At 43.6% G+C, this 144,179-nt stretch overlaps 1 protein-coding gene across 1 annotated transcript; it reads left to right on the top strand.

The window, feature by feature from the left end:
* Positions 1–69,501: 69,501 nt before the first annotated feature.
* Lrig3 (leucine rich repeats and immunoglobulin like domains 3) lies at positions 69,502–121,658 on the top strand. Its single transcript, XM_059245618.1, has 19 exons — positions 69,502–69,740; positions 75,377–75,448; positions 75,656–75,730; positions 99,085–99,216; positions 100,320–100,463; positions 101,486–101,629; positions 101,920–102,063; positions 102,471–102,614; positions 103,394–103,474; positions 104,594–104,665; positions 106,774–106,845; positions 107,346–107,509; positions 110,736–111,056; positions 112,290–112,571; positions 113,684–114,136; positions 114,836–114,994; positions 117,301–117,444; positions 117,541–117,810; positions 119,030–121,658. Exons 1-19 carry the CDS (start codon positions 69,502–69,504, stop codon positions 119,272–119,274), a joined length of 3,357 nt encoding a protein of 1,118 aa, XP_059101601.1. The 3' UTR covers positions 119,275–121,658.
* Positions 121,659–144,179: the final 22,521 nt, after the last annotated feature.

Raw genomic sequence — 144,179 nt, 5'->3', positions numbered from 1 at the left:
TTTCCAGATGAGGACTCTAAGACACAGGTAGGTGGAATGATGTACTCAATGTCCTGTGGAAGGAAGTGCCGGAGTGAGGATTCAGACCCAGGTAGCCTGTTCCAGAGTTCGTGTGCTTAATTGCTGTGCCGCGCTATGCCTAGCCTGGCAAGGGAAAGGGCAAAATGCCTAACTTCTAACAGCGCCGGTGGAAAATATGAGCGAAAACAGTTAGAGGTTTATTTCCCCGCAGGCAAGTCCGTCAAACACCTATCCCATAGTGCTTGCAGAGTCTGGTACCAGTGTCGTCATTGGTAAAGGCGATGGTGGACAGGAGGAAGCTATTTGAAGGGACTCTGAAGAGACTCTGGAAATGACACCTGTCTATCTCAGGAAGCGTTTTTCTGTGCCACCATGTTGTCCTAGTGGGTCAGTAAAAATGTAAACCAATTCAGCCTTAAAAGGATGGCATCCCTTGGGCCACCATGGTGGCGCAGTTGGTAATAGGGCTTGTTGCCACCGCGGATGAACAGAGGTCAAGCCCTGAGACACATAAAAGTGGAAGCAGAGAATAAACTCAAGGGGAGTTGTTCTCGGGCCTACACACACACACACACACACACACACACACACACACACACACACACACAAATAAATCATAAATAAATGTAACTTTTTAAATCACTTTAAAAAAAATAGTGGTGTCCCTAAAATGGCACAGGGAGAAGCCTCTTCCTGCTCGAGTAGATGCTGACAGCAGCAGCCTGAGCATTGATAAAAGCCAGATGCTTGGAAGATGGGGACTTCTCTGCTCTGAAACAGAAAACACTGTCATGCCGCTCCAGGCTTGGGCTCCACCCAGCTCTATCTTTGGCCAGACTCTTTGCATGTGCCCTGTGTATGTAGCATGTTCTACATGCATGATCACAGTTGCATGCATGATCACAGTTGCAATACTCATCAAAAGGACACATGGTGCTTGCTCAGTGTAATGGGGGCAACAATTTATCTTCTGTCTTGTGCAGATTGCTTCTGTGCTTGCATGGGGGTCTCCTGACCGCCCCACTTTCAGTGGCATAGTAAGGATTCAGTGTGGCGGTGGACATACCCGAGAAATGTATTTTTACTTCTGAAACATAGAAATCACAGTTGAACCCAGAGGCATCCTTTTGTTATAAAGAATGCAACCTCCTTTTTGGCAAAAAAGAAAGAAAATGGCTCAACCACAAATTGCTCACAAACATCCTGCCAATAAATATAAAAATGGAATTTGTTAAAGCAAGGAGAGTGCTGTCTAGTCTATCAAGGAAGACACCAGTAATTTCCCAAAGTCAGTGGTGTGCTCAGGTGCACAAAAACCTACGGGGAGAATCAAAAGAAGCAGTTGCTAATTTCGACTTTCTCTGCTCTGAGACTGCTCTTTCCTGCCACCAAGCCTGATGACCTGGGTTTGATCCCTGGATCCCTGTACCCCACATTGTAGAAGAAAATGCACTCCTGAAAAGTTACTCTAGTTTTTTTCCCCATTTTATAAGTAAAACTCAAGACGCCTCATAGAAATATTGCAGAGACTACAAGAAAATAATGAATCTATTAATAAATGCTGGAGATAGGCTATAGAAAACTGATTTTAAAAACTTTAAATATTAATACTATGTAAATCCTGTCTTTGGTTCCATAGTTTTAACACAAAAGATACTCTATTTACTCTATAAGAATCTGGCTAGTAACCTATCAAAGTGGATCAGTCAGCTTTCTGGTGAGAAAACGTGGCTTTACTAAAATATGCTCTTCAGATATGAAAAGTGTGGGCGTAGTCCAGAGTACAGATGGTAAAAGTTTGGGGGATTGTGAATGAGTAAAGATCAGTGGAGGAGGGAGGGGGTTACTGTGCAGGAAGAAGCAGCAGAGGACTTGATTATCCTGATGCCACACATTGGGTTTCTGTCCTGGGATGCCATCAACTCGGAGCCAGCAGCTGTGGCGGGCCATCATGCTGATTCAATTAGCTTTGAAGACGTGCTCTCTGATCTCCACGTTGTACAGTTGTGGAAGTTTACTCAGACGGTACAGTTGTGGAAGTTTACTCAGATGGATGGCAAAAGGCTGTTACCCGTGCGGCTGGAAGCCCACACCATTGGAACTCATTAGGGAAAAATACAGAAAGAGAAAAGTATTCTTCCCGCGAAAGTCAGCCACCTCCTTTCTCCCCTCCCGTTGGTCTAAAACAAAGCACCCCATAGGGTGCAGCAATTAGTGAGTGGGATTGGCTTTCACCGCCAAGACTGGACAAGACTCATTTGTCATGAGGATTATTTAACTAAATCTCTCTAGCGAGCTCACATATCGCCATATTCGTCATCAAAAAGAACTGTCGGTCATTTGTTTCCTAAAGTATAAGCTTGGGACCATTAAAAACTGTAATCCACACAGCCAGAGAGAATGTTTTTTCTGACCAGTGTCAGCCTATCTGTCACCAAATTTTCCTTTTATTATTAATTTGGAATTTGAATAATGTAGGAATAATTCTCTTGAATTGGTAGTTGCATCAGCCAGTCAGATATTGAGTCCAGAAAGTAAGTAACTGGATATTTGGAAAATCTGTCTGTCTGTAATCAATATTTTTTTTCCAAAATTCAGCCAACATTATAGATGTTTTAAATATTTCTTGTCATATTCTTTTTCCTGTTAATATCTGAAGATCTTCATCCGACCACCCTTTGTTCCTAGATATTTTGTGTGTGTGTGTGTCAAATATCAGTCCAAAACAAAAAGTAACATGCAAGATCACATTGTGCCAAATTATTGTGTGTAAGTGTTTTGTGACAAACATCTCATTTTAAAACCACACACACACACACACACACACACACACACACACACTCGGAGGCTGGAGAGATGGCTGAGTGTAAGTGCTATGATATGTTGCATGGGGGACCCCAAGGGTATCCCACGTGTGCAGGGAAACATGCCAGCATGCTGGGCAGATGCAGCAGCCGGCTGGTGGCCACCCATGCCATTCAAGCATGGTGGCGAGGTGGCAGCAGACAGTCTTTCGAGACCCAGACGCTGCATCTGCGCGGAAATGGTTTATTATAATAGACGAAGAGAGAGAAAGAGAAGAATGGGGGGGGGGGGGTCGAGGGTGCACACCTTGTGGCAGGAAAAGTAGAAGAGAGAGAAAGGAAGGGGAGGTTTTTTTCCTTAAAATGAAGCTCTTACGTCCAGAGGCTGGGCAGCGCCCAGGGGCGGGTCAGAATATTAACGGTAAGAGCATGTATTCTTGTAGAAGATCTGGGTTCAATAATTCCTAGCACCCACATGGCAGCTCACAGCTTTCCATAATAGCTCCAGAAGGAACTGATACCTGTTGCAGAATCTTATTTCAAGGTGTGTTACTTTTGTTTATGCTCTGGAACGTTTGTTTAACGATGCAAAGATGTGTTTGAGTAAATAAAATTCACCTGCGGCCAGGAGGCTGAGTCAGCAACTAGCTGACAGGAAGTGGTGGGGAGGAGCCAGGTGAGGAAGGGTTTATAAGGAGGGGCGAGGATATGCACCCGAGGGCTTCTGGAGAACTTGAGCAAGGAGGGGAGGGGAGCTACTTGCTATTCAGTCTCTGAAGAGCAGAAATTCACCTTAGCCTTTGAATCTTGAGTTCTTCAGAGGGAGAGAGGTTTAGTTAAGTTCCCTTCATAGCTTTGCAAGAGTTGGAGCCGGAGAGAACAGGTTTCCCTCCGGCTATGGCCCTTGCAGCCTAACCACTGCTGGTAGCGGTGGAGTTGCAGTTGCTGATTCAGACAGCTGTGGCTTAAAAGGCAGCTACCATTTAAAACAGGACAACAGATACCCTCTTCTTACCTAGGTAAGCACCAGACACATGGTACACAGGCATACCTGTGAGCAAAACACTCATACACATAAAATCAAAATAAATAAATCTTTAAAAATAATTTAAAACACACAAAAAAATATCCTGGGAGAAAATTTAAAAGAAAACTCTAATCAGGCAGTAGTGACACATGCCTTTAATCCCAGCACTTGGGAGGCAGAGGCAGGCAGATCTCTTCATTCAAGGCCAGCCTGGTCCACAGAGCAAGTTCCAGGACAGCCATGACTGTTAAACAGAGAAACCATGTCTCAAAAAACCAATTAAGAAAGAGGAAGAGAGAGAGAGAGAGAGAGAGAGAGAGAGAGAGAGAGAGAGAGAGAGAGAGAGAGAGAGAGAGAAGGAAGGAAGGAAGGAAGGAAGGAAGGAAGGAAGGAAGGAAGGAAGGAAGGAAGGAAGGGAAGAAGGAGTAGTTGAGGGGTTTGTTTGTTTGTTTTTTTACTCTTTGGAGGCCCACCACCCAGCTCCCAAATAAATACACAGAGACTTATTCTTACTTATGAATGGCCAGCCTTAGCTTGACTTGTTTCTAGCCAGCTTTTCTGACTTAAATTACCCTGTTTCTCTCTAACTATATTTTGCTTCTGGGTTTTTTACCTTTTTTTTATTCTGTATATCTTTCTTCCCTTCTTACTCTGTGGCTGGCTGGGTGGATGGTCCCTGGCATTCCCCCTCTCCATCTCCTTTTCTCTCTCCTTGCTCTCTCCCCTGGATTTCTTCTATTTATTCTCTCTGCCTGCCAGCCCCACCTGTTTCTCTCTCCTGCCTAGCTATTGGCCATTCAGCTCTTTATTAGGCCAGCCAGGTGTTTTAGGCAGACAAAGTAACATGGCTTTACAGAGTTAAATAAATGCAATATAAAAGAATGCAACACATCTTTGCATCATTAAACAAATATTCCATAGTGTAAACAAATATAACGTATCTTAAACCAATGTTCCACAACAAGAAGGTCTGCATTGTTCAATTTTCATTGATGACTAAAAAAGTTTTTTCTTGTAAGCCAGCTTCAAAATAATCAAATTTCAAACAATTAATTCTTAGAATATTAATAACAAAGGTCAACACTATGAATGATTTTAAAAGGAATTCTAAGATTCCCAATTTTCAAAAATACTTTGTGATACATTTTATTCAATAACACTTAAAAGTTGTAAAGACGTGCTATGTGTCTAGTGTTTGGTAGGATCGGTCTTGAAATTCATGCTCTTCTGAAGGGCATCTACAGTGACCTTAGTCACGTGTCTCTCATGACTAAAGGAACACTATGGATTTTTTCATGTCCTTATTTGTCCTCTGTAATTTTTCCTTCATATTCTCCCTGTTCACATGGCTTTCCCATTTTTACTAGAAGTCCAGTAAGGACAGATTCTGCTTAAAGCACTGCAGCTAAGAACTCTACCTTATTGAAAACCACAAGCCCTTTCTTTAGAAAGTTTACAGTTTTAAGCTTTATATTTAATATTCTAATGCATTTGAGGCTGTTTGTTAATTTGTTAGTCACTGTGAATTAAAGATGAATTGTTTTTTGTTTGTTTGTTTGAGCTTGTGACTTGGATTTTTTTTTTTTTTTTAAATCTCTGTTTGCTCTAGGAGCATTCACGTATTTGGGGAAGTAGGATCTGCAAATGCTGGGGTCAAGTCCAGGGCTTTATAAATGTTGAGCAAATGCTCTACCACTGCTTAGCCACAACTGCAGTCTTCACATGTCATATATATATATATATATATATATATGTGTGTGTGTGTGTGTGTGTGTAAAACACTTCCCCAAATACATGAATATAACTGGATTGCCTTTGCCCCTTTATTGGAAATAAATTGACCTGTCAAGTTTGGGTCAACATTTAAATTCCCTGTTCTCTTCCACTGACACATATCTACCTTGACACCAACACTACAACCATATGCTCCTTATAGCTTTGCCATAACTCTGGAATTAAACAATTAAACTCATCCAATTGTCCTTTAGAGACATTGTTGACTAAGTGTATGCTCCACATACTTTAAAAATGAATTTTATAATCAGTTTCTGTGTTTCTCAGAAAGCTAGTTCGCTCCAGGTTCGATCTGATGACACTGTATTGATAAGTCAGTTTTCCCGTCTAGTTGTCTGTTCATTTTCCTTGCTTTGTGTGGCGTTGGCTGGAACCTAAAGAACCCCACTGAGGAGAAACAGCTGCAGAGTAGTGTTTGCCTTGCTCTGTCCGAGCAAGGAAGTCAGCCAGTGCCACAGCAGCTGCAGTGTTTATGTGATTATTTTTGGCAGGTTGAGGACTCTTCTCTTCTAGTTCGAGGAGAACTTCTTTGAGGTAGCACTGGATTCTCTGGAGATGCTTTGTGTGGAACCTATTGAATTAAGTATATCATTTTTTTAGTTAACTGATCTGCTGTGAGATGTTTTGTGTGTCAAATGTATTGCTCTGATTGGTTAATACATAAAACTCTGATTGGCCAGTAGCCAGGCAGGAAGTATAGGCGGGACAAGGAGAGAGGAGAATTCTGGGAACAGGAAGGCTGAAAGAGAGATGCTGCCAGCCACTGCTATGACAAGATGTTAAGGTACGAGCCACATGGCAACTTATAGATTAATAGAAGTGGGTTGATTTAAGATATAAGAATAGTTAGCAAGAAGCCTGCCACGGCCGTACAGTTTATAAGTAATGTAAGTCTTTGTGTGTTTACTTGGTTGGGTCTGAGCAGCTGTGGGACTGACGGATGAGAGAGATTTGTCCTGACCGTGAGTGGGCCAGGCAGGACTGGAGAAAATTCCAGCTACACTGATCAATTGCACAGATTGATTTTCAGGTGTTAATGATAAAGCAGCCTTCCTCCATTTTAGGGTTGAAAGCCATCTTATAGTAAAGACAACCAAGGCTTGATCCTGTTTATGATTAAATCTGTTTCCCAAAGATTGGGCTGTGCCCCACCTTAACTACAAATGGTTCTGTCCTGCCTGTTCCAGGAAAGGACAACCACACCTTTGTTTTAAAAGGTTATTATGACTACCTTGTTATGACCCCCTTCAACCTTGTCTTTGTTTCACAAGAGTTTGTCCTAACTGACTTGTTAAGCTTACATTCTGCTTCTGTAACCCCACATATTTGCCACCAAAGTCCCCCATGTGGTAACCCGCAACTCCTGAGCTATAAAAATCTTATCTTCCCCACATCCAATGCTGATATCTTGAGCCCCACCTTTAGGATCTTTCTATGACTTTCCTTTTTTTTTCTTTTCCTTACTTTAATTTCATTTTGTTCTCCCCCCCTCAGCTTCATATGGTGGGGTATTTAATTTTCACAGAGAACAATGTATAATTCACTTTTAATTTCTTCTGTGACCCATTAATTATTTAGCAATCTGTTATTTGAGCTCTAATTATCTATGAATTTTTCAGATAACTTTGTGCAGAGACGTGTCTGATGGCCCAGAGTACATATTCTAGTTTGCTAAGTGTTCTCTGTGCACATGAAAATTTTATTTCTTTCACTGTGTAGGCTGCGAATGCCAACTGTCAAGTTGGTTGACAACATTGTTCAAGTCACCCATACTCCTTTGTTCTTTCTGATTCAGATATTGAGAGAAAATGTTAAAATCCTCATTATAACTATGTACTTGTCTATTACCCTCGAATTCCTCACAATTACTCCGCTATCTTGTATTGCTTTCAGAGAAATCTTTTAACAGAGACATTTATAAATTCCTCTTCTATGTTCTGTTTGTCATCTATCTCTCTGTCTGTCAGTCAGTCCATCCATCCATCTATATCTATCTATCATCTCTCTATCATCTGTCTGTCTATCTATCTATCTATCTATCTATCTATCAATCCTCTCCATCTCTATCTCAAATTCTTTGTACTTAGGGTAATATGTGCTATAGGATTCATCGCATTTTATGAATAATTAGAGCTTTCTTTTGCTTAGGAAATGTTTCCAAGTGTCTACTTCTTTGCATGTTTGATTTTTTCCCCTTTTGTGACTCCAATTATAATCAGGGTTTGACTTTGTCCCATAGTTAGTTCAGTGATGCTTGGTTGAGTTATTTTGTCCTTGTTTTTTTCTTTTCATGGTGCTATCTATAGATTGAACCTGGGGTTTTATACATGATTGGCAGGTAATCTATCACTGTACTACTAAGTTATACCTCAACCCTGTATTCTCTTTTTCTCTGTCTCTCTCTGTCTCTCTTTCTGTGTGTCTGTCTGTGTGTGTATGTGTGTGTAATTTTAGATAATTTCTATGACTTTCGGTTTACAAATATTTCCTCTGCAAAATCTAATCTGTGAATTATATTACATACATTGTTTTATTTTAGAAATTGTATATTTTGTTTTCTACAAAAAAAGGGGGGGGTGTTAAGTACTGTCTTTTTCCATCATGGAGGTTCAACGTGTATAATAATGCGTGTTGTAGCACTGCACTGAACTCCTCAAGCACATGGAATGGAATTGCAATAGCTCTCTGCATGTCTCTGCTTGCTAATTCTTGGTTGTTTTACACTAATTGATTTTTCTCCTCATTATTGGTAATATGTTTCTGTGTCTTTGCTTGCCATGTAACCTTTGATGGATTCCAGGCACTACCAATTTTATCAAGTCGGGCACAGAGTTTAGTTTTCTGTAAGAATTTGAATGCTTTGTTCTGGGGTACAATTAAGTCTCATGAAGATCATTTGATCCTTCTCCGACTTCGCTGGCGAGACTAGAAGAGCATTTTCACTAAGGCTCGTGTTCCCCACAAATAAAGCAACATTTCTCAGAAGATTTTTACCCAGTGCTCCGTGAATTACGAAGCAGTTGGGCGTGGTGGGAACTAAAGACACTGCCCTTTCCTCGAGGGTTTTCCTCATGAGTGTATTCATTCAGAACTCTGCTAAAAGCTGGAAGGAGGTTCTCCTCCGGCCTCCAAACTTTTTCCCATGCAACATCTGTTCCCCCCGAGCTCCATTTTTTTTTTAAAATCCCATCTCCATATTCTCAGTCCAGTCTCATAATTCAGGGAACCCATGAACCTCTACCTGGGTTCTTACCATCTCTCTAAACAATTGCCACACACAAACACACACACACACACGCACACACACACACGCACACACACACGCGCACACGCACACGCACACTTTTAAACACCTCAGTTGTCCAGTCTTCTTATTGAGGACTAGGAATTGGAAGGCCAACTAGGTGAAATGTCCTCCTTCCTGGTCGCTGCCCTTTAAGTTCAGCCCTGCGGACTTGCTATGCTGAGGACAGACTAACGTTTCCCAGGCACTGGCTGTTATTCCCATGACTGACGCTCCTGCAGTGCGCTCTGAGGAGAAGCAAGGACAAGCATAGGCGTTTCCATATTTACTATGTCATTAGCCGTGTGATGGAAAACCAACCACACACTTTGGTACGACAAAAGAAAGCTTCAACCTGACATCAGATGTTCAGAACCGCTTAAAGCAAGAAGTGACTGAAAACTCCAGGGCCTCTTTGTACACGTAAGGTTATTCAGCGGGGGAACAAAAGAAAAAGAAGTTTGTCTCAGCTCACCAGGGAAGCATGTAAGCAAAGGGCATCCCGCCTCCTTTCAAGGGAGTAGAATTTCAAAGGCTTAGAATTTGGTACGAAGGAGTGGGGAAGGGAAGAGGTGTCAACTGATACCATTGAAGTTAATTGGGAATTCGAGAAGGTGGAGATGAGAAAACGTATTGTTTACTTATTCATTCACTTAAATTTTGATGACAAATTTCATTGCTGTATTCTAAAAATGATGACAAATTGGCATAATAAAATGCCATGAGCATGAGTCAATGGTCTACCTTCCCTGCACAAGCACCCATGCACACGCATATGCTTGCAGGTGGATGTATTTTTGTAGCTATGGTGAGGTGAACACTCAGAAGTGCGGTCCTTGGAGACAGTTCTTAATTTGAAATTATATACTTCTTACGAAAAGTTCCTGTCAATCTTGACAAATGTAAGTATGGAATTTAGCACCACCATTCAGATGCATTCTAGAAATCTAGGAGTCTTATTTCCTTATGCATACAGTAGGACGCAGTTAAGATGCCAGGTGTCTGGAGTTGTAAATGGTGTCTGTGACACTAATTACCTCAGGGAAGGAACTGTTGCTGTCCATGATGGGGCAACAGCAGCTGCCCTGTGTTTAAAACCAGAACTCAGGGGACAGAGGACAGAGGCAGCTCCATTGGCTTAGAAAACAACTCGCTTGTGTAGCAGTTCAGTTAGAATAGGATCCTCACTTGTTAAACCCAAGTCCAAATCATTTGGAGTTCCTCCTCTCCCCTCTAGGACAAAAGGAAAAGTTCTGATAACATATACTACCAAGGGATGCAGATCACTCCGCTGAATCATTGCTAACCAGAGACCAGGGTTATGTGACTTGTGTCCAACAGTATAAAATTCTGGAGTATTTTGGATTTATGAGGCTCTTCAACAGCGCCTAGTGAGACGCCGCATAGCTAAAATGCAAGATCAATTGACTTGAGACAAAGGGATTCACAAACAAAATGGCAATCTCTTCTTTTGGGCAAATCCCCTGGTGGGGCTTAGAAAATTAAATACTGTAAGTCACTTAAGGATATTTTGAGTTTGCCCTTTGGAATTTAATGAGTTTCTACCACTGTTTTAGGCCATATTGATATCACAGCAATCTCCGTGGTTTACGGTAAGGTCTCCGAATCCTTTCTAATTCTATGGGGATACACTGTGCATCGCTCCTCACTCCCTTCTTTTTTTCTTTCTTGCTTTTCATTCTTTTATATCAAACAATACTTCCCAAGTTGTAACTTAGGACATAAAACTGCAAACAACTGTTAGCTTTATTGGGTTAAAACGGTTTTCCTCTCTGCTGTCCACTTGGGTTTTATCTGTCATCTTTCAAGTGGTAAGTTTGGAATTCCTAAACGTACTCTGTTTGCATTCATGTAAAATGTTTCCATAGGGTCTTTTTCTCTCTCCAAACAACTTGAAGGTTTGCTCTCTGCAAATAGTGCTCAGTTGGATTTTGTCTCTTGATCCAGCTCGTCATTCCTGTAATATGGACTGGTTCTCTGCTGCAGGCTTGAAAGTTTTCAAAGAACTGAGGTACTTTCTTCTTAGCATGTGGTCTTTCTTTCTGATTTTCTCTTTTGCTTCCCTACACTTATTTTTTATTTTGACCTCCTCTCTTCTCCCCTCCACTCCCTTCTCCTCCTCTGGTAACCTCCCCCTCCCCCCCACTAAATTCTCCTCTCCTCTCCTAACCTCTCTTCCTCTCTCCTCCCCTCCCCTCCTCTCCCTCCCTCCCTCTCAGTCTTTGAATCACTAGTATATTCAATATATTCAATATTCAATATACCAGTGATTCAAGGACTGAGAGCCTTGAGAGTGCAATGGCTCTATCTTTAATGCTCTATTCCTTTACAGCCACCAGATTTCCCAAAAGGACATCACATATTTTATACAGACATTGTCTTCACTATGCCTTCATCAATTTACCAAAGGCTACCAAGCTTGTGTCATGTGCTCTGTGTTATACTATATTATCTAATTGTGAAACCGACAACGACGACGACGACGACATAGTTCTCATCAGTAGAAAAATCCACCACTAACTGGGGAGACACATATTGAAACTAAGAATCACAATACCAATAGGGACTGTGTTAGGAAGCATGCAGGCAGAAGAGCCAATGATCTTCTGATTGATTGAAGTCTTGGGAGGAACGTCAGAGACCTTCTTAAAGGGCCAGAGGAAGATGAGTGAGGGCCGAGCTGCCCCTTAAAGAGGTAACATAATTCTACTTGTGAAAAATGCAGAGTGTAAAAATTATTCAGTATTTTAAAGAATCTACTGAAAAATGCTATATGAAGGGGAGGAGATAGACAAGCAAAGACATCTAAAATACTGTATCTTGAATAGAGACACACAATTACATTCTTTTATTCATCTTTTGAAATGATCAGAGACTAGACATGACTTTGGCAAATTGAAAGGAGATCACTTTGTAAAAATCACACTTTCCAAAAGAATGGAAAACAAAGAAAAAAGAAGGGAGGGAGGGAAAGAGAGGGGAGGGGAGGGGAGGGGAAGGAAGGAGAAAGAGCTTAGGAAGGGAGGAGAGAGGAGAGGAGGTTAGGAGAAGAGAGGAGAATTTAGGAGGGGAAAGAGAGGTTACGAGAAGAAAAGAGAGGAGGAGAAGGGAGTGGAGGGGAAAAAAGAGGAAGTCAAAATAAAAATAAGTGTAGGGAAGCAAAAGAGAAAATCAGAAAGAAAGACCACATGCTAAGAAGAAAGTACCTCAGTTCTTTGAAAACTTTCAAGCCTGCAGCAGAGAACCAGTCCATATTACAGGAATGACGAGCTGGATCAAGAGACAAAATCCAACTGAGCACTATTTGCAGAGAGCAAACCTTCAAGTTGTTTGGAGAGAGAAAAGGACCCTATGGAAACATTTTACATGAATGCAAACAGAGTACGTTTAGGTATTCCAAACTTACCACTTGAAAGATGACAGATAAAACCCAAGTGGACAGCTGAGAGGAGAGACGTTTTAACCCAATAAAGCGTAACAGTTGTTTGCAGTTTTATGTCCTAAGTTACAACTTAGGAAATATTGTTTGATACAGAAAGAAATAGACAAAGGTATAATAATATAGAAACACTGTTATTAACACTCATTTAAATTTACAGACATTAAATTCATGTTTCTGTGTTCTGTGAAGGACATTTATTTTGAAACAGTGTGAAAACCAAAGTCATTACGGCAGGTGACAAGTTTGGTTTTGAGTAAAGAAAAGAGTTATCAAAATGAAAAAAAAGAAAGAAAGAAAAAGAAGAAAGGGAATCCCCACCCTCCTGTGTTTCTGGCTCAGCAGGAAGGCAGCAGCCTAAAACATCTGCACCCACACCTGACACCTGGAGCTTCACGTCCAGAGCCCACCTGAGAGACACAAAGAACCTAGGACTGAAAGTTGTCCACTGACCTCCACACATTTACACACACACACACTCACACACACACTCACACACACAGCTGGTGTGCTCAAATACTACCTGTTTACACCAATAAATACAATGTAATCATTTTTTAAAGAAAAAAGTTGTCATACTTAATAAGCCAAAACTCCAAAATTCAAACGTGAAGTAGTTAAAAAACAAACGTTAACACAAAGAACAATGGAACTGTCGGGCAAGCAGACTGAGCTCTGATTTGTAGGCCAGCCAAGATGGTGAGACCTTGTCTCAGAAAACCCAAACCAAAAAGAAACAAAAGAACAATGGAATTAGCCAAGCCATCCTCCCCCATTCCTGAAGCACAGGAAAGAGCAACTCTTAGAACACAAACAATATCTGAACAAAAATGGAACCCTTGCAAAAGCATAGAAACTCTTTCCAACCTAGAGAGAGAAGACCTTGATGGAGAGATCCCGTGTGTTGCAGATGAAGCATGAATTCAAGCACCCACACTTGCATAAACAGCAGCGAAATTCTTGGAATTCAAGGGAAGATACAAAAAAAAATCTTTTTCAAAAAAAAAAAAAGACATTGAGAAAAGATAGGTTTTAAAAATATTTCAGTCATCCTTTGTCCTTCTCTGCAACTGTAAATTTCTGAAATGATGGGGAAATGGCAAGAAGGTTTCAAGAAACAAAGTCATAATTCAGGACCGTGCACACCGTGGAATGGATGGACAGGCAGAGGGTGTTACCAGCTATGAAATAGATCTGAGCATGTCCAAGTAGACTCCTCTGTTGAAGTCATCACACTGCAGTGCTGGTCTACACAGTTTACATCTGTTCTTTGATTTTATTCTTACACAGTCCTAATCATAGAGGCCTTGGTTGTCATTTTAAAGTTGAGAAGGGGCTGGAGAAATGTCTCCGTGGGTAAAGAGCTTGACACACAGACACAAGGACTTGACTTGGAATCCCCTGGCCCCATGTGAAGTTGAGTGTGTCGCCATCTGTAAGCCTGTATGTTGAGAAGAAAGAGGTCATCCTATGTTCTCCATGTATGTGCCACGGCACATGTATGCCTGCATTCACACACAAACGTGCACACACATTATATACATACACACACCATTTTTTAAATGAAAACAAAACAAAACAAACCCCTGAAACTTAGATCAAGTAGCTTGCCCTCACGGCCCTCTGTGTCTCTTACGGCACTCACCCATCCCCTTCCTCTTCCTTTACATTTTTCAAACCTCAGGTGGACAGAATTGACCATAACCTGTATCTGGTCTCATCCATCCTTCCGCCTTCAGTGGTCTTTTAAGACAGATATGATCCCCAAGCCACCGCTTCCTTCTCTATTGCTTCAATCACTGGCATCTCTTCTCTCTTTCCAGTCTATCGGCCAAATGTAGAAATCCTGGTCTCGTAAGCGTTTGCCCTTTGCCTCTTTTAAAGATGCTATTTTGTTTTGCTCGGAAGCACTTGGGTGGTAGAGTTTCATCCTAATATTCTTCTGGGTTTTTTTTTTCCCTACATTTTTAAAGTGTCTTCATTATCCAAACATTGCTGAACATTGTATGTAAGCACAGCCTTGCTCAACTCTTCCCAGTGAATTTGATAAGCCATATTTACTTTCATTTTACAAAACTTGTTTCTAATGATATAGTCTGCATTTTCTGTTAAATCCTGTGTTCTTGTTCCCTTTTTTATACTTTTTGTGGGGCCCCCTGGGTAGACAGAGTATTCCTCTCTAGTGTAGATTGAGCAAGGCATTTTTAATTCTTCTCTTTGCAAGAAAGGACTAGTGCTAATTGGTCCCACCAGTGTCTGTAACTCTCTTCTCCTCGTGAGTATTACACAGACTACAGCATTCCCTAACTTCCTCTACTCTGTCCCCGCCCTTCTCACCACACTGGCTTTCTGTTGGAATGTTTCCTCCCGGTTTTCATAGCTACGTGGATCCTCATTTAGACAAAAATGAGTTTCACTAAGTTTTTGTTTTGTTTAACTTTGTTTTTAGAGGTCAGATTTCACACTGTAGCCCAAGCTGTACTTGACCTTCCAATGTAGCCCAGGCTAACCATGAAGTCACAATGATTTTCTGGCCTTATCTTTCTGTTTTAACTACATTGTTAAAAGAAGGATGTAGTTTTAAAGTTTCAAAGCAGAATCCATAATAGAGAACAGCCTAAGGATGGTACAGTCAGTGGTAGAGCACAGGACAGATCCAAAGTCTGCCCTCTAAAACAAATGCATGCATACAGATTTATAACACACATGAATGCATATATGCAGACATATGTTCTACACATCATTATATATTTTATTATTTTAATATAAATATATTTTAATAAAATATATAATTTTAAATAAAAGTATAATAAAATGCTATGGTCACTCCAGGGAACACAATGGGTAGTTGGTATATACTTTATAGGCTGATACGGTTTGAGATTACTCAATGAAATGTAACATAACACATTGGTATGACATGATTGCTATTATTCACATTTTCAAAACATCTCAAAAGTGTCATGGACTGTCACAAAATTACTCTGGAAGCACATATCTCCTCTTAGCAAGCTACACATCTTTCTTCTTTGCAGTTCTGTTTTTCCATGTCTGTATGTTACAGTGTGTGAAATATTTGTATCACTCTCCTAAATATTTCATGTCTAGAAATTTAAGCAATGTGAACCGAACTTTGCATTCCCATGGATTCACAGGGGGCCCTATCACGCTGTTTCTATTAGGAGAATTCCACCATCAACACAAGGAAATGCAACCCCTTGCAATATTTATGTGACTTGATTGCCTGTTGTATTATGGAACACGTGTGTGAAAGCTGTGAACAAATCTCACTATGCAGTCCTTTTCCCACAGCTACAGCATATTTTAAGGGAAGATTCTCGTGGCCACTCCTAACTGCATCTTTAACCACAGGCTGGGGAGACAATGCTTTGCTAGATCCATCCCTCAAAAAGACCCACTGTGCATTCGCTGTTTTTTCTTAATTACCAGGTAATTGTGTTTTTAATCGTTTATTTCTCCTAACTCCAGGTTGACCACTTCTCTAGAACACGGTGTATCTTGATTCTGGATTACTACAACAGATCTTTAAAAGATCTCCATTTTCTATGCTATTATTTTAATAGAAACATCTTTCAAAATATAAAGCAGGCTTTTTTTTTTCCTTTTTTGCTCAACATCCTAGAGTATTTCACTACATGCTCTATGCAGTCAAAACTCCCTCCCATGGGGAAGAACTGCTTGGGACAGTGATGCCTCTGAACTGGGTTTGTTATCAAATTTAGAAATATGCACATACGGATACTGAGATGTTTTGAAGCTGGGATCCAAAGCTAAAAACAAAATCCATGTATGTGTCCTATATACCTTTCACACACAGCCTGAAGGTAATTGCAGAGAATACTTTCACGCTCCTGTGTTTTGACTGGAGCCTGTCACGTGAGGTCCACCTGTAACATCACGTAAGTTACCCCAAGTTTCAATTTGAGAGCATTTGGTATTTTAGGTTTTTAGCTTAGGAGTGCTCAGTGCACATTGCATAATGTGTCCCCAGCCTGTTCTGTTCTCCCAATCTCAATGTCCAACCATGCTGCATCTCTCTGCCTCAGATGCACCAGGCTTACACCTGTGTTCCGCTTGCTATGGCCCTAGCCAAAGTCTTAAGTCAGAGCTTGCTTCCTGCCTCAGAGCCCACCAACCTATCTCTGATGGTTCCCTCTCAGAGGTGGCTTATTGAACACCAGCCACTGCCATCACCACCTAGCCGTGTTTGCCACCTGCCACCTCGTCTCTCAGGCTTATTCTCTTTAGTGCGCATATGTGTGCGTGGTTAGATTTGCTTCTTATTTGTTTTCTGCCTTAAATATAAACTCAGGAAAATAAAGACGCCCTCTTCCGTGATTCCTGTCGTATCTCCAGATCCAAAACCAGGAGTCTTCACTGCACGATATATATTCTCTGGATGAATGAATGAATGATGTTGCGTAAATGTGAAGACCAACTGCTTGACTCAAACGAATGAGGAACAGTAAATAGTAGAAAGACGTATTGCCTTTTAAGAGCTGAAGTCTATCTGGAGGAAGAACACCTACAGCACAATTAATTAAAAAACAAAAAAACAAAAAAACAAGGCTTACATAGGAAACATGGAGACGTCACCAATAGAGATGTGGTGGCAAGCTGAGTGAACAGCCGAAGAAAGCGACATGTTGGAGACTTACTGAGGACCAGAACGCGCCGCTCCATGAAAGCTGGGCTGCAGGGGATGAGTTCAGCCTTCAAGATGCCAATCTGAGAGAAGGGAGACATCACACGCACTCAAGTTTTGACACTTCCTTGGTTGGCTTTTTGGGTTCATTTCTGTTTCTTAATTTCTTTATTTTTATCAAAAAGGAATAAGAGGGCTTAGAATATTAAGCGAGGTCACATAATCTCAGAAACAAGGCTACATGCTATCTCTTATATACAGAATCTAGCCTATAGCGCATGTGTACATATAAGCAAATATATGTGTGGGCACAGTATGACATGTAGAAAATAGAACAAGAAAGGGTAACTATTAGGGAGTGAGGAAGGGCTGGTTGCTGCGGCGAAAGAACAGGAGTTATGAAAGAGGTTATAAAGCTGCTTGTCTTTCTAGTTTTAGCTCTGTCATGGACTTCTTGCTTTGGGTGGTAGATAATTATATAAAAATATATCCAACAGCAAAGGTATAAAATCCAATATTAAGCCCCACAGCTTCTGTTCCAAATGGCTACTCTAACTGTATAGAAGTTCATTGAGTTGCATAGTCTTTGGGTCTGGTTCATTTCTTGGTGTGTGATTTTTTTTTTATTTGCCATGCTTTTTTTTTAAAATAATAAGGCTTAAAATAAAAAATAAATTAAAGAATAAAACAGGATTGGTAATAGTAACTAATTCATTCCCTCAAAGTACTTCAGAACATTAACCAGGCATTAATAGAAGAACAATATTGGCCACTGTTCTCAGCAAATCTTCTTTCCAATGATAGGTACCTGTGTTAGCTATTTGAGAGAACTCACAGAAATGCTTAGCATGGAATCTGATATAAAACAGCTATGCAAAAATGTAGCTAGTGTACTTTTTATTAGGCCTGGGAAATATTGTAGGTCTGGAAGCAGGAAAAATATGTTGAGAGCAATGCTTTAGAAAAATATATTTGTTAGAAATAAAAATTATCTGAAGTGGTTGAGATTAGAGAAAAGGAACCAGGTATTTTTTGTATGCCCTCTGCCCAAAATAAGCACAATTTAAAAAACCATATATTCAGGTTGACTAGGATTCTGATAACTTGATTTAGGGTAATTCACAAACAGTGTAATAGGTTCTGATAATGAACTTCAATTTGGCCGTACATGCGGAGTAGATAATAAATCTAACAAAGGGAGTGTTGTTTCTCGGTGATCTCAAGTTATTTCTTCACAGACGCCTATTGTACTCAGCACCATGCTGGACATTGCTCCTCAAACTGTTCGTATCTGAGAGTCCACAGCTAGTGGGGAGGAAAAATATACAAGCCTGTCCTCAGAAAGAGGCAGGCAATTTTATATGGACATTCTAAGGAGAAATGACCCACTGTCCCAAAGACTCCACGGGAGGGACAAGGGGATGTGCCAGAGTGAGGAGGAATTCGCCTGCGGGTGAAAGGAAGAAGGTGTGGTAGGGTTCCTTATTGATAGTAGCAGTAACTTCATCATTGAGAGCTTTCCACCTGTCAGTTTCTGTTCTGTTTTACAAGGGTTAACTTTGTAATCCTAATAGTAGGAGATGAAAAGTCTATTATTGTGGTCCTTGCTTTATAGATGAAGCAATTGAAGACTAGAGTTATTAAGTAACTTGCCTATGGCAACATAACATAGCCTCAAAGCAGTGAAAGATTATTCCACAGCTACACTCATGACAGGTCATGATTTCTGTCCGTAGCACCCACTGCGTTCTCTTAACATCATCTATAATCAATGTCATGTACCATAAAACAAAAAGCAAGTTAGAAAGGAAACATGAACAGCATTACTCCCCGTTCCTGTCTATTAACTAACCCCAGTGTGGAGTGTTCCTCAAACACTGTCTCCCAAACGTTGTAAGCATAGGGGATATCTTTACCTCACCTTCGGTCATGAGTCAGGAAGATGAAAGGCTTTGTTGGCACAATCAATTAGATTTGGGATAAGATATCCATCCCTGAGGAGCACCTGCTACTTCATCTGTCAACGTCACCAAAAAATACTAATGACCTGAAAGGGCAATGTCAAAGAAGCGTGGTCTTGGGGAAAGGTGGAAAGTGCCCAGCTTGGGCAACAGTTGACCTTCATCTTCACACTAATGCAGTCATTCACAGGAGTGCCACTGACTATGAGGTGCCAATGTTAGAAGGGAAAAAAAAAATGATCAGGGGCATTTTACTTATAAACTCTCTGATAATAAAAGATGAAACAATCTTCCAGAATAATAAAATATAATTTGTGGAATAAACATTAATGCTTCTTTATTTCTCTCCGAAGAAGTTATCCAAAAAAATGTATGAAGAAAACATACTTTACAGCTGATACCAATTGTAAAGCTTTTTTCATATTGTATAACACACCTGGAATATATTTCAGACTTTAGTAACTCAACTCTTTTAGACTTACCTTAATGTTACCACATAATATCTAATTTGCTAATTCTGGACTAAAATAATAAAATATAAATTCCAAAACTGAGTTAATCTTTCCTGATGTAATGTAGTGAATATTAAGCCAATAACTTTTAAAACCCATGTTGCAGGCATATGTTCTTGTATCTGAGCCCTCACCCTTCTACTGACCAATTCTATGACCGATTGTGTGTAAGTCACTACACCATCATGTGCCTTGATTTCCCCTTTTGTAAAGTGGAAAAGTCATTAGCATGCAACCCCTAGGGCTAAGGATCAAAGAAGGTTACACATAGAAAGATTGGGAGCAGAGTCGGGTGCACGGGGAGTTTCTGCATCTGCTGTCATTAGTTAATGCTGTGTTCACATGTTACAGCATTCGGTCTTCAAATTGGCCAAGATATCTAAGTAGAGCCACCATGTTATTGTTTTCATGTGGTGACATTAAATGTTTTGCTTTGTGAGACTGAGTATTCAAATCTCATATGCATGCCCCAGATGCTGATTATAAATTTCCCAATACTGTAACACAGGGCTCTTTACTCAAATACATAATCAAATGTGTTATGGTATCAATACTGATAAAAGCGATACTGGTGAGCTGATTCATCAATTTGATAACAACTTTCAGATAAGTGAGCAAAAGACGAAGATCATAACTTTAATTTCTTTCTCGGTAACATCAATAAACGAAATAAAATTGAAGATAAGAAATGTGGACAATGTTGTATAATGATTTCCTCTGAATTAACTCATTCAGTCTCACAGGGAGGCTCTTAAGACTCTGGAAGTAAGCAAAACTCACAAATCTCAGGAAGCTCCTGAAACTTAGATGACTTAGAAGGTCCCTCCACAAGCAGTAAACATCTGCTGAGAAGAGGGGACTTCATAATCAGCCAAATTGCCTGAGAATCGTGTAGCGAGTTCCAGGGAGGCAGCTTTGTGAGTCACCATGCATGAAGAGGTGGGCTTTTTGGTGATGTTCCTGTAAGTAAACCTCATCCATATTCCTAGAAGCCTCAGTAAACTCATTGGTTCCTTAAGCCGAACTTGGGTGGGTTCATATCTTTTGTTCTGTCATGAAGCATACTATCTGGAATATATAGATAAAAGTCACACAACAGATAGAAAATAGAGAGTCCACCTGTATGATTATTTAATCATCAAGGAAGTGATGACCTCATGAGTTTCACTAGCTTATCTATTAGCAATCACTTTTTGAAAGACTTCAATTGGCCACAAAAATCAGTGTTCTTCATATTCGGTACCTATGTGTCTTTTGTTTGTAATATCTGAAGTACACATTAAACCACAAACACTATGGGAGCCTTGTGTACCCTTGATTTTAGACTTCTAGACTCCAATCAGAAGGAAGAAATTTCTCTTGTCTGAAGCCTTTTCATTTATGTTCATTTATGATGGCAGCCTTATGAATCTAACACACGTGCCTTATTCAACTCACTCCTTACAGCAACACAGATGAAAGGAATTATGTATGTGTAAAAATACTAATATCTAAGAGGTTAGGAGTCTTGGTCAAGGTCACAGGCTAGAAATAGAATGACCTGTGTGTTCCTTAGAACTATGTTCCCTGTTTCCTCCCACAGGCATGCTCTCACATGAGAACAACACAGCTTCTACTCAACTCCTGCCCATCCCAGAGCTGTCCAGACAATGGGCATCACCTCTGCCGAGCTAAGATATCTATCAGCTCCTGGTTTAGGGGGAAAGGAGAGATCCAGGAACAGAACTCAAGAGCAGGCTGATAATGGCTTCTTTTCATACCCGCTGAGTACCTACTCCTACTTCCTGGTCGGCTACACCCTCCCCCTTTCTCTGTATTTAATCTGAAGTAAGATATTTCATTTTCTGAGTTCTGGTTTATTTGGGAATAGAATGCAATTGAAAGGTCTATCTGAAAAACTTTCCATAGAGAGACCAAAGGAGCCTGTACAAATAAATATTCTTAGTTGTTAACTTAAAAATTCAGGTGCGGGGAATTCTGGGAAGGCAATTTGGAGCCATTTACTTTCATCCAAGAGCTGATCCAACTACGCTATAAGTCTTTGTTACATCTTTAAACAAATCTTTCTCAACTACACATCGGGAAAGCAGCAGAGAAAAATGGAATCATGGATGAGCTTCTGAAGAACTGTGATGGAGACAGACAGGCCACCTCTCACACACACACACGTGGTCTTCACCTGGCCACTCATCTTCCCATTCACTGACAGAAGGAGTTTTTGACATGAGAGATGCCTTGGCTGGTGGTGAGCAGCTGCTGGGCAAGCTTCCAAGTGGTATCCTGCCTTGCTCCAGTGAACATTTTAAAATATTTACATCTATACACTAATAAAACCAGACAGAGCAACACACCCAGGCACATTTTCAAGCCATGGAAAGAGTGCCATTGTATTCAGAGAATGATAGCACTGTGCCACTGAGAGAATCTTCTCCATAGCCGTCATGCTGCAAGAATGTTCACGTGTATCAGGTTTTCCAAGGTAGCTTCATCTTAAGATGTTCTCAGTGCTCTGTAACTTTATGCACATGGATACATGTGGGAAGGGCACTGAGCCTCTACAAGAGCTGTCTCAAGCCCCAGGATGAGCAAGGACCTTCAAGAAGTCCTTGCTTGGCTCTGGACTTCTATTCACACAGGGGTAGGCTCTTGGTGTCTTGAGTCTCTGCGGTAGACTAGGATTATTCAAGGACCAAACAACAAGGCAGGTGGTAAGGAGGAAAAACATGGGCTTCAAAGTCAAATTCCACATCCTTGTTCTGTGTTCACTGGTATTGCCCTGAGTGTCTTGTCTGTACATGCTCATACATGAGCTACACAGGTTGTGGTAGGTGTGCAGTCAAGCTATGGAGAGCCTCTCACCAGCTAACCATTCGTTTCTTCCTTTTCCTCTCAGGAGAGTCTTGCACTCTCCCTTTGATGGCAAACTAGATTTAATTAGGTCTCACTCTACTGCCCATGTCTCCCTGCATCAGGCACCTGCCCTGAACTATCCTTAGATCCTTGCTTCTGGTCCCTGAGGTAAGTGACTATGTGTCTATCTCCTCCACCTGGAGCATAAAGAGCTCTGAAAAGGGCTGGTTGTGAAATGTGTTGAGGTTGGCATGCTGCATGTAGGATATAGCCCATCATGGTAGTATGAAGAGCCACTGAAGGAGTTAAAACAGCTTTATGTTTAAAGGATCGCTGTATCAAAAGAAGCATGGCAGGGGATGGAGGAGAAGATACAAGGAGACGCTTGCACTAGTTCAGCTGAAATAGAGAACCCCTCAATCAAAGGAGGGGTGGGTATTAATGCAGAGAAGAGGAGGCAAGATCGTTTAAAGTTGTAAGTAAAATATTGAACCAGAGATTGATTAGATATTAAGTAGAGGGAGAAAGAGAAATCAATGGTACATCCATAATGGATGGGAGCTTGGGTTATTTGTCACTTAATGAGCATTTGATACATGCTATTGCATCAGATTGGTTTTGTTTTATCATAGTCACTAGCCCGTGTGCTGAAATACACTCAAATTACACATCAACTTGATTTTTGTTTGTACAAAGTTAGTAGAGGATTCGTGTGTGTAGTTTTGCTCCTAAAATCCAATGGCTAGGCATATCACGGGACTTAAAATTGGTTACTTTTATGATAATCATCTCACAGACTCAGAATTTCTACAAAAATGAGAAAATTAAATGAAAATTGTTTCCAAACATCATAAACCTTTATGACTACTAATTTTAACAAGTGATGAAGTTGAGGTCATATTATGTGCGTAGATATTTAAATACTCATCAACACTAATCTTACCGTGGCTTTATTTATTTATTTATTTTATTTTGTAGCACATGGTTTGTTTTCATGTCTCAAGGGATCTTAAAGCTGCTAGATACACACTGCCAACCATGCCTGATGAGCACTCTGGTCCTGAAAGGGGAGGGGAACCACTATGGAAGAATAAAGGGGAACCTGGGTTATAGCATATATGATACTGCAGACAGGGGAAAACGGTTCACATGGTAGCATTTTCCTCGATGTCTACAGCTTAGCTTCCAGCTTCTCTCAGCCTTAACCAGGAGAGCTAACTAAACAACATCTTATTTAGTAAATATCATAATGCCATCCTTTACACCATATTTATGGGTAAATCTGAACTATGCATTGTGACTCGGTGTCTTGGATGAAAACTGCTGTATATTAATCACTATCTGATTAAAAAAATGTAAGATTTCAAAAAGTCAGTAAATATTGCCCTTTTGGGGTAGTGGAGTGTGTGTGTGTGTGTGTGTGTGGTTTTGTTTGTTTGTTTAGTTTAGTTTAGTTTAGTTTAGTTTGTTTTGTTTGTTTTATCCTGAAAAGACATTAAAATCAGATAACTGAAAGAAACAATCGAGAAATGCCATGCCCAAGGTCAGACAGCAGCTATTGACATCATCAAGGGAGTTACTCCCAGGAATGCTCTGAGTTCTGAGCGATGCTGGTGACTATAAGTGACAGGTGACGGGACTGGTGAATGCAGTTTAGTCCTGTGGCCTAGAATCTTGCTTCCAGCTCAAATGGCATTCCAAGTATCATACTCTGATCTCATTTGTAAAGGCAAAGCCTTCAGAACTCCCTCTAAGAGCAAATCAGGGAGACAAATGGCCAAAACCATCCACCAAAATCTTGGTTATTTACTATGAACTCTATCCAAAAACTTCACTGCATTAAGAATTTGGGACAGGACTTAGAGGCAGCGGCGGCGGGTGCTCTATCATCATGGCTGTTGGCATGATCTCCAGATGGTATCAAGGTTATGGCTCTGTTGAATTCTTGAGTAAGGAAGAGGCCAACTGTGCCATGAAGATTCTGAACAGGTTCAAACTCTATGGGAAGCCAATACAAGTATTCACCTCATAACAAACAAAGCAAAGCAAACGAACATAAAAACCAGACCATAAACGAATAGGCCAACATTTTCATTGGACCCAGAGACTAATGAAAAGCTCCTTTGTAACATTTCAAGTGCCTTTTGGGTCATCCTATAGACCCCTAAGATCGTGTGGGATCCTGACAGAGGCAACATCAACGATTATATCTGTTCTTTAATTTTATCTGACGCTTCGGATACAGCAGTTGAGGCCACGCATAGGCAACACCTCTTGAACCACCCTACGACTATGTCTTACACCTTCAAGAACTCTAAGGGTTAATGTCAGGGTTTAGCAGCTGAATGGCTTCTGGGAGTCTAGCACCCATTGTCCCAGGCTCACCAACTCCATCAGCTGTTTGCAGATGCATGTTCTGCCCACAAACCTATGGTATCACCATTAAAACCTCAGCTTTCTCTACCAGGTATGCCTCCTCCTCATCCCTCACCATCACTGCTGCCTCCTAGAAACCTCTCAACAGAGATACCCGGAGCCATGCTCCATCATCTATTCCTTCTGGGCCTAGAGGGCATGGCCTCTAGCATCAGGAACCCCAGACACTGGACATCCTTGTCATAGACATTTACATGCTTACCCATTCCAACCAAGTAGCATGCCCCATTCAGGACGTCTCAGATACAACTGGCACACCTTCGTCTTCATGGCTTAGAAAACCTCATGCTGAGCCTCCAGTTTCCAGGAAGCAGTCATTACCACATCCACCCTTTGAAAGGCCTCATCCCATTTGACCTCCTCTAATGGGTACCCCACCATAGCCTCCATTAGAATCTTCATGGGTCACCTAAGTTCCACGCCTCTATTTGGTATGCCTCAGTCTCCTCCATTGAAACCCCCTCCTGAAAACACTGGCCTTTCACAATTCTATCCCTAGAGTTACCAATGGGGGCTCACTCCTCTTTTGACCTAGACACCCCTCTTCATGACCCACTTTGGGCCCTCTTTCTTAGTAAATTGTCACATGCTGCTCTATCATCTCTATTTTATGGGCCAATCTGAGCTTCTGTAGCTCCTTGGAGCTTATGTGTCAAGCCCTCTCAGATTCTCAGCCCCATTTTGATAATTTTTTCTGGAATAGATTTTTCCATATATATAATGTATTTCTTTGTTTTTTAGGAAAGATATATATTTATATTTATATATATATGTATATGTTTTAAGAAAGGAAAAATAATTTAATTTACATAAAATATAAAAAATATTGCATCTTTGCTGTCCAACTTCCCCAGTGAAAAGCATTACAGCTAGCAGGATTTTCCCCAGGGCTCATTTGATTCTTGATTCACATAAACATAAAATGTCAGATAACAATAGAAGAAAATTTAGTGATCCACCACTGATCACAGGACAATGACAGACACTGAGATACCGCCCAAAGTGCTATCACACCTAAGTACCCAAAGTAAACATTCACTTCCATCTCTGCCACTGCTCCTTGGGTGCCCACTCTGCACAAAGTCACGCGGTGCCATCTTCATGAAAATCCCCCAGTTAAATACACTCGCAGATAAACAAGCTGGCTCAGGATCATTTCAACACGTTATCTAGAGTTGCACTGTCGCTTGGCTCCAGTTCCAGACACGCGTGCTGCTGCTGCTCAGAACGTACAGTTGTACACCTGAACCACAAGATTTTAGCTTGTTAGTCGTCGGGCATGCCTGAAACCTTCCTTTGTCCCAAAGTCTGAGTGTCAAGAAAGAGTCCGGGGCAGATAGAGTCTGGAAGTCATTGGTGAGTCTGCGGTCATCAAAGCAGAGGATACATTTAAAAATTCCTTTGAGGTGGAAATTGGAACCTGTCTGTTCTGATGGTGTTGGGAGCATATCCACACCCACTGAAGGAAAAGGAGGGGGCACAGCCGCCCTCACCAGATCCTTTCTGGCTAAGACCAGACCGCTGTGAAAATTCCTAATGATTGCTTTAGTGAACACATCAGCGAATTAAAAGTGAGCTTTGTGCTGGGTGCTGGATGTGCTACAGCCCGTGTTTATAATTCCAGCGCTCTGGAGAATGGAGCAGAGGTTTGAGGCCATATTCTAAGATCCTCTCTAAAAACAAAATAGAAGAAAAATAAACAGATAAACCCAGCTTCTCTCTCTTCTTTTTTTTTTTTTTTTTTTTTTTTTTTTTTTCCTGTTTGGTTTTTTTCAGACAGGGTTTCTTTGTGCAACAATCCTGACTGTCTTGGAACTCACTTTGTAGACCAGGCTGGCCTCGAACTCAGAGATCCGCCTGCCTCTGTCTCCCAGCTTCTTTTCTAGAGGTGCAGCTGAGACCATCCACCGAGTCCAGAAGGAAACAGAATGCTCAGGGCTTGGGAATGGTGAACCGCGGTTCCTTTGGATTCACCGGGTAATAACCTCAACACAAAGCGAAAACACAAAGTTTTGAGGGATGCTTTCCGGAACGCTGCTGAAGTCTCCAGAAATCTGCAGCGCTTGCAAAGAAAATCCCATGGACCACTCCAGGTGCACCCGGGCTCTCCCTCCGGCTGGGTGGGTTGTGGGGAAATAAGACACACATCTGTCCCGGGATGATGTCATGGCCATCTTCCTAGCTTGTTTCTACTGGTGTGAAATTGTGCAAGAAGCAATAGGCCTAGTACCTCCGAGTACTGCAGTGATTAAGTGATTCCAGGTCCTCATGCCGGCCTTTCCCAGCCAGTTAACAGCAGCACCCGGCAGGCAGGACAGCAGGCTGAATTATAAGGGCATTTTTTATTGGTTTTTATCTGGACGCAGTATGTCTATATGGAGTAAAGGAACCCAGTGGAAAGAGAAAAAAAGAACCCATGCAGACCAAGTTAGGGAGCAAATACAACCCCACAAATTATACCTTTAGCTGACTTATTTTCAACACTGTTAAAAATTTGTGTTCCGCTCTAACCTCAAGAATATGTCCTCAGTACGTTAAAAAGGTTATGGAGCTCGACATTTATTCTTTTAAATGAGAATTCTTAATGGTTGTGTAAAAATCTCCTTTATGTTTTAAATAAACCAATTTTCACCCAATACAATTCAGATCAAAATGTTTAAATTTTACACAGAAAATTTCACTCTAGCATTGAGAGAGGAAGAGAGAAAGAATAAGAGAGAGAGAGAAAATGAGAGAGAGAGAGAGAGAGAGAGAGAGAGAGAGAGAGAGAGAGATAAGAGAGGGGGGGTTAGCAGCAGCACAGTATTCACCAATCTGCCCTAGATCGCTTTATCAGCCAAAGCCTCACACTGTGTTAAGCTAAAACAAACAAACAAACAAACAAACAAAAAACAATGCCAGGCAGTGTTGGCACATGCCTTTAATCCCAGCACTCAACAGGCAGAGGCAGACAGATCTCTGAGTTCAAGGCCAAATAAACAACAAAACAAACAAACAAACAAACAAACTCTACACATTCCAAATGTACTTTGGCATTTCTCTTTTTTGACAACCCCCATACAGGACAGACGTCAGAGTGCGTATGGTAGGCATGTAGCTGAATACTTCTTGCTTATCGATTTCAATTGGAATGTCTGTCATAATTACTAGTATTTACGTAAGTAATTTCCGTGAGGAAATACATGGTAAAACAGTATTATATAAACAGTAACTCGTGTAGACACACAACAAAATAAAATCTTCCTCTCTCATACTACAGTTTACTGAAACCCAGCTTTATCAACCCCTGTTGTTTTCTTGTTTAAGACCTGCTGGAAATAGTGACTCTGTATACATATAAGAAGTTCCTTATTTGTGCTTAGAGTCAAGTTATCGAACCTTTTATTTCAAGTGCCTTTTAAAACACTAGGAATATAGCATTGATAAATGCATCTAGGCATGAGGAATTCCACACCAGGAGACGGAGTGTGCCTAAGAACTGAGGTCCACGGTTACGGAGTGCTGCCAGAAGACCCCATCGTTCCAGAGTAGATTTGTGTTGCTGCTGTTGTTGTTGCTGTTTTCCCTCTCCTCCATTTTCAAACACTTCGAATTATCTGTATGGAGTGGAAGATTGATGATGACAAGTGTCAGCCAAACTCCTTTTACCGGAGCAGCTAATGAGTAACATTTTGTCACTGGAACAAGTGGCTTGTCTCAGTTCTTGTCCTCGTCACCTGTAGACTGGCTGTCCCAGACACTGACTGCCCAGGCTCTTTCCAGACTCTGTCTTTTAATTTCAATACTTTTCTCTGATTTGTTCTGACCAAAGCTATGTTCAAAACTTCTCTCCTTGGGAGCCTGTCTCAACTCCCCCAGGGAAAATCATCCTCTAGCCTGGCAGGATCACTATTTATTGTTATTTATTTGAAAAATCTATCACTTTTTAATACCATACAGTGCCTAAGGGCATGGATTGCGTATTACTGATTTTTTTTTTTTTTTTTACGGTGCCAGAAATTATTACAGTAGGTTCTGGTTAGATGTCTGTTGAATTGATCATCTTACACATACACACACATCCATGTACACATTGTCCCATTTGTAACATGCTATGTGGTCTGTCTCTAATAGTTTTTCTCACCATCTGCAAAATGAAATAATAAATCTTGCCTGAGTAATATTTTAATTATACAAATATTTTAAAAATTCATTAAGATATTTAATGGATTTGAGGAAAAGGTACTTAGGAGAAAATGTGAATCTCTAAAACTCTACAAATTGATGCTAATGATGCCTGTGTTTGGTTAATAACCTTTAGGCACTAAGCCCGAAGGGGAATCCTCTCATATATTACAGAACATCCCTAAACTCTATAAACTATGAATAATTAATACTGTCTGTGATTAACATATGATAATGATAGTAATAATAAGGCTTATAACATTTATTCTTTTCAAGAAGTGACCCCAATAATTAATTACAGATAGATATCTGCCATTCACACAAAGAAGGGCTCTGTGTTATAAAACTTTCCAAAAGAGTCCTGAGTCCTGATTGTAACAATTACTGGTAAATATGATTTAAATGATTGCTTAAAATAAGATAGTGCCATCCAAAAGTCTGCAAATTCCTAAAATGTTCGCTTTTTATGTATGCATCTTTATGAACTGAACTAACCTTTCACACCATTTAGACCTTCCCACTTCAAAAGTCCTTTCACACATTGATTAGAAAAAAAGAAAAAACAATAAAAGTAAAAACCATCTCCTCACGAAGCAGTAACGTGTGACTCAAACCAGGCATTGAAAATAAAAGGACCTCAAATGTGGAGCTTGAAAAGGGAAGACAGAATGACTTTAATACTTCTCTTTCCTTGAAATTGCAGGAGGCACAGTTGCTCCCCCCCCCCATCCCAGACCTCCCCTGCCTCTCCTCCCCCTCTCTTCCACTCCTCCTCCTCCTTTCCCATGTGCAGACTGGCAGCTCGATTTACAGCAATGACTTTAAACACAGATCTACATCAGATACTCAATTCAGAATTCTCAGGGTTCAAAAGTATCGCGCACCTCCCCTCTCCCTTTTTCTGCCTCTTCTTCCATATTCCTTTGGTTCCTTCCTCTAGGTTTGAAAGAACCCTAACCACCTCTGACCTGGCGTGTTCCAACAAGGCCACTTCTAAGTGTCTCCTGGTTGGGTTAGGTACAAGAAAAAGAGTTCACAGCTGTGCCCCCCACAATTCACTCAGACTGTCTCACGGCCGCAGTTCAGGGATACCCCGGTAGAGTCTCACCAGTGACTGCCAACACCCCTGAAATATCAATACAGTAAACTAGCAGGCATCAAAGGGATTCCTAAATCACACCAAAGACAGTTTTACTACCCATAAAGTAGAAAACCCATGCAGAAGAGAGGCTGCCCCAGCTTTACTGTTTATTGGCCAGGTGGAACTGATTAAGAATGTGAGAATCTGTGGTACCGATAATCACGGGCTTCTTGTGTTCAACACAAGAAAGGGTTTCACACAACCCAGCAACAGCAGGGCATCGGTACTCAAGAAATGCAAACTAGCAGCTACTTATACTCAGAACTGGACTAGACAGGCTGGCTCAGAGGAAATAATATTAAAGGAGGGATGGGGAAGACAGAAAATCTAGTCTCAGAAACCACAAACCAAGATCACAGCTTCTTTGCAAATGAATGCAGAGATGAACCCGTGTGAATTCACCAAGTGCGGTATTAAAATAGACGGGAAGCTTATGGCCAGGTCTGGATTCACTTGAAGTCTTCTTTATGACTGAGGCCAAACTATTGCGTTCCCTGCTGGAGAGGGTTCTTGTCTATGGGCTGCTTTACCAGATGTCGAAGTGGGAAAAGATACTGTTGAAGACTAAACACTCCAAAGACGTTTGACTGGGAGACAGTCTGTCTCCAGTCTTTGATCAGAGGAAAGTAACTCTACCTTAAAATCCTGAAGTGGTAGGGTCCAGGAAGATATAATATATGGCTAGTATTAATAGCATGAATATTTATGACCTTGAAAAAAGATATTGGAGCAGTATTTCTTTAAATATGTTTGTAGCATATTTATAAATAGTCTAGTAGGGCGGTGGTAGCTCAAGCCTTTCATCCCAGCACTCTGGAGGCAGAGGCAGGCAGATCGCTGAGTTCAAGGCCAGCCTGGTCTACAGAGTGAGTCCCAGGACAACCAAGGCTACACAGAGAAACTCTGTCTTAAAACAAACAAACAAAAATGCAAATAGCCCTAAGTAACAGTTACCTGGTGACATCCCTGTCACCAATTGTGCAATTCAGAAGCACCAAGTGAAAGTTATGCCAAAGCCCCACATACTGATCATAAAAATCATAGTTATTGAAGACTAATAATTCCTATAAGCTTTCAGAGAACTTGATGGCTGTGGCAGTTTAAATGTAATTGGCCCCCATAAGCTCATAGGGAGTGGCACTCTTAGGAGGTGTAGCTTGGTTAGAGTGAATGTCTTTGAGGTCTCATACATCTCAAGCCACGTCCAGTGTCCCAGTTCACTTCCTGTTGACTGAGAGTCAAGATGTAGGACTTTCAGCTCCATGTCTGCCTACACACCACCATGTTGTACCGTGATGGTAATGGACTGAACCTCTGAAACTGTAAGCAACCCCATTACATGTTTTCCTGTATAAGAGTTGCTGTGGTCATGGTGTCTCTTCACAGCAATAGAAACCCCCACTAACACAATAGTTTTTTCATAAAGCAATAAGAAAATTAACATATAAAGACAATAAGACAAGTTTACACATTTAGAGTTTGCTTTTAATTAAATTGCTCAGCTTCCATCAGATTAAAGGCTCCCACTAGGATGTTTTATATATGTAGTTTCTAAAACTCCATTAATTTCAAATGTTATTCCATTAAAAATTTTAGAGCATAGTTCATTAATTATAAGTGATTATCAAAGGAAATCATCTTTGCCCTGAATATATAAAATATAATTTAGCTAAAAATAAAGTACTACTTTTACTGAAGGAATTTACACTGAAACTTTTAAAAAAGAGAAATATGAACGGATAATATGTGTAGAGAAATCTATAATGAAAAGGAGCACATGGAGCAACAAAAAATATGCTCAGCAAGGCAAAACACGACATGTACAGTTTGAGGAGGAAACAAGCACCAAGAAGTGTAGTGTAGTGATGTCCAGTGCTCAGGGAGAAACAAAGTTTAAAGAAAAGCCTGATGCCAAATGGAATAAAGGGAGTGGTGACCTCAGGGCAAGACCCACCCAGCTAAGCTTCCAACTTGTGAAAAAGGAAATTAAAGAAAAGCTTAGGGCCAAGCATAGTGCCATATGCCTTTAATTCCAGAACTCAGGAAGCAGAGGCAAGTGAATCTCTTGAGTTTGAGGCCAACTTGGTCTACAGAGCAAGTTCTAGAACACACAAGCCTAGGCATTGAAGGAAACTGTCAAAAACAGAAAGCTGGTGAAGATGTAATTGAATAAGGGGGCCATGTTCCAGCCCCAGCAAGCAGAAGAACTTGGCAGCTTCAGCCACGTGGTTCTGGCTTTAGAGTCAAGGATACAAGAAAGGGGTTGTGGAATCTCCCTCCGTGGCTAAGGACAGCTGCTGAACCCAGGTGTGTTTCAGGGCCGTGCCTGCATGGAGGCACAGAGAAGTGTTTGCACAAAGCTATGAAGGTGAAACCTGGATTGCCGTGAAGACCCCGACATGTTGTAGATGCCAGAGTTGTCGGATACCTGCCAAGAAGAGCCGCTAACGGGGAGAGGAACCAGCCCAAGAGAGAGAAGTGTGTCGCAGTCAACAAAGCTGAACGGAGTTGGAGATCTGAAGAGTGTTTTGACATCAGACATGGAGATGCAGAATTTGGAGTTTCCCAGCTGATTTTACATCTTGCTTTAGTCCAGTATTTCCTCACTATGCTCCATTTCCACCCTCTTGGAATGGCCATGTATATTCTGTGTCACTGTATGTTGGAAGTATGTGATTTGCTTTTCAATTTTATTTTACCGGAGATTATAGTCAAGAGATTGCCCTGAGTCTCAGAAGAGCCTTTAGGCTTCCGACTTTTAAATGGCATTGAGGCTGTGGTAGACGATGGAAACTTTTGAAGTTGGACTAAATGCATCTTTGCAGACCCAACCATGTTGTTTTGGGGAGGATTGTGGAAGAAATTTGGAACTTAGGGCTAGAAAAGCCATTGACTTTTGAAAGCTCAGTGAGCTGTTCCGTAGGAGCTTGGAAGACAAGAATGTTGAGAACAGAGTAGAGAATGGAGGTCTGACTTGTGATGTTCCAGAGGGAAGCAAAGACTCTACCAGGCCTTTTGTGTGAAGGATCTGTGGTTCTGGTAGCTGGCGCTGAAGAATCAGCTGCGATTAACAAAAGACCAGAACCACTGAAGTAAAACCTTTGCTTTGCTGAGACAATTAATGCTGGTCAGCTGGAGCTAAGACATTAATGATGATTAAGAAAAGACCAGTATCACTGAGGTGAAATCTTCTGGGAAGAGTTTCATCAGAGTTAGCACACAGAAGCTGTGTTCCAGAGGCAGCCAAGGTTGTTCCTCACGCTGGCATCTGAACTTGGTCGTGTAAGAGTCACCTAGGTGGCACTGGTTTTGAAAGCATGAAGGCATGAAAAACAGCTGAGGACTGGCACTAGGAGAGGCCACTGGAGAAAGGGCAGCCTCAGTGGCAGTTGAAATCCAAGGATTCATGAAGAGAAGTTGAGGTTTTACACCATGAGAAGAGCCCAGGAGAGGCTACTGGTGAAAGTGCAGCCCAGTTGCAGCAGAGACCCCAGCATTTTGGAGATGGCAATACTATGGAATAATCACCAAGAACAGCAGCAACAGTGGAGTGGAGCCTGCCAGAGCCTAAAATACAAGCTGTGCGTGCTGTAGAAAGAGGAGACACAGAAACGGCACAAGCCCTTTGGAGGGGCGAAGAAGACCATGAGTGAATTCCAGATACTGAATGTTGAGTTATTTACACTGTTGGGGTTTGGTTTTTTTTTGTTTGTTTGTTTTGTTCAGATTGTGACTGTGCCCTGGTTATTCCCTCTTGAAGTATTTAACTTAATTTTTTCTTGTTACAGGAGCTCACAGCTGAGAGACTTTGAACTTTTAAAAGGATTTTGGATTTTTGAAAGAGATTGAATATTTTAAAGAGACTGAATTTTTAATGTTTGAACTTGTAAAGACTGTGGGACTTTTAAAGTAAATACGGTTTTAATGTGAGGTCTTGGGCATTAATGAGAAAGGAGAGGTTGTGGCTTAATGGTGATGTGTCAGTATGTCAAGTTGACAAGGGGTCAATTGCGCTGAACAGTTCTATATCAACTTGACACAAGCTAAAGTCATCTGAGAGAAGGGAACCTCAGTTACGAAAATGCCTCCATTGCTGGGTGGTGGTGGCGAATGCCTTTAATCCCAGCACTTGGGAGGCAGAGGCAGTTGGATCTCTGAGTTCAAGGCCAGCCTGGTCTACAGAGTGAGTTCCAGGAGAGCCAGGGCTACACAGAGAAATCTAGTCTTGAAAGCTCCCTTCACTGCCCCCCCCCCAAAAGAAAAGAAAATGCCTCCATAATATCAGGCTGTAGGCAAGCCTGTAGGATATTTCTTAATTAGTGATAGATTGGGGAATGTCCAGACCATTGTGGGTGGTACCATCCCCGGGCTGGTGGTCCTGCATTCTATAAGAAAGCAGGCTGAGCAAGCCATGATGAACAAGCCAATAAGCAGCACCCCTTCATGGCTTCTGCATCAGCTCCTGCCTCCAGGTTCCTGCCCTGCTTGAGTTCCTGTCCTGACTTCCTTCAGTGACAAACAGTGATGTGGAAGTGTGAGCTAAACGAAGCCTTTCTCCCCAAGTTGCTTTCAGTCATGGTATTTCATGGAAGCAATTAGAAAGCCTAACTAAGACAAGTCCTAAATCTGGCTTAACATTTAGAGTAAAATTTCAAAATATCTAAATTCTTTCCCATTTGAAGACTGCTTGATGAGCATGTTCAACTTGAAGAACTAGAACATTCCTGTAGCATGGTGGCTTCTGGCCACTTTATTTTTTTCAATCTCCACATATATACAGAACTGGAAAGCTGTTCATCATGCACGTGCTATGGTCTTCAGGAAATACACTGCCCACCTATAGTAGAATATTATTGTAAGGTGTGTTGCTTTTGTTTATGCTGCATTTGTTTAACTCTGTGAAGCTGTGTTGCTGTGCCTGTCTAAAACACCTGATGGTCTAATAAAGAGCTGAACGGCCAATAGGGAGGCAGGAGAAAGGATAGGCAGGGCTGGTAGACAGAAAGAATCAATACAAGGAGAAATCTGGGAGGGAAGAAGAAAGGAGATGGAGCAGTGAGAAAGAGAAGCAGCCAGAGGAGGGGGAGGACTCCAGGGGCCAGCCACCCAGCTGCACAGCCAGCCACGGAGTAAGAGTGAGACTTACAGAAGTAAGAGAATGGGAAAAACCCAGAGGCAAAAGGTAGATGGGATAATTTAAGTTAAGGAAAGCTGGCTAGAAACTAAGCCAAGCTAAGGCCAGCATTGATAATTAAGAATAAGCCTCCGTGTGTGTGGTTTATTTGGGAGCTGGGTGGTGAGCCCCCCCAAAAGAGCAAAAACAAACAACACCCACCTGTAATGCAGGGGTGAACTGGCCATTAACAAATAGTGTCTAACCATCTTCCATGACGACCTAATGACTTACAAGATACATTTCAACTTGAAAATGGTGGTGGAATGGGAGTAACTTGTAAGAGTATCTTACTGATTTTATTCATGCCTGGAACTCAATAAGCAAGTTGTTTTGTGCTGATATGTATTTTAAATACCTTCCCCTCATGGAGCTAAGATTATAACTCAGTGGTAGGACACGTTCTTAGACCTACAAAGCCCTGTGTAAAATTTCCCAGGCAAACAAACAAAGAAGAAAAGAATTCTCAGTTGTCACGGTAAGACTGATTCAAATGTCACAGTTCTTAGGAGACTGTGGCAGGAGGACTGTAAGTTTGAGGCCAGCCTGTGCCACACAAGTTCCATGCCAGCTGCACAATAGAGACTTTGTCTCAAAAGACAAAACACCTGATGGTCTAATAAAGATCTGAACGGCCAATAGGGAGGCAGGAGAAAGGATAGGCAGGGCTGGTAGGCAGAAAGAATCAATACAATACAATCAAAACCAACCAACAACATCAACAACAACAAAAAAACCCTGCATATCTCTCTATGTTGTAATTTTCAATTATCTCAGTGAGCCCAGAGCGTCATTTTGAGCTACTGAGTTTAGAAAGAAAATTTTCTGCATGTGTCAAATGAATTACAAACCTCAGAGACTCAGGGATCATGAGGCAGAACGACAGTGCAGGAGACAATCCCCTATGGGAAAACAGGGTAGTGTTTGCTGAGTCAAAGTCTACCTGGATTACAAGTCCAAGCATGGACAAGTATAGCAGAGGCACACTGCCAGCAGGGAGAACATTCAGGAACTCTATCACCTGACCACTTTGAACCTGGCGAGGTCAGTCAGTTCCTAGTTGCCTGCCCAGCCATGAACCAATGACCTCCTAGGATCTAGAGTTCTCAAGGCCCTGAAAGCCATCTGCTTGCCAATATATGTTCAAGCCCAAACACATTTCCAGGGCACCTAGTATGTTCTCAGCCTGTTTAATGAACATAAGCCTCTTGGAGGTTCCCACCCAATAACAGGTGAAGTCCTACCTTCATTTTTGTATGACCTCATGCCTAACCCTTTGTATTTTCTAGAAATGAATCCTCTAAGGTCCTCTGCCCTTGAAAAGCTTCAAATTCCTGAGCAGGAGTGTGAGGGTGAGGGGATCTTATTTTTCTAATCAAAATGTCTTTGCCCTCATAGATTGATTTAGGTGCTCTGGCTATAACCTATGTTTCCTTATTATATTGATCATAATGCCTGTATATTGCTGCTGCCAACAGTGTTGGCAATATTATTATTGTTATTATTATTATTATTATAGTTATTGGTTTCCATTTTCTTCTGCTAAACAACCAACTCTGTAATGGGCTTGCTAATTCACTGCTTGGGTACAATGCATGGTGGAAAGGAAAAATACAAAAATGATTGTTGAGGGGGCTCTGGGGGTGGCTGGGTTGGAAAAGCTCTCGCTGTTGAAAAGCTTCAAACATGAAGTCCTGTGTTAGATTCCCCAACACCCACAATGAAAGGTGAATGTGGTGGGGCTCTGGGGGTAGAGATGCATCTCTGGGGCCAGCTGGTCCACCAGCCTAACTTGATGGGTGAACCATCCCAGTGAGAGATCCTGTCTCAAAAACCAAGGTGGACAGTTCCTGAAGATCACCACGGGCTGACCCCCAGCTTCCATACGCATGCATAGAGGGGTGCACAGGCACACGCATTGTTCTAGCTTGCTTGCTGTGGCTGTAATAGAACACTTGTCACAAAAGCAACCTGGGAAGGAAAGGGTTCGTTTCACCTCACAAGTTATGGCACATCATCATCCAGGGAATCCTGGGCAGGAACTCAAGACAGGAACTAGAAACCACGTAAGAGGAGCGACTGATTGGATTGTTCCCCGGGTTTGCTCAGCTACCTTTCTTCTGCTGCCCAGGTCCACCTGTGTAAGGAATGGTACCTCCCACAGTGGGCTGGGCCCTCCTGACTCAATTATCAATTAAGAAATTGCCCCTCAGACTTGCTCAGAGGTCAAACTGATCCAGGCAGTTCTTCAGTTGATGTTCCCTCTTCCCAAGGGTCTTATGTGTCACCAGGACATGCATGAACAACCACCCACATGTGTTCATGAATACACATATGGGCACAGACACACACAAAACCAAATTAAATTTAAAAATTAAAAAAAATTAAATTAAAAAAAAAGAGAGAGGGAGGGAGGATCACTGTTGAGGGGGCTAGAGAGATGGCTCAACGGTTAAGAGCACTGGCTGCTCTTCCAGAGGTCCTGAGTTCAATTCTCAGCACCTACATAGCGACCAATAATGGGAAATAATGACTTCTTCTGGCATGCAGACGTATATGCAGACAGAGAACTCATATACATAAAATACATAGAGAAATAATATTTGCCAGGAGTGGTGGCACACACCTTTAATCCCAGCACTCAGGAGGCAGAGGCAGGCAGATTTCAGGAGTTCAAGGCCAGCCTGCTCTACAAAGTGAGATCTAGGACAGCCAGGGCTACACAGAGAAACCCTGTCTCAAAAAACCAAAAGATAGATAAATAAATAATAAAAATAGCTGTTGAATGAGTGGATGACATGTGTTATTCTAGACTGCTGGTATTCATTTCTGTCCTATAGAAGGTGTGTTTTGAAGATGAATATTTTTCCCTAGAAGGCTTACCTAAGGAACATACTCTGTCCTATATAAGCATGTACATAATCTCTGCTTTAGGAAGGTCGGAGATTGCTACTGCCTTTGGGGTTGGTCCACACACACACAGGATGACAGGGCTCTTCCCACATATGCAGCCACTAGAGCTTGGCACAGAAACACCCTTGATGAGGGATGACTTAGGCCAAGGAAGTCGCTGGCCCTTCCACAGATCAACTCTGGTGGCAGGAGTTCATGTCCCCAAGGTTCTTACACTAGAAAGAAAATTTAAAAGCATTGGCAGTTCATCAAGCACCCTTGCTTACAGCCTTTACAAAGGCTACAGGCTCCAGACACTAAACTGGGGCAAATGCAAATTCCTATCCCTTTGGTTCGCCTTAAAGTTCAGTTTCCCTCTGCCTTACAGCGCCTCACACTGAATTATTTTCTTCCTGCCCTGCCCTGTGCTCCCATCCCAATCCTTCGCGTTTGTAGGACAAATCTGTTTCCGCGGGTAGCACCAGAGCCTGCACAGGAGGAACGTGAGCTGTCCTCAATGATGCTGCTTTCTCCTGATTGGTTCAGACCACCGCAGTGAAAGCCGCTCCCCAGCCTTTTACTTCTTCCTGGTTCTGAAATGGGACGATTGCAGACGAAAAGGCTGAAGGTCGTGAGCGTGTAAGTGCTCAGGTGACTGAGGCTCTGGCCACAGCAGCTCTGGTCAGACAGACACAAGGCAGCTGGCAACCTTAGGGTTAAACACTGATTTGGGTTTTGTTGGGAAAGGAAATACAGCACCGCATCACATTTTATTTTGAAAATGAATTCGTATGGACTTGTTATACACAAATAAACATTACCGTTTGAATCTTTAATCCCTGCTCTCCCATTTTGAAAAGGACTCAAGATTTCAATTAAAGGAACTTTTAGAGGAGGGCTACTTTCTGCAAATCATTCCACTGAGTATCATGGAAAGAAGGTGAAACAGATAAAGCTTGTTTTTTTAAAGCTGGAGTCCAGCCCTGAGAACACATGAGCACACTAGTGTGTTATGAACTCCACTGAAGACACAGATCTTTTGAAGGGCACCACTGCATCATGAGCACAAGCATACAAAAGCATGGGTACACACACAGGGAATATTAGGTCATGTATAAAATTTGCCTGTAATTATCATAGAGGAGGTAAAGACATTTGGTCACAAAACAAGTAAACTAGGCGGCGGCAGTTCAAGGCTCTGAAGTTTAGACTCCGGTTCCAAAGTCCCCGCTCTTTCCACAAATCACCCGGTCATGAGTACTGTAATGTGAAAGTTTGGCCAGGTGAGATGACATGACAGATGAAAAGGTAAAGAGAAAGAGAATGAAGTCACTCAATAGTTTTAAAAATGGGTGTTATTTGTAACCTCTCAAGACACACGCTGCCAAGTTTTAACTTCTACTGATTCTGTTGTAGATCTTACAGAATGAAGATGTAGGACTACTTCTACCACACAAGAGAAGTCAAATTGTAAAGTCATTCATTGACCCCTCTCAATGGTTTAAATGATTTCAAACTGACTATAATTAAAAATCTCTGACTTTTTTTTCTCTCAAGACAGAGTCTCTCTGTGTAACAGCCCTGGCTGACCTGGAACACGCTTTGTAGATCAGGCTGTCCTTGAACTCACAGAGCCACCTGCCTCTGCTTCCCAGTGCTGGGATTAAAGGCGTATGCTCCCACCACCGGTCTGCTGACTTAAATTTGGATGGATGGATATATATGATACTATTTTGTGTACAAAAATAATAAATAGTTCCAGTGAATAATATGATACTCATCACCCTCAGAAGTGAATTGACAGCTCCAGACCTTAAATAGAATCCGTTTTGACACTGTCAATCAGGCCCACAAATAAACAAGAGGGGTTCTAACATTTTCTACAACAAAAATCAACTATATGATAATAGTAAAGTTAGGGACTGAAGCAATTATCTGAAAACTTCAGGATGCCCAGGTATGATAAGGACACAGAGCCTAGGCAGAGTACAACATGGACACTGGGCTCAAACACACTTGAGGATGATGTGCATGGCTCAGCCATTCAGGCCTTCATGATCCCTCAACAGGGGAATCACTGGATGGCTGCTTGCCTAGTTGCCCACAATTATTCCAGTTGAATAACTAATCATAGACAGACTCTTTCCAGTAATTACAACCACCTGATTAGCCTAATACGAGAATAAATGCCAGGACATTTAAGAAGTCTGAGAATTACTTTCTCAGCCCTGAGATCATTGTTTGAACTATTTAAAGCTATAAAGTCCTATTATTGATCGCCCCAGACAAGTCTCCCATGTACAGTCACATGTATGTGCATCCATGTGTGAATCCTTCAATGGCTCAGAACTCTGGGAACCACACTGGATGTCCAAAAGGACCATCTAGTCACGAAGCAGCACAGAGGACTAAGGAAGTTTTTATGTGTAGATGTATTTTTCCTTCCTGTCTTCCTCCCTTCCTCCCTTCCTTCCTCTCTTCCTTCTTGTTTTGTTTATGGTTTATTTTAAAGTTAATTTTTATTTATTTTCTTATAAAAAGCACTTTTACTATCTTGATGTATGAAAGATATTACTGTGGCCGGGCGGTGGTGGCGCACGCCTTTAATCCCAGCACTCGGGAGGCAGAGGCAGGTGGATCTCTGTGAGTTCGAGGCCAGCCTGGTCTCCAAAGCGAGTACCAGGAAAGGCGCAAAGCTACACAGAGAAACCCTGTCTTGAACCTCCCCCCCAAAAAAAAGAAAGAAAGATATTACTGTGTAACCTTATTGCAAGTTTTTCATATCTTTTTATAATGGTGGAAAGTACAAGGAAAAGCCAGTTTTGTTTTTCAAAGCAGAACTGTACCACAACTTTTCCATTAATTTGAAATACTACATTTATTGGATATCAAATTTTGACCTACGCCTGGTCCATTTCCAGAGCAGTTTTCTGTATGTTTTGATATCGAGTTAAGACATATATCTCCTTTTTTTCTCCATCTCTTAGAGATCATTCATTTCTTGAATATTTCTCTTCCATAATAGGTTCAGTTTGCCAGTTTGTCTGAAAGGCAATTTTGAAACTATAATATAGATAGAATGAACTTACAGATTAACTCTGGGAGAACTCGGATCATTTTCATGCCCGACTCTTCACAACCATATGTTTCTATGTTTATTTCAACAGACATTTCTAAGACTTTAAAAAACTTACTTTAATTACTACTCACTTATTTTCCATATTAATACAATAACACCACTAAAATCTGCTAGACTATCTCTTGCTATTGTCTGTTACTGCTTTTCACACTCCTCTTGGCTGTTCAATAAACACTCTTTGGAACAATTTTGTCTAGCCCTAAAATAGAAACCATAGAACACATGCCTAGCATGCTTGAGTCCTCGAGTTCAATCCCCAACACTCTCAGGATAAATCAATACATACGATAAAAAGAAATTTGATCTGGCTTTCTGGAAAGCTCCATGTATGTCAACAAGGAGGAGAGGAAAATAATTCAGCCGAAGGAAAAGACTGTGCAGAAATCAGGAAGAGAACCCTGCACAGCATGTTTGAAGACCTAGCTGTGCATATTCTGGGGAACAGGTTTGGGGTATCCAATAATGAAAGCCAGGTGGTCAGGCTAGAGATGAAAGATCGGGTCAGCTCACAAAGGGTTGGGATACACCACGGGGTCCGACCATACTGTATTTACTTAACTACATGGCGGTGAGAGGTTTCATCTAGAATTTCATCATTACCATAAAGTCACTATACATTACAGATGTGATTTCAGACAGAGAAACCCATAGCATGGGTATGGCCTGCACATTCACTGCCAGGTTGGCACTGCTCTGGATTAAGAAGGACAACCCAGGCAGGATGGGTGGAGTCAGTGGACAGGAGCCATGTTGGAGATTTAATGATCTAGTCACTTGCAGATGCTTTTTTTTTAATTGCAGGAAATTAGGAAATTAAATGTCCATGTTTACCAATAAATATTATTCTGAGCAGCAAAAGCAACTTATTTTTAAAGAGGTAAGACCCAGTAAAGGAAGAGTCATGGATGGGTCAGGGGAGAGTGGCCAGTTTAAAAAAGTACACCAAATAACGTTCAGCTCTTACTTAGTTCACCTTTCTGGAAACTGGAGATTATTACTTCCTCCTTATCTCACCTCCCGCTTTTCCTGCTGCCAGATGAAGCTTGTCCTGAGGGACCAGAGCTGGACAGCAGCAGCTGCAGTGCTGGGAACAGGTGTGAGTAAGGATGGCACTCCTGTCACCATGGGAGACAGAGTTCAGTGTTGCTGGCTTCAATTCCCAATGCAGCCGAGACAGGTGGGAGTTTACGGCCATTTCTCTCATAACCCAACCCAACGTTTCATATATATATATCCATTCATCCGTCTATTCATCCATTCATCTATCTAGCATATATCTATCTATCATCTATCTATCCACCTATCATCTACCAACCTACTATCTATCAATCCATCCATACATCCATCATCTACATATCTATCCATTCATCCATTCATCCATCCATCTATCTGTGCATCAATCTATCCATCTATCATATCTCTCTATCATCTATCTATCTATCCCTCTATCTCTCTATTATCTATTAATCCATCTATCATCTATCTATCTATAATCTATCTGTCCATCTGTCTGTCTCATCTGACAGGGTTTTAACACTGTAGCCTGCCCTAGCCTTGAATTACTGATTATCCTGTCTCTGCCTCCCAAGTGCTGGGATTTCAGACGTGTGCTAAGAAGGTACTTACTAAAGATGGAAGACTAAAGACAGGCCAGCTAACCAGACATCACTAGGGGATGGTGGAAGAACAGGAGCATAATTTTGTATTAATGGTGATACAGAGATACAGAGAGTCGGGGGGATCCTAGTTAACACAACTCGACAGGACCCCTTGCTGAAAGGTGGGTTTTACAAGGTGTGTACACATGAGCTTTGGAAAAAACCTTAGGTCAAGCAAACAGTGGTCATCACACCCCTAAAATAAGGCACCCTTCTTTTTGTGTTGACCAGGGAGAAGCCATAGGCACAGACTAGCTTCTGTGCTGGAAGGCGGTACATGATGTGTTCCTGGGAGGGAAGTATTTACTGCCTCTGCCGCCTCTACAAGCTGTAATACATTTCGGGTCGCAAGCCTTCTAAGGCCCCCAGATGGCCATCGTGGTCAGGAAAGAGTTTAACCATTTTAGGGTCAGAATAGACCTGAAGTAGGATGACTCTAATGGGACCTTTTCAAGAGAACTATTACCAAGAGCAGCAAAAACAAGCAAGCAAACAAGCACAGCTGAAACCTGAGACACTGTTTCACCTAATGCAGGACATCCAGCCACCTTCTCCTAACACAGTGAGGACATCAGAAAAGCCCAACGCACCACACACTGCAGGCCAAGTCAGCTCTGCCATCTGAAGCTTAACTTTGGAATTTCCTGTATTTCTATTTCAATTAGAATTCACTTTCTTTTCTTTCTTTCTTTCTTTCTTTCTTTCTTTCTTTCTTTCTTTCTTTCTTTCTTTCTTTCTCTCTCTCTCTCTCTCTCTCTCTCTCTCTCTCTCTCTCTCTCTTTCTTTCTTTCTTTCTTTCTTTCTTTCTTTCTTTTTGAATTCTTCATGAAAAGAACTGAAGTAGGCTGTGGAGCTGCAGCTTAGGGATCAGAGGGGGATAAAGAAAAGGAGACAGTAAAAGGAAGCAGAGAAACAGAGGAAGTTACTCAAAAACTGCTTCAGTGCTTGCCATAGGCAGGGAGTGGAATGGGTAGCTAGGTAAGGCAATGAAGGCATTCATTTGTTCCACTGTAAAACCAGCTAATTAGGGGCCGGAGAGATGGCTTGGCAGGCAAGAACACTTCCTGCTCTTCCTGAGAACCAGTACCAGAAGGCTCATAACCAGCTGATAGTCTCTGAGGGCACCCACACTCAGTCTCAGTTAGGGTTTCTATTGCTTTGAAGAGACACCATGACCGTGGCAACTCTTACAAAGGAAAACATTTAATTGGGGTGGCTTACAGTTCAGAGGTTCAGTCCATTATCAGCATGGCGTGGAGCATGGCCATGTGTGGGGAGCATGGCCATGTGCAGGCAGATGTGGTGCTGGAGAAGTAGTTGGGAGTCCTATATCTTATGGGCAATAGGAAGTTGACCGAGACACTGGATGGTATCCTGAGCAGAGGAAACCTCAAAGCCTGCTCCCATAGTAACACACTTCCTCCAATCAGGCCATACCCACCCCAACAAAGCCACACCTCCTAATAGTGTCACTTCCTGAGATTATGGGGGCCAATTACATTCAAACAACCACAATAACTTACATGACATATATTTATAGACACAGACACACACAGACACACACACATAAATAAAAAAAATAAAAATTATTTAAATAAATTATTTTATTATGTACAATACCATACATAGTACAGATATAAATCTTTATACTATCAAGTTTCATGCCTTCAATATGTACAGTGAAGTTTGTTTTTCTAAAGAAGACTTTCAAAGCTAACCTAGAGATTCAGGGAAGAAGGCTCTCACCCTGAGGATGAGATATTTTGAGAACACACCAGCACTCAGAAGAGGTGTGAGCCTTGTACGTAGTTTGATTATAGAAAACAAATAAATGCTTTCGTGAGGCTGTGTCACCATTCACCATGATTAGCTTCTCTTTCTTGTCAGAATTGTGGTCTTGGTGACTCTTTAGCTATGCTTATACAAATGAAGTTCAATTGGATCATACAAAAGCCAGAAACAATTTGACTATGCTGCATGCAGGACTGCAAAGAACAAAGATGGGCGGTAGAAATGTCTCAGTGATTAAGAGCACTGGCTGCTCTTCCTGAGGACTCAGGGTGAACCCCTGAACCCATATGGTGGCTCACAATCTCCTCCATAAAATCCCAGGGGAGTCTTATGCCCTCTCCTGGCTTCCAAGGGCACTGCACACACAGCGTGCACAGACACACACACAGAGAAAACATCCATACACACAAAATAATCAAAGAATATTTAAAAAGAAAAACAGGGGAAGGAGAGAGGGAAGGTCCCAGGTTGTATCACACACAGCCTACAGGAGCTGAGTCCTAACTCGTATTTCTTATCCCCAGTTCTAAGAAACTGGGGGAGCAGGGCTCTCTGCAGCTGGCTTCCTTCAGGAGTGGAACAGCAGCACATTCGCTGTTCACGAGTGGTTCACATGTGCATCAAGTCACTGAGCAGTCTGTGAGTATCCTCTAATTCCATGCAGGAGAATGCCTTACACATGTAGTTTCGGATGAAAATTGATACAATGCTGAAGGACCCTCCTTTCTAAGCCACGACAAAGCCTTATCAAGGAGCTGCAACTTGACCTTTGCGTAGTTTTGTCCTATGGAAGTTCTTTTTTCATAATGTTCAGATATAAAGAGGTCTGTCTGGAATTGCTGGCCACACCTGGCCATACCTGGGCAACAGGCGTTTTCCTGTTGATGGCTCTGTGGTTTTGAATTTGCCACTTGATATATTAAGCTGGCTGGTGCCAGCTCCTAGGAGCCAAATGGTGCATATTTTGTCCCAATTCCACATGCAACAATTAGCTTGAAATTAGGTGTGGTGAGAATATTTATACCATGGGCATGGGCAGGCATGACAGATACCAGAGTTCACCCCTCCAGGTAGACAGTGGCTAAATATACCATATGACTAGAGATAGCCCATATGGGCAGTCAGTGTATGATGGTTAAGGAGCATTTTCAAAAACGTGTGTTTCATTCTTTCTATGTTGATTAGCACCACTCTGACTTTGAAAGTAATCACAAAATAATCTACATATTTGAAATTGGTTTATTAGCCATTAGAATTATTGATACCATATAGGAGGTTTTTAATAATCCCCCTTTTGAGAATCTCACTTTGTTTTTTGTTTTGTTTTCCTTTTTGTTTTGAGACACGGTTTCTCTGTGTAGTCCTGGCTGTCCTGGAACTCGCTCTATAGACCAGGCTGGCCTCGAACTCACAGAGATCTGCTTGCCTCTGCCTTCTGAGTGCTGGGATTAAAGGTGTGTGCTACCATCACCCAGTTTTGTATCCTCTACTATTTTTTTAAAGAACAGTTAACTTTTAAATGGGAATGATCCCAGACTAGAACTTTATGTGAAATGACTGGCGTGCTTATTCAGGACACACCTGGCCCAGCACGAAGCTCCATTTCACTCTCCATAGAATGGAAGATTGGATCCCGTCATTAGTGACCTTGAAAATTATCTCATCCTGCGCTTTTAGGGCTTAGTAAAAGCCAGCAGAAGTCACCGGAGCAGCAAGGACTGAAGCTGTAGAAGGAAGGTTGGAGTCAGGGCAACATGCTCCACCCCTTCTGGTCAGTGAGGATAACAGAGAGATCCTGGTACCGCTGAGCAGGTACCACCCACCCAGACCTCAGCGGTGAGAGAACCTAGCTGTCAACAGGCCTCCCTGAAGAAATTGAGAGCTTAGAAAACCACAAATCATGGACTTGAGCCCGCTGCTATGAAGAAATCCTTCCCAGACATGATGTCACTTTATTTCTCTTTCAATGCTGCCCATGAACAGGTCCTCAGCTGCAGAAAATGTGTTGATTATACTTATCACAATGCAACTGCCTTTCAACACTTTGTAACTTTTGTGCCAACGATATAACTGGAAACATCTTGGGCAGGTAGAGGGTTTAGTCATCTAATTACATACATATTCATCTATGACTTCATTTTCTAGTACAAATACTATCGACTCCCATATTGAAACTATTCTTTCTCTCTCTTGGGAATCAAAGCTGTGATTTTACTCAAATTAAAAAAACAAAAAACAAAAAACTCAAGAACAACAACAAAAAAGTGTGAGTTTCCAAACAGTTATTAAACTTCCTAAGAGTTTTACAAACTACTTATATTCAACTGGAAAAGAAAGATAGACAAGTATCTCCCAAATTGTCGGCAAAATTATCAGAATATAGTTATGAATTGCATTTTAGCAATACTTCACGGTGTTGTGAATAGAAAGAATGAAGTTTCTGAAGGAAACTAAAGACCCATAAGACATACGATCAGAAATGACGTCTGATTCTGTAATGCAGCAAGTGAGCCAGGCATGGTGACTTACTCCTCTAATCCTGGCGCTTGGGAGGCAGAAGCAGAAGGGTCAGTGGTTCAAGGCCAGCCTGTGTTACTCAGTGAACGCCAGACCAGCATGGGTTACGTGAAACCCTGTCTCAACAAAACAAACAAACAAAAGACTGCAAAATAATGAATAACGATGAAGATTATTTGGACCATACATACGGTAAATCCCTGAAGTGCTGGGATTAAACGAGGCATTCCAGTTTTTAAAAACATTTTCTCTGTCACCAGCCTTTCCGAAATACACACTCAGCATTTCAAGGTAGCACTTGCCATAGTACACTAGTGCCTCCATTTTAACCCATTCCAGACAAAGGAGTTTCTTCATTATAATCTTGTTTACAATTTCATTATATATATATATATATATATATATATATATATATATATATATATATATATCTTATGTTAAATCCAGAACTAACTTTTCTGGGCTAGAAAAATTAAAGTAAAAGTAAGTTATTTCACATATTCAAACCAAGGTCCTAGTTAGGGTCAGGTTGCTACTTTCTTTCAAATTAGATTGCTTTCCGCTTAACTACATATCAATTTAAATTTTAGTAACAAGAGAAAAACCACAAGGGCAGACCCACTGCTTCAATTACCCATAATAAACATTTACTTATAGATGCCTCTTCCTGGACTAAAGACTCCACACTGGGGGAAAACCCCAGCACTATAGAGATTTCATATACTCTGAATTCAGCTCCTAGGCAAGAAAGGTCTTTCTAAAATGTGGGGTTACCCTTTGGAGAGTGTTATGATGAGACTTTGGCAGCCCCCCAAATCCAATATTCATCTTGGAAAGCAAACTGCCCATCAGCATTCTTATCTATAGTTGATGATTAGCTTGAGGCTTCTAATGCTGGAAGGTGTCTTGAAGATCTGGCCTCAGGCAGGACTGCCATCACCATTTTACAATCCTTAGCTCTTCTCTTAGTGAGAGGATCTGGGCACCCCATTGTCAAAAATCATACAAAGACCCCGGTGTGTTGCCACAGGAAATATGTCTCCAGGATTCATTGCTCTGGTTCAAACACAAGAGTACATCCACTATACTAAAACAGAGGAGAGGCTGCAAACACTGGACACCACCTTTGAGATGTGGCGGGGTCTGTCACTCGCCTGGCTGGTGTTCCCCAGATTCCTGACGGAACCTCGTGCTCAATGGGACGGTATTAGGAGGTAAACTGTTTAGAGGATAACTAGGTCTTAAGACTCCTTCTGCGTAATGAAATAAGAGCTCTCACAGCACAAGCCTGTAGGAGTCCCTCTCTCTTCCACTGTGAGGAAAGCTTTTACCTGGTGCCTTGGTTGTGGACTTCCTACTTTCTCAAACTGTGACCAGTTCATCTGCATTATTTTTAAACTATCTAGTAAAAAGTCCTTTGTTACAGCAACCTGAACAGACCAAGGTAGACAATCTGACAAAGAGCTTTTGTTTTGTTTTGTTTTAAATTTTGGTAAATACACCATAAAATGTTCACAAGAGTGAGTTTTCAGTTTTAGTCTGTCCCATACCTGTTTATCATCAACATTTAGTTGAGAGGCCAGATGAGAAGAAAGGCCCTGACTCTTATTTTGAATTTACCTTCTGCTACTCACAAACCAAGTCAAATTTCTTTGGCTATGAAATGCCATAGCAACGGCCACAGCATCTGTGTGCGGTAGCTGTTAGCCACCTATTGAATATCCACAGAAGGCACAGAAACCAACTTAGCTAATGTCCAAGCAGTCACTTTAACAGCAGTCCACAAAGCTGGCCAAGGATCAAAATCAATTGGAGAGCTTTTGAGACACAAATTCCCAGGCCCCAGTGCATTTTTATAATGCTCCCAAAGGGATTCAGATGTGCAACCAAATTTGGGACCCCATGGCTTTTTGGTATTCAGAGACCTGCCAAGGGGGAGTTCTTTCCACAATGTTCCTTGAAAGTCAAGAATTTAAGCTTCTGAATAAAGGGCAAATAGATTCTTTATAACAGGTAACGTTACACAAGCTTTTACCGTCCCTGGGGGAGCATTGGAAAAGGGGACATTTGAGTGTTATTTAAGGAAAGGTAGAGCTGCGGAAACTTAATCTCCCAGACAATCCTGAACTCTATTATATATTTATATATTCTCATTGTAATCACTGGGTCTTTAATCCCCTACTTTCATTTTTCAGCCTACTAGAGCTGGGAACATGCCCTTTCATTTAGCTTGAGTTTGCTCATTCGATTACTTAGCTGTCATTTTTTTCAGAAAATAGTCATGGCAAATTTGAGCCCAGGTGGGAAATCCTGCCCAAGACTGTGCCCAGGTGGGAGAGCCTGCCCAAGTCTGTGGCCAGGTGGGAGAGCCTACCCAAGACTATGCCCAGGTGGGAGAGCCTACCTAAGACTGTGCCCAGGTGGGAGAGCCTACCTAAGACTGTGCCCAGGTGGGAGAGCCTACCCAAGACTGTGCCCAGGTGGGAGAGCCTACCCAAGATTGTGCCCAGGTGGGAGAGCCTACCCAAGACTTTGCCCAGGTAGAAGAGCCTGCCCAAGACTGTGCCCAGGTGGGAGAGCCTACCCAAGACTTTGCCCAGGTAGAAGAGCCTGCCCAAGACTGTGCCCAGGTGGGAGAGCCTACCCAAGACTGTGCCCAGGTGGGAGAGCCTACCCAAGACTGTGCCTCGGTGGGAGAGCCTGCCCAAGACTGTGCCCAGGTGGGAGAGCCTACCCAAGACTGTGCCCAGGTGGGAGAGCCTACCCAAGACTGTGCCCAGGTGGGAGAGCCTACCCAAGACTGTGCCCAGGTGGGAGAGCCTACCCAAGACTGTGCCCAGGTGGGAGAGCCTACCCAAGACTGTGCCCAGGTGGGAGAGCCTGCCCAAGACTGTGCCCAGGTGGGAGAGCCTGCCCAAGACTGTGCCCAGGTGGGAGAGCCTGCCCAAGACTGTGCCCAGGTGGGAGAGCCTGCCCAAGACTGTGCCCAGGTGGGAGAGCCTGCCCAAGACTGTGCCCAGGTGGGAGAGCCTGCCTAAGACAGCGGAGACTGAAAACACTTGGAGAAGACAAGGAATGAAGAGGGACTTTTAAGTATCACCTTGGCCCTGGGCCTATTGGCTAATTCTCTACACCCCCCCCCTTGAGTGTGTGTGTGTGTGTGTGTGTGTGTGTGTGTGTGTGATTTCCTACCTTTTGAAGAACAGGAAAGGACAATGAACAAAATGAAAACTCTACGAACTGCACCCGAGAATGAGAAGAGTCACGTGGACAGCACCTAAAACTGAGATTCGAGGTTGGAATTGCTGAGGTCAGGATGAAAGGTCAGCAAGATGGGTCAGCCAGGAAAGGCGCTTGCCGCCCTAGCCTGGGTTCCATCCCTGGGATTCACACAACGGAAGGAGAGAACTGACTCCCTCCTGTTATATTCTGACCTCACCTCCATGCGTGTATTGTAGCACAGGTACACACCTGTACACACCTGTACACACACACACACACACACACACACACACACACACACACTCACCAAGAAACCAGCAACAGCACATGGGCTATTAAAAATAACCAAGATATTTTCAGCATCTGAGCTGTCTGCCACCAAGGTGTCAGGTGTGGTCCACTCACATCACCAGGACTGGATTCTGCTCCCTGAGTTAAGCCATTTGTGGTGGCTTCATCTTGCCTTTACCTCACGATGCACCTGGAAATCCCCATCTTCCTGATAACTGTTCCTTGGGGACTGTGTTTCCTCTTCTGTCCTTTCCTTGTCGTGTCCTAAAGACACCAATAAGAAATGTGGTTCAAAACAACAATTCATGCCGAGCTTTGTAAGCATCTGCACGTGCTCTGTAATCCCTGGCCTGATTTCCCTTCTTGCTGTGTTGCCCTAAAAGCTTCTCTGGGAACCCAGTTTAGCTGCAATCAATGGGCACTCGGCATATGGATTAACTCCAGGAGTTCATACAAAGATAGGGCAGTGGCCTGTGAATGAGCAAAGGTCAGGCCAGCGTCAGTGAAAGGCTTCCCCACGGCTGTGCCTGCTGCCATCTCTCATCACATCATAAAAGCTTCCAGAATATAGGTACTCCCATTAGCTGACTTTTAAAGATTTGAAGTCTCTGTGTAGACCCATTTTTTTTTTCCAAAGTGACTTGTACGCATTTTCATTTAGAAAAGTTTGACATTAAGATGTCCTCAGAGCAAATCGGAATTCTATTTCTAGAAAGCCATCCTGAGAAAGCTATGCTGACAACTGATCTAAATCCACCATAGCAGTATCATTCTATCAAAACCCTGCACAGGATATAAACATCTGACTTACGATAGGAAACAGCTAACTAGTAGAAAAAAAAAAATAAGGCAGCCGCTTTAAACTGTTTATGAGGAATTACGTTTATGAAGAAGTATTGACATGGAGATCCTTACACATTTGTGGAAGGGGAAAGGAGCTGTACTGTGTCTGAAGTATGATTTAAATATTCATGAGCATGTATGTTCAGCGGTAAAAGATACCTTGACTTTTTATACACAAATACTCTCTGCCGGGCTAAGTTCTTAAACCTATTCATGTCTAAGTCATCTGAACAATAATAGTCCCGTCCATACTATTCTTTGTTGCCAATCAAATGAAGGTGTTAAGATAAAGCACACTATTATTTTTGCCATTTTTCTTGGTAGGTGCTGGCTGCTTTCATAATTATTCCACTGTTGTTTTTACTAGTTACTATATTTTAATGTTCATGCTACTCTCATAGTACAGACACTCTAAAATACGATTTATTTTGTTAACACCTGTTTTTAACTATTTTATTATTTTATGTATATGGGTGGTGAAACTCAAAGCTTATACCCAAGAATGTCATCCACAGCAAATGAAAAGCACAGGCCAAACCTCGAGCATAAGGTGTGACGGTTAAGGCATTTGACTTCAGCTTTGCAGAATAAGAAGGGTCCCCCAAACTGCTTAGCTATAATTTAAACCTATTCCTACCCACATCAATGTCAAAGTCAGAGCCACCCATTCCTAATGGACACACTTTATTTATGTCTGGTCTTTAAAGACATACCCCTACTATAACACCACCAGCAGTGGGTACTGACTGTTTTGTTTAATTCTACTCTTGCATCAAAAAATATCACTCACATGAAAGAAAAGAATCTCATTCTGAACCAAAAACGTCATCTACATAGACTTAACCCTGTAGGGTTATTACCACAGATGAGGGCTGGCAAGCTACCACAGGAGCCAGAGAGCAGCAGAGCCACATCTTAATTTGTTTTACAAGCTGCCACCCCCAGGAGTGTAAATAAGACTTGATAAGAACTATGGCTCTCCAAATCTCTCATTTATTTGTTCCCTCACCCCAACCACCTAACGCTCTCCGAAAAGCTCAGATTTCTACCCTGGGAATCCTGTGTCACGTTTAATTCAATTGACATGGGCAGACCCTCCTCTTCTAAGCAAGGTTTAGAGGCTCCATTTCAAAAGCACCTTCCCTCTCATATGTTTTATATTTAAATTTTTAAAACTAAAACTAACCAACTTCTGGGACAAATAACATACCAGTTCTGAAGTAGGTTTGTTTGATTTCACTTTTGTTCTTCATTGCTGACGCATTGCTCAGGACATGGTTTGTTGGACCATGCAAATGTAGAAGCTGAGGAAGCCCTTCCAACTAATTCTCTTGACAGAGGGGATAATTGCAAAATGAACCAATTACAGCTGGTTTAGAAGATGACAGTTGAGGCAATCAGAAACAGGATTTCATTCATTGGACAGCCAGAGCCCGTCACATAGTCAGGTAGCAAGGCCTTCAGACAGACCAGATTATATCCTTCACAAGCATCGAGGCCCACTGCTTGAGGCCATACGACAAGAGATGCCGTTCTTTTTAAAGCGGAAGTGGAGGAAAGAAATGACATCTGCTTGTTTGATGTACCATGTAACTCAGGATCCTCCAATGACACAGGTTCTCGCCCCTGCTCTGCTGTTCATGGTCCCTATGACCATGAACATGTTGCTTCAACCCACTGGCCCTTGTTTTTTTTTTAAATTTCATTTAAAAAATAAAATTATAGGGGCAATTTATACACAAATAATTCATAAGTAATTTACAATGTATCAATGAAATTAACTTTTTATTCCCTCTGTTGTTGCCTTATGAGTTGAGATAAAACAGCTGGATCACAGCCCATGTTAGCCATCAAAAAAAGAATCAAAAGAAAGAAAATACACCCAAATGGGTTTTGTTGCCAAATTCAGAGGGTATCTCAGGACGATTAAAAGTCTAAGCCCCATGGAATTTCACTCTCGGGGGCCTCATGGCAAACGTCCAGAAGTCTGCACTGCCGGAGAACCCAGAGAAAATCGGCTGGGATTTCAGAGCCAGAAGGGCAGGCAAGCTTCCACGGAGGAATCGATCAGCTGTCCCTCACCTGGGTAACTCCCACAGCTAGCTCAGAGGCGAAAGGTGAAGGAACTTTATTAATTTGAGGAGTGCTAATTATTGTTGTGGACCAGTGCCAGAGTAGTTAAAGCACAGATTTCAGTTTCCAGAGAAACAAGGGGAGAGGACAATGGCTTTAGTGGGTGTTTGCAAAGTTCTTCTGTCAGGGCTCCTGTCGGTGAGGTCTCCTCAGCCCAGCGGGGTGCCCATTCCTCACCCCCACCCCACCCCACCCCACCCCGCCATACTACACACCTTCCTGAGGACCTGCTTTACCTAGTCAGCTCCAGTGTGAGGTATTTTAAGAATTTTTCTTTTCTGACTCCTTTCCGCGTTCTAAAGACACAGCATGAACATCGTGAGTAGGTAGATACTGGCAGCCTTGAGAGTGTTGTGTCTATATTGTTGCCGGTCTCCTGCATCTCATTCTTCCTACTCAGCTTTAGGTCTCATCTCTCTTCCAAGGACCCTCCCCGCAGCCACCTCTAGGTCCTTATTCTGACCCTGGTTTGGCATTTATGCTGTTTGACCTATTCTTTCTGAGGTATTGCACCCTGCCCCCACCAGCCCAGTATGGTTTCCACCTCATTGGTCTTCCCACCCGACCTTACTCATGAGCTCTTTCCACAGACATTTTCTGCCTTGCTATTTCTCTCTGGACGAACCACAGCCGCATGACACTTGCATCTAGCCAGACAGATTTCCCTCCGTGTGCTTGTCCTCTGCATTCCGTGAACGACTTTCACGAATTCACTCCTCTCACCCATCATCCTGTCCCCCGAAACCCAGCCTTATGTCTTTCCTCCCTAAGCCTGAACCAATTCAGTTCGATGCTTAAACAGTCTTCACTTTCCATGACTATTATCTCCAATATCCCTGACTCATCGAAGAAGGGCAATGCAGGCTTGCTGGAGTTCAGACCTCCTACCTGAGTGTCTCGCGGTTCATTCTCTGGCTCTGTTTTTCTCTCTAGAATCATTTCCTCGGAGACTCCACACACTCCTACTTGTGACCTCAGACCCTTCCTCTCCTGATAACCATGACCTCTACCTTCTGTTCCAACCGTCCATACAAAATTACCAGTTGTCTAATGGAAACTAAGCATGCAGCAAACCCAATATAAAAGCTTAACCTGTTTTCTTCCCAAAAACAAAAAAATCCCTCCTCCTGCTCTCCCATTTCGTCCTAGCCCATCCCTGCATGGGGTACTTGAGCTCACTGCAGCTCTCAACAGCAGTATCTAACGGGAACTCAGTTATCTTTTCTGCAGATCTGCTTATCTTGAGGAACCCAGATGACTCTGAAAAAACTGAGTGCTCTTGATGAGCTCCTCCATGGTGTTGATGTCGATTAGCAACCACGTGTGCGGGCCAAGAATTCCTGTACCTTCATCAGCCTGCAGTGTCTCTCCCATACACTGAGGCTCTTCAAACCTGGTTCCCTACTAGTTCATTGTTTTCTCATGTGAAATGAGTTTCACGACAGGATTTAAAACTCATAGTAGAGAAGGGAAAATGCGATCCACCTTGACACAACTATTTATAGGATTTTGCTGGGTTTCTCTTCAATCATGTCAAAATGCCTTTATCCTAGACGTAACATAAAGGCGCCACACTCTGCATATGCCATTAGTATTTCTGTCCTTTTTCTCCATGATACTGCATAGACCTTATATTATTACCTCACAGCAGCAATGACGAGCACAGGTTCCCTAAAATGAATTATCGAGGACAACGATGATGCTGAATCCTCACTGAACCTCCAAGGCAACGGGGAATTTAATATATATTTAGAGCTTACAAGTGGTATGTTAAAGAACATGGCCATCATCTGTCGAATGAGCAACATTTCCTGTCAGGTTTTCGTTATGCCATTGGTCATTCGGAGGGCACAGGCACTGCCGGAAGAACTTTCACCCAACCTGGCCAACAATACCAGCACCTGTGCACACGAGAACCCCGTGTCCAATCTCTCAGTAGAACTTCCTCCACCCAGAGTCACTGAAAGTCTTCCTTCACCATAGAACCACGCCGGAAAGGCTTAGAAGTTCAAAATGTAGGGCCGGGGATGTGGTTCAGTTGGTAAAGTGTTTGCCGAACATGCACTAAACTCTGGGTCTCCTAACCAATACTCTGCAAATAAAATGTTGCCCTCCATCCCTGTAACCCCACAACTTAGGAAGTGGAAGTCGGAGAATCACACGTTCAAGGTCATCCACAGCTACATAGAAATCTAAAACCAATCTGGGATGCGTGAGACCTGCTCCCCCACCCCCACCCCCAAAACAAGTTCAAAACGTGTCCCCTTCATTTACCTAGCTTGTGGCTTTGGACTAATTTCTTTAGCTAAGGACTCAGGTTCCTCACCTGTAAAATATTGATAATAATGGTAATTACTACCCAGTGCTATTGGGAGGGTCAAAAACTGGCACAGGATTGTCTTAGTCAGGGTTTATATTGCTGTGAAGAGACATTATGACCACGGTAACTCTTACAAAGGTGAACACTTCATTGAGGGGGTTTGCCTACACTTTCAGAGGTTCAGTCCATTATCATCATGTTGGGGGGCATGACGCCGTGCAGGCAGACGTGGTTCTAGAGGAGTAGCTGAGAGTCCTACATCTTGTAGGTAATAATAGGAACTCAGCTGAGACACAGGGCAGTAGGTATCCTGAGCATAGGAAACCTCAAAGCCCGCCCCCACAGTGACACACTTCCTCCGACAAGACCACGCCCACTCCAACAAAGACACACCTCCTAATTGTGCCACTCCCTATGAGCTGGATGTATGAAGTTCTCAATCAAGTGTATGGACGGCACCAGCAAAGCCTTAATCATTTTGAGTATTTAAGTTAAATTCAGACTCTGTCATACGCTCTCACTGCTGTGGAGTTTATAAGCCTGGGCCCAACTCCTGCTCTGTGCTTTATTTACTAAGATACTTTGGGTTTCCTGCCTGTCACATGCCTGTATCTTTCATCACAAAGAGAAAGTAAATAGTGTAAGTAAAGAGCAATACAGCTCAATGCATTGTGCCACACAGCTCGTGTCTCCAAAAAAAAAAAATTTATTGGCGTTGTAGCCTCTTGACTCACTTGGGGTGATGCATAGCCCAGAAAACAGACACTGAGGTTGAATCCCATCTACAAAACTCCCCGAAAGCAAAACATACGTTAAAATAATTTACTTTGTTTCAGAGGCCATTTTGTATCAAGTTTACCAGACTGAAAAATTTTAAATCCCTCACCCACTCCTTTAATCTCATGGCTTTAGTTGACATTTATTTCATTCTACTTTGAAGAAAATGGCAAAATAGTGTTAGGTTTTCCCACTGAGTAAAATCTTCAACAAGAAAAATTCTGATATCCCACATATATATATATATATATATATATATATATATATATATATATGTGTGTGTGTGTGTGTATATATATATGTATGTATATATATACATTTGGTCTTTTTTTTCCTCTTTGTTTGTTTAGATTGACATCAGAAAACCCAAATAAGAATGAATGTAAAGAAATTGTAACTGGGAGGGATTAAAGGGCTCCGTCTCCAGAAAGATCAGAAAGACTAACCACGTCTTTGAAAAGCTACACTTCATAGTCCGTAGAACACAGAAAGGCCACTTGCAACAGGTAAAACTTGATGACTCAGAATTTACTGTTATTAAAATGTTACAAAAAATGGCAACTAGCAGATAAGCTTCTCAACGAGCTCGAGAAAATATCCAAAGAGATTTTCAGAGAGAAGCAAGGTCCCTTCCCCCTTCTTTTTCAAATTTTCTTTTGAGAGATTTCTAAGGCCAGTTTCTCATGGTAGCCATGTATAGCCCCAAGCATCAAACAATATAATTCAAAAGCCAAGTAAAATTGAGTTAGTATCGCCATAAAAATATAATTAATAACTTGAAGCCAATATTTCAAGTTTCACCTTGAAAACTCTATGTGTTTTTCTCCCAAGGCAATGCATAGTTTAAAGATGCTAAAATAATCCCTACTCACATGGTTATGACTTTACCCTTCTAACTAGCAGATGGGGGTGAAAAGTTTTGAGCCTTTGAAGGTTGAATGCACTCTATAAAATATAATGCGGGGAAGCTCAGCCTTTCTCTACTTGGTGTGAGCTGATAAGGCTGTTGTTGATTTAAATTGCTCCATCCAAGCAAGAACGTTCCTGCTTTTTCCCCCTCAAGAGCTCTTGGTTCCTCCCTTTCATTCATTCTGGTATTTTTCCACTCTTGAGTTTCACGGAGAGAGAGGAGGGGATGGAAGAGAGCTGAAGACTCAGATTTTAAATGCACCCAGCATCTACCCATTTTCTTTGCTGCTGATCACTAGGTTAAAGATGTAGATGTCGGCAGGAGGTGGTGGCGCACATCTTTAATCCCAGCACTCGGGAGGCAGAGGCAGGTGGATCTCTGTGAGTTTAAGGCCAGCCTGGTCTACAGAGTGAGTTCCAGGACAGCTAGGGCTACACAAAGAAACCCTGCCTGGAAAAAAAACAAAAGATGTAGATGTTCAGTGCCTATCTCTGTCAAGGATACATTGCCCAGGAGTGGGAGACATGCAAAGCAGAGGGAGGTCAGGCAGCTGACCACCCCACTTGTAAAAAAGTTATAATCTGGCCAAGAAAAGTGTCAAGAAAAAAATTACCATGTTTGTTTAAAGGCTGGTTATTCACAAATCTTTTAGATCCTTGTATTTGTGTTGTCTGCCACTTACAAGGTGTGCTACGCAATATCATGAGTACATTGAAAACATTAAGTCCCACCAAGAACCTTACACCATGTGGTGGTTTAAATAAGAATGGTCCCCATAGGCTCATATAGTTGAATGCTTAGTAATCAGGATGTGTCAATATTTGAGAAGGATTCAGAGGTGTGGGCTTGTTGAAGGAAGTGTGTCGCTTGGGATGGGATCTCTCTCTCTCTCTCTCTCTCTCTCTCTCTCTCTCTCTCTCTCTCTCTCTCTCTCTCTCTTCCTCCCTCCCTCTCTCTCCCTGCTGCTCTACCTGTGAATCAGGATGTAGAACTCTCAGCTACTTCTCCAGCATCACGTCTACCTGGTGTACCACTGTGCTCCCCACCATGATGGTGATGGATCAAACCTCTGACATTGAAGGGCGAGCCCCAGTCGAATGCTTTCTTTTGTAAGAGTTTCCTTTGTCACGTTGTCTCGTCCCAGCAACAGAACAGTGACTAAGACACATTCATCCATTGTTAAGACTAGAAAGTGAGCCTTGGAAACAATTGCAAAGTTGCTAAAGATGACTTGGGATTTGAACGCAGCTCTGACCTACCACGGACCTCAATCTCCCCACCCTTCTTCTATCTGCATGGTAGTAGACATTCCATCATTATTTGGCAAATAATAGGTGTATGACCTATTCTTTCATATTTTTATGGTAAAAATGCTGTCCAACTTTCTTTTATAACTTCCACGACAGAATTTGGGTTTTTTTTCCTTTTATTTTGTATTTGTTTCAGTAAATATGAACACATTGCCAAGCACTGGGTCTAAAATGTAGTATGTGGCCATTTTTAGTAGATCCTGTGCCTGTACTCCCAGGCTCTGGACCACAGAGCCTACCACTCTGTTTCTTCTTCGGAACTCAAATAGGAATCACAGTAACGTCAAACTAATAATTTGCACAAGCAAAACACATTTTAGAAAAATAAAACACAAAGAACAAGAGTCTATAAAATGATCCAACTCCACCCGCTCCTGAGTAAATGCCTCCAAGGACTCTTAAGTTGGTATAGCAAAGGGATACTTGCCCACGATGTTTATTGCTCTACTCGTCACGATATCTGAGATATGGAGCCAGCATAAATGCCCTAGCTCTCCCGTTAAGAGATCTGTGCTTTTTTTTTCCTAAAAAAAAAAAAAAAAAAATCCACGCATCACACTTCAGACTTGATACTCAGGTTCACGTTCATTTTCTCAGTTTTTTTTTCCCTTCTCTTTCTGTCATTTCAAAGCATGCACCCACCTACAGCCCTTGAGCACACCTTGTGTGCTGAGGGAAGAGGTGCTTAGGTTCCTAGATTGTAGATTATACTTTATAGCTAATAATTAACTTGAAAACGGTCTCTGTATTGTCTCAAAAAAATTAGCAAGGATCAGACAGCAAAGGTCTTGTCCACATTGGCTCTCAAGCCGTTGGCCACTGTGGATAACTCCTCTCCCCCATACTTCCTCCTTGACCCAAGAATGTCTACTCTGTAGTGAGGAGTCCAGTAAACACTGGGTGGAGTGCAACCAAGCAGGACCCAGAAAGATGTCCTGGACATGACCTGACGCAGCTACAAGATGCATGTAGCTGAAGGATTCAGAACAGAAGAAATGATTTCCCATGACACTGAACCCGGCTGGCTGTTTTCTGGTGCCCACTGCGGTTGCCTTTTTTCCCTGGGAAAATTTCTCTCTTCGGTGAAATTCAACAGTGAATCATGAAGACCCCACAAGGAGAGGCTTGAGCTGCATGGCAGAGAACACCTGTGAAGGAGGCCACCAGGGCAGTTCTCCTGCAGAGTGGGTTTGCTGGGCACACAGCCATACCCTCCACGAGGAGGCCAGCCCTGACCCAGGTTACTGCAAAGCTAAAGATTTGCTTTAATCCAACCCAAATAGGAGTCGGCAATGTTTTAAAACTTTTAATGAAGAATGTATTCCTACCTTTGACCCGGGCTATTTTTCTTCAAATATTTAAAGTTCAAACACACAGTGAGCTTATGCTTTCATTTCGAACCAGAAAACCACCCTCACTGTATTTGATCACACCACACACACACACACACACACACACACACACCCTTAGTTTAAAATTGGCAGGTTGACTTATCATATATCATATGTTGGACTTCTACCAGATGTAATGGTAACACACAAGAACCCAGTATTTATTTGTTACCTAGAAAACACATGGAGTCCTGGCATGGTGGGTCAATTTGCATCCATTTTTAAGCAGTTATGGAGGAGAAGAGTTACAGGGGAGGTTATAACCCGGCTGGTGGGAAGCAGTTGTCTCCAAATTAAAGTTATCCTCTGATCTTTAAGGCGGGGAAGGAAACTGGCAGTTTTGTGATTTCGCTTGTGCGCATCCTTGACGTCACTCTCTAAGACACTCTGTGTGTGAGAAGCCCTCACTGCTGTGCTATCACGATATGGGCACTCAGATTCGTGTTCATCTGCTCACTCTTTTTCTCCCTGTCTTTCTGTTTATTTCAGAACATGTGCCCATACACGGGTAAGTCCACAGCTCTTAAGCAAGCAGCATGTGCTAGGCACGAGGTATGTCTCAAGGTACTTATAGGAAGAAACTTTCCCTGGCTCCAAATACCAGTGGAGACTCCTTAGCTTTTCTGCGACAAGAGTTCTCGTCCCATGAGGACATTTTCACTGGCTGTGGTGGGACACTCCCTTAGATCCTGCAGTCAGGAGGCTAAGGTGGGGGAGTGTGACCTTGGGGGGTTACCTTGGCTATGTCCTGAGACCATGTCTCAAACAAAGCAAGGAAGAAAACATTATTCTGCTTGAAAATATGAAACTAAGAACCATCTGGTCCCTAAAGCCTAAGCTACTGTCCTCAGAGCATCTGATGGAGTTATAAAGACAGAGCAGAGCGGGCGGGTGGCTGCAGATCCAGAGACTCTCTCAGTTAGTAAAGTGGATGGTGGAGTCCGGAGCAAGCACAGAAAGCCTGCCGCCATTGACTCTGTTGGTTTATCTCTGGTATTGATTGGTCCCCGTGATAAGCTAAAAGTTACCATAATACATCCTTCTGTAAAACAACATTGGCTTTCTGTTTATTTTCAGGATAAAATAAACCACTTTTCAATTAATCAGAACGAGATTGCTGTGGGTGTCCGTCTGCAAACAGAAAAGCAGAGCTTTGTTGGGGTGTGAGAATACAGTTAAAGAAAAGATGGGGTCTGGGCAGGAGCAGTTATCTTTTAGTGCACCCACATCTGAGTGAGTAAAGACTGGTCCACCGTGATTCCCACACGAAGTGTGTGTGTGTGTGTGTGTGTGTGTGTGTGTGTGTGTGTGTGTGTAAGCCAGTGTGGAGGTCAGCGGACAACTTGTGGGAATATGTTTGCTCCTTCTACTGTGGGGATCCCTGGGACTGGTCACGCACAGGGACAGTGTGATAGTATGCATCCTCGTGTTTAGGAACGGAAGCTGAGTGTAATACAGGGCACTTGTTCCTGAGAATAAAGTCACCTTAGTAACCAGATAGGCCTGAGTAAATGTAAAATGGTGAAGAGGATGCAGCTGTATGGAAAAGCAATAAATAAACCATTTATGAACACGCCCATGATTTGGGAATGCAAATTAATTCTTAGAATTGTGTAGACTAACTGTTCATCCAAGATGTAGGAGAAAAACATTTTACAGGAAGGTCCGAATGAAAGACCCTAACCCTTCAGGCTTACACCCCCACCCCCCACCCCACCCCCTCAAGCCCCAGGAGAATAAGGAACTAAAAAGAAAATTAGTTCCAAGGGCAACCTGACTCAGCCATTATTCAACCACCCCTGCAGCAATGTAACAATGTAAAGAGATCTCTGTTAAGAAATGCGCTCAACTGTGACTGGGATAGTTGCAGGTGTTCCAGGAAGGACCACTGTGACCTTTGTGTAAACTCCACTCCCACCCTGATAACCCCTTGAGGTTTCGGGGAAAAATGTGCATGCGGACATGACTGTACCCACCCTGGGATCAGGCCATGATCTTATGAAATTAGCCTCTAGACATAAATCAATCGAAGTGAAATTGTATGGGAATTGTAATCTTATGGCTTTTGTGGGTTTTTCCTTTAAAAGTACCCATGTGGCTGCAGTAGGCACGACTCTTGCTCTCAGGACAAGAGGAGCCCGACTGTACAGTCGCATCAATAAACTTCTTGCTGTTGCATCAACTGGACCGGAGTCTGGGTTCTTAGCGTGCCGACCTGAGAAGGTAGTACCCTGAGTCTGGGGGTCTATCACCAAGAGGCACACAGGAATCCTTTTCAGGAAATATGCTTAGTGATTCTTTTTGACCTCATGGCATATATCAAAGCAAACTGAGCTAATGCAAAACTTCTTCAGATGGCATAATACAATTCCCAATAAAATTCATACAGTATGCTACCATAACACATAGATTTAGGACCTTATGAGAGGTCACAAAAATACCTTTTTTTTTTCCTTCTCCATTTCATTATCATTTAACAGCCGGAACATCAGTGAATTCCAGCACCCTCATTAGTAAATTCTTCCAGCAGCAAATGGTTTCTGTGGCTCACCCATCTGACCTCTCCAAACAATGAAAAGAGGGTGACAACTTGGAAGTTACAGGGTATGGCTCCAGCTGGAGAGATGGCTCAGTGGTTAAGAGCACTTACTGCTCTTGCAGAGGACCCAGGTTCCCAGCGCCCTCCCTACCCCAGGTAGCTCACAGCTGTCTACAAGTCTAGTCCCAGAGAATTTGATGCTTCATGACTTCTGCAGGTACTACATGCTCATGGTGCACATACACAAACAGACACTCTATCCATCCATCTATCTATCTATCTATCTATCTATCTATCTATCTATCTATCTATCTATTTATCTACCTATCTATCTATCTATGTATCTACCTATCTATCTATCTATCTATCTATCTATCTATCTATCTATCTATCTATCTATCTACTTATCTATCTATCTATCTATCTATCTATCTATCTATCTACCTACCTATCTATCTATCTATCTACCTACCTACCTATCTATCTATCTATCTATCTATCTATCTATCTATCTATCTATCTATCTAACTAATTATATGTTATATAATGTGCTTTATATTTTTATTAAGTTATTCATATTATAGTATGTATTACATTATATATCCTATATTATTAATAATTACTATTATATATTTATTAAAACACATTATATATTAATATTAGGAATCTGACTTTACATGGGACCTTGAAGTTCTGAAGTTTTACTGTGAAGCACAGTCTTGTTTTTGAGCCCTTTTCTAGAAGAGGAAAGTGGAGTGAGCAATCGTCAGGGTGTGGAGAGCTATGGCACCTCACCTCTGACCTCTCCACTTCCGCCCCAGGCAGTGACTTTGTCACCCATCTGTGTTCTGCACGCCAGAAAGAAGGGCTGCTCTAGGGAGGTCCCAGTGAACTTTGAGGACTGAGACTTGCTGGGGGTTAGGAGCAGAGTGAAGGGACCAGAAGGACTAAACCCCCTAAGGGGCCCTTGCTGGCAAAGGATGCTGCATTGAGGAGAACCCGGTGAGCACAATGGGCCCACTGCCTTTGCCCACCTCCCCAGTTCTATCTTCAGACACCCAGGAGCGCAGGATAGGTGGTGCCTAGTTGACTTCCTGGGTATCCACTTTTATCTACAGTATGAGTTGCAGAGCACACATTCTTCCTAGAGGGTGATTTGAGAAATAAGTACAATGTAAAGCAGCATGTATTTAATTTGTAGCTAAGTCAATGTTCAGATAACCGTGTTTGCTTTTAATTCAAATAATTTCACAATCGGCGGACTTGAGAAAAACAGATGGGTCGCCAGCTCCCTCTTTCCAGACACAGATCTTTGTAGAGCAAGATGGGCTTTCTATTTGAAACTGCATTTTGCGTGTGCCTGAGTGTGGGGAAAGGGAGTGAGGGGGAAGCCCCAGCAGGTGACTGAACGCAGGGGCATTTCCTTTTGGCAACACTAGCAGGGACTTTTGCATTTTTTTTCTTTCTCCGTGGGCTTATCTTTCCCCCCTTTTCACAGTTCACAGGTACACAAACCCTGTCCTTCACTGTAACGATAAGGCAGGGGCTGTGCAGTTCAGCTTCATGCTTGTCCCTGGATGTTAAAACTGACAACCTAGCACCTCTATTACCTCTTATCTCTGAGTCATTGGCCTTGCCAGCACTCAAGATAAGAAAGTCTCTCACTTGTTGGGGGGTGGGGTGGGGGGTGGAAAGAGAGAGGAGCGAGCATGAATGAGTGTGTAATGAGCCAACCAAGTCAAAGGCTTGTCAGAGGCAAGAGGAAAAAAAAAAAAAAAACAATAAAAACAACAAAAACCCCAACCCACCGGGTCTGGGACATACTAGTCACAAAATGGGCAGTAGGAGGCACTTTGGGAAATAGTCAGACTTCTAGTTCCCTGAGGGAAGGGAGGTGTAAATGAGAAACCGGTATGATTTATGCATTTTCCACAGGAAAGGCGATTTTCATTTTTAACTACCTGGTGACACTGTGATTCTCAGAAGGAAGAAATCCAACGCTTCATTTCATTTTAAGTGACTCCCAGTCAGAATGGATGTGACTACCTCATTCCTAAAGCTATATTGATTAGACATGAGCCATAACAACTCAATCGGCCATAGGTGAGGCATGCGTATAGGAAAGGACATTCACCAGAGAGGATCAACAATTGGCTAAGGAGCCTCAGGAGTCTCTGTTATTCATTTTGGGAAATCCACAGAATTCTTCATTCATCTCTGTGCCGCTATAACAGAATCCTTGAGACTTGGTAATTTATAAAGAACAAAGATGTATTTCTTAACCATTGTTGAGGCTGCAAAGTCCAAGCCCAAGGCACCCACACCTGGGGAGGACTTCCTGTTGTAATCATCCCATAGTAAAAGGCAGAACAGAAAGAGGGAAGGTGTAGGAGAGAAAGAGGGGGGAAGGGAGCCAAACTAACTTTGCAACAAACCACTGTCAGCTTAGAAAATGCGCTCCCACTGGGGTGGTAGCACTGACCACCGCCACCCAGAAAAGCAGAGCCAAACCTCTGTGACGTAATCCCTCTCCACGGTTCCCTCTCAACCTTGACAACCATGTCAAAAAAAACAAAACAAAACAAAACAAAAAAAACACGGTACTTCGGTGCTTCTCTTTATCAATTTCCCAGGGACTTCGCTTTCAGTTTTATTTCCTACAGAATACAAAGGAATCCACCCAGAGCTGTGGGGAACTTCAGATCATATTTGGGCCCCGTCATCCTAGGTAGATACGTGTCCAGTAAAACTTTTCTCCGGCCTTTGCTTGATGAAGGCCTTGGTGCGTTTGTAAAAAGCAATGCCTTGCGTTACATTTCTGTGCAGGAGAGCCACTCTTTCTATTGACCGTGTGACTAAAGGATGTACCGAGATGGACAACACTCCAAATCCTTTCCGTGCCGAGTCTTCTACCTCAGTCATCACGTGACTTTCAGTGCAGGAGTAGACCACACCCACAAAGCCTCCTTCGCCGCTGCTGCCTGACCCTGCGTTCCCAGCGACTACTCTAAACCACAACAGGATCTTACACAGGCCTGGGAAGACATCTGTGGGATGACTTTTCCTAGAGACTCAGAATCCCCCTCCCCATTGGTAGAATGTGTCCCTCCATGTTCGTGTCCTGCAGACACAACCCCAACGCAATGTTGTTGACATTGACAGCATCTTGAAGACTCTGGCTTCATGACTGGATCAATGCTATTCTGGCCGCAGCAGGTTCCCAATACAAGGATAAATACTGCCTTCCTTTCCCTCATCCTCTCTTCCTCTCTTGCATGTCTTCTGCCATGGAGTGATACAACAGGAAGGGCCTCACTAGATGTGGACCCCTAATCTTGGAATTGCCAACCTTACTTGCTATAAGTTTCCTAGCATCAGGTGTTCTGTTACAGGAGCATAAAATGAAGTAGAAGCCTCCTTCCCATTTGGACAATTGTTTTTTTCTAATCTAATTTGATAACATTGCTTAAGCGGTTACCTGTAAAGGATATTTCCCATGTTCTCAAGTCATTATCATAAAAATGAGTGTGTTTCTTCTTCTTCTTCTTCTTCTTCTTCTTCTTCTTCTTCTTCTTCTTCTTCTTGTTTTTTGTTTTTTTGTTTTTCGAGAAAGGGTTTCTCTGCATAGCTTTGGTGCCTTTCCTAGAACTCACTCTGTAGCCCAGGCTGGCCTCGAACTCACAGAGATCCGCCTGCCTCTGCCTCCTGCATGCTGGGATTAAAGGTGTGTACCACCACTGCCCAGTGAGTGTGTTTCTTTTTGTTGTGCTCGTATTTATTTGGTTAAGTCAAAGCATTTTAATTGTGTAATTATAAATACAAACCAGTCTGGACCGACTGAGGATCAGATAGCTACTAACTGTCAGGGGCACACAGGCAAAAGAGTATAATAGGGAGGAACTGGTGGCCTTCAGAGGAGGCCTAGGCCACAGTCAGTAGGTGTGGCAGAGAGGACAGAGCATGACAGGGACTTTTCCAAGGAGCTGATAGAGGGAAGACTGATTAAACTTTGATTGTATTCCCAACTAGCTGATTAAGAAACTCGACCCAGTGAATGCAGAGGGAGTGCATGGAGGGTGGGGGAGTTAAGCAGAGCTTAGGGAAGCCTGTTTAGGAGGGATTCCAAAGCAGACGGGCAAACGGACCAAGCTGAGGAGGGACAGAGTGATCTGGACATCGAAGAGGTGTCAGGACAAAAGAGCAAATGACACAGCTTTGCAGTGAATCGGGAGAATTTGCAGGCTAGGGGATCAGAGTCAACTAAAGGGTCTGGAGTAGTCACCTGGTTGGAGTGAAGCAACCTTGTTGGAGACAGTGGACACAGGAGGAAAATGAGTGAACTTCGGGGATGCTGAAACACGATTCTAGACACGTCACATTTGAATACCCAACGTGAGGTGACCTGTGGGTGGTTGGTAAAAGTGTGTGTGTGTGTGTGTGTGTGTGTGTGTGTGCGTGCGCGCGCTATTTAGGAGAAAGTTCTGGACTGGAAACCAGGGTGAGATGTAAATACACATACTGAAGTACAAATTTAATTCACAAAGAAAGTGAAATTGAGTGTACACAGGAAAAGTGAGCCCTATATTGCCAAAATGATGACAGACTTCTGATTGTCTCTGACATCTCAGAAGCATGTGGAGGCAGTCATGTCACATAATAGCACCAGCATGAGTGTACTGAGATCTCCCTAGTGTTTAGAAACTTCAGTGTAGCAAACCTGGTTTCCCTTATGTAAATTACTCAAGCAACATTAGCCTGGGAAAATCCATAGCCCCATTGCAGTGAACACAATTCTACACGGAGGCCCTGTAATTGTAACTATTTCTTGTCTACGGTTCTAAAGTGTGACAGAGCTACAGGCAGATGGAAAGATCTTACCTAAACTAGGGTGCATCAGCGTTAGAGTCTTCCATTTCCCCAAGAACAGCAGTGCTCACACAGGTGATTTGCTACAGTGGGAACCAATGGGCATGGGGTTCAAGTCTCATCGCCACCAGCTATTTCAATTGCGCATCATTAGCATGTTAAGCAGCACCAGCCACAGACAAGCATGGGCAGAAACCATGCAGCACACAGCCCAGAGAAATGGAGCCTTCAAATTAGTTCATGCCACCCCACAAAGTATTAGATATCTCTTTAGAGCCTCTTACTTTTCCCCCCCGAGGAGGGGATAGCCAAGCATCTCCGAGGTCTCCATCACTTTCAACACCTTGCTGCCCAGGTTACCTGCAGGAGTGTCCAGACAAGACTTTCACTGGGAAGTCTTGTAGTTTGATTCCACTGCCCCAATAAACCCCACAGACGGGCAAGTATGTTTAGTTCTGATAACCTTTTCATTCAAAATCTGTCATCACCCCAAAACCAGGTAGACCAAGGTACATGTATTTTTTTTTTTTTTCTGCCAAGGTCGTAGTGTAATATCATTGCTCTTAGCTATTGGAGGAAATCTGATTGCTAACTCGGGTTTATTAAAAGATTATTTCCTCCAGCTCCAGCCATTGTAAACCAAGCTACCGGATTCAAAATCATATGGTGTCTTGTCTGTCTGCGTATACATATATACACACACGCATGCATACATATATACAGACAGACAGACATTTGAGAAAGGGTCTCAGTGTGTTGTCCTGCTGGCCTGGAACTCACAGATCCGCCTGCCTCTGTCTTCCAGGGTTGCGGGGCCAGGCTATGTATGTATGTATATCCGATTTGTGGGCATAAAAAGACCCTACTGGTATTAATATTAAAACTGTTTTTCCCCCATCAAAGCCACTGTTTCATCCGCGAATAGTAAAATAATCGACACAGTTCTTTTCGCTTGGAATTGAAACGCTCCCTCACACCAAAACCTCTTTAACTGTACTCCCTAAAGTTTCTCCAAGTCACTCCACATCTGAGCAGCAAGCGAGCTCAGTCCTCCGCTGGCTCGCTTTCCCCGCTTCCATTCCATCTGATCTACGGTTCCCAGGACATAGCGGAGACTTCTGGCTGCAGACGCTGGAAAATGTAACTCGGAATTTCCTACAATCTCAGCTCCACTTTCTCCTCGGCGCCGGCCGGGGAGGGTTGGAGCCTTGTTATTGTCACGTGGCCGCGGGTGCCCCGGCGAGCCAATGGGCGAGCGCCCGCCTCCGCGCCCCGCCTCGCCGCTCCGCCGCGCCGGGACTTCGCGCCCCCGCCGCCCGCCCGCCCGCCTGCCGCAGGCGGAAAAGTTTCTCTGCAGGCGATCGAGCTCTCGGACGCCGCTCGGGCTGCCCGCGCCGCGGCTGGCCGTCCTTCGCTGCTGGCTCTCCCGCTGCGCGCGGGCATGCGAGGCCTTCGGTGCCGACCCTGAGCGGGCGAGGAGCACGCGGCCGCGATCGGCGTGTCCAGCCGGGTCCCGGGAGTTCGGTGCTCGTCGGGGGAGGGGAGGAGGGAGAGAGTTGGCACGAGGCTGCGGAGCTCCGGGCCGACCGGAGGCGGCGGGGAGCGCGGCGATGGGTGCTCCCAGGCTCCGAGCGGCCGCGGCGGCGGCACTGGGGCTGCTGCTGTGCGCGGGGCTGGGGCGCACAGGCCCGGCGGGGCGCGGAGGCCACGGGGCGCCGGGGCAGCCCTCGGAGGATGCTGCACGGCGCCCGTGCCCAGCCGCCTGCCACTGCCTCGGGGACCTGCTAGACTGCAGCCGCCGGCGGCTCGTTCGCCTTCCTGATCCTCTCCCGGCCTGGGTCGCCCGGCTGTGAGTATCAGTATCATTCCCGTGGGATGGAGGGGACGGCCCCACCGAGGGGTGCGGGGACCAGCGGAGTCTGCCCAAGGCCTGGGCACAGGGTGCAGTGTGCACTGCGCTCAGGCGGCGAGTGGAGCCCCTTGGGGGAATTCAAGTCTCCCTCTGCGTCCGCGCAGGTGGGCGCTTGGCTCGCCACTCCCGGGCCAGAGGACCAGACGCCCGCGACCGCAGGAGCCAGTCTGCGAGATCCCCGGATTTTGCATGTTTTCTTCTGAGTTTATTATTTGGGGAAACCGGCCCAACCTTGGCTTCCCAGTAGTTTAGAGTCCCTGCCTGTCCCCAGTCACTTCTTGCGCACCTTTCACGTAGAACCCCCTCCTCAAGCTGTGGCGCACAGACCTTTCTTCTTCCTGTGCTTAATTTCACATTAGCAGACCATCAGCCTCCCTCCCGGGCCACTTTGTAATGCGTCTCGGTTCCGGTGAGAAGTTGGGTGCGAAGTCTGATCTGTAGATAAGCAGGGGGAGGAAGTGGGTTTTCAGAACCGACACCTCCTCCAGCAGCGCTGTGAAGGTTGAGGGCCCGCGCTGAGTGCTGTTGGGCGAATTTTAAGCTGAGAGGTCTGAAAGCCTGAAGTCACTGCCAACTGTGTGGAAGAACACAGAAGAAAATGTAATTTACTTGGAAAAGCGAGTTTTTACAAATGTCAACCCTCCTTATTCTCTCCCAACCCCTAATTATTATGTTAAAATTGGAGGGGGTGGTTAAGCCATAAGCAAAATAGATAAATAGATAAGTGAAAATAAAAAAAATCAAAAGTTGTATTAAAAAAAAAAACAGTTGTCCTGCTTAAAAGAAAAATCAGATTGCACTTCATATTTAAGATTCCTAAATTTAGGCCTAGTGGAAATTCTCAGCTCTTAAACAATCGTCGAAGGTCTTGACAATAGTTGATGGTCAGGCGGCTTAAGAAGTCGTGTTTTGTTTTGTTTTTTAACCAGTGTGCCAACCTAAATTCTTTCATCAGCTATAAACTGTTGACCATCAAACAAAACGCCTTGTTTTAAGAAGGAGTTTAATAAGGAAATAGAATTAACGAGAATTGGATTGATATTTAATGGCTGATTATGGAATGTCTGATGTAGCAGCTTTTATTACTCGTGAAAGGGAAGATAAAGACTTGAGCCTAAAGCAGGAAGACTTTCAATTAGTTGTGGCTAATTCCATTCAATTGCCTCTTGGGGGTGGGGGGGTCGCGCTGCCGCATTCACGGGAAGCAGAATGGCTCCATTGACAACATATGGAACATGTGAATGCCTGGAGGTGGACACCTATGGATAGCAGAGGGATAAGAGAGAAAACTCAGACGGTGCTTCCCTGGAGTGCCTTTAGAAATGCTTACTCAGTCTGACTTTAGTTCCTCAATGACAGGTGGCCCATTAAATGCTGTCAGTACACAGTATTGTGTTTTGGAATCTAGAGGCATTTCGGAGAACTGTGCGGACCTGGATTGGAAGTAGAGCTGAATCGAAAGGGGGATTCAATACCTATTTAAACGTTCTTAAAGAGAGCTGACCTAATTAGGATTTTGTTTTGCAGATAATTTGGTGGCACACTAACAAATTACAGTTTATTTGGTTAGCACAGCCTTTAATTACATTTCCGCCAGTAGTAAATTGTCTCAATACAAGTCCACATTCCTTAAATGTATGTGAAAATACATCCCACTTGTATAAATAAGCACTTAGTCTGTTTTCAGAGGTCCTGCTGTGACCTCTCATCTGGACAGCCTTCCCTCCCGTTCTTGTACTCCTGTGACTTCTGACCATCTTCCTAGGTGTCACCAGACCATGTGGTCTTAAGTTCTTTATTGTCAGGGTTTCTTTTGTTTGTCCTCAAAGCCCTAGAGGTCTGTTCTTCACCTCAGAGAAGAGCAAAAAAGCAACGTGCCATTGAGTTCCTCCCCCTGTTATTTGGTGGATTGCAGTAGGAGGTGTGAGTTGCTGCTAGTTAAATCTTACATAATTCCAAAAGCTCTTAAGTAGACCTCACTTCCACGACCAGGGAGTGAGTAGAAAAGTGTGTCTTGTTCGGAACAGCTCTCCTTTCCTTGGGTCATTAAAAGAGCAAAAGTTTGTCTTTGGAACAGTTGATGAGAAAGTTTAGGAAAGTATGCTGTGGGCCTTTTGTTCTCTTTGTTGAACGTGCAAGTTATGAACGTCTGTGCTGTGTGTGTGTGTGTGCGTGTGTGTGTGTGTGTGTGTGTGTGTGTGTGTCCCCGTCCCCACTTTATCCAGTTGTCATTTATTGCCACAGGAGCGCCTTGAGTGGAAAGCTGAATAGTTGGAGCTGAACAATAATAACACTGTGCTTGCTCCTGCTTTGAGAACGAACCTGCAGTCCTTTAATGAAAGTGGCCGTTAAAAAAAAGTCACTGCTCGGAGCCTCGCTGGAAAACCTTTGTGCTTTTGGAGCTCTAAACCCAAAGAGGAGGGCTTGTTAAAATATGGGATTTAGCCAAAGGGGGGGAAATGGTTTGATTGCCAACTGGAACCTCCAGTGTTATTAGATTCTAGCTGGGATTTCAGAGGATGCATCTTATCACGTGGACATGTTTGAGCTCTTAACAGGGCTGAGGCGAAAGTCCGAAAGGTAGTTTGTGCCGGTGTGTGACTTCTTCGGTGTTGGCCTGTTAGGAATCTTCTGGAGCTGACTGCAGCTGGGGGTGGGGAGGGAGTAATAGTCCTTATGGTTTCCACAGCTGTTCGTCTATATTTTCCAGACCCAAACTTGAGCCTGGCAGGCTGATTTATGAGTCGCTTTGGAGCCGTGTTTTAAAACAGCTACAAGCTTGCCTTTTTGTTTTTCGGCTTTCCATATTTCTGCTGAGTTAGCAGCTTGGCAGGCCCCTGTGGGGTTGAGACACACCGCTGTCTTTGCGTTTTCAAATTTGAGCCGGAAGCCAGATTTCCAAATGTTTAAAAAGGAGAAAACACTAGATAGCACCAAGTGCTGTAAAATCAATAGTTCTCACATATGCTCATTCACTTGATAAAGCGACTCTACCATACACAGGGTTGGTTTTTCTTTTCTTTTCTTTTTTTTTTTCCAAGCCTTTGCCCAGTGGCTTTCTGGGTAAATAGTTAACGCCTTGCCCAACCCATGTATTGGCCTCATCACAGCAAATCTTGTAAAAAAAAAAGTTTCCCGGGGAAAGATGTTCTTTTATGGAACTTCACATAACAATCAATCTGCCCTCCCATGGAATGGTTTCTGTCCTGGGTTCAAGGAAACACTGGCGTTTTATGTCCGGAATCTCTCAGTGTTCCATCCATAAAAATAATAGAGGGAAGATGTAGGAAAATGTGGCATCCCCTGAAAAGAAGGTAATTACTTCTGAAATGTATATTACTGTAAAAAAAAAAAATCTAAGTTTAGGTAAATTAAAAGTTCCATGGCTTTAAGTATTTAGCAGTAAAAGTCACTTAAGAATTTTTTTTCTTTTCGTCTCCCACATATAATATGGTTTTAATAGTATACAGATCTCAGGATGGAAGCATTGGCCAGAATTGAAATACGTGTGGCTGCCAGCTCCTGCTGGAAGACATGAAACCAGTGTCCCCAGAATGTACACTGGGCTGCAGGCTGTTCCCAGTTTAAAGACCTTTTGTTGGGGGGGGGGGGGGCTGGGGAGGGGGACCTCATCCCATGACTGGTGGGAAACTTTGAGCCCCCACATCTCGTTTCTCCCAGGATTCCCTGTGAAATAATAATCCTTACAAGGAGCTTTTCTTTTCTTTTAATTTAAAAGAAAATCAACTGGATGAAATGTAAATACCAGATTGCCCCCCTCCCCATGCTTTTCAAACACAGGAAACAATGGTGGGTGGGGGCAGGCTCAGCATTCTTGAGTTAAGTAGGTCCAAATGACTGTCCCGTGGAGTGAGGCTGAAGCCCCAGGTGGAAGGCTCCTTTCTGGGTTGTGTTTTCAACCATGTGGGCAATCTGTGACTGTCTGGGGTGCTAAAGGCACGCAGGTTTTTGTCTGACTGCTAACGTGAGTTCTTGGGCTCTCTGCTTCCTTGATGAACTCCAGATGGACTTGGGCTGGACTGTGAGGGGAAAGTGTCTGGCTCCAGCCAGCGTGGTGAGCGTGCACAGCAGTGGTTGTAATTGCAGGATTTTTATAGTTGAAATGGGAGCCAGATTCCCCCCCACCCCACCCTCACCCCCCTTCATGTTATAACTCCACCAGAACAAATCTGCTCATGTCTGTTACTGTCGGGTAGGTCTCTAGGCAAACAGAGCTTGAATAAAATCTTTGCGAGTTCCTTTTTTTAAATTTTCTTTTAGGGTGAAACACAGAAATCAGGGCTTACTCTCGAAACAAAAAGCAGGGAGAATGACAGGGTCCTTCATTTCCAGTTGTGGATTGAGCAAGCAGCAACAGTGTTTCTCTGGGTGTGCGATTGCTATTTTTCTCCTGTTTGTGGGAGGGCATTCTGATGGAGGTAGCGTGGTTCGTGCTTGTCAGCAGCTAACTTTAGGTATCTAAAACTTTGGTGATTTAAAAGTCTTCATTTTCAACACCGAGGCATTAGCTGAGGATCAACTAGCTTGCCTTTTCCAGAAGGGGAGCTTCCAGCCACACTGGGCTTGAACCTTGTTCCTAGTGACTGTTCCAACCATTTTGTCTTCCTTGTACAACTTTGGAGGCGTGTAGATGGGATGTTGAAACATTTGTTGGATTGTGTTTTCCTTTTTTCAAATCGTGATGCTGGGTGGACTTCCTAACCCAGAGCACTGTGTGGCTAGAGGTTGGTTACTTTTAGTACTTGGACGCCTGTGGGAATTGTTGTTAAGTTTTACAACAATTGAGTAAGAAGCACGTTTCTTTTAGCGACCAAAATGTTTGTACCGCTTGCCCTGCGTTATTAGATGGTTGGTGTGGTTTAAATGGTGTGCTGCATTATTGGATATTGAAATTCGAAGAGTTCTTAGAGGAGAGGGTGTATCCCTTTGAGCATGTACATTCAGGGGCGTGTGCGATTGCACACACACACACACACACACACACACACACACACACACACGAACACACCCTGTATTAGTAATCTAGTCCCTTAACTAACGCAGAGAAACAAATAGCTAAAATAACTACCCATGGATGCCCAACCTCTGTTCTCATTCACTGCCGTAAGGACATTGCTACTTAATTTTGTGATAATCAAAACGTTTCTTCGGAGTCCTTGTTGCAGTAACCTGTCTAATTAGCTACTTTTCATAGTCTATGATGTCATTGTATCGAGTGGAGGGTGGGGAGAGAGATGAGAGGCTGAAGCAAGCTACAGTTCATAAAAGGTCTGTTCACCATGTGCCAAAGAAACAGCTCTTAAAATGCTTGTGGGCTTCGAGTATTTGAATCTGCCAGCCTCTTAAACTAAATTTGCCCTCAGAGTTTGTCGTTTGGAGTTTGGCATTTGGTTGCCATTTAGTCTGTGGACAGAGTGGTCCGATTATTTCTCTTCTTGCCACTGGTGTTGAGAGAGAGAGAGTTCAGAACCCTGCTCTGCCTGGCACATCACTAAGTGATATTAGTAGCTTTTACGAAACTGCTTGTAATACCACTTTTTGTTTTCTTCCAGGGACCTCAGTCACAACAGGTTATCTTCTATCCAGACAAGTTCCCTGAGCCACCTCCAAAACCTTCGAGAAGTGTGAGTCCCAGTCAATTCCTATTTGAGGGTTGCATGAATTGTTTCCCCCCCTCAGACCATTTCACGGGGTGAACCTTTGGATTATAGAGACCTTCCTTCGAACTTTTAAGTGGGCGGGCTAGGTCTTTAAATAATATACAGTTGTTTTCACATCTTTGGATTTCAGATGACCTAATTAGCCTTTTCTGTTCCTTTTGGCATTCTTAGGAAGCTGAATAACAATGAACTGGAGGCCATTCCAAACCTGGGACCAGTGTCAGCAAATATTAGACAGCTCTCCTTGTAAGTGAATGTCAGCATCATTCCCATCATTCCCATGTATGTGTGTAAGAGCGGCAGGTACTATCTGTGTCAGTGATTCCCAATCAGTGGACCCCTTTCGGGTGTTGTATATCAGATATCATGCCTGTCAGATGTTTACATTAAGATTCATAACAGTAGCAACATTACAGCTATGAATTAGCAATGAAATAATTTCATGGCTGGGGGTCACCACAACATGAGGAACTGTATTGCAGCATTAAGAAGGTTGAGAATCACTGATTTATATGAACTAGCACGTACCTCTTAGAAGCAAACTTTGAATACCCTTTTCAGGGCATAATAAAGAAGGCATCTTTAAATTAACTTGTTTCCACTTCTAAATCTCAAGTGTTTGTTTGTTTGTTTGTTTGTTTGTTTGTTTTGGAGCTGGGGGTGGAACCCAGAGCTTCTTGCTTGCTAGGCAGCCCATTAAACTACCAAGCCCTCAAGCATCCTTACAACACACTTTACTCTCTGTTGCCTTTGCTACCCTGACTGCCGGGATTCAAAAGAAGTTACTTAGAGCTTTGGTTATGTTCTGTGGACTAGAATTCTGACAGTGCTCATCGGTTGGCAGGCCTGAGAACTGTGGATGCTGAGTTATGTAATAAGACTTCTTGTGAGGATAATAGGAATTGGAAATATGCCATTGAGGTCTCGTTTTTATTTTTCGTGGATTTGTGCACATGTGAGTGCAGGTATCCTTGGAGTCCAAAAGGGGGCACTAGATCTCCTGGATCAGTTATCAGCTGTTGGATGTGTGTGCTGGGAACTGAACTAGGGTCCTCTCCAGAGCAGAGTCTGCTCTTAATCAGTGAGTCATCTGGCATCACCTTTTAAGTATGGCGCCTGGCATGGGAATCAGGATTAGAAACCCCGGTTGAAAATGTCAACATAGATAGTTAAATCAGTAAGTGAAGTCAAAACGTGAGTTTGTAGTTTTTCAGGTGCGATTAAAATCGTGTCAGATTTTCTGTATTTTCAGTACAGATAATATGTTTATACTCATGTACTCAGGTCAGTTTCGGGGACCATCTTGTCTTGGTGGCATTTTGTATGTTTCCGGTTTAATTTTGAAAATTAAGCAATTTCCTGTCCTGATCTTAAGTAATTAAAAATTTACTTGTCTCCAAAGTTAAAACATGTTCTTCAAACAGCTTAATTAAAAGCCGCCATTGTTCCTTTTTTTTTTTTTCCCTAGGAAAGGTGTTCAGAAGGTGGAAGTTATATAGTAAATTTCAGGCGAGCTGGTCAATTAATTAAAGTGATCACTCTCCAATTGCTTACATCTGGTGATTTATAGGGGTTTGTTTTTCCTGAAGGCCCAGGTCAGCCAAGTCACCCCGCAGCCTTCGAGTCTGCTTGTCTCCTGTTTGAATAAGAACTGAGTGGTATTTGATACTCATGTGGCTTTCCCCAAAGATCAGAACCAGAGAGGCACGAAGGAAAAGACACTTGGTATTTGTCAAATAAACACTGAATTAAAAAAAAAAAGTTTTCCTATTAGTATTAATATCCATTTTCTTCATGTCTTATTGGTGTCCAAGCGGAAGGCATCTTACGGCCTCGGGAGTTATTTTTGTCCGGCCAGGGTGGGGGGGCCTGTTAATGTTTCTCTTTACCCTGTTGTCTTTGTCCTGTGTTTCAGCAGACTCTGTGAACATGCTTAAGAGCCTCCTGGCACTGGGGTGGCTGAGGGTCTGCGGTGTCTTTTGCTCTGGGTAGGGTGGTGTAACAGCCTCTAGTTAGCCGTGTCGTTGAGTCAAAAGTCTAAGAACATGCAAGGAAGTTATGAATTTCTCTTGGAACTGAATAGCTACCACCCTACCTTTGAATGCCATCAATTATAGCTAGAAAGCCAGAGGCTGAAATGATGGGGGAGCGCGTGGGGATGGGATGGAGGGGGGAGTTAGGAATGGTCCACATGCTGTTTCTGCGTGTGCTTGGCTTTAGTGAGGCTGTGTGTCAAATTAGCCTCCAAAATTTCACTTCCTTTCCCTTTCATCGGTCGGAGCACATCTGGGCAGTCTTATTTTGTTCCTCTCACATAATGCGAGGCCCAATTATTGCTTAGCTTGGGAAGCCCCTGTGGGGGGTGATTTATGTGAGGAGTCTGCTCATGCAGTATGGAGAGTGAAAAATGCTTTTTTTTATGCCAGTGAAAGATCTTGAAAACCTTACCTCTCTGGTGGTTTCTTACCACAAATATTTTATTTTCTCCTGAAGGCTCTCCTGGATATTGTAATATATAGTTATTATTTCTAAAGCATCAGTATCTTCTGTATCCTGTTGTGTAGATGGAATATTTATTTTCCTTCATAGAGAGGCCCTGAAAAGTAATCTCAACCAAATATCATTACTTTTAAATACATTTCTGAAATTGCAAAAAAAAAAAAAAGGTATTAAACTTCATGACATGACTCAGATTCCATACTTGCCTTAGCACTATATTCAAATTGCACTTTTCAAAGAAGTTTCTAAAAACATTTGACCTTTGTTATCAGGGTTTTTTTTAGCTTGTTTTTTTACATTTTTTTGGAAGAAAATATTTTTCTGGGCTATTTATATGTTAAAATAAGGAAAAATTAGTTGGATTTTTAAACATTTTATATATATATATATATATATATATATCTCACAATCTTTATATAAAATATTTGTGGTATATATCTTCTGTGTATATTATACATCTTAAGGATAAAGGTTTAATACTCCAGCTTCATGCTGTTCTTTCTCTGTGCCACGGGACCCTCCCAGTTGGAGTAGTTGGCTTCAGAGATGACTAGCTGGTAAAATATTTGTCTCTGCCTATAATTGTAGGAGACAGGAGCTAATGTGGGGTCAGATGGCATCCCATGTCCAAAGACAAGATAGACAGTTTTGAAGCCTGGTAAAATATGAGGGACTTGGGATGCTGGCTGGAAAGTCAGCGGCCACCCTCTAACAAAGCTTATCTCTGACATGATAACGGATCTTTTACGATGCAAAAGACCTGACTAGAAGGCTCAGAACTCACTGATGTGCTGGGGTAAGGCATGGGCTGTGTATGTGTGTGTCTGATTTTTTTGATTGATTTTTTTTTTTCTCTCTCTCTCTCAAATCATTGCAAAGCTGTGGTAAGATAGGGTTTGTTTGTTTGGTTTTTGTTTTGTTTTTTAGAAATGGAAAAATCCTCTAGATGAGTATATCTCAAAGTAAAACTGTTGACCACACACTTTATGTGGTATGGTGTGACTTATCCAGGTTCCAAGCACTTTTTTTTTTTCAAGACAGGGTTTCTCTGTGTAGTTTTGGTGCCTGTCCTGGAACTCACTCTGTAGACCAGGCTGGCATTGAACTCACAGAGATCCACCTGGCTCTGCCTCCTGAGTGCTGGGATTAAAGGCCTACACCACCACTGCCCAGCCCAAGCACTTTTGAAACGTGTAACATGAGTTGGGGCAGGGGTTTCATTTGTGAGACGTGGTGGTTTAATTGTGAAACAAGGCTGGTCAAGTCTTTGTCTTGACGATGATGGTTTAACTAGTACTGCCTGACCTGTGGACATTCGCCAAGTGTCCTAGAGATGAGAAGCGTTAAATCAGCGGCTGTCAGCAGTGCTTGTGGCGTTAAAAATGGACATTGTCTGACCCCACTCCTACAGTGTCCCAGTTGGTGGGTTTGGGCAGGGCCAGGGCCATCTGTTGGGACACATCCATCCTCTGGAGTTCTGATCAGCTCTGACGTAAACATTTCTGGAAATATCAGTTAGGTCAGTATCACAATCAAGATGCCATTGTCATCTTTTTACAAGTGTGCAGGTGTTATGTGTGCCCATGTGGAAGCCAGAGGGCAATGTTGGGTGTCTTCCTCCTCCTCCACTTCCTCCTCCTCCTCCTCCTCCTCCTCCTCCTCCTTCTTCTTCATCATTATCATCATCATCTTCTTCTTCATCATCTGAGATGGGGTCTGTCAGTGAGCCTAGAGTTCACTGATTCCGCTAGACTGGCTGACCAGCAAGCCTCAGGATCCTCCTGTCCAGCACTGTATGGACTGAGCCATCCTCCCCAGCCATGGTTAAATTCAAAGCACGGGCTTCAGTAAAAAGCCATTAAAGAGATTTGTAACAGTGTGAGGAGCAAATGTAATGCCTGGAAACATCAGTCTAGCTTCAGTGTAGAGAGCAGCTTGGAGGTGTCAGACCTCTATCCCTTCAGCAGAGCGGAAGCGTGGTGACTGCCCTGATCTATGGAGGGGTCATGCCAATAGAAAGGTCATTGAAAGTAAAGTTCAAGGGTGGGCGTGTGGGGCAGCAGTAGAGTGCAAGACCCTGCACCTTCAGCCTCTCTGAGGAGAAGAAGCAAAGCCTCTATCTAGGGGCCTGGGATTCATGACCAGCCCCGCCCACAGTGGGTTTTTCTGTGTGTGTGTGCTCTCTTCATTAAAACGAGAATAATAACAGTACCTGTCTTCCCAGAGTCGTTGTGAGGATTTGTGGAGAGCAGGCAGGAAAAGCCATCTGGTACGCACAAGTGAGCAGTGATGGGGAGGGAGGTGATTCATTCACCTAGAGCACAGCAGTGAATTTTTGTTATATGCCAGGATCTGTTTCAAGCAGAGAGCTCACAGTCTGCCTCTTATGGTGGAACTTCATTCTAACGGGACGGGAGAGGAAAAGCGGATGGGTACGCCACCTTCAAAGGAGAAGGTGGCTTTGGCTCCCGATAAAGGTGTGGTGGGTGAGGCCTGGCGGCTGTCCTTTGATGTGCTCAGGAAAGGCCAATATTGACAGAGCCCTACTATGTGTCAGGTTACAGTTCTAAGGACAGAGGTCAGCAATGAACAATACAGACAAAAATCCCTGCCTTCGTAGCAGGAATGTCTCACCTTCTCATGGAAGCAGGAAGATAAAAATCAAATAAGAGTGGCCTACAGAGTCGGTTAGATCTTGGAGAGAAAAAAAAAAAAAAGCAGAGAAGAAAATCTGAGCAATGGGCATGGCCGAAGAAGACCGGACAGTTTAAATGGGAAGGCCTTCGAGATGGCGCAGTGGTACTTTCTGCCAAGCCTGAGGACTTGAGTTCCTTTCCCACAACCCGTATGGTAGGAGAGAACCAACTCCCACCAACTGCCCTATGAGTTCCACCAGTGCACTGTGGCTCATGCATCCCCCACTACCATAAATAAGTAAAAATGTAAAAAAAAAAAAATGTAATAAAAGAAAAGGGGATGCAGAGAGAAGAAGATTCACTGAGAAGGTGAGATTTCAGCAATGGCCTCACAGTATATGTGAGGCTGCTGCTCAGCTCTAAGTCTGCCCTGCCTCACCTTGCCTTGTATGTCCAGCTGGTACCCGGGTATCAAATACAAACCTTATTTCCACCATTCTCCTCTGTGTTTGGAGACTTGTGACTCTGTGCCCTATTGCAGGTATATAATAATGTATAGTTGGTGTTTAATTAACATGCGTATTAGAGAATATTTATAGAAAGCCCATGTGTACTTAGCATAATTCAGACAGATCTTGTATACACAGAGTCCAGACCTGTGGCTAAATATTTACAGTGTTCAACTATGCATACTTGGTAGAGTAATAATAATAATATTATTAAATTATACCAACCGCAGTAGCGCTAATTAAAAAGGCCAAATTAAAAAGAATAAGAGAGGCAATTTAAGGAGCTCCGAATTCATTAGATGACTCCGCAGTGACAGCCTGTCCCAGAGTGAGTAGCAAGTGGGACTCCATGGCCCCCTTTTCTTTTGTCTCTGTAAGTCATGCAGCGTGGTGTTCGGAAACCCAGGTTTTCTTGGTGACCGTCCCTTTCACTTTGTGAGCTATGGGAATCCACAGCAGAGACACAACACACACACATACACGTCCATACACCTACAGTCACACAATATACACACATACATATCCATATACCTATAGCAACAATGCACACATATACACGTCCATATACCTACAGCCACACAATGCACACACGTACATGTCCATACACCTACAACAACACAACACACACACACATACATGTCCATACACCTACAGCCATACAGTGTACACACATACACGTCCATACACCTACAGCCACACAATGCACACACGTACATGTTCATACACCTACAGACACAGTGTACACACATACACATCCATACACCTACAGCCACACAATGCACACACATACACATCCATACACCTACAGCCACACAATATACACACGTACATGTCCATACACCTATAGCCACACAATGTACACACATACATGTCCATACACCTGTAGCCACATAATGTACACGCATACATATCCATACACCTATAGCAACACAATGCACACAGCCACACAATGCACACACATACACATCCATACACCTACAGCCACACAATGCACACACATACACATCCATACACCTACAGCCACACAATGCACACACATACACATCCATACACCTACAGCCACACAGTGCACACACATACACATCCATACACCTACAGCCACACAATGCACACACATACACATCCATACACCTACAGCCACACAATGCACACACATACACGTCCATACACCTACAGCCACACAGTGCACACACATACACGTCCATACACCTACAGCCACACAGTGCACACACATACACGTCCATACACCTACAGCCACACAATGCACACACATACACGTCCATACACCTACAGCCACACAGTGCACACACATACACGTCCATACACCTACAGCCACACAGTGCACACACATACACGTCCATACACCTACAGCCACACAATGCACACACATACACGTCCATACACCTACAGCCACACAGTGCACACACATACACGTCCATACACCTACAGCCACACAGTGCACACACGTACACATCCCACAAGACTGAGCTGCCTCCCTCAGAAGAAAACTAGCCCTATTGGATTCCTGGGGTGAGGGAGGGAGATGCTGTACAAAGGCCTCGGCTGTGTTTGAGGACTGCTGATGGCAGGTGTCTGTCCCCACTGCTGACCTGCGAACCTACTGTGGATAACATGTGGTTCTGTCCCATCTCTTGTCCCGTTGTACCTGAAACGTGTTGGAGGCACAGAAAAGTGTGTGAATCACACCCTTCCCTTGGGGTGGGGTCTTGAGCTGCCAAGACATTACAACGAAAAATAGCACCGTGGGGCGGGGAGTGTTAGCCCTTGATGTGTGTGTATTTGGGGGGTGGCCACGGGATCTTCAGGTTCTGTAGAATGCTTGGAAGGGTGGTGGTGACTAGCCAATCTTTCTTGTCCTGTAGCAGAATGCCTGGGAAGACAAAGAAGGAAAGGTCACCTTTAATTCAGATTTTAAGGTTTGAGTCCATCCTGTCAGGAGGGCCTGGTGGAGCAGAGCAGGGGATATTTTAGTAGCCAGGAAGCTGAGAAGCAAGGCCTCAGCACTAGAGGGTTTTCTCTGTTTCCATTTTATTCCATGTGGGCCCCAGTCTATGGGATGGCGCTGCCTGCGTTTATGCCCAGGTTTTCCCCCATAGTTAGCCCTGTCTGGAGATATCCTCTCAGAGGCAGCCGGAAGTGCTCCTCATTAACCTCCTGGATGTTTCTCAGCCCAGTCAAGTTGACTGATGAGACTAGCCATCCAGCACAGAGATTTTTCTTTGATTTCCGTTTTGAAACTCTTACAGGTATAGGGTGTGTGGCCTCTAGGGGCATTTGTCACATCTCACACCAAAGGTAGGACTCATGTCTTCCTGAGGTCTCAGTCCTTCCAGCAGCAGCCCAGGGCAGTTCCATTCATGTGGAAAGCGTTCGTGAAGAATCTGAGTGGGTGAGAGACATACAGAACCCTCTAAAATAGGGGAGACTGGGGCTGGAGTTGGGGCACAGGTTTGTGTCTGGCTCAGTGTCATGGCCTGCCTGACCTGAGGCAGACGTAATGAATTCTTCTTTGTTTATCTGTACAAACAGTCGGAGATGTCTGTCCATCTACCTTCTCTGTTCCGGCCAAGGATCAAGTTGCGTTCCATACTTGAAAGGGCTCCGAGGACCTCCAGCCAGCAGCCACAGCTGCGGCAGTCACAGCGTGCTGTGGGCTTAGCTCAGGGGCAGAGGCCGAGGGTGCCCATGTGGTTGCTTGAACGTGAGGGTCACAGGAGATAGGTGAAATTTAAAATTTATCCTGGCAGCAGTAGATGAGGGAGAGAGTAGTGGGCACTTTATATTTAGAGTAAACTAACAGTAAAACCCGAGCTTCCTTTCAGTGGTCAAAAAAAAGTGGGGGCAGCACAACATGATAATAGTTAATAACTCAACACTTATTGTAGACGAATTTCTAAGCAGCCTTATTAAATAAGAAACACAGAACCAAATACGGAGTTAAAAGCCCAAGAGATCAGAGCGAAGAGCCACGACTACCTTTAGCTTACCACTCGCTGCCATCCTTCCCCAGAGATAGAGACCTTCTTCCTGTGTGACCTGTCTTTTTATTGCCTTTCTGTTCTGCCTTCTCATTGGCTCTAAACCCAACCACACGACTTCCTCATCACTGCCTGTCTATACAGACCTCCAGGTCTCTATGGTTGGTACTGGGATTAAAGATTTGGGTCCCCACGCTTGGCTGTGTCCTTGACCACACAGAGACTCTGCCTGCCATGTGATCGGATTAAGGGCATGGGCTACCACTGCCTGACTTCTGTTAAATGGCTCGCTTTTACCTCTGATCTCCAGGCAACTTTATTTATTAACCTACAAATAAAATTGCATTTCAGCACAAATAAAGTGTCACCATAATTTATAGCCTAAATGTTGTGCTTATGGGTGAATTTGGAGCCTAATAACAAGGCTGATCATTTGCTAAGTGACAGAGAGCAAAGCAAAAGAGGACTCGGCGTGTGTTGAGCTGTGTAGTGGCTCCAGCAGTGGGAAGGGGAGCTGGTATGACTTCTAAGGAGAGGTGATGCCCAGGGGGTTGTGGGTACCCCGGGCTTTGAGGTGCAGCCGTTGCTACCTGGGTAGAACATTGATGTCAGGGAGAAGATGTTGACAGGTTGGTAGGATGAGCTCATGGAGGTTCTTCCTTATTGGCTGGTTTAGAAGGAGTCATGGATGAGCTCTTAACTTTTTATTTTTTTAAGCAGCAGAATCTGCCTGCCTGCCCCTCTCTCTCTCTCTTTCTCTCTCTCTCTCCCCCCCTTCCTCCTCCTTTTAGATAGTCAACATACCGTTCCTTTTCAAAATCAAGGGTCCTTTGTGGCTTTGAGAATCAACAGTGTGACATGCCTGTCACCCACAGGTCCGACGGTCGTTCTGTATTCAGAGCCCTGGAGTGTGTTAGAGCCACATAAGGAGGTTGTTCATCTCTGGGAGTGACACAAGCATGTCTTCAGGTTCATGCACAGGGTGGGACAGAACAGCCAAAGAGAAAGAAGAGTGTAGGACATTACCCCCTACACTTAACCGTCATGTTTCAACTCAGTATTGAGGAGGCTGGTTGATGGTTTTGCCTGTCTATAGGTATATATATATATATATATATATATATATATATATATATATATATATATATATATATATATATATGTCTGAGCATGTTTAAGATAGGTTGAGCCTAAGCTTGGATGACCAGCAGGTTAGGTTTGCTATTAAACACATTTTTAACTTATAATATTTCCACATATGATGTGTTTTTGGGGATGTCATCCTATCATAAACCTAGAGAAATAATATAGACATATTCTGTTACTTATATAGTGAATACAACCCATATTAATTATACAGTTCTTATTATGCTTTCCGAAAATCAGACTCTTGGATTGGTTTGGGTTTCACTTAAGGTACTGTTGCTTGGTTGTGTAGTACTGAGTTTATCTGAAGAATTCACCAAGCTTAATTCATAGCTTTTAAATCTAGCACTAGTGATTTGAGTAGGTTCACAGCTCAGAAATCAAGCTGCATATGGGAAGACAAACATTTCAAGTAGTGACAGGTCCGCATAATTTTATAAGTAGGAGGTAAAAGCACAAATAGTTGTTTGAACCAAAACCCTCCTAAGTCAGTATTTGGAAAGAGGTCACCAGTTTGTCATATTAATTGAGAAAGCTGAGGCTCAGACTTTAACCAAAAGTAAAACATAGGTTTCTAAGCGGAACCAACAAGCTTTGCTTTGATTAAGTGGGCATAGACCGTACCCAGCGCTCTGTCCACATCTGGTTGTAGAGGAGCTTATGGAATTTGACCAGTTTAACTGCAAAATTCTTCTGAGCGAACGCATGCTGTCCTGAGGACGGATGGATGGACTAGTGTCTTCTTCCTTCATGCAAAGAGTCTTGCTTTAGAGGCTTCTACCCTTCTCCGTGTATGCAAACCAGATCCTGTTGTGTTCATGGAGCGAAAGTCCCAGAAAATAAACACAGGAGCATCTTAATCCCATACGTGGTATTCTTTTATCGGACCTTACTGTGTTTATACATCTAGCTCATACAAAAAAGAATTTGCTGTGCACAGAGCTGTGTCTGTGCCTCAGAGTGAGTTTCCCGCCGTCCCATCTGCTCCTTATACTAGCCTGTCCCCCAGAGTACAGACTTTTGGGGTTTTTCCGTTCTCTGTCTAGAATGACTAGATTTGAAATACGCGTTTGTCATTGTTGCGTGGCCTTTGCGAGCTCTCCGTGTCCTTACGTGGCTCGTTAGGTCAAAAGTGGAATCTTGGTCTAGATGTACAGTGCTCTGCAACTCCTCTTCAAATTGGAGTCATTCCTTGGGTGCAGGGATGGGCCCCGTCACCTCTCTCTCCACTCTTCCTGTGCCTCAGCTTCGGCTCCACTTTTCTGGGATCTTATTTGTTTGATCAGTTGGTTGGTTTATGGTTTTTTTTTGTTGGTGGTGGTTGTTTTTTAGGTAGGGTCTCCCTGCAGTCTTGGCTAGCCTGGAATTGGATATGTAGACCAGGCTAGCTGAGAACTCATAGAGATCTATGTACTTCTGCTTTCTGGGTGAGTGGTGGGACAGAGGCCTGTGCCACTGTGCCCAGCCACTTTTACATTTGTAAGCGTGTCTGTAAACCTACTTCTTCCAGTCGTATTCATGATTTTAAAGTTTCTGTTTCTCTCTTCCAAATGGAACCTCCCCAGACTGATACCATTTCTGTTTTTATCCCCCATGAGGACATGGTGTTTGGTACATGGAAAGTACTCAGTACACATTTGTTGGATGGACAGAGGCATGAATGGATGGCTTGCTCCTAGTTAATCACACAGTTAGCTTTTCTGTTCCTCCGTCTGCTACAACTTGTTTTTACTTATTAAACTTGATCCCACCCCACCCCACCCTCCGCAAAACAAACAAACAAACAAACAACAACAAAAACAACAAAAAAAGACAAGAGTTGTAGATTTGACAGAAGGGACCTGTTGGGCAATCTTTCCGCAGTGGTCCTTCTCGAAGCCCCTAAAACTGACCTCCTCTCCCTTGAGGAGAGGACCAGAATGCTTGCTGCCATAGCAGAACATCTGTGCTGTCAGTCTCGCCGTTCCTCCCACGGGGGGTTAGCCATTTCAAGTGCAGCTTTGCGGCACTGGGGACAGCTTCTACCAGGAAGCATCTCTATGCCAAGTGAGGCTCGTTCTGCCAAGACAGACAAAACAGAGTTCCAGCCAGTTAGCTTTCCGTGATTGGGGTGGCAAGATTCAACACGCACCTCTCTTCTGGTCTGGTTGCTTTCTGCCTCTTCCTTTGCTTCCTTAAGTTTCTCTGATGGCTCCCTAAGGCCAGGGGTTGAGGACTCTGGTTTGGTGAAGACCAAAACAGTGAAAGAGTGTTAGAGCCAACAGACCTCTTCTCTCCTTGGATGGAAGTTGCTTAAGCAGTAGATTCAAAACATGAAAGGGAAGGCAGTCATAAACACAAACACCACCTCCTTTCTGTCGCTTAAAACCTGCCTGGCTGTCTCATCCCCTTGTTCCGTCGCTTCAGCCAGAAGATAGAGCAGTCTGGCAGTCTGTAGAGTGAGGTTGAAGACAAGGAAATTGAAGGGAATAGTCACACTTCAGGTACTTTAGAGCATAGGATAAATTTGGTGTTTATTTGGGAACTGTCCATTTTAGTATGTATGGGCAATTCAAAATTTTCATAGCAAAGAAATGTAACATGTACTAGTCAAAGTGAATACACATGTATACATATAAACAAACGTGTATATGTGTGTATGGAGAGAGAGAGAGAGAGAGAGAGAGAGAGAGAGAGGGGCGCTTTTTAATTTGGTCAGTTTTCTTTGTAATCCCACACATGACATTGGTCTAGACTAGATGGCAGAATTCTTCCAATGAAAAAAATGCTTCAGATTTGGGCACACATTCAGCTCATTGAATGGGTGTCTTTGTTCTTACCTACCACACCATGTAATTATCAAAGAGAATTATTTGCAAAGAATTAGAAACAGTTTGATACATTATGTAACTGTTGGGGCCCATTTTTTTATTTAGTATAAGTGCCTGTGCACAATTTTGGGATTGGGAGAGGCATTTCCCTCTGTGGAAGGAAAGACTCCTTGAAAGAGAGATCCTTGGACCTCTCTCCACGAAGCACATCCGGTGCAGGAGGTCATTCTGGTGAGCGCCCTTCCCAGAGAGACCTGCTCCGTGGTTGTGCTTGCTAGAACTTACCTCTCTGTGGTGGGGAAGAAACTTCCAGTTTGGACGTTACATGCTTTAAAACATATGTTTTTTAAAATAAAGCTGTTGTCCGCCATTTGTCATTTTGCTATTGTTTGTTTGGTGGGACAGGGTGGGTCTCACTCTGCAGACCTAGTGCTCTCTCAGTTCGGCCGCCTCAGTTTCTCAGTGCTGGACTCCAGGCATGCCCCAGCATCCACAGCCCCTTCCATCTCTAGGCTTAAATTCTCTTGCCTCCTTTCTTGCAGGCTTGACTCCTCTAAGATAAGAATCCCAAGCTCTGTGCCAGTGGGCACACAGAATAGGGGTGTGGCGCACCTCCCTGTGGGATCACAACCACCACATACTCTGTTCTACCTCAGAGGAACCAGAGAGGCCCAGGTTCCCTGCCCTGTCCCCTGCCTGTTGCTCCGTGAGCCAAATCAAGCAGAATTAATTTAGCCCGGTGTATACACACGCAGTTAATCCTTCTACGAAACCTGGTTATTTGCTCGTGGTCTCGAACAGCTGTACTCCCTTGTTTTTATTATTAAGTGACAGTTGCTTGTTTAGGCCAATAGAACAGTTTATTCATATGGAAGAAGTGAGTTAACAGTAAATACTTTGCTTACTTTTTAAGGAAAATGTGGTGTTACTGATTGAATTACTGCAGAAGACCTGTGTTGAGCGTGTTACACTGGGCACATTCATTCCGCTCTGTTCTCTCCTAACCACCTTAAAGTGAAAGGGCTGAAACAAAGAAAAAAGAAACACCCAAAATAAATACCAACAAGAACCAAGACAAGATCACAGGCCAGATGAAAACGTCATTAAAAAGTTTGCAAGCTGATGGGTAAATTTTAAACTTCAGTAGGGAGAAAGTAGAGGACATCCCTGAAAGTGAAAACTCATGTGTGTGTATGTGTGTGTGTGTTCTCACAGATGCTTGTGTGAGTGTATGTTTGCATGTGTGTATGAGTACGTGTGTGTGTTCCTATGTGTGCATGTGTTAGTGTGTGAGAATGTGAGTGTGTGCGTGTGTATGAGTGTGTGTGTGAGAGTGTGTGCATGTGTTACTGTGTGTGCTTTTGTGTGTATGTGTGTGAGAATGTGAGTGTGTGCGTGTGTATGAGTGTGTGAGTGTGTGCATGTGTGTGTATACATATGTGCATATGCTGCTGATCCTCAGGATAGTTCAGGAATTCAAAACCTATAAAGGTGGAGGTACCCTATAGGACTGGAAAGAAAAAATAAAGAAAGACTTAGCTAAAACTTGTTTATAAGACGTAGTGTGACCTCCATGTTCTCATTCCAGACTCACAGCCCAGTGACTGCCTTGCATCTGACTCAGGAGATTGGAAGTTTATTTCTAGGATAACTTGAACAGAAAGTTTTTGGAGTTTGGGTGGGATAGAGGGCATTGCCTCTGAGTCAGGGAAACCGAGTTAAACGTGGATGCTGAGGTTACATCCTCTCGTCTTATTTCCGTTAAGTTTCTCAGGTGATAACAGCCATGCTTACACCCGTAGACTAGAGACGGAGGGTTTGCAAGAAAAAACAGCATCTCAGCGGAAAACGGCTTCCCTCTGTCACCTGAGTGGGTGGTTGCTTATTGGTCAACAGCCCCGTCACCTGAAGTCCTTAGGAAGCTCGTGTTCCCTTGGTTTCTTTAAGTTTCTGTCTTCTTCCATGTGCTCCTGGATGTCCTCACTATAAATCAGAGGATGACCTTGAACTTCTGACCCTCCTGTTTTCATCTTCTGAGAACTGGGATTTAAGTCATGTACCACTGCGCTTGATGTGTGTGATGACACCAAATCCAGAGCCGTGTGTTTGCAGGACACAAATCTACCCCCTTAGCGACAGCTACATCCCTACCTCCTTCTGGTTGTTTTGTTTTGTTTGTTTGTTTTGTTTTGTTTTTTGGTTTTGATATCAGGTCTTGCCTCGTAGGTCAGAATGGTTTTTGAACTCAATATCTTCCTGCCTCAGCCTCCTGAATGCTAGAATTACATGTATTTGCTGCCCTGCCTAGTTTTAGTAAGTTTTTTTTTTTTTTTTTTTTAAAGAACTTAGTTAGAATGGATAGAAAATATGAATGGATATCTAATATTTTCGAAAGTCAGAGTCTGAACCAATGGAAAGAAAAGGATTTGGAGGCATTAGATGGAGACGCAGATCTGGTCTTTGGGGCAGAAAGAGGAACAGCGAAAGCCAGCAAAACAGAAGAGCCGTGTAAAAAACGTACAAGCAGCGAATAGACTGGAAGTTGAAAATGCAAATATTCACCAGATTGTAAAACTGAAGCTAAGAATGAAGAAACAGTCCTTTCAACAAAGAAATAAAAGTTCTGGGAGAAAGCTGAAAAATTCTACCAGAAAGAACCAGAGAACAAAGGGATGGAGACTCGGAGAGGAGAGACGAGGACTGGGGATGTTGCCGAGGAATCGGCTCCTGTGAGTTGAATTGCACCAAAAGACACAGGTAGATGTTGGAGGGAAGAGATTACCAAAGACATGAGGGGGAAGAAAAACAATCTGAGAACTGAGAAGCCACATTTTCTCTCGTGAAAAGGCCGACTGTGTGCCAGCGGAAGGCTTCCAGTCAGTACATTACTGTGAAATTTCAGGATGTTGGGACCGCAAGAAGCTTCGAGAAGAGGGAAACTGGAATGCAGGCAGTGATCTTGCCACCGTACTCCTAACAGCAGGGCATTCCTGAGAGCTTGGTAGGAACACAGACTCCCAGGCAGGTCTCCCTTCCTCTGCACACACACTGAACAGAAGACACCCCCCCCCCCCCCCCCCAGTGGTGCGGTGCTCTCCAAACCTGCCTCCAGAATGCTCTCCTTGTTGGCTCAAGTTTGAGCAACGCTGGGGTGAAGGATCACAACAGAACCTAGCTTCTCAAACTTCGCCTGTGAGCACCAAGCCTCCCGAGTCTGAAAAGACAACTGCTTCTTGCCTGAACATGGTGCACAGCTAACCTGTCAGACTCCCAAAAAACATTCCCAAACGTAGAGAAGCTAATGGGAGATGAGGTCCAGGAGCAGAAGAGCATAAACTGAGAGCAATAAGGATCAAGGGCACAGGGACAAACTGTCAAAGAAGTCTCTCGGAGGGAGGCACAATGCTCGAGGTTCTGCAATTCTTCCCTGAAGCCTCCGTAGCAAAGCCGGTTATTGGTGGTACCCCATCATCCAACTCTTGACTTCCGGCTCCTGATGGCCAGGCAAGACCTTTCTATTCCATTTCTGTCTAGCTGGATTCACCAAGTGGAGCAAAGCCAAGACATTGAACCAGGAAGAGAGTGAAGCCCTCTTGGGCACGGCAGTTTGAATTATTGTATTAAAGAGCCTCAACTTGGAGCAAGTTGATCCCTGTAAGGAGTCATCTCTGTGTCTGCTTTCCTGCCCTCCTGGGCAGCTGTTCCCGGGAGGGAGGTGTACTATTTTCTGGTATATCCAAGCATCTGGGATCACCATTCCCATGAATGCCTACCGCACACATGTGGAGGTCAGAGGACTAGAGATAGATCAGCCATGTGGGTCCTAGAGTTCAAAGTCAGGTCGTTAGACCAGGCAGCAAGTGTTTTTTTACCTGCTTAGTCACCTCTCCAACCCCAGAATTTTAAAATTTAATTGCCAAAGCAGAGCTAGCTTTTATTGTACATAATTTCCCATTAAAATCAATTTTCAGTAACTTCCTGCTTTATCGCCCTCTTTGAGAATTCGTTGTCAGTTCCTGTTTACATAGAGGACCAACTTGAACTTACATACCTGGGATCAAGGAAGAAGGGTTGTGTTGTATGTAATATGAATGGGCTTTTGACCCTGGTTCCGTTCTTCATTTTAACATGGGTTATAACTGGCAGACATACAGAGCCCTGATTATTGGCGGACCACTGTTAAAACACTGTGGTGTAGCCGTCTTTATCCTGCTTGTGATCCGAAAGATAATTATACTTCGTGTTGACCTGGCTTTTAGCTGGAAAGAAGTGACACTCTCCTCCTCACGTGGCTCCCTTGTCTCCGTTCGGAAGTTTCCACGGTTGGCTCTCTCACTCGATGGCACAGTGCTAGTGGGCCAGTCTAAACATGTGAGTTCTCTTAATGAAACTTCCTCATTATCTTGTTCACAGAGGTGAGCAAAGGCTGTTTATTTTTATCTGTATGGGAGAGGCCTTTCGCCTGCCAGATCTTTCTTTCAAATGAAGTCTGATATTAAGGGGAGGTAGTTGTTTCAGCCAAAGTAGTTTTCAAGATGGCTCAAGGAAACTTTTTTTTTTTTTTTTTGGTGTGTGTGTGTGTGCCAAATGTTGGAAATAAATACCCTTTCATGTGTTTGTACCATGCTGTGTTTTCATTAATAGTCTGTGATTTCTTTATATATGGCGTTAAGCTGGTTGCTTGTAAGTTTATATCGAGAGCAGTATTTCCCTATGGCCAGGCCATACTGAACCTGAACAGTCAATAATATGCTTGCAGAGTAGGGTTTGCATGGGATGGCCACGGAGTCAGCTGTTGTTAGTGATACAGAAGAATAGAACTGGAGGGTTATAAGTGGGGTGAAACATTCCAAATAGAGAGGGAACTACAGGATCTAAAACATGGTCTCCCAGCCTCTCAAAAGGAGATTGCCTCCTCCACATGGCATCCTTAAGTAGCCAGAGTTGCATGCCCTGACACATCACGCCTGCAAGGCCTTGAGCTGCCTTTTATCTGGCGCAATAGGTGGGACACAGTAGAAACTATTGGCAGATGTTTCTTAGTCATTAAGGAGCGGGAGCTTGATTGGTTCAGGAATTCCAGTGTGTGAAAAAACCTGCTATTCCTGCCTCTCGCCAACAGAGACTCTTCCACTCTGAAAGTCCCTTTCCTCACCTAGGAAGGAAATTATCACCATTTAAATCCACTTAACAGTGCAGGAGAGCTTTCGAGAAGCTTGTACTTTCTGGAGATCACAGGGAGTCGAAAGTAGGCACGCTCACCAGGTCAAGTGGCCGTTCTAGCCTCACCGTCTTCTGCTCTGAGTGATTCCACCATGTTTACATTCACCACAGGTGTTCCTGGTGTCAGATCAAAGAAGCGCATTCCTAATATGTGGAGAGAGTGTAGTCAACCATTTTCTCAGGAGCTCCAGACACAAGAAAAGTGCTGGTATTGGTTGTTTTCATCTGTCACACTTAGGACTTGCCAAGCAATAGGGAATCCCGCGTCTTAGAAAGTACCTCACGTCCAAGTCCAACGCAAAACAGGGAAGTAACAGAGTGAAGGGAAACTCCTCAAGTTGAACTTGGTCCCAAGGCCGGAGCTATAGAGCAAAGGACCTGGGCCTGTGTGCAGGGGAGGACAAAGCCTTGGAGGTGCTCTGGAAGCGAGAAGAACCGTGGTTCGTGACCCCCAAACATAACATCTACACTGGTCATTGCCATGACACCAGAATACCACCCTCGGTCCTCGTTGTTGATTTAGAAGCCTCACACAGGATGCCCTGCGTCTGTTCTTGTTTGCCTTTTAGCTAGTCGTTCCCCACGCCTGCCAGAGCATCCGTCCCTTCACTAAGAAACCGCTGACCTCTCCCCACCAGCGATCCTGATAGGAAAGCCTTGGCCTAACCTGGTTCCCAGGGTCCGACTTCACCTACTGACATCTCAGCGGCCTTACTCATTATTTGTCTTAAGATGTATTATTTTTATTTATGTGGATGTGCAGATATCTGTCAACGTGTGTGCAGGTGCCCTTGGAGGCCAGGATAGGACTTTGGATCCATGGACCTCCAGTTACAGGTGATTGTGAACCACCTGATGTGGGTGCTTGGCTCTGAACTCTGGTCCTCCGGAAGAACAGCAAGCGCTCTTCACCTGGGAATCATCTCTTTGGTCCCCAGCTTCCTCACTCTTGAACGTCAGCCTTTCTATCTAGAGCTGTGAACGCTACGTCCCGGCCAGCCAAGCCCACTTCCATTTCCTTGAGAAGATGTTGGGCTTCCTTCTCTCTTGTTCGAACCCTGGGCCTCTGCTTCTTCTTGAAGCAACACTGGCCTGTTCTCCCTCTTGCCACTGGGAGAACTCAGCGTCCCTGGGGTCTCAGCAGTGACTTCCTTGGCGAATCCTGCTGACCTTTCTGTGCCCTTCCCAGTGCCCTTGAGGAGTCTGACCCTTGTGCTTTCACTGATGTCCCTTCCTTCCTTCTCAGCACCAGCCCTGCTAGTGACCTCGTCTGTCTGTCTGTCTGTCTGTCTGTCTGTCTGTCTGCCGTTTTCCCCACTATACCTGAGGCTTGAGGGAAGGCAAGGGCATCTTGATCTTGCTCATGGTTAGGTCTCCCTCCAGCCCTCTTAGAGTAAATATCATCAGAGAAAAAATGGTAAGGCCCTATTTGCCTCTACGTTTTTATGGTATTTGGCGAAGTTGCCTGGAAGATGGCATTGGTAACAAAATGAAGCCATTATTTTTGGACCTTGGAAGCCAAGGTTGACATACCTGGGGCTACTGTTTTTCCTGTGGCTGCTTCAGAAGCTAAGAAGGAGGCAACTGTCATACGCTCCCCACCAGCCATGCCCCAAAGGTCTGTTTGTCTTGAAGGGACTAATTATAAGTCACCTCAGCAGTGATTTTGACCATGGGACTCTCTGTACCATCAACAAACACAAGACCAAATATTCCTCCTCTCCAGTGGGTTTGTGCAGGGCTTAAACACCCTCCAGGCCTTGTTATTTGGGGCGATGGACAGATGCCACGTGCATGTAACTTCAGCAGTGGATAAGGACTTTGTTTTTAATCAAGAACTGCACACATTTTGCCCCAGTAGGAATTGGCTGTGGTGCTTTTGAATGTGTTGATAAATTTTGGCATTTGTCCATCTTTGGAGAAAAGCTAGAGCTGAAACTGAATTGAACCTTTGTCTTCTGCTAGTGGCTGTTTAGGACCCGATCACCGAAATACATTTATTTTGAGTGTTTTGGGTGATAAGAAATTTTCTTTTCTTTTCTTTTTTTTTAATGTAGTTACTCCTCTCTCTTTTTAAAACCCTCTTTCATGATATAAAGCAAGTTTTTTTTATTTGTTTGTTTTTGTTTTAAACTGGTACCTATCAGGTGGTAATTTGCCAGTTAGTCTAAGGTAATAAGAAACTCGAATTTGGATTGGACTCAGTTCCATTAGGGCAGATTTACATTTTTGTGAAACAGGGGCTATTATCCTGGTGGTTGTAAGGGATTTTTGTGCTGGGCGTCGAGGCTGACAAAGACCACACTGTGCATGCTCCATCTAGAAGGGAGCACTTTCACACTGCAGTTGGGGAGCTGTGCAGCTCAGGAAATTGCCGGCTTTGGCCGGACCGTACTTTTACTGCAAGGAAAATTTTATTCGTCACTCAAGTAATTGGCAGTTTTAAGACCTTGTTCATAATTACCTTATAAACAAACGAATATATAAACCAAAGATTGTACGGCTTGTTATCTGACTTGCAGCCTTTATGTGACCAACATGATAGACACCTGTGGGCCTCCCTCTCCCTACCTCAAAAAACTAATTTGCTCCATTTATTACAAAAAAAAAAATCTAATAATAATAAAACCAAACACTACACCTATTGTTTTCTTTCTGTTGTTGCAAAATACTGTTTAAGTCTCGGTAGGCTAGCCCCAGACAGTATAGGCCCAAACCAGGTACAGACTTGAAGGGAACTGTGAGATAGATAGGGTGGGTCTGGGCACTTCAGGGCTGCTGGGTAGCTGGAGGAAGGACATCCTGGTGACAGAAACATCAGGCTATGTATTTGGGAGAAAATTTCTCTCCCCCAAACTGTGGTTTTGTGTGGCCCCTATACCCCGACCCGAAGGCCTCTTGGCTTGTCTTAGACTGCCTCCATCTCCGGGACCTAGAAATTGACTGACTGTGGCACTAGCGTGAGCCTGTACCTCACAGCTAGATCAAGGAGTTTGCACCCCGGCAGATCCAGATGTGGGAAATCCAGATGTGGGAAACGGTCAAAACCAGAGGTCACGGCTGACTTGACTGTAAACAAAGTCTGTAAGGCTTTATGGGGATCCAAGGGGCTTTGTAGTTTGTGACTTGTGTGTAGGACTGGTGATTTCTTTTTTTTTTTTTTTCTCTTTGAACTTGACTATCCTCTCGGCTTTTAAGGTGTACTACACATTGTGAGCTTGTTACCCCGTGTGGGATTGCTTTTGGTGGAGTTACACTCTCTGATGATTTGGGTCTTGAAGACAATACCCTAAAGTCTTGAAAAGGAGTAGACTAAGGGTTGTTAACTGTCCTTTGAGAAGTTACTGAATGTGTTGTTTTGAGCCCGCCCGGTGTCTGTGGGGTTCCCTCCTCCTTGCTTGTTGCAGAGAAAGCAGCATCCGGCATTTGCAGCATCAGGAAGTCAGCCTTCCAACTGTAGGGAGCGCTGGACACACAAATCCCCGGAGGCCTGGCCTGTCTGGGAGAGGTGATTGAAAGGGACCCTGGCTGTGCCTCTGATGAGGGATCCGGGGGCCAGTTGGATTTCCACATCAGTTTCAAACTAGAAGTTGAGGGGTTTTTTTTTAATTAATTAATTTATTTATTTTTTAATTTTTGTCAAGGTAAGAAGTAGCAGCTCTTTCTGAAGGGATGTGTGCAGTGAGAATTGAATTTCCAAAATATCTCTGATGCTCTGTGTTCTGTGAACACAGAACCCTGGGATTGTCTAGGGACCGACTGAGACTTGCTGTGTGAGGTGGCTCAGAAGTGATCGGACTGGTTATACAAAAAGCCTCTACTTTCCCGACCATTAGATTATTAGATTATTTGTAAAAGAGAAATCATTTTATCATTCAACGGCTTAACATACGGAACGTGTTTAACGTGGGACACCTAAAGCATGCTCACCATTATTTCTGATTTCATCACATTTCAACACAGTGTCATGAACACGAATTCCTGCCTTAGAGGAGTTTGCAGTATGGCAGAGACCTGGGGTGTGCATGGGATGATGTGATGCAACGTAGGATTTGGGAGCCCATGTAAGAGATCCCCCTAACCTCTGAGATGGAGAGATGTCTCTGAGTTATTAATAAAAGCTTAATAAACCCAAATCCCTACAAAAATCCAGCTTTTGGTAAGTGACGTAACACACACGAGGGATGTTTTCCCACTAAGGAGAAGGCACACACGAGATATATTTTCTAATTTCCTTGGAAAGAGTTACTGCCAACCATACATAGAAGTACTGGGGTGAGGGTTTTGTCAAATGCAGAGTCCTGTGTACAGTGCTCAGATTATCACACTGTTCCTGGGGTTGTAAGGAAAAACCCCTTATTATGATTGTTTCTGGCTTTTTTACTTTAACGTGTTGTAAGTGACAATTTTGTTAGAAAACAGGAGTGAACTGAATGTACAGGCCAGCTCAACGTTGTCACACAAGTTCAGGCACTGTGTCGCTTAGGGCTAAATTTCCCCTTGGAAGCTCTAGTACCTGTGTCCGTTTGTAAGAGCTTGACTGGGCACCCCACCCCCTCTCCCCATTTGAAACGCAGTAGAAAAATGGTGGGAATGTTCTGTGTCATTCGATGCAATCAGGGATGCTGACTATTGTGCTCTTGAAATATAGGTGCTGTGATGAAGGAACACTTTGTTTGTTTAAGACATGGTCTTTTTTTAATATAGCCAAGGCTGACCCAGTTCTTCTGCCTCTGCTTCCTGAGTGCTGGAACTAGGAGAGTGTGCCCTGTGCTCACTAACATTTACTTACGTGTGAGTGTTGCAGGTTGTGTATGAGTGTATGTACGTGTGTGTACATTTACGTTATGTGTAAAGAGTTATTCGTAGCCAGTGACTACCATTGTGGTCTACTTTGGTCTGGTATTGAGGACTGGTAATGTCAAGCATGTCTTAATATACCTGTGTCTAGAGATTGTTCAGGCTGGTTGCTCTTCTGGGATACAGTTGTAAGGCAGAAAGCCCAGTAGCTCTTCCTCTGGTATGGAAGTCTCTAGTGGCTTAGTAACTTGCTGTAAAAACAGATGATCCTTCCAGCCAGGCACTAAAGCAGCCACAGGGTGATTGATGAGTATTGGAAGTTGATTGGCACCATGGTGTGAGGGCACTTTCTAAGGAAAGAATCAGATTGGGAATCAAGAAGAACTAGGGCTGGCTAGATGGTCCTGAGGGTAGACGTACCTGCCATGCTCACTCAGATCCCATGGAAACACATCAAAGTGGAAGGAGAAAATCTGACTCCATAAAGTCTCTTCTGACCTCAACATGTGTAGCCCTCTCCCACTAGTAGTGATAAATACAGTAAGTTTAAAAATGTGTGTGTGTGTATTAAGAATGGGGAAGGAAGATATATAATATACATGTATATGTTAGGAATGGGGAATGAGGGCAGTGTGGTCTGGTGTGCCCACTCGGCGCTAGACATTTCCTTTACTATCTAATAAAACTGGAGGAATTGGAAAAATAATCTGAATGAAGCAAGGTCAGTCCATTGTGTTTACGTGCATGGCAATCAGCTCTGCCTACTGCCCTGTCCGATTTGCGCGGGACCACTCTTCGTCTGCTCTAGTAGGAACTCAGAGCATGCATGGCCATGGGGTTGCCGTTCGTCTTTGAGAAGTACTGCTTAGCTCCACTAGGTTTTCATACTCCCGAAGGACAGGTCAGGAAGAGGCGCAGTGCTCTTCCCAGGCTGTTTTGTGCGGTTGACCTGTTACCCAGGCTGTGTTTTCATTTCAGGGCCGGGAACAGCATTGATGAAATCGTCCCTGAGCAGCTGGAAGCCTTTCAGTCCCTCGAGGCCTTGGACCTGAGCAACAACAATATTTCAGAACTTAGAACTGCATTTCCGCCCTTACAACTCAAGTATCTGTAAGTATAAATTACCAAAGCCTTGACCTGCAGGGAGAATATGGTTAGAATAGGGGTGGGCTTTAAGATACAGCAAACTCAATTTTACTGTCGTTGGATTAAAATGTAACTTAAAAAAAAAAAACTTATTTAAATTCATTTTATGTGCATAAGTGTGAAGGTGTCAGATCCTCTGGAACTGGAATTACAGACAGTTGTGAGCTGCCATGTGGGTGCTGGGAATTGAACCCAGGTCCTCTGGAAGAACAGCCAGTGTGCCCTTAACCACTGAGCCATCTCTGCAGCCCCCAAAATGTATCTTTCTTACTGAGTTGAAATTGGCATAAATAGGCACAATCTCCTTTCTTACAATTTTGTATCACAATTAAAAAAATATGCCCCAAACTAGAGCCTTGCTGTGTTTTTATTAATAACTAATTCCAAACAACGTCTCTATGTATCTTTAATGGACATTTGTCACCTTGAAAGATGCCAGTCAGTCTTTCCTGTCAGGATGTGTGTATTGCTTACTTTACTTGCAGCTGTCACTCAGTTCCTGGCAGGACCCCATTTAAAGGAGGGCGGGACTTAATTTGACTGACAGTTTGAGGGTACAGTCCATCGTAGCAGGGAAGGCATGATGGGAGAAGTGGCAAGCAGCCCTGTCACAGTGTGGACAGGAAGTCAAGCCAGATCATAAGACCCCGAGTCCCGCCCCCTGCAGTCTACTTCTTCTAGCTAGGCTCCGCCTCCCAAAGGCTTTACCACATTCTAAAAGAGTAGCTGTGCTGGAGAATAAGTGTTGGAGTGCATGAGCTTGCACCACACATTTTATATTAAAGCTGCAGTGTGTGGATCTTTTTATTTGTATGTATTATTTTTCTGATACTGGATATAGAACCCAGGGCTTCTTCGTACATGCCAGGCGAGGATCCTGCCAGTGAGCCAATGTGCCAGCCCATATGTATAAACCTTAATTTGTTTACATTGACCTCAGTGTTGAAAACTTTTAAGTACCCACTGGTGGTCAGGTTCTCTGGAGAGCTTTTGCAGTGGGGAGACTGAATGCACTCTGACTTCCCAGAGAAACCTGAGCAAACCTCTGACCTTCCAACTCCCAACAGGTATATCAATAGCAACCGAGTTATGTCCATGGAACCGGGGTATTTCGACAACTTGGCCGGCACCCTCCTGGTGCTGAAGCTGAACAGGAACCGAATCTCAGCCGTGCCCCCCAAGATGTTTAAACTGCCCCAGCTGCAACACCTGTAAGTGCGGTGGCCCCCTGGGTATCACATCCTCACCTCTAAACCTTGGGCGGGCGGGAGAACTTTAGGGGAGAAGCAGGTAACTGCCTTCCCCTCTCATGGCGAGAGCGGTGGAATCTCCAGATTGGGAAAAGGCTTTCCCGGTTATCTCATGCCAGCCGCTGCCTGACAAGACATGTTAGAGGGCCGCTGAGGGAGCAAGCCGCGTGATGACTGAGCGGGCCCCTTCACAAAGGTGTCATTGTGAACCTGGGGAAACCACAGGGTCTCTCAATAGCTGTGGTTTGTGAGAATAATGCCAACAACTCCGGGACGCTTTGATAGCTAAGTGGTTGGAGAGAACCGTCTTGTTAAGGACGGTAGACTGGTTTGTGAACGGGCTCCCGCAGTGGTGCCTTTCAACCTTGGCTGCGCATTACAGAGACTTGGGGAGCTTTTCAAAGCCCCAGCGCCCGGGCTGCACCCTACACCAATTATACTGAAACCTCTAGGGGTTGCAATTTGGGCTTTGGGAACTTTTAAAGCTCCCTAGGTGGTTCCAGTGTTCAGCAGAATTAGAGAGCTGCAGCCTGCAGGGAAGCACCAAGCTGAAAACTAATTTGGAATGACGGTAACCAACTTTGCATGCATATGGAGTGGGATTTCTGTGCCGCTCTTGCGTAGACCTCCTGGCATGATTATCACTCTAATTCTGCATCCACAGAGGATGAATACCAGTTTGTTTGCTGCTACCCTTAGTGGACAACAGTGTAGAAATGAAAATCTATTGTACTTCCCATAGTATTCCAAAAAATATATCGTGTGGTTTTACACAGACATACACCACTCCCACCTCCCCATAATAAATTGAAAAAAAAAATGAAATTCTTGTCAATAAAAAGTCTGGGAAATTTAAAAGCATTCTGTGTAGTTTAGCACTGATTGGGTTAAATATGTTGTAGTAGTATATGACACATTTTATTACTACCTCTGGAATTTTATTGTCATATGAACTAACTGCTTAATCGTAACATCCTATGCAGTGAACTGAACCGAAACAAGATTAAGAACGTGGATGGACTCACATTCCAAGGGCTTGGGGCACTGAAGTCTCTCAAAATGCAAAGAAATGGAGTAACAAAGCTTATGGATGGAGCTTTCTGGGGTCTGAGCAACATGGAAATCCTGTAAGTGTGGGTTATCACGGTTCCCACTCAGATGGAATGACCCTAGGGTACTCGGTACTCTTATTGAAAACCCACATTAAATTCTCATACTATACGATCACAGCTGTAATTTGTGACTCAGTGACGATCTGAGAATTTGGAAGCACATAAATCTTTTGCTGATGTCTTTATATATCCAAGCCAGATTATCTGGGCACATGAGGGAGACGTCATGGGTTGCAGGCAGCCATGCATGTTGAGACTAGATTATGAACTCCGGATCCCGCCTTTGGTTCTCGTTGTACCTGTAGGCAGCTAGACCATAACAACCTCACTGAGATCACCAAAGGCTGGCTCTACGGCTTGCTGATGCTGCGGGAGCTTCATCTGAGCCAGAATGCCATCAACAGGATCAGCGAGGATGCCTGGGAGTTCTGCCAGAAACTCAGCGAGCTGTAAGTTGCCTTTTTATTGTCCTCGGGTTCGAGAGCAAAGATCGTGCCGGAACAAGAGGTCCTTACCGCGGATCCGTGAAGTTTTCATAACAGAGTTTCCCAGGTGACAGTCACTTTCCTGAGTGCCCTCTGTTGTCCCTGCATTTTTGGTTAAGTTGAAGCTGGCTCTGCTCTCTTAGGCTCTGTGGCACATTGATAAAAGCAGTTTCATGGGCTGTTTATTTAGTTTTAATTGCTGAGATGAGAAGGAATGCTTACCTGGATACTGTGAGGGCAGAGTGTTAAAACAGGGTTATGGTAGTTAACTTTTTTTTTGTTTTGTTTTTTAACCACCTCTCTTTTAGAAAACAGATTATTGTATTGAATGGAAAGAGAAAAGCTATTTTTGTTGTTGTTGTTCTTTGCAGGGACCTAACTTTCAACCACTTATCGAGGCTCGACGATTCCAGTTTCCTTGGCCTAAGTCTGCTAAATACCCTCCACATTGGGCACAACCAAGTCAGCTACATTGCGGATTGTGCCTTCCGGGGGCTTTCCAGTTTAAAGACTTTGTAAGTTCCACATTTTGCTCTTGGTACACGAACCTAATTGGTTCCTAAATGCGCCCACTTTTCTCCCGGCAGATTTCCTTTGTTGTTGAGGAAATGCGTGCAGCCTCTAAAGTGGGGGTCTTAATCTTTCCCAGAGCGGTTTGATTAGAATAGATCCATTTCATCCATGTGTGTTTCTTAAAGGGATTAAAAAGTACACTGATCAGACTGCCCGGTGATTGCAGCCTTCCTTCCTTCACAGGATCACTAGGAAGTTCAGAACTGTTAAAAGAGAGAAACAATTTTAAGTCCACTATTTTTTTTCTTTATAAAACATAGATTAAAAAATAACCCAGAGCAAAAAAAAAAAAAAAAAAAAAGTTATAGGAAGGTGAATGTTGGCTCTTCTGGTTAACCACAACCTGATTTCTTTCCTCGGGGAAAGAAAAATGTGGAATTAACTGGTTGTTTGAAAAAATCTCTCCAGTGTCAGCTGCATGCTTTGGCGCATGTCTGTTTGTGTGATGGGAACTTGGTTTTAAAATTTAATGTATTTTTCAAGTTGTTTGAGACTGCAGGGTTTAGCCATCTTGATAGGAGGTCTGACAGGGCTGGGTTGCCTGTCTTGGTTTGGGGGAAAAGTTTCAACTGTTGAGTGCAGAGTTCAGGATATAAGAGGCACCTTGGAGAACTGTGTTTCTTCTTCTGAAGTGGGTGGAGCTGCTGGGGCAATTAGGAGGACTTTGGGCATATGAGGTTTCTGAAAAGTATGTCTAAGGAGAATACTGTGTTTTCATTAGGGATCTGAAAAACAATGAAATTTCATGGACTATTGAAGACATGAATGGAGCCTTCTCTGGGCTGGACAAATTGAGGCGACTGTGAGTATAATTTGCCTCTTAATTTGCCTCCTCTATGACTTAAGATTATTGTCTTAATTGAAGTCAGATCCACAGCTGACATCATAGAGACATTAGAAGTAGATATGTCATCAGGTTGCACCCTAGGCCCTTCCTCCAGGTGCATGCTATTGCCCGTGATGTGTGCGTATTAATTAGCTTTTCTTCCTTGAGTGAAAGGAAGAAATTTCAGTCCTGGGATTTGTCTAATTCATTTTGATATCTAGATAAGAACTTGAGATTTATTCTGACTGCTACCCATTAAGAATGACCACCGTGTTGAAGGGAGTGTGTCTGGGCCAACCTTTAGAAAACCCCAGCAGTGTGCTATGACCATGAGCTCTCAAGGGAAGCAGTCCACCGTCCATCAGTCACCCTGCATCAGGGTCCACGAAGGATGCAAACGCTTGACAGTCAGCCCTGAAAGGGTCTTGTAGATCGTTCTGTTTTCACTTGGTGATGAAGGGTAGCCACAGAGAAGAGGGGAGCAAGCTACGCCCTGGAGCAGCGTGATTCCCCAGAGGCACCGGCTTAGCGCCTGTATTTGCCGAATGTGTCAATCACTCCTCTGTTGCTGTGGTAAAATGCCATGACAGAAAGCAACTTAAGAGTTTTGTGTTGGCTCATCGTTCCGGACAGCTGGATGTCCGTGATGGGAGGTCAGGCATGGCGGCGGCAGCAGGAAGCTGGGAGTCCATGTCTCTGCGGTAGTGAGCTGGAAATGGGGCATGCTGTCAACTCACCAGGCCCGCCCCCAGTGATGCCCTTCCTCCAGCAAGGCTTCAAATCCTCAAAGTCCTGTAACCTTCACAAACAGAATGGCCAACTGGGGACCGTGTGTTCAAGTCTATGAGCCTGTGGGCATTTCTCACTCAAGCTCCTACGTGGAGGTGTCTGTCGAATGCTTTGAAACCCGTGTTAAATCATGTGACTGAACAGGACATCAGGGGTCTGGTATATCAAGTCACATCGTCTCCTTGAAGAAAACAGTATTGTTCACAAAGGAGAATAGTCCCGTTTATAAGAGTTCTGCTCCTTAAATGGCTTTTTAAAAATTTATTACAATGTGATTGTTACCCTCTCCCCCCTCCTACCCTCCAGAACACTCCAGGGAAACCGCATTCGATCTATTACCAAAAAGGCCTTCACTGGTTTAGACGCCCTGGAACACCTGTGAGTACCTGGAACTGAGTTCCCCCAAGGGTGGTCCCAGACGGTTTCTGTTTATGACTCCTGAAATATGAAACAAACAGCCTGTGCCGACATCTTCCCTATACTATAAAACACGTTTGCTCATCTACCTATCATCTGTCAGTCTTGCTTCCTATTTATCTTCTGGAGTTTACCTCTGTGTTTTCTGATACCTTTGAGAACATCGCTCTATTTACCATGTTTATTTGTCTTTATAAGCTGTGGCAACTTTAATTTAAAACAATCTACCATATATTGAGCACTTCTCCTAGTCTGGTCATTTTGCCAGGTCCTGAATATATAAGTATCTATTGTTCCATTTAGTATGTGCAAGAATACATAATCATTGCCGTCTTTTTAAAACGTTAGAGTTCCTGAAGATTCATAGATTCATGGGTTCTGTTTAACAGTTAAGATGATTTGAATTTTCAAAAAGATCAAAAAACTGACCTTGAGAGGGCCGCCATGATGGAGATCTGTCCTGAGGACCTTTGTTGTTGCTGTCCCTTGCTGTAGAGCGGACAAACCAGCTCTCTCTCTTACTCCCCACACAGCAGTTGGGGATTGCTAGGAAAACACAAGATTAGGCTTCCTCTGGCTTCAGAAAGGCCCTTTAGCCCTTGACTACTCCATCCATGCCCCATCTTCGGGAACCTTTGGCACACATTTCCGAAATGAGATTTCAGGGTAGAGGGCTTTCAGTTATAAAAGAAAACACTGAACGCGGGGAGTATGGCTTAAGTATTACGACAACTGACCCAGCCGACTGTTACTGTTAGCTTCACATTGGTTCACGTTTGGATAGTCGGATCACAGTCAAGCTTACAGTATGCTCGCTCCATGGAGGAGTGCTTGTAGCCAGAAGTCCTCCCGTATGTTAACTCGGACAAATGTTACCATTTAAATACACACTTGGGTTGTACCTCACGCAGACTGCGTATTTGGGTATTGTCTATCAGCTACCGCGTGGGCACCTCCCAGCTGTATCAGTTGTTCTGAGAGAGACACACGGATGGCCAGCCCCACAGACAGCGCCACAGTTGGGAATTGCAGAATGAGTCTGCAGAACTGAGTGCTGCCAGGCCAAGCCGGGATGGCTGTTATTGAAACAGATTATTTTCAAAGGAAAGCTAGCCAAAGCATTTGTCAACTGGCCCGTTCCGTTTCTGGGAAAGGGGAATTAGTGCATCAGCGGAGTATTAACCTCTGCTTCAATTTTCTCTAACCTCTCCTGATTCCCCTCGACTCTCTCCCTACCCAAGTCCAGCACCTCCGTTCTTTGTTTCCTAGTCTACGGGGTCTCGTTTTAAACCCACCCCCTTATACGCTGTGAACTGTGAAGACAAGAAAAAGAAAAAGAAAGAAAGAAAGAAAGAAAGAAAGAAAGAAAGAAAGAAAGAAAGAAAGAAAGAAAAAGTAACCATTGTGGCTGGTAGTTTAATTCAGACTGCTTTAAGGTACTAGTTAAAAATAAAGTCAACACAGAGTATCTTCTCATTTGGTGGATGACCTGCCTGGAATCTGATTTGCTGTAATGAAGGCATCTCACCTGCACATCACTGCTTTTGCCAGTGGTGAGCTGCGTGTGACGAAATCCAGGCTGGAGGAGAAAATAATGGGCTCAGCCGTCTCCATCCCCTCTTGTGCCAAGAGACGTAGGTCGGCCATCTTTCTCTGGGTCACTTTAGGAACGCCTGCATTAATGGATATCGAGACACACATCGCAGAAAGTGGGCTAGGGAAAATGCTTTTGTTTTTTTTTTTAAATGCACAGTCATTAGGTCGCACACTTCATTAACAGCAAATTTGAATAAATGAGAAATAAACAGGCAGATCAGCCAGAGCCCTGGAGGAGTCAACGCCCTGGGCGTGGTGACAGAAATGATACTCTCTCCACCACTGAACCCATCTCTGGGTTCCTTGGTCAGAGCTTTCTGAGGGATTCCACTGCAATGGTCCCAGTCACACGTTTCAACATGGAGTACTTGCTTGCTGAAGCAGGGGGTGTGGGCAGTGGGGTGTGGCCCAGACCTTAAGGACACATCCTGGCCATAGTTCACTCTGACGTGTTTGATTTGGCTGTTTTCCAGGGACCTGAGTGACAACGCCATCATGTCTCTGCAGAGCAATGCGTTTTCCCAAATGAAGAAACTTCAGCAACTGTAAGTGTTCCCTTTTTCTTCTTCTCCGGTTTCACGTAAAGCCCCAAAGGGGAGCTGTCATGTGATATGTCATCCAAAAAAAAAAAAAAAGCATCTAGCGCATTCTTGACATGATTGATGTCTAAACTAGGAAACAGGGGAAGTGGGTTATTTGTCCCCTTGTTTGCGACTGGAATTTCTTTTGCTCTCTGTTTTGAATTTGCAGCTTACGTCTGTGGGACCGTATATAGTATGGTTCCTAAATATAGTTCTCATTCTGCATTAGTTAGGAATTTTGATGTATCAGCACTTCTGCCTCAATAGGACAATAAGAACAACAGAGTCCAAAGGTCCCGCCGCTCCCTCAGTGTCTTGCATTCTGAGGTAGACGATGGAATATTTACAACATCGTGCATTTAGTTTCCAAATTCCTCACTTGGTTAATACTTTTAAGTTTGATGGACTTGTAGAAGAAATCTGCATTTCATACAAAACAAGCTGAGTGTGATTCCTCTCCTCAGGCATTTGAACACATCCAGCCTCTTGTGTGATTGCCAGCTAAAATGGCTCCCACAGTGGGTGGTGGAGAACAGCTTTCAGACTTTCGTCAACGCCAGTTGTGCCCACCCTCAGCTGCTAAAGGGGAGGAGTATTTTTACTGTCAGCCCAGATGGCTTTGTGTGCGGTGAGTAAAAAGCATCATCCTTGATTTTCATTAATTTTTTTTTCTCCCATTTAATTTGTCCAAATAATGGTTTTGAAGAGATGCGTGTTCTCTGAATAGACCTTTGCTTTCTGCTGAGGCTGACGAAGTGGATCTAGAGGTGGCTGCCCGTCACCATTTCACAGATGCTGGTGGAGTTCACCGACGTGTGTCTTCGTATTTGTTTTAGCATCAGCATGGTGTGGTGGCAAGAGAGAAGTCAGATCGTGAATGAGTTGGGCCCTACTCTTCTTCTTCTCCCGCTTCCGCCAACCGTCCTCTGCGCCCAGCTGTGGAGGCGTCTTACTGGCCTTTGACGCTGGTTCCGTAGTTGGCATATCAACAGCCATCTGTGGTGGTGTGGCATTGACGCCGCTCTCTTGATTTTGCTGCTGTTATTTTTAGAGACCGTAGGGAAAAAATGGCAGTTCCTAGTAGTAGCTTTCAAAGACGGTCCCTGAGCCTAGCCGTTGCATTTCTCTTGTGTGTTCGTGGAGATCATGCCCAGGGCCTTGTGTACCCCGAGCAAGAGCTCCTCCACCGAGTGGCATCCCCAGCTCCCCCACTCCTCACTATTCTGTGTGTTTTTAATTTTGGAAATGGGGGCTCTCACCGAGTTGTTCTGGGTAGCCTGGAACTCACTCCCACAGTGCAGCTCCCTAAGTAAGTGGGTTCATAGCTGCCAATCCAGGGAACCTGAAGGCGTCTTACCTGCCGTTTGCCCCTTTTTAAAAATCAATATTCTGTTTTAAAAAATTATTTTCACCCATTCATACATATAGGTATAAATCTCTTCCCCCGTTACCCTTTCTCAGCCTTTTCCCCCCTGCCCACCAAACCCCCTTCTTCCAGAATCCAGCCCCTACTTTCGTGTCTTTTTTGGTGACCCACTGTGTTGAGTAAGTCTGTATGAGCATGATTGGTGCATTATTTACTGGTGAAAGGGCAAGGCACGGTAGCTACCTGACTGCCCCCCCTCCCTCAGCAACTCTGGCTACCTATAGCTCTCAGGGAGGGGTGGGGCCCTCAGTAAGCTCCTCCCCCATCCTAGATGGCCGGGTCGTGTGGTGCATTTTGCTTTCTGCTCTTTAACTCTGGGGTGTGATGAGAGGCTTGGAGGAAAGGAAATTCAGTAGCCAAGGAATTAGGACTGCTGAGACATTAAGCGTTGGTGGGTAAAGCCTTAGGAGGAAAGGCAAGTTTGAGTTTATTGTTAAATCATTTTAAGATCCGTTGTCTTAGCAAACAAGAGTTTCAGTATTTGAAATCCTCTTACCCAGAATTCCTCTGACTAGTGAGGAACAGACCATGGGTAACAAACAAAGTTCCCATCACCGATACAGTTTTCTGTCATAATACCAGACCGCTCTTTACTCTTAGCTGCCAGGGAAGCCTTCACAAAAATAAATGTGTGTATAAAAACACAAAATCAAAATTTGCTTAAAGTTAAGGCATGTGTGAGAAGAAACTATAGGCCAGCATTTTACCCTGGCATTTAAAACCTGACTGCACACTGCTTTGCTTTTTTGATGTATGTATGTATATCAGGTTGCAGAATTTAATGGTGCCAGCAATTTTTGGAAATAAGACCTCTGATGTAGGTTTGGGAACCAAATAAGCTTTTGGCAGTCATCCACCAGGGCCTACGCTACTCCTTCTCCACACTCTTTATCTCACAGTTCCCTTGCCCGGATATACGAACTCTGGGACTGTGAGACAAACTCAAATGCTTCGTCTGTAGTGCTTGGTTGTTTTTTTTCCCTTCTCCATTGTGAATCAGAACACTGATTTATGGGATGGAAATGTCAAAGAATCACACAGAAGAAACTCCTGTTTAACAACCCACAGGCATAGGGTTGGAAGCTGGCAGCCAAGCCGTGGTCAGAGCAGCACCCTGTTTCCATTCAGGGTCCTTCTGAAAGCTTGTGTTTTCAGATTCTCCGTTATCCAGACATCCATGTTGGGAGATCTGGTAGTTTCCTCTAGGGTTTATTTAGGCCATCTCTGAGAAACTGAAGTTCAAAAAAGGTAACTACTTCCAAAAAGTAACAGAGAACTAAAAATAACCGCCTGGAATGAGAGAGTTGCCCAGCCCTAATTATAATGTAGCAGACAGGCTGTGCAGCAGGCTGATTGATGGACTGTCCCACTTCAGGCCCCAGCCAGCGTGCTAGCTCGCACATGCTTTTTTATTTGTTTGATTTATTTTTGGCTTTTTTGTTTGTTTGTTTGCTTTTTGTTCGTTACCGTCTTTTCTTAATTTATTTGTGTATGTGTATGCCAGTCTGTCTGCTTGTGCGTTGTGTGTATTCAAGTGCCCATAGGGCCAGAAGAGGAATCAGAACTCTATAGTGATTGGCAGTTACGAGCTGAGCAGTGTGATGCTGGGAACCAATCCCAGGTCCTCTGCCAGGTCTCTCCAGGTCTCTCCAGTCGCTTGTTTGCTGTCTTGATGATAGGGGGTTATGATTATTTGCCATTGATGTTTGCTTGTGTATGTTTTACTTGATATTTTTGATGGAGAGCCTGAGCAAAAGATTGTATAGTTGCTGAGAATAACATTCAGAGATCATCTCTGAGCCTGGAAGTTTTTAAACTGCTTTTCTTTCTTCCTTAAAAAAAATTCTTCTTACGCTTCATGGTAATTAATGTAGTAATTATGCTAATTATGCATGTGTATATACTGTGACAGTTCAGTACACGAAGAAGATGTCCTGTGAGCAGATCAGGCTACCCGGTAGATCCATCACCTCAAGCTTAAGTCATTTCTGTGTGCTGGGAAGATTGCAGATCCTCTCTACAGGCTCTTATAAAATAATCACTTAATTGCTGTCAGCCAGCGTTACCCCACTCCATCACTCAGTTTTAAATGTGGTCTAATTTCCCTTGTGCCTTCTTAACTGCTCTTCTTGTGCTTATCCGAAATACCAGACACGTGGCATAAACTTTTATGATCGTTTCAAGGTAACACTTCTCTCAGGTAAATAATGGCGGAGCCTCCGTCTCCACTGGACTCCAGTAGGTTTCCTACGAGAGCGTTCTCCCAGCTTGTCGTTCCACTCTGGGACAGCTGATGTGTCTGTAAAACACAGGCATGAGGTCAACCTTGAGCTAGTTCTCTACTGTGTTGCTTGGTGTTGGCGTTTGAGCGTGGGTGTTCTCTGGGGCCTTCAAGTGACTTTGTCTCCTCCTTCTCCATTTTAAACAGACGATTTCCCCAAACCCCAGATCACGGTTCAACCAGAAACGCAGTCCGCCATAAAAGGCTCCAACGTGAGTTTCACCTGCTCAGCTGCCAGCAGCAGTGACTCCCCGATGACGTTTGCGTGGAAGAAAGACAATGAGCTGCTGCAGGATGCTGAAATGGAGAACTATGCACACCTCCGGGCCCAGGGAGGCGAGGTGATGGAGTACACCACCATCCTGAGGCTGCGCGGTGTGGAATTCGCCAGCGAAGGGAGATACCAATGCGTCATCTCCAACCACTTCGGGTCGTCGTACTCCGTCAAAGCCAAGCTCACCATAAACAGTACGTGATCCCCTTTCCTCCAGTGTCTCGGGATACCATTTAGAAACAGCTGCAGTGTCTGTCTGTTCCCCTACCCCCCTCTCTCCCTGCAACCTCTGCTTTTCTTTAGTTTCTCACCTAGCTACACAAAATCACTACTCTTTATTATCTGTCTCTAAAGCAATGAATTCACCTGTCTGAATGTGGCAGGATGAACCAGAATTAAAATGAGCCAGACACTTGTGCTCTCTCTGGGGTACAGTGGTATGTAGGTCCACACAGCATACTGCCTTTAACTCAGTTCTGGATGTGAAGACTGTCACTCCTGGTATATAGTTATGACTCTCAATAACTGTCTTACCTTCGTACCTCTATCTTCCACTTAGAGGGGGGTTGGCTAGAGAGATGGATGGCTCAGCGGTGACGAGCACTGTCTGCTCTTCCAAAGGACCCGGGTTCAATTCCCAGCACCCACATGGCTGCTCACAACTGTCTGTAACTCCAGTTCCAGGGGATCTGACACCCTCACACAGACACACATATGCAGGCAAAACACCAATGTACATAAAAATAAAGAGATGCTAAGTGCCACTTCCTAGAAATGTCATGATCCATAAATAAGATATGTGTGTATGTCAGTGGCTTGGCGCAGCACCTTGGAGCTTGGGTAGTGCTCAGTAAATGCATTCATAGCAGCCACTGTTAAACGGTAGTGCTGTAGCATCATTTGCGTGGCAGGTGTACAATTCTACAATTCTAAGATTGCATTTTGGATGCTTTCCACTTTATCATTTTAAGGGTTAAGGTCTGCCTAGTAGAAGAAGATTTGGAATATGATTTATCAATGAATTCATTGAGCAGGCGATTGCTAAGGCCTGGCACATAGAAGAATTTAGAGTACAGAGCAGGATAAAGTCACAAAATGTTAGGTCCTGCAGGACTGGGGGGAGGAAAGAAATAGATGAAGCGAATGGTCATAGCACAGAGAGATTTATTGATTTGCCCAAGATCTCACACTTAATTATTGAGAAAACTAAAATACGGTTCCTGTGACCCGTGTGTCATTCTGATTCCATCACTCCTGCGCCGGTGTAGCCTGGAGCGAGCTATTTCATTTCTCCAGCTTAGTTTCTCTGTCTTAGAGCAATAACCCTGTCTTACGTAAGTCACGTGTCTCCTCGAGTACCTAGAAGAGGAGCAGCACCGGTGACCCTTGCAGCCCCGGTCACACCTGCATGCCCCTTGTGATTTCAGTGTTACCTTCCTTCACCAAGACCCCCATGGACCTCACCATCCGTGCTGGGGCCATGGCCCGCCTGGAGTGTGCCGCCGGGGGACACCCGGCCCCACAGATAGCCTGGCAGAAGGATGGAGGCACGGATTTCCCAGCTGCCCGGGAGAGACGCATGCACGTGATGCCGGAGGACGACGTCTTCTTCATAGTGGACGTGAAGATTGAGGACATTGGGGTGTACAGCTGCACGGCTCAGAACAGTGCGGGGAGTGTTTCTGCAAACGCGACCCTGACCGTGCTAGGTGAGCTGGGCATTTTCATAAGGCTCCGAGTCCCTCCTGAAGGCCCCCAACTCACCCAGAGACCTCCATGTTAGCAGCTGTTGGGGGACAGGGGCGGATGAAGACCCAGAGAGTTCTGTCTTCAAATGAACCAAGAGTCTGTGGGGAGCTTTGACTTCTAGGGGTCATTGGACATATTCAGGCCTGTGGCCAGGGAGATGAATCTGCCCCCTTCACTCTTGAGTACATTCTCCAGTGTTCTCTTTGTGGGCAGGGATTATTCACAGCCGTTGGTCATCTCCGTGCTATAGAGAACACATATGAAAATGTCTACAGACAGGTGGGGAAGACCCGTTCTCTTGGCTCCCCCTCCCGGAAGTCCCGGTTCTTACCACCTACCTAAACAGGAGGTGCTTGTCAGATTTGGAACGCGTTCGTAATTCACGTGTCTTTGAGAGAGTTACAGTAACCTACTGAGAGCCAGGTAGTAGAGGAGGACCTGCCAAGATTTTCATACAGACCTAGGTAATCTGGCATGAGAAACTTAATTAAAAAAAAAAAAAATCAATCAGCATGGGCCTGGAGAGGTGGCTTGGTAGTTAAAGAGTGTGTACTGCTTTATAGACGACCTGAATTTGGTTCCCAGCATCCACGTTGTCAGTTCACACCTGCCTCTAACTCCAGCTCCAGGGAACCCACCACCTCTGGCCTCCACAGGAATCTCTCCTGTGTTCACATTCCCACACACAGACACGTGCATGTCGTACACATAATTAAAAGTCATGAAAATAAATCTCTAGAGAGTTCTTTGCCTTCGTCCACATATCAACACAGTCTTGTGCATGAAATTTTAATTTTTTTTTTTTTACACATTTTCTAGACTTTAAAAAATGTTTTATCTTCCCACTACCAATTCACTAACCTTGGCATGAATGAGGGAGATTGAGATAAAAACTCATAAATTTTACCCTTAAGTCGTGGGATGAATGATGTGATCCAAGGTTACCTTGTCTGGGGCTCTTTAATACGCTTGTCTGAGGAGCTGTAGGAGTACACAGTTTAAGTAAATTCACCTGCTAGGTCTTCTGTGGAACCCGGTTTTCACTTAGGAAATCCAAACCTTGTCCTTTCAGAGACACCATCATTTCTGCGGCCTCTGTTAGACAGAACTGTCACCAAGGGAGAAACGGCGGTCCTGCAGTGCATCGCCGGTGGGAGCCCACCCCCCAGGCTGAACTGGACGAAAGATGACAGCCCATTGGTGGTGACCGAGAGGCACTTTTTTGCAGCGGGTAACCAGCTGCTGATTATCGTGGACTCGGACGTCAGCGACGCGGGAAAGTACACGTGTGAAATGTCCAATACCCTGGGCACCGAGAGAGGCCACATGCGCCTCAGCGTGATTCCTTCTCCGACCTGCGACTCCCCTCACATGACCGCCCCATCCTTAGACGATGACGGATGGGCCACTGTGGGCGTCGTGATCATAGCCGTGGTTTGCTGTGTGGTAGGCACATCCCTCGTGTGGGTGGTCATCATCTACCACACAAGGCGTAGGAATGAGGACTGCAGTATTACCAACACAGGTGTGTAAACACAAGCTTGGCCCCCGGGGTGCGGCGGTCATGTGTGTTTGTGGCTTCGTAAGCATTCCCTTCTCGGCTGTGTCTCACAGTCTGAGCCTGTCCCAGAAGGGTGACTCATGGGCTACAAGCTGCGGGGATACGGGTAGCTAAAAATTACACCCACCCTGGAATAACGCTGATGCAAAAAGATCAATCTTTTTTTTTTTTTTTTTAACTAAAACCTCATCAGGAAATCCTGATGGCTGAGAGGTAAAAATCCGAAGCACAGAGTGAAATAGGCCTCCTCCTGGATGGTCACGGGGAGGCAGGAGCCCCCAGGGGGTTGGCTCACCCTGCGGGTAGTAGTTCTTTATGTCCTGTGTACACATGCGCACGCAGTGGATTTTGTAATGAGGGTTGATGGCAGACTCTGCCACTAATGAAATGGAGAGAGATCCAAGAGCTGGGGTCGTGTTTTTGAGGCATTTCCTTTTGAACATGTGGTTTTCAAATTTGGGCAGGGGTGTACTTTGTGGGTAATAAAGTCAAAATTAACTCACGGCCCAGAGCTGAAAAGCAGTCACGGGGCCATCCCTGGTTTTTCCAGAGTAGATCTTCCTTTATGGATGATACAGAAACCAGGGCAGTCTGTACTCTATCCTGCCAGCGCCGGAAGCTGTGGGGCAAGGCTGTTGATGGGATGCTGTTGTCTGATTACAGATGAGACCAATCTGCCGGCCGATATCCCTAGTTATCTGTCGTCTCAGGGGACGTTAGCTGACAGACAGGATGGGTACATCTCCTCAGAGAGCGGAAGTCACCACCAGTTCGTGACGTCTTCAGGAGGTGGGTTTTTCCTGCCGCAACATGACAGTACTGGTGAGTGTCTGAGATGTCCGTGGACAGTTGTTTTGAAGTCACAGGGGGATGTCCTAGATGGAGTAGTAATTTCGGAAGAAACCGGTAACAGTGATGAGGGCCTGGTCCAAGGTTAGTAGCAAAACTACAGTTCTCTCCCTCTTCCTCCTTCCCCTCCCTCCTCCCCTTCTTCTCTTTTTCTTCTCTTCCCCCTCCCCCCTCCCCCTCCCCCCTTTCTGTTTTTTCTTTTCCAGAACGGACATTAAGGTTTTATTAAAGACTAGATACTGCGGAAAGACACACATGAGTGAGTTCTCAGAGAAAGAGAATTGCCCCCTCTGAGTAGGAATAGAGTCCTTTTATAGCTGCTCAGAGAATATGAGACCAATGCAAGTAAAACGTTAAAACACAGAGCAAAGAAAGGGAAGAAAATAGTAGGAAATGGAACTACCTCCCGTGCTCATGGGTTGGAAGAATCAATATTGAGGAGTATTGCTCTACTGTGAGAAGCTATCTACAGATGCATGGTAGTCCCCACAAAATTCCAGTGTCGGGGCCCGGAGAGATGGCTCAGCTGTTAAGAGCACTTACTGCTCCTCCAGAGGACTTAGCTTTGATTCCCAGTGGCTCACAACTGCCTGTAATTTCAGCTCCAGGGAAATCTGCTCTCTTACGTGCAAGCTCCTGTGCACGCACACATGTACGCATACACGCCCGTTCTATATCCTTTTGTTAAATTCTTGAAAAACACTTTTTTTTAAATGGTAAAAGAAGAGTAGGCAAATTAGGTCAAATTTAATTTCTCTGAGGATGTCCTATTTTCTTTACATTGTAATGTCCTGTGTTGGGAGTTTCTTGCATAATGTCAGAGGCCAGGTGGCCTCAAGACTACGGGGGGGGGGGGGGGGGGAGCGGATGTCATACATGGTGCCTTATGGAAGCCAGGTGCAGGAGCATCTCAGCCCAGACCCATTCCCTGTGTTCATAGGCAGTTGCAACACTTCCCACACAGGTGGTTTAAAGGGAAAAAAAAACTACATACACACTGCTTGGCACATGCCACAGACTCTGCATGGCAAAAACTCCTGGGGCTATTCTCAGCATTTTATCTTTTACCACCGTCCTTTATGGAGCGTCTATATTTGCTCTATACCAGACTGCGTAGTTGGAAAGGAAGCATACTTGTTTTCAGCTTCAGAATTTAGTCCGCAGTGAGGTGGATACTCAACCCAAAGAATCTAAAAGAAAGAAAGACAAGCTAACTGTGAAGATATACTAGGAAAGACAGTCAGAGCAGAGGCAGCAGACCCAAGCACAGAGTGTCAGGGTTGGCCAAGAACAGAGACCCAACCCCAGTCAGGTATAGTGAGGCTAACTGAGAACTCCTTAAGGGACAGGGCTGAGGCATAGAAGTGACAAGCTGGCCTGGGAAGGTGGCACCCTCCCAGAGCAGCTCCAGGGGCCCCCAATATTGATGAGCCACAGGGTGCTTCTCTCTTAGACCACAGGGCATCCATCCTCTGCTTCCATGGCAACTCGAAGGAGACCCTGTCTGTAATCCTCCAGCTGTTATGTCCACTGCTAACTGTTGTATGGTTCCATGATGTTTTGGGTTTGTTTTGGTTTTTCAAGACAGTGTTTCTCTGTGTCGTTTTGGAGCCTGTCCTGGATCTCGCTCTGTAGACCAGGCTGGCCTCGAACTCACAGAGATCCGCCTGGCTCTGCCTCCTGAGTGCTGGGATTAAAGGCGTGTGGTTTAATTGAACAACCAGGAGAAGTTTTGGTTCGGCTTGGTTTCTTTGACTCAGCTTTGAGGTGGGATACTAAGAGATTACTAGTCAAATGTCAATCCGGTCATCTGAGTCCGGTCATCTGGAACATTTTATAGGAAGTCGGTAGTGCTGAGCGTTCAAACCATGGCCCTATGCATAGATCCTTTTCCCTTAGAATCCAGATGGGCTAGCAATAAGGTTGGCACACCTAGCTCAAAGACTTATCAGGACTTACTATAGCTGCCCTGATGGGTAGAAACATTTACTGTCTGGACTCCAGGATAGCTTAAATGAACCATTACAAGCCCAGCTGCATGGGCCTTAAGAAATTAGCAAAAAAAAAAAAAAAAAAAGAGAGAGAGAAAAGAAAAGAAAAGAAAGAAAGAAAGAAAGAAAGAAAGAAAGAAAGAAAGAAAGAAAGAAAGACAAACGTGTACTTTTTCTTTCTTATCACATTCTAGCCAAGTTTTCTTCTGTAAATCTGGGAAATCAGAACAAGAGAGAAGGTTGAATGGCATTTAATACAGTTTAGTGACTGAGATTTGTGTCTTAAAGGGACATGCCATATTGACAACAGCAGTGAGGCCGATGTGGAAGCTGCCCCCGATCCATTCCTCTGCCCCTTTGTGGGCTCCGCGGGCCCTGTGTACTTGAAGGGGAGTGTCTATGGCCCAGATCCATTTGAAGTTTATCTTCCAGGTATGGCTTTCTTGACTGACTAGAGTTCTGTTCTCTGAAAAGACTTGGAGGCATGCTAACTGTATCTCCTTCTGTTGTGGGTCCCAACTCGAAAAGGTTGCAGTTCTGACCCCAGGGTAGCCTTGATGGACCACTGTGAGCCCAGCTACATGAAGAAGGACTGCTTCCCGTGCGCTCATCCCTCAGAGGAGCCCTGTGATCGGAGCCTCAATAGCATCCTGTGGCCACACTCAAGAAAGCTCATGAACTCCATGTACTCTCAGAATGAGGGACCTGCCGTTCAGACCCTGTGTTTAAACAAGTCCTCTTTGGATTTTAGTGCAAGTCAGGAACCGGGATCAGTTACTTCAAGTAACTCTTTCATGGGTAAGTTTATCAAGCTGGGAATCAATCGCCTTGCTTCTCTGACTCAAAACTCCATCCTGCTTTGGACAGTGGTTTCATTTCTACTGTTACTGTGGTATCCTCTGGATTGCAGATGTTTCTGAAGTGCATTCGGGCCTGGGAATTGTGTGTGGTTATGTATTTAATCTGTACCTAAGCCCCAGGAGCTTTCTGGGTTATGCTGTGTGTGGCGTGTAGGAGACCAGAGTTTGGGGAATGACTTAGGAGCTGAGCTTGTCAGCCGTGTGGAAAAAGTGGTTTTGGGTCCCGGCAGCCTGAGGGGTGGAGCTGTGTTCTCTACATGGTTGTGGTTTCGTCCGTCTGGTGGCTTCTAACTGAACTCACAGTGGAAGCCGGGAAGGCAGCACCCTACCTTGCCTGGCTTCAGACCGTTGAGATAATCTTGGGGAGAGGCCCGCAGCGCTCACAGCGAAAGCCGGTGCCATTAAATAACAGCTAGCACCTCAGGTAGATTGTGATTTTTTTTGGTCTCGTGTGTGGGAACAGTTGGAGGGAAGAACATAGAGTGAATGCTCTTTTTACTGAGCGAAGCAATCAGAAAACAGGCCTCCACATGCCCCCGTGTGCTCTAGTGTCCTTGGTTTGTTTTTAAAAGGAAAATTCCAAACCGTTTTCCTTAAGCGTTTAAGAAATTTTACCCGTTGTTCCAGTATGATTATGTATATACCTTCCCGAAGGGGAGGGGAAGAAATGAAAGCACGTTTTGTAGAACTAGGGTAGAAGTTTTAGTCGATTGGTTGATGTTTTGCTACAGTTAGAAGAAAGGGCAAGACAAGAGTCTGTGGGAAGACACTGGCTGAGTATTGTGCAATCCCCTTCCTGGAGATTCATGGCCTCACAGATCCGCAAGCCAGGGCTCCGGGACCATTTTTCAATTGACAGACTTCAAGAACGTCAGTGTTCAGTGACTAATGTTACTAAGGGTCATGAGAAAACATTAAAATGGATTGATTTATTTGGTGGTTTTGAATAAGCAGGTGTGCAGGTGTCCTGTGCATAGTATTCTGTGACAGTCTAATATTCCATAAATAGTGTATCCACAGAGCACACCTACACCTGCATAGGACTCTGGGAAAAAAAACTTATTCATGTTCGTGGAAGCATGCTCGCTCTCTTCGGTGTGTTCATTTCTGTGCTGGCAAAAGGCCCCACGGGCTCATGGGAATTTCTTCCCTTGCAGGTACCTTTGGAAAACCTCTGAGGAGACCTCACCTGGATGCGTTTTCGAGCTTTGCGAAGCCACCTGACGGTCAGCCGAGGCCCTTTCATGTGAAAGCGATTTCCTCTCCCGAGCTGGACTCTGAGTCAGAGGAGGATGAGACAGACAGGACAGATTTTCGGGAGGAGAACCACAGGTGTACTTATCCACAGATATTAGACACTTACAGGACTCCAGACTGCCAGCCTTGTGACTCGGGCACATAGACTGGACGGGAACAAGGGAAATCGACACACTACCTCATCTGGGCTTCTATTGAAGAGACACAGAATCGAATCCTATGTTTTCAAATGGACTTACAAAGTTTAAAAAAGGAAAAAAAAAAGCTTTATTTATACAGATGAACCAAAATTACAAAAAGTTATAAAAATTTTATACTGGGAATAACTTTCATATAAAAATGCGTTTTTAAAAAGTATTTTATAACTTCGTTTTATATGAAAAATATCTTATGTAAATTAATGGCATAAGTCCATGACTATTTTATGTATTTTTATAAAGCCAGATTTCTTTTTATTGAGAATGGGTACTAAAGCCTTTTAAATAATCCTGCATTACCCCCCCCCCTTTTTTTTTTGGATAGAGGCCACTTCATTCTCTTTTGCACATTACATTTAATAAAATGTGTCATTTGGTGCCAAGCCCCATTTATACAATAATAGATTTTACCGTTTTCAATGCGTTTTGGACCTATTTCATTTGTATTATCACATGTTAGATGAATTAAAAGTTATATTTAACGTATTAAAGTACAGCCAGAGGACCCATTCAGCCCACCCCACGCCCTGGATGGTTACAAGACTGACGTCACGTGATTCGCAGCCATGCACGCTCCAGGAGAAGGAGTTGCAGCCATCAGGGGCGTATTCCTAACCTCACAAACAGAAGAGGATACAGCCGTCCGTCACAACTGTCGCTTAAATGACTCCACAATCCATGTTTCCTTAATAATGCTAATGCCTTGTGGTCCAGCACCTAATGTCTATCGCAGGAGTTCCCTACCCACCATGGCTTGTGTTATAGCCAGAAGGCTCTTTATCTCCTGTCTGTGCTGTGGAAAGGGCCACAGGGAAGGTGAGCTTTCACCCACAGTTGCTGTGGGATGTCATCCCACTCTTTTCTGCCCCTACTAGTCTTCACTGAATGTGGTTGGTGTACACACAGTGGCGTGGTTGGGCTGTGCACAGTGCTTCTAAAGTATTTTGAAGCATTTTTTTTTTTTATGAACATATTTTACTGACTTTGTCATGCCAACTCTACTTTGTTGAAATTTAAGATATTGAACCTGTCACTTCAACACTTACAATCTTTTAAGGTGTTTGTCTCAAACAGTATGAAGGGAGAACACCACATCCCAAGCTCATGCACGAAGGAAGGAAGGGGAGATTTTCAACGCTACCCTCACTGCAAGCAACAGAGTAGATAAACTTACTACACTTGAAGTCCCTGGGAATAAAACTGGACATTTATCCTTAGGAGACTCTTGTTAGTGTGTGCCACTTAAAGAAAACACTCCGGCCCAAGGTAAGTTGCCATGACAGGAGTTAGTGTAGCAGTACTGAATTTAAAAAATCAAAACTTGAAGACGTGTGGGTTTCAGCCATTAGCAGTTTTTTAAAGTAAACTAAAAATAGTACTTGGGAAAGAGGTATCTTCTTCGAAGATGCCGTGGAGGTAAGGTCTTCCTGCTGGGTGTCCTTCTCTATTGAGAGTCAGGAGCCCAAACCTAGATCACAGGAAGCTTCCCCTTTCATTTAGACCTTAGAATCTAAGACAGGAAGTGCATCCCTCCATGGACAACCAGCGACTAGTAGGAGAAGTGATTTCCTGTGCTTTGTCTTTATCAAACTCAGATAAATTTTGAACTCTTACTGTGAATTTGTCTACATTGTTACCCGACGTTCTCCGAACATGGACCTCTTAATTATGAACTTCTTTTGAAGGAGTTATTTTTTTTTTTCAAAATTTGGTAGAAAAGTTTAAGTCAACACCTTAAACTGAAATGCTGGATTATTGGGTGGATCAGACGGCTCAGCAGGGAAGAACCCTTGTTGATTTCACAGAGGGCCCTGGTTCAGTTCCCAGCACCTGCATGGCTGTTCACAACTGTAACTCTAGTGCCAGGGGTGTCTAATGCCCTCTTCTGGTGTTACAAGCACCAGACGTACATGGTGCACAGACGTGCTTGTAGGCAAACTCACACATGAAGTAAGTCTTTCTTAACACAAGGTAAAACTGGGTTCCTCAACATGATTTTACTGTGCTGGTTGGCCAAACTTGTGGATCAGATATGAATCTTACCTGTCTAGAAAAAGGAGAACCCAGTTCCTCGGACATCAGCAAGAAGAGTGTACACTGTGTTGATACCTCCCATCGGATAAACAAATATGTAGATATTAAGTTCTAAAATAATATAAAGGTAAGGGTGAATCTTAAATCCCTTGGTCTGCCCATTTTATTTTTGTGATGTTGGGGGTCGAACCCAGGTCCTCAATCAAGTGCCTTATCACTGAGCTGTACTTCCAACCTAAGGTTTGGTTTATTTCTAAGTAGAATTCTTAAACTTTTAGCATAGCTTTCTTGTTTTTGTGGTAGAAGATCACACCTCATACAAACATATCTTCATAGATGTTCATAGACCTTCAGGATCTCTCCATCCCACTCTTGATGCTAAAGAGATTTATTATGTGTGATCTTGACTCTGTTTAAGATCTTGGGATACCTCTCAATAGCATCCACAATTAGATGTATGGTTTTCATTGTCTTCCTACAGAAGACAGGCACAAATGATTTCTCAGAGCAGAGCTGGTCAGTACCTTTCGAATATTGGTAGAAAATGGAAAGCGGCTTGGTCTCCACATCCTCTCGGTAATGGGAGAGAAATAACTGGAAGCCAGTGTCACAGATGTGCTGTGCTGCGATGTCTCGGAAGACTGAGAACTGAATGTCATAGCAGCACATCCCCTCTGTCTCCCCTGATCTCAGTATCTGAAATGATGAGACTTGTGCAATAGGATAATTTGGAACTTGTAATTTTTAACACACTGAAGAACACAGTGCCCTGTTCCTCCCAAACAAAATCAGTCTTCAAAGCAAGGACCACTCCTTCATGAATGACTCCAGAAATATCTAGTTACCGGAACTTCTCTTTCTTTTTTTTTTTTTAATTTTTATTTTGCAATACAATTCAGTTCTACATATCAGCCACAGATTCCCTTGTTCTCCCCCCTCCCCCCCCCACCTTCCCCCCAGCCCGCCCCCCATTCCAATCTCCTCCAGGGCAAAGCCTTCCCCACAGACTGAGATCAACCTGGTGGACTCAGTCCAGGTAGGTCCAGTCCCCTCCTCCCAGGCCGAGCCAAGGGACCCTGCATAGGCCCCAGGTTTCAAACAGCCGACTCATGCAGTGAGCACAGGACCCGGTGCCACTGCCTGAACTTCTCTTTCTTAACAAGGCATTTATTAAATCTGCGTCACACAAGGATATGGTAACGGGCTCCGAGAGATTTCAAATGTGACCCAAAAACCATCGGTATAATCTTTTAATAGATTCACTAGAGGGTGTGCACACATGCATTTACAGAATTATCCCAATATCTGGAGTCAGTTGTCTTTCTTTTATTCTTTAAGAAATTTGATATTGGATAGAGTATCTTTGGCAAAAAAAACAATTTCATTTTTTTGATAATTGATTTTGATAGTTTGATGTTTTTTTGATAATTGATCAAATCCATCCTTACTGTAAAAATTTCAGGTTCACTTTTTTTCCTACTCACTTCATTTAATACCAGGGATCTGATGCTTGATCTTAAATTCCATATCATCTATCCACGAATGAAGAAAAAGTTTAACCAATACTCCTGCAGGTTTTTATTGCATTTACATTATTAAAGATTCTTAAGAATGAAAGTCACCCATGACTGTTACAAGCTAGTTCTTAGATTTTGTCTACGATTCTTTTCTCCTTTTCATGCATCTTTGTTGGGCTTTCATTGCTGACTTTGTTTTATTTAGCTTAATGTCGTAGGTCCGGTTTGAAGACAGCACCTTATATCATGATGAGGTTATTACCATGGTTTTCATGAAGTTGGTTTATTTACTTTTTATTGTTTTTCATGTTTTTGCAGAGTAGTTTTGTTTGTTTGTTGTATTTGTTTATTTTTTATTTATTTGCTTGTTTGGTTAGGGGTGTGTGTGTGTGTGTGTGTGTGTGTGTGTGTTGAAATACTGAACTGAGCTAGGTGAGTGCTTTCCCAGGAGCTACATCCCTAGGCCCATTAGTTATTGGTCCCGTTTTTTTCTACACACAGCCTTTTTGGTCTGTCTTCAGATGAGAGCTGAAATTTGGCAGCCCACTCATTTGCCCAACTTTATGTACATAGTTCTGTATTTTTCCCAGGCTAATCAATTATGTAACTGGCATGGTCACACGCTACTCTTCCTTGCCTAGTGAACTTCTGTGGCTGGCACTGATTTTGTATCTAAAACGTTTGCGTTCTCACCAAACAAACTGGAGTGTCACATGATCTGTGAGCAGCAGGGTGGCTGAGGCTGTTGGCTCTGTGTATCCACCTGCCCAGCGCAATCCCAGCTCAGGATCTGCCTTGTTTAATCATCGTCTGTCATCACCGTTCCTGTTGATTTTGCCCCTGAGTTTCCTCAAGGTCTTCCATGCCTCTCTCCTGGGATCCCTTGGCGGCACCTGGAGCTCTGGCTCTTACCTGTCTCTGGTAGCAGGTCTCATTCCTTGCTTTATTCAGTCCCTTGTCTTCGCTATTACCAGAAATACCTTTCTAACGTGGATCTGAATGGATCAAGTGTCTGTTAAAACCCTCCGGTGGTTAACTTTAAATCCTGGTTACGGAATAACTGGGTGATCCCAACGCTACCATTTCACCCGTGTCCTCCCCCCTCCCCAGAGCACTCAGTCTTCCAACTCTAGTTTCTGCCAGCCTCAGCACAGTGTCCACTCACTGCTTTCTGCTGATGCCTTTACCTGCGAAGCCATTTCATCAGCCCTGTAATATTTACTCAAATAAATACTTCTTTTATTTATTTTTGTTTTGTTTTGTTTTTTTGAAACAGGGTTTCTCTATGTAGTTTTGGAGCCTGTCCTGGATCTCGCTCTGTAGACCAGGCTGGCCTCGAACTCACAGAGATCCGCCTGCTCTGCCTCTCGAGTGCTGGGGATTAAAGGCGTGCGCCACCACCGCCCGGATTCTTAAATATTCCCTCAAATTCCTACGTTGGACACAAATAATTATCTCCCAAATTGTTTTTCCTCATCGTTCACCTGGCAGGCCTCTCCAGGGCCAGCCTGTGGTTTTATCACAAAGATGGTAGCCTTTCTCCTCTCTTGCTCCTGAGCCACCGTGAGAAACCGCAAGAAAGTAGTTGTCCATGAAGCCATCTGGGATGCATGACAAGCACTAAGTACAATCAACCTGTATGCCAATAAGGTGGTTTCAACCAAAATAAATGAGAGTGATATGGGTTGGATCTAGGATTGTCCCCAAGGGCCTGTGTGTTGCAAGCTTGGTCTTGAGTACAATAAGAGGCGGTGAGTCTGTAAAAGGTGGGGCCCAGTACAAGGTAACTGAGTCACTGTGGACATCCTCAAGAGGAATTCAGTAGTTCTTGTGGGACCTGTTAGTTCCCACAGAGAAGAGTTGCTTCAAAGAGCTTGGCTAGCCGTCCCCATGCTCTGGTTTCCTGTCTTGCCTTGTGACCCTACCCTTGCTCCCATCACCGTGGCGGTGTCCGCCCCCTTCACCAGAGCCTGCTCTACGTCCTTCGGATGCCAAACCACGAGGTCAACTGCTTTTCTTTGTAAGTGCCCAGCCTCCGTATTTCATTACAGCACCGGAAACCAAAGTTCTGTAACACAGAGCTCAAAGTCCCCTTTTGCTTGTGTGTGTGTTTGTTTTTAAACACTCTCTAGACCCGTGGTTCTCAACCTTCCTAATGCTGCGACCTTTTCGTCCAGTTCCCCATGTTATGGTGACCCCCAACCATGAAATGATTATCGTTGCCACTTCATAACTGTAATTTTGCTACTGTTATGAACCATAATGTACACATCTGATATGCGACCTTTGTGAAAGGGTTATTGGACCCCAAAGGCTAATGACTCACAGGTTGAGAGCCTCTTACCTGAGTGTGATGACCCAGCATTTACCAGGAAACTCCACTCATGTGAAGTGTGCCAGAGGTAAACAGATGTGTCCAATGATTTTTTTTTTTCCTATTAGAAAAGTAAATGGCTCCACGTGACTGTCCGGTGTGGAGGTGGGGACTCAGTTGTCACTGAGTCTGAGAGCTGTTGCTCTTTCTGCATTCTGATAGGGTCACCAATGCCCTCTGTCTATAAATACAGTTGCCAGAATCATATTCAGCCATATATATCATTTCCAAACCTCACTTCTTCATTTTCCACTCTCAAGTTTTCTCAATCAAGCTTCTGAAAGGTCAGGGTTCCTTTTCTGCCTAAGAGCACATTCAAATCTAGTTGAAACTGCTTTACCCAAATCACTGGGACTCCGTTCTCAAACTGAGTACTGTTCATAGTCCTCACTCTTCCAGACGTGCATATAATTGCATGGATCCTCATTAATCTCTACTTCCTCTAGCTAGACTCATGTTTTGCTGATTTTTTCTTTTCTAGATTTTTGAAGAGGGTCTCGGTGGGAACCCAGGCTGGCCTCAACTTGTAATCCTCCTGCCTCAGTCTTCCAGGTGCTAGGGTAGATACCCGTCGATGGTCTGTCCCAGCATTGCTTTTGCTTATGGGCATTCACGTTTGCAGGTTTTCATTTCCCTCTTTTTATGCCATTTATCATTTTTTAGTGATTTAGTAGTCATCTTGTGAAGCCTTCAGGAGCTGGAGAGGTGGCTCTATGGTTAAGAGCTCTTATTACCCTTCCAGAAGACCTAGGTTCAAGTCCTAGCACCTAGAGGGCAGCTCACAACTGTCTGTAACTCCAGTTCCAAGGTATCTGGTGCTCCCTTCTGACCTCTCAGGGTACTTGGCACATCCATGCAGGCAAAGCTCCGTTACACATAAAATAAAAATAATTTAGAGCGTGTTTGGAGGTCCTAGCAGGGGAAGGGTAGCTACTCTTATACTCGTGACCGAAGACTGGTCTTCTTCTATTCCGGAAGTTCGTCGTCTTCGACCAAGTGTACAGCTTTGGAGGGGACGTAACGTGGAGTGGTGAGGGAGGAAGGGAGCACCTGCCTAGTCAGCCAGATCAGCCGAATCAACCCTACTGGCAATCAATGGGGGGGACAGACATAGCAGCCAGATTGCCCTCCCATGCAGGCCAGCCTAGTCTACAGGGCAAGTTCCAGGGACAGGCCAGGGCTGTTCAGAGAAAACTTGTCTCAGAAAATTAAAAAAAAAAAAAAAATTAAAAAAGAATTAGAATCAGCTTTCATATTAGCCACTTAAGATTGCCTGAGCACAGGTCACATTTAGTCACAGACCTGGCTGCCAGCTGGATTTGGGGTCCTGTCTGCCTTGTTCCAGCACTGACTGTGTACGGTTGGCACATGCCTTAGACCTGGCCAGTGGTCACTTCCTCTTCCCAATCTTTCCACAGCCCCAGAGCCCTGCCGAGGGCTCAGTTTCATGCGGTGGCAGTGAACCCATTCCCACTCTGCAACGTGTGGGGAAAATCCTGGCCCTCTGGAGCTCTGGGGCCAGTTTCACTACTTAAAGCTTTGCAGAAAGGAAACCAGACTTTTAGCCTCTGCTCCTGCTGTTCTCTCTCTCTCTCTCTCTCTCTCTCTCTCTCTCTCTCTCTCTCTCGTGTGTATGTGTCTCTCAGGTGTGTGTGTATTTGTGTGTGTGTGTGTGTGTGTGTGTGTGTATCATAGTGCAGGGGGAAGGTCAGAGGACAACTGTGAAGTCATCTCCTCATTTCCTTATTTCCACCCTGCTGGGCCCTGGGATCGAACTCAGGTCATTAGACTTGGCAGTACGTGCCTTTTCCTGATGAGCTGTCTGTCTCACCAGCCAGGCCCATTTCATTGTTTTCTGTGTGATAGGGTCTCGTAAAAACCACACACACACGCACACACACACACACACACACACAGACATACACACACATACACACACACATACACACACATACACACACACATACACACACACACATACACACACACACACATACACACACACACATACACACACACACACATACACACACACATACACACACACACACACACACACATACACACACACACACACACATACACACACACACACACACATACACACACACACACACACATACACACACACATACACACATACACACACACATACACACACACACACACACACATACACACACACATACACACACACACACACACACACACACACACATTTATGCATACCCACTTGTATTTTTTTTGGTTCCAAATGAAAGTGAGAAATTACAGTGTCATGCTGACCAAGCAGGACCTCCTCCGTGGAAGCAGGGAGGGACTACAAGCTGGAGCAGAGACCGGAGCCGTGGCTCTGCAATTAGATGGGTGATAATACAGATGTACTATGAAACCACGGTACAGAAGGTGGTAAGTCTGTAGGAGGAAATCAATAGGTTTTATTCCGTACAATATGAGGGATTTATTAGAATACTAAGTGGAAGTTTCGGTAGGCCATTAGAAAAAGAACACAAAATCCAGAAGAGCAAAGTGGTCTTTATGAAGCTGTGGAAAATACTAGATCATTGGTTCTCAAACTGTGGGTCTCGACTTTGGGGGGGGGGGGGGCGGCTGTCCAATGGCCTTTCACAGGAGTCGCATAGCATATATCCTGCATATCAGATATTTACATTATGATGCATAACAGTTGCAAAATTACAGTGACGAAGTAACAATGAAAATAATTTATGGTTGGGGGTCACCACACCACGAGGAGCCATATTAAAGGGTGGCAGCATTAGAAAGGGTGAGAATCACTGTGCTAGGGGAAAGTTGTGTCCGAGGCTGGGGAAGTTACATGTCTATAGAGATGTAAATAAGAGAACCCAGGGGCAGGAGGTACACAGATGAGGTGGAATGATCCTGAAAAGACTTCAGCGGGATGAAAGAAAACTCACGATTTAAAATGTATTTAGTGACCTAACCTTCATGTAATATGCACTGGGCACTTTTTAGGAGTATTGTGCCACCTGCGGAAGTTTAATGGCCAAATAAATAAAACGTACCCCATCATTCGGCATATTGGGAAGTAAATATAATAAGCCTAATGAACGCTCTTCAGCATGGTGCAAAGTGACAAGTGTTAAAAATAAAACTTAAAAAAAAAAGCTGGAAAGTGGTTTTAATAATACCAGAGGTAGAGAATAAAATTTTACGTAAGATGACTGGAGGACATTCACTCATTTTATCTGTGTCCTGGAGAAGGTGTTCATGTCGGGGAACAGCACTCAAGACTGAAGACAAACTTCAAGGGCACCGATGTTGTAGGAGCCTGCATCTGGCTGGCCGAGGCAGAATGGAGTTGTAGAAACATAGGATGACAGGGCCTTAAGGGAAAGTACACTGGTCTTTCCTCTATGAGACATGTCTATACCTGAAGGGTTTTCATCAAAGGGAAGACGTGTTAATAGGAATTTATTCAATACTGGGAGATGAGTTGGGCCTTGTGCATAATAATGTGTGTTTAACTACATGTTAACTCTATGTCTATGTTGATAACAGACTAAAATGGACAAGGTTGGAAGTAAGGGGTTGCTGAGAAAGATGGGATGAATCTCAGATGTCTAATCCCAGGTGGGGGGCATTGTAGGACAGTGAAGTTTATTGTAGAGAATGTCAGCTCAGTTTTGGGCAGATTCAGGAATTCTGAGTGATAATCAAATGGAAATGTCAGGTTGGCAGTCATGAATGTCAGATTGGCAGTGTATGAATCCAGGATGAATTTATGAGCTCAGGAGTCATCAACGGAGAGATGTTAATGAAAGACTTTGAATCAACTTATTCACTAAGGGAGTAAGTAAAGAGAGAAACAAAAAGACGTTCAAGACAGGCTCTGGGGCTTGCCAACAAAAAGCACGTGGCAGATGAAGAGTCCGTCTAAGCTGATTGAGAAGGAGCTGGTAGGCAGGAGGAGAAGCACAGATGGTATCCTTGGAAACCAAGTGAAAAATGTATCAAGGAGCACAGAATGACTCCTGACCATGTGTAATCTGCTAAGAGGTCAAGAAAGCTGGAGCCTGAGAATCTGTAAGTCGGTTAGTCATGTGGAATTCGTAAATGGCTGTGAGAGTAACTGGACTGGAGTCACGGTGCAAAGCTTGATGAGTGTGGACTCCAGGGAGAATGAGAGGAAAGACATTAGATGCAGAAACTCCGAAACAACCTTCTGAAGGCATCTGATTAAATGACAAGAGAAATAAGGAAGCCACCACAGGACAAAAAGCCACAAGAGGAGTTTGTTGTGTAAGATGAAAAGTAAATGCCCAGCATGTCTTAATGTTAGTGAGAAAAAAAATCTAGTAGAGGACTAATAACCATTGGAACTGGGGTTGGGGGGAGGGGCAGAAGGTTGCCGAGAAGAGTGGTTTGTCTAAATTGTCAACTTAGATTGAGAGATGTTATTTTATTCAGTGTTCTCTTAAAGAACAGGATTGATAGAATGAATGAAAACACACACATGAATACACAAATATTCATTCATTCATACATATATATGATTTGTCAGGTTGGATTATACATGGTCTTAGTAGTCCAATCGTGGCTGTCTCATACTGGAGAGGCTGAGAATCCAAGAGTTCCTCAGTCCACAGGAGGACTCAGCAGCCCCAATATGACACTGAAGGCCTGGAGGATTGCTGAAGAGCTGTGATCCTAAGGGTGGAATGCAGGTCATCAGGCTAGGTGGGAAGTTGTTTTATCCAATGAGCCAGCTCACCAGTCCAGGAGAACTATACTTTTAGAGAGATAAAAATAAATAATAAGTAGATTCCTGCCCACTCTATCACTATTTCACGGTAGTCCTTGTGAATGGCAGTGTCCAGAAGCCAGAAGTAAGCCCCCTGGCAACATGTTCCAGTAAAGAGCCAGGATGTAGCTCAGTTAGTGCTTGTCTAGAATGCATGAAGCCTTGGGTTCAATCCCAACGTGGCATAAACTCAGGTGTGGTGGTGCATGTCTGTAAACCCAGGATTTGAGAAGTCAAGGTTCACCCTTGTCTATAAGAGCAAGTTCGAGACCATCTTAGGATAAATGAGACCTGACTCATTGAAGGGTTATATGGATGTGGGTCTTGAACAACAAAGGGATTGACATCCTTAAAACCATTACAATACCTTTAAATGATACAGTACAAACACTAAAAGACAAAGTATAAAGTTGTATTCCAGTAAAAATCACCTACTGACAAGTTGAAGTGTGTATTCTTTGGTTGTCTTCTGTATATATAAATTTCCAAAATGCCCGTTTTTAACATTCTGGGGCACACATTATTTTGCTATGCTGTGTTAATCAGACTTCTATCGCCATGATAACATACCTGAAAATAAAAAAAAAATCAAAGCTCTAGTTAAAAAGAAGAAAGCTTTGTTTTGGTTCTTAGCCACAAAGTTTTCAATCCTGACTTTATCTCGGGTGGGTGGGGGGGCGCTGAGTAGTACTTCATGACAGTCAGAACCAGGTAAATGAATGCTGCTCATCTCAGGATGGCTAGGAACAAAGACAAGGGAGGGTTTAGAGCCCCAGTCTTCAAGGGTAGACTCCAATGATGTCACTTCTACCCGCTAAAGCTTCTCTTGAGGATTCACTATCTCTTGGTTATACCGCAGGCTGGGGACTAAACCCTCAACACACGGTCCCTTAGGGGATGTTTAAGATCTAAGATAATGCATGCACATTAACATAATTTTATAACACAGTTTATACTGGCCATATAATCTTAGTTTCACTTCTGAAATCCTTTCTCTGACTTCCTTGAGAGCCCCCAAACTCCAAAGATTGTTCCCAAATACCACTATGTTTTGAACAGAAGTTATGTATAGCCAAGTCCATTTTATGAACTGTGATCCCAGCACACACTGACCCATAGCAGCCAGGTACACAGTGACCACCAGTTAAAGCACAGTGGCTACTCTGTGGCCAATGGCATGCCGCCATTCCTGGTGGGGGTTGCCTTCTAGACAGAGGCTTATGCAAACCCATGTGTTTCCTTTCTTCCTCCACTTTTCTCATACCCGCTCTAGCCCCATACAGACCTACCATCAATCAGACCCAGCACCACCCACGGAAGCAGCGAGATGGTTGTTTGGAAATTACCGCACACCTATGTGTCAACAGAGGCCGGATCCACAACCGTGATGCCAGCAGGTACAGCCACATTGCCAACACACTCTAGACACTCCACTACCAGTTTGGGAATGCCTACATATGAAATTGTGCCAAAGCTCCAAACTGTAGTGAATGGAGGTCTTGTGTACCCTGCACCTTTGCTGAATTCCTTCGCTCCCTCGACTTGGACCTCACCTCAGGCCAGGTGTTCCTGAATAAGTAATATAGATTTATATATACTTCTAATCCAGCAGGAGTGGGGTCTACGTAGAAAAACAAGCTATTAAAGCCAACGATCATAAAAAAAAAAAAAAAGAAAAGAAAGAAAGCTGTCAAAATAGAAAGGTTGAGGGGTTTCTTGGTTTCATTACCCAGTACCCCACCCCAGGGAAAATGAAGCCCTCCTTTAGAGCCAGGTGTTCTTTAGAATTTAGCAATAATGGCAAGGGGAGGGTGAGCTCACTTTTAAGAAAATACTAGAAGTTTATGCTGGTTTTGTAAGCATGCATATAATTTTAAACATGTTGTATAAGAATAAAACAGAAAGAAAGAAAAAGTAAAGAAGGAAGGAAAAGGATGGAAGAAAGGGAGAGAAGGAGGGAGGGAAGGAAGGAGGGAGGGAGAGAGGGAGGGAGGAAGGGAGGGAGGGAGGGAGGGAGGGAGGGAGGGAGGGAGGGAGGGAGGGAGAGAGGAAGGGAGGAAGAGAGGGACTAGTGTTTGTGAAAACCTGCACTGTCCCCAGGAAACTCAGGGGTCAGACCTGGGCCCAGGCTCCCCTCCCCTCCCCCACCTCGTTCTACAGATGCTAATATAAATCAATTAGGGGCTGACACAATTGGCCGTCTGACAAACGTTCCATAATAACGCAGCTCAGGAGAACACGGCATTTCTGAGGTTCGGGTTATAGCACTTTTGGTGTAGCTGTAAATTCCCCGCCATGTCAGCACAGGTGGGGATGGCTGAGCTGAAAATAAAATGTTCCCCCCCCCCCATACCTAAAGCACTCCCTGGATGGTTGACGAAAGCAAGTTGTGATTTAATTCAACCACTTAAACTCCTAAGGAGTTAAAAAACAAAACAAACAAAAAACCAGACCTTTATCAAATTCAGACAAAAAAAAAAATTAAAAAAAAATTTTTTTAATGGGGGAAGTTGAGATGTGTGGGCGGAACGCAGGGGAGAAGAAAGGCAAAATACTGGTGGCCAAGGGTTCCAGCAAAAGCAATTAGAGGACTCATTATTTAGAAAACTGTAAAAGAAAAGACCGTGGCTAGACATGCGCTCAGTTCCTTGGGAGTAATTAAAAGAGACGCGGCACCCCCCCACACACACACACACTCCGTGCGGACCACTGCGGGCCTTGCACTCGGTGACTTACATTTTCCACTATTAATGGCTGAGCGTGGAAGCGCTCGGGATCCGAGTTCTTCCCCCAGACCCCTCTTCTGTTTAGAGAAAGCCAGTGGAATCAAGCCAGTTTTCTTGGCGTGGAGAGTGGAGGGTGAACTGTAGTTTCCGTGACTTTTCTTAAACCCTCCACAGGCAGCCCCCATGATGCTGCACGTGCTCTCGGTAGCTTTTAGCATAACTCTTGAGAACACAGCAGACAATCGAATTCTACGCCCAAGAGCCATCTAAGAGGCGTCCTCAAAAGACGCGTGGAGGACGAACGCATGGCAAAGCAGAGCTGGGCTGCTATGTTGAGATGAAAATCCAAAATTTGAGTACATCCCATGTGACCTTTTAAAAATGAAGCGCAGTTACTTCGTCTGATTCGCTCTTAATTCTCTTTAGTTTTATATGTCAGTATGCCCAAATGCATACTGGTTATTTGTGAGAAGGATACAATCCCTTCCGTATAATTATATGCATGCCTGGCACTGGAGGAGGTCAGAAGAGGGCTTCAGATCCCCTGGAACTGGAGTAGTCACAACCAGTTGTGAGCCTCTCTGTGGGTGCTGGGTATTGAACCCGGGTCCTCTGCAAAAGCAACAAGTGCTCTTAACCTCTGAACCATGGCCTTAAAAAAAAAACAAAAAACAAAAAACACAACCCACTAAGTCCAATTTGAGCTGTCCATATGTGTATGATAGACCAATTCCTTGTTTTATTAGATGTATTGAGTTGTCTATACATTTTTGATAACTTGAAATATGAAGGAATTCATTGTTAGTTTAATTTAACCTAAAATTCTTCGGTGGTTATGCCAAACAGTTTTCAGCACACCGAAAAGAAATTACACCATTTGGTCTACATAATGACCCTATGAAGTCTACGTGGTGAGGTAATTTCTAATCTAAATACTTTTTCATGATCTAAAATGTTAAACTAGAAATTTATTCTAGGTTTAAAAAAATTAGCTTGTAGTTGAGCCTGTTTGTTTGTTTGTTTGTAGACAGGATTTCTCTGTGTAGCTTTGGAGCCTGTCCTGGAACTCACTCTGTAGACCAGGCTGGCCTCGAACTCACAGAGATCCTCCTGCCTCTGCCTCCCGAGTGCTGGGATTAAAGGCGTGCGCCACCACCGCCCAGCTGAGCCTGTTTGATTTTTAATGTTTTGTTGTTATTGTTGTTGTTTGTTTGTTTAGTGTGTATAGATGCTTTGCCTGCGTATATGTATGTACACTAGGTATGTGCCTGATATCTTTGGAGGCTAGAAGAGGGCATTGGATCCCCCGGAACTGAAGTTACAAATGTTTATGAGCCACCACGTAGATGCTAGGAACCCCAGATTTCTAGAAGTGCAGACAGTGCTCCTAAGCACTGAACCATCTCTAGCTGAGCCTGGGTTTTAGCATATTATTGTGTTGTATATATTGTAAAACCTAATTGCTTAAGCCTTATGATGTCATGGCCCTTTCTTTTTCCTTGTTGGCCTGTGTATGGGTGCGTGGTAGGTGAGGTAGTTTGAATGTCATTGGTCCCCATAATCTCATCGGGAGTGGCACTATTAGGAGGTGTGGCTTTGTTGGAGTGGGTGTGGCTTGTTGGAGGAAGTCTGTCACTGTGAGGGTGGGCTTTGAGGTTTCCTACATTCAGGATATCATGTGGTGTCTCAAATGATTTCCTGTTCCTGCAAGATGTAGGACTCTCAGCTACTTCTCCAGCACCATGTCTGCCTGTACACCACCATGGTTTCCGCCATGATGATAAATGGACTGAACCTCTGAAAATGTAAGCGAGCCACCCCAGTTAAATGTTTTCGCTTTATAAGAGTTGCTTTGGTCAAGGAGTCTCTTCACAGCAGTAAAAACCCTAACTAAGACAGTATGCATGCATGTGTATATGTGTGTTTGTGGGCACATGTGTATGGGGGTGAGCACACAAGTGTATGTGTGTAAATGTGTGTGTGTGCACGTTCAAGGCTAATATTAGATATCTTTGCCAATCATTCACTGTCAGAACAAAGTCCAAGAATGGAGTGGTACGAGGAGAATTCTGAGTGCTTGTGAAAAAACAAAAGTGTGGTGACCTCAGTTTCTTCAAAACACAGACTTGTTCTTGGAATGTGGTTCATGCTCCTTCCAGGTGCAGCAGATAGGAGTGAGTTTATTTCGGATTATTCATGACAACTGGCTATTGTTATTTGCTTACATGCCTCTTTGGAAAAACGTATTTTGCCACGTGCCGCTTGTCCTTGGGATTATATACAGCTTGAACGCATGATAACTTTACTCAGCTGACCTTTCTCCACCCTCAGAGTAAAAATTGTTGGATGCCCTGAATAAAATTGACCATTGCATGAGACTTAGTCCTCCTCATTTATTGGCTCCATTCTCCCGGGTCCCACCGCCTCTCTCGGGCTGAACAACTTACTACCTTGTATACTGAAGCAGGGTCACTTGAACCCAGAGCTTGCCCACTAGGCTAGTTTAAGTAGCCAGCTTGCTTTGGGAAGTCCCCGTCTCTTGAGTACTGAGGGGAGCCTCACCTCTGGAGTCCTAGGAATCTAAACCCCCATCCTCATGAGAGTTCTATAAGGGCTAAAGCTTATATAAGGCTTAAAAGAGTCCAGCCGGACGCCCCACATTTTCATGTTCATTGGCTCTTTTTGTGAACGTTTGAATTTGTTATTCAATATATTTTTTCTTGGTCCTTTAGCATGTTAAAGTTTAATTGACAATGTTCATATGTTAACTATAAAATTCTTTATAATAGAGTTGGCGAATGTTTCCAGGTGTGCTGTTAATTAACCCTGCGACCAGCAATCCGGTTCAGACAACTTTCCTACCCTTCAGTCCAGCGTACCACTCACTTCTCCCACGGGTTATCACCGCACCAGGTTTAGAAGTCACCGTCGACATTTTCTTCTAATCCCTCAGTGGTTATTTTTTTTTTAATTTAAATAATGGTCTATCCTGGATTTGACTGAGGAAGAGACTTAGCATTTTTCAGACGATTTGGCGTTATTTTGAGAGTGTTTATTAAACGGTCCATATCTTTTCCTCTGTTATGAACTGCTTCCTTGTTGTATCTAAAGTTTTATATCATTAACCATCCTTAGTCATAAGAAAACACTGTTCAAAGTGCCGTTTTTAGCAACATATGTATTGTGTGTGTGTGTGTGTGTGTATGCCATACACATATGTACATACATACATACATACATACATATGTAATTCTAGCCAAGTGATTTCTTTGGCTCTCTTTCCTTTGTAAAGCAGAGAATATTTGTCTAACCTATAAAGTTATCATGTCTGCTAGATCTAAAGAAGATGAATGTTCTCTCTCTCTCTCTCTCTCTCTCTCTCTCTCTCTCTCTCTCTCTCTCTCTCTCTCTCTCTTTTAACAAGGAAGACACAGCTTCCTTGGGACACAGGCCAGGCCTCAAGAGTTGGCTCAGATTTCTGCAATCCACAGTTGTCAGTGAGCAAGGCTCCCTCACGCTTCGGTCCCACAGGTAGCTCTTACTAAATGACAGCAGTGTTCCGACCTGAAACATCTCTAAGGTTTGGGTTATAAAGCCTGCAACATCACCCTCTCTGACAGTTCTTTCTGGTTGTATAAGGAATCTTTGGAAGGTGCTGTTTCAGTCGCTATGAAAACAAGACAAAAAACAACAAAAACAGGAAGGTAGACCGTTTGTTTGTGTGCTGGCAAACCTGCCCTTCATTTTGTCATTCATTTCTCTTTCTTTTTTTTTTTTTCCTGGTACTGCCCGTTGTACCCAGGGCCTGCTCAACAAATGTTAATGGGTGTGATCTTCTCTCGGCAATTTGTAAAGCGGGTGATTATTGTCTATAAGCGACAAGGGAGACACTATTGCTGTTTATGCTGATGTGAGGGGAGTTAGGAAGACGTCATCACAGAGCAATGGTAAAACTGAACTCTTCAGCTCCTCTCAAAGCAAAGGCCTCATCCAGGAGGAAGAGTGACAGCTGCTGTTCTAGACGAGATGGTCCATGTCTTTCTCTTGCACCAATTCGTGCCTGCGTCGGTCACATCAGTTATAAATAAGACTGGCACAAAGTGGTACTTGCTTGCCCTTTGCAGCCTAGGACAGCTGATGTCTACAGCAGTTGATCGTCAGCTTTTTTCCTTGGCTAATTATACATATGGCAGTAGCTGTATTTTAATTCCTGCTCATCTATTTAAATAGCAAGTCACTTATTTAAACAGCAGGATAGAAGAAGTGTGCAGAAGCCCAGCTGAGGCACATCTTTTTAAATTACTAAGAAAACCAAATTATGAAGGAATGGTTCCTTTACACATTCCTTCTGACTTTTCTGTATAAAATTTAATTCTGTAATTTTAAGAGAAAAAACAATGAGCTTGGAGATTTATGTTTTATGTGACCTATATTAAAAAATAGCTTCCTCTGAAAGGTCACTGTCAATAGCCAGGGCATTGGCTTTTATGTGACCGTTTTGTGTTTACTTGAACATGAAGAATGGCCGAGAATAAAGCTTGGCATCTAGGCTCAACTCCAGCAGTTCTGGTGACAAGAATGTGAGTCCGTCTTGAGGCAGATATGGCAGGGTACAGCAGTACTCAACACTTGTCACATATCCCATGGTAGAACCTGTACGGAGGCTTTTTGAAGTACGTTTGGTACTAAGTACTATCAGGTGTGACATGCGCAGTGAAGGTCACACTCCACTAGAGTGCTGGGGGAACTATTTACTCTGTATAATGTAACTTCTAAAAGCTCACTAATGTTTTCGGCATCACACAGAACGCATTACAAGCTTCTGGGACTTAGGATTTATGAACCACAGATGCACCTTTAGAGCTGCTAAGAACAACTCCCCTCAAATCATTTCAGTCTCTATAGGTATATCATCGTTAGTGCTTCCTTTTTTTTCATAATTTAGAATATAACACAAAGTATTTTTAATCTTACTCACATGTGAACTCTTAGAAATAGGATATGACAGGTCTGGAAAGACATGTCCACTTGTTAATGGTGGCACAAAGGTCATGGGAGTAACCAATTATTTTCTGATAAGATCAGAAGTCTGCTCTACAACATGAAAGTCAACGCTGGCATTGATACCTGAGCCAAGAACCAGTGGCTAGACAGGTCATAGGACCTAGGAGGGAATCTACTATTTTGCTAAGTGGACATAGTATAAATACTGACTCCCAGTGACTTGTTATACCCATAGATTAGGACATCTCTCAACTCTCATGGGTGAAGCTTCCTTTTGCAGTAGACGACAGTGAAGAGGTAGACAGCTGGCCAAGGTGCAGAGAATACACACGGGAGGGCAGAATTCTCATCCTTCAATGGAATGTCTCTACAGCAGCGCCCCCTCCGGAGGCCCAGGGATCATTGTGAACGAGGAGGCAGAAAGGGCATTAAAATCCAGAATCTGTGAACGACCGCAGGGAAACTGTTTTCTGGATGGAGCAGGACAGCTGGATGTACAGACTCACAGCAGTGGTGACGGCACTCACAAGACCTGTGGAAGCTCAAGCCAGAGAAAATCCAAGAATGGAGATGGAAGGTGGGCATGAAGTCTCACCCCTAGCTGAGGCGCTGTGGGCAGTTGATAGCTCCTAGAAGCCATCAGTTTTTAATGGTGTGGACCTCTATAGGTTGACCACATTCTAGTGAAAAAGACTGTATATCCAAGAGTCTGTGGGCAGCACAAAGTAGATTTGATTTTGATGGTTTTACTGAAAAAAAAAAAAAAGAGGATGCAGGGTTGGGTGTGTCGGGAAGAAGGTGGATCTGGGAGGAATTGTAGGAAGAGGGTGAACACAATGAAAATACATTATGTGAAAATTTCAAAAAACTAATAAAAAGTGAAGTATATGATTTTTTTTACAAGCTAAAAAATTAGTGTTTGCTAAAGTCCAGATGTAGCTTATCTAGGAACACTGAATCCACAACCTCTCCAGTCTTGGAAATTAATTAATTTTATAACAAGGTGAAGTGAACAAATGGAGAATGTAGAACAGAGGGTTTAGGTCTGAAGTCGCAAAAGACATACGGGGAAAGTTTGCAGAGGGATGGAGGGTGTGCAATCTTCTCTACTAATCAGGTAAAAATGGAGAGGGTGATGTAAAGAGACAAACATACTCTCAGCCTGAGAACAGCCTGAGTGTAAGCGTAAAGGAGGATCTGTTATCAAAAGAGAGCTTTGAAGCGTGAGAGAGAAACACTTTGTAGGGATCCAAAACCTTCCTAAAGCTGCAACCCTTTATTATTTGTGTGTGTGTGTGTGTGTGTGTGTGTGTGTGTATGCCAGTGTGTGAGCATGTGTGCATATGTACCTGTGCATGTGTGTACATGTGCACAGGCGCACACATGCCATTGCCCATATGTAGAGGTCAGAGGACAACTTTCAGGGGTTGATCCTCTCCTTCCACCCTGGGTTCTAGGGATTGAATTTAGGTCGTCAGGCTTATGCAGCAAATACTTTTACTGCCTGAACCAGCTCACTGGCCCTGGTACAGTTTTTTAGGCCCATGTTTGTGGGAGGCCAGCTCCCACCTTTTGAAGGGTTCTTTTTTTTTTTTTTTTTTTTTTTTTTGGTTTTTCGAGACAGGGTTTCTCTGTGTAGCTTTGCGCCTTTCCTGGAACTCACTTGGTAGCCCAGGCCGGCCTCGAACTCTCAGAGATCCGCCTGGCTCTGCCTCCCGAGTGCTGGGATTAAAGGCGTGCGCCACCACCGCCCGGCTTGAAGGGTTCTTATGAGAAAGAGAGAGAAGAAAATATTAGATAGAGAGACCTAGTTTATGAAAAGAAAGACAGGAATACAAGATAGCTTCAGGGGGGCCTGGATCACTACCCAATGGCCTCTTCCATTTATTCAAAAGGGTTTTTTATAACAATGCCAAGGTGTGGGGCAAAAGACCTCCCCCTTGCAAGATCAAAGCACACTGTACAGTCAAGTGTAGATCCTCCCAAACACCTGGTAACCATACATGTGGTCAAGTCATCCCCTTATGCAGCCCTGCAACGTAAATCAAGCTCAGATTCTCAGACCCTGAGTAAGTTCTCACTAGGAAACATCTGTGGGTCTTCATACATGTTATGCTCTCTTAGCCATGAATCTTACATTATATTTTAGAATACAGGTCATATATATATATATATAATTGCAAGTATCCAAAATTATTATTTTTTTTTGCCATACTGGAAAGAGCATAGTGTTTTGGATATTAACTGCTTAAACTCAGTACAGTGACATACTTCTATACTCTTATCATCTGGAAGACTGAAAAAGGATTACCACAAGTCCAGGCCAGCCTGGGCTATAGAGTGAGACTGTCTCAAAAGTCACAGTAATAAATAAACCAACCAAAAAAATATTAAAATTTTGGTTTTCTATAATTGGCTTTTTTTCACATTGAGATTTTTTTTTTCCTTGAAACCTTGATGCTATCTACAGAAGCATCTTTTAGATTGTTGGGACTTCCCTACATAGCCAATGATGTTACCTGCAAGTCACGGTATCTCTGTTCCTGCAAGGTACTTGAGGTGGTGTGAACAAGAAGAGCCCCCATAGTTTCATATATTTGAATGCTTGGTCATCAGGGTGTGGCCCTACTTGAGAAGGATTAGGAGGTGTGACCTTGTTGGAATAGGTGTGGCTTTATTTGAGGAAGTGTGTCACTGGGGGGTGGGCTTCGAAGTTTCAAAAGCTCAAGCCAGGCCCAGTGGCTCTCTCTTTCTGCTTCCTGTGGATCTGGATGTAGAACCCTCAGCTCCTTCCCTCAGTACCATGTCTGCCCATGAGCCACCATGCTCTTCACCACGATAATAATGGATGACAACTTCTGAAACTGTAAGTGAGCCCCAATTAAATGCTTTATTTGTCATGGTGACACAGCAACAGAGCAAAGACTAAAACAGCGCTTTAGATTTTCTTTCATTGCCCATCACACTGGCTGGACCCTTGAGTACATGTCCAACAGAAGGGGAGCAGGCAGATCTCTTTGTGTCACTGCCTCTGTTAAGATGGTTGTATGAGTTGGTTTTGTTTTGCTTTGGGTCTGTCAACTTGGTAAATTGTGCTTACTTATTTTCAAATGTTCGATAAACCTTGAGATCAAGGAAGTAATCCCCACCTAGTCATTATGTCCATCACTTTACTGTATTGTTGGATTCAAACTCTAAATCTTCTCTTACAGACTTTACATCTATATGCATTAATAATATTTATCTATAATCGTTCTTGCAAGGACCTGGTCTGGTTTGATATTAGAATGACACTGGCCTCGTAGAATGAGTTAGGAAGTCTTTCTTCGTGTTTCTGGATGTGTTTGTGTACAATTTATATTTCAATTTAGATGTGCTTCACCGGTGATGTCATCTAAGCCTGAGGTTTTTCTTTCTACATGTTGTGGGAAATCCTAATAGTAAAGACTTAATTAGCTGGATAGCTACTTATATGACCTGTTTCCTCTTAAATAAGCTTTGGTAGTTTGCTTCTGTCAGTGAATTTTTCAGTTTCGTTGAAGTTGTTGAATTTATTGTAATAAAATTTATATAGCATTTCCTTATTATTTTAGGACATCTTTAGACTCTTTGGTGATATTAGTATCTTATTCCAAATATTGGAAAATTGTCCCTTCACTTATTTTCTGCTAATTCTGGCTATTGGTCTTTCAATTTTATTCAGCACTTAGAAAACAGTTTCTAGTTTCATTATTTTTTCTACTAGCCTATGTCTGATTTTTAAAAAAAACAAAACAAAACAAAACTCTTCTTAGATTTAGTGTGTGTGTGTGTGTGTGTGTGTGTGTGTGTGTGTGTGTGTGTGCAGAATGTTTTCCCACATGTATATCACTTGTGTGCCTGGTGACCCAGAGGTTAGGAGAGGGGTGTCAGATCCTCCAGAACTGGAGTTACAGGTGATTATGAGCTGCCATGTGGGTGCTGGGAGCTGACCTCAGATCCTATGTAAGAGCAGCCAGTGCTCTTAACCACTGAACCATCTCTCCAGCTCCTTCTGTCAGCTTTAAAACTTTTTCATTCCACATTTCTTGCTTTTTATATTATTATTACTTGACATTTAGTTTGAGTTTCTCCTTCTGGTCCCTGAAGGTGAAAGTTGAGGCTGGTGAATTCTTCTGTTCTTAAAAATCAGTGTTTTGTGCTGTTGTTATCCCAGCAGGGAACACTTCAGCCATACCCCACTCACATGTATAATTTCATTTCACTCAGCTCAGAATATTTATAATTTACTTGTGAGGTTTTTTTTTTTTTTATTACATCCAAGACACTTTGAAGTATGTCATAGGCTTCTTCAAACTTAAAGAGTCTTTCCATATGTTTCTCTTTTTTTCAACGTAATATTATTATTGATTATTTGGGAATTTGACAACATGCACCCTGATCACAACCACTTCCCTATCCTCAAAAGTTTGCCCTACCCTTGTGACCTCCCTCACTAAAAGAAGGAGGAGGAGGAGGAGCATGGTCAAACTCTTGGCGGCCAGCCCCTTAAAGAAAACTGAATCCTTCCCCACCTGCATCCCTACCAGAAGCCATCAACTGTGGAGAGAGCTACACTTCAGCATCCTTTTCACAATTTTTAAGAATTCTCTCCATGCCACTCATTTTTCATTTAAATCTATTCTGGACAGGGAATATATATGTATGGCTTGACATTTGTGAAACTTGAGACTTGTTTTCTCAGTCTGCATATGGTCTCACTTGGGAATTATTGTGGGAATTTTCTAAAAATGATGTGTATGGTGTAGTGTCTTGATATTGCCGGAAGTGGTTATTGATACTACTGTTCAGGTTTCCTATGCCCTTCCGTTTCGTATGCTCCTTTGGTTCAACATTCTATCAAGAGTTGAGGAAGATTATTACAGTCTCCAAATGAGCTTTTGGCTTTGTTTATTTCTTTTTGAAGTTCCTTTTGTTTTTATATTACCCACTATCTTTTGTTTAATAGCATTTAACATTTCACCCCTTTATATCTTTATATTTAAAGGAATTTTACTACATGGCAAATCATTTCTTATCCAGTCCTGTGAACTCTACTTTTCAGTATTTCGCCCATTTGTATTTAGTGCACAAATAATCAGGTCTAAATATTCTGTCTCTATTGGTTTTCTGCTTGCCACATCTTTACTTCAGCTTTATTAGTCTTCACTTTTTCCAATTCTGTTTTCTCTCTGGAGCTGGATGGCTGGCCACCCCTCTGTCATGTTACTTCAGCAGATACTTTAGAGTTCACCGCTCTCATTTTTGACTTACCATACACTTCCTTGAAGGCATAGTCCATCATTCCCTATACGCTGTGCGATAGTAAACTTTCATTTCTCCTCTCCTTGCTATCTTGATATCATCCATTTTACCAGTGTTCATAACGCCATAATCCATTGTTGATGTTTTTGCTTTAAACATCTAAATAGAAACTCAGATAACAATGAGGAAAGGCTTTATATTAATTCCTAGAGTTATAAGATGTATGCCATTCTGCTTTTCTCTGAGCAGGCCTGGATTTCCATGTGATAGCATGTTTCTTCCGCCTCAAGGACTTGCTTTGGCATTTCATCTCTTAGTGACAGTCCATTTCAGGTGGGGGCTAATTTTTTATTATTACTAAGTCGATGTCCTTTATGACATTCTGACCTATGCTTTATGAATTGTGGAGTGCCTAACATGGCTCTTTGTTAAACAGTGTTAGACCTCTGTCAGGGTCTGCATGGGCCTTGTCTATCAAAGTTCACGTGTAGGTAATTTGACCTCTAATGAAAGATTTTTGAAAGGTAGGCAATTTAAGAATAGTTAGGTCATGAGACATAGCTTTGGGTCAATAGGTCAATATTGTAATGTATGTCAGTTCTTTGTCAGAATAGATTTGTTATAAAAGTGCATTTTATTCATCCTGCTGCCTCATCCTTGGTTGCCTTTCTGCCGTCTCCCAAAGAGGCTCTTATTAGATAGTGGCTACTTGAGTCTGTACCTCCAAGCCCTCCAGACCCATGAAAAATGAATCTGTGTTCTCTGTGAGCTACGTGGTCTCACATAGTTTGTTACGGCTGAACAGAACAGAATGGGCACTGTTCTCTCTAATTCCTTTAGGTGGTTTTAGCCTTAAGTGATTTTCACAGATGCATGCGTGGGTGAGGGTTTAGCTAGATACTCCAACAGGGAAGCTCTGCTCTCCCTCTGCTCCTCTCTTTCTTCATTCTGACCTGTGAATGCCACTTCTCTTTGGATTGTGGAAATCCTAATCTGTTTTAACTCAGGGGCCCATATGGTCTGCCTTGGTTTCTCCTTGGCTGTACTGATTCCTGGGGCCTTCCAGCAGTAGGATGAGGCAATGGCCAGGCTCAAAGTATTATTTTTCACCCCTCAGTATTCACTTTTCTTT

Source organism: Peromyscus eremicus, chromosome 18, assembly GCF_949786415.1.
Source record: "Peromyscus eremicus chromosome 18, PerEre_H2_v1, whole genome shotgun sequence".
NCBI classification, from domain to species: Eukaryota; Metazoa; Chordata; class Mammalia; order Rodentia; family Cricetidae; genus Peromyscus; species Peromyscus eremicus.
Note: the sequence above shows the minus strand (reverse complement) of the source record. Positions and strands in the feature narration are given on the sequence as shown.

Excerpts from the sequence above, each read along its gene's own strand:
- Lrig3 (XM_059245618.1), top strand. The coding sequence starts at position 69,502 with ATGGGTGCTCCCAGGCTCCGAGCGGCCGCGGCGGCGGCACTGGGGCTG. Across the intron at positions 99,217-100,319 it reads CCCTTACAACTCAAGTATCT|GTATATCAATAGCAACCGAG; the intron begins GTAAGTATAAAT and ends AACTCCCAACAG. Across the intron at positions 114,137-114,835 it reads CTGCAGTATTACCAACACAG|ATGAGACCAATCTGCCGGCC; the intron begins GTGTGTAAACAC and ends GTCTGATTACAG.